The following is a 144179-nucleotide window of genomic DNA, read 5'->3' on the forward strand; positions in this document are numbered from 1 at the left end:
GAATTCTGGAAACTGAGACATCCACAATTCAGGTTCATAAAGGTGAGCTTTAATATATGTGGCATAAAGTCCTGTAGTACAGATCCTGTCTTATCTCAAGCAATGGACTCTAGTCTACATTCTACTCTCATGTCCACATTCATAAATGTGACTTTTTTTTTCCACATAGTAGAAGACTCTTTAGCACATGGCAATTGCTATGAATAGCATTATTTGAATCTCATTTAAATACTTCATCAAATAAGGCTTTGCTATCCTTCCACCACATTTGTAGAATGCATACTGCCTAGAAATATAGGGAAAATAAATAAAAGTTTACAGTTTTAGATAAGCAGGCTAAGTACAATTTATTCAGAGGCTTTTCTGTAAGTCTTTCTGCCAAGAGAGATTAAACCTAAGAGAATCTAAGATAAAGGCTTCTCAGTAGTATACTGTGAAACTCCATAAAATTAAACTGTCAACTCAACTGTCAATGTTGAGAAAATACAGTATATTCTATATTGTTTTAATGGTAGGTGCTTTATTAACTCCAGATTTCATGCTTTATTTTTTGCTCTCCTGTTTTGATCTTCAGGTGTTTTAATTTTGGAAAAAAATCTAAAGTTTATAATTGCCCTTTCTAGGCAGAAATCCTTTTATACTCAGAAATACCTGTAAAAATAAACAGCCCTGGGAAAACACACAAAATTAAAAGAATAAAAGCTCAGTATATATGAAATAAGCAACAAGAACAATTAAACTAGAGTCTTGGACTTTAAGATAGCTAATTTCAATAAACTTAAAGAGCGCTTGGGAAGGATTCCATGGATGAGAATCCTCAAGGGGAAAACAACTCAAGAAGCTTGGGAAATTTTGAAAAGTGAGATTATAAAAGCCCAGTCTAGCCCAATACCAATAAAGAAGAAAAATAACAGCTCTCAAAAGAAACCAGCTTGGTTGCATAAAGAACTCTCTGACAAATTGAATAACAAAAAGGACAAGTATAAAAAATGGAAAGAGGGGCATATAACTAAGGAGAATATCAGCAAATAGCCCGACCCCAGAAAGATGAAATGATGAAAGCTAAGGGTCACAACAAACAAGGCTTGCGACAAAAGTAAAAAATAACAAAAAAAGCTTCTTCCAACATGTTAAAAACAAGAAAAAAGTCAAGGAAACAATTGGTCCATTGCTGGGAGAAAGTGGCAAGAAGGTGACAAGCAACAGGGAGAAAGCAGAACTACTTAACTCATTTTTTGCATCTGTCTTTACACAAAGGGAAAAACCCACCAAAAAGAGCACCACAAAAAACAGATTAGGACACAAGTTAAAATAGGGAAGAAAATGGTAAGTGAGCACTTGTCTATCCTAGATGAGTTCAAATCACCAGGACTGGATGGATTATTTATTTTTATTTTATTTGTATTTATTTATTTATTTCGTCAAGCATGTATTTTATGACAGATACAAGTATAAACATAATTATAAATACATGAAAAGGATGCAAATAAAAGAAAACATTAGGACAGGGACAGTAGGCACGCTGGTGTGCTTATAAATGCCCCTTACAGACCTCTTAGGAATGAGATCTACAGTAGACAGTCTAAGGTTAAAGTTTTGGGGATTTGGGGAAGAAACCACAAAGTCAGGTAGTGCATTCCAGGTGTTGACAACTCTGTTACAGAAGTCATATTTTCTGCAGTCTAGTTTGGATCGGTTTACCATGAGTCTGTATCTATTGTGTGTTCTTGTATTGGTTGAAGCTGAAGTATTCATTGGCTGGTAGGACATTGTAGCAGATGATTTTATGTTCTATGCTTAGGTCAGACCGAAGACGGCGAAATTCTAAATTGTCTAAGCCCAAAATTTCAAGTCTGGTGGCATAAGGTATTTTGTTGCGAGCAGAGGAGTGGAGGACTCTTCTTGTGAAATATCTCTGGACTCGTTCAATTGTATTAATATCTGATATGCAGTGCGGGTTCCAGATAGATGAGCTGTATTCAAGAATTGTTCTGGCAAAAATTTTGTATGCCCTAGTTTGCAGTTCAATATTACTGGAGAAAAAACTATGCAAGATTAGGTTAACAGAACCCCAAGGTTCTAAAGGAACTGGCGGATGAGATCTCAGAACCACTCAACTATATCTTTCAAAGATCCTGGAGCACCAGGGAACTGCCAGAGGACTGGAAAAGAACTGATGTAGTTCCCATCTTCAAAAAAGGAAAAAAAAATAGATCCAGGAAACTACAGACCTATCAACCTGACCTCAATACCAGGGAAGATTACTTCATCTTCCAAAGGTATTTTCTCTAATTTCCAATTTTGAGCATAGACAATTTTTGCAGCAGTTATTACATGTATAATCAAATAAATATATTCCTTTTTATTTTGTCAGGTAGGATACCCAATAGAAACAACTCTGGTTTGAATTCAATATGTATTTGCATCATTTCTTCCAGCCAGATTTTAATTTTATTCCAATTTTTTTTTTTTTTTTTTTGCTTCATGGCATGTCCACCACATACGATAATAAGATCCTGGTAGTTGGTGACATTTCCAACATTTCGCTGATTTATCTTTGAACATTTTTGCTAACTTCTCCGATGGCATTTACCATCTATAAAACATTTTGTATTGGTTTTCCTTATATGCGGTGGACATCGTTAATTTATAATTCCTTTCCCTTAGTTGTCAAAAACAGATCATGCCAGACTAATCTTATTTCATACTTTGACAAAGTGACAAAATTAGTGGACTAGAGGAATACTGTCGATATAATTTACTTGGTCTTCAGTAAGGCATTTGATAAAGTAGACCATAACCTACTACTAGATAAAGCAGAAAAATATGGGTTAGACAGCATCACCAGACAGCATCACCAGATGGATTCGTAACTGGCTGACCAACCACACTCAAAGTGTAGTCTTCAATGGAACTGCATCTATATGGAGGGAAGTATGCAATGGGGTACCCCGGGGCTCTGTTTTAGGCCCAATACTCTTCAACATCTTCATCAATGTCTTGGACGAGAGAATAGATGAGGGAACTCATCAAATTTGCAGATGACACCAAGCTGGCAGGAAGAGCCAACACTTCAGAAGATAGGCTTAAGATACAGAAGGATCTTGACAGACTTGAACAATGCTATCTAACAAAATGAAATTCAATGGTGAAAAAAGTAACTTTCTACATTTAGGCAAGAAAAACAAAATGCACAGGTACAGTATATGTGGTACCTTGCTCAATAGTAGTAATTGTGAGATGAATCTTGGAGTCCTAGCAGACAACCATTTAAATATGAGCCAGCAGTGTGCAGCAGCTGCCAAAAAAGCCAACACAGTTCTAGGCTGCATAAACAGAGGGATAGAATCAAGATCACGTGAAGTGTTAATATCACTTTATAATGCCTTGGTAAGGCCACATTTGGAATAAATACTGCATTCAGTTTTGGTCGCCACAATGTAAAAAAGATGTTGAGACTCTAGAAAGAGTGCAGAGAAGAACAACAAAGATGATATGAAGAACGGTTGCAGGAACTGGGTATGTCTAGTTAAATGAAAAGAATGACTAGGGGAGACATGATAGCAGTGTTCCAATATCTCAGGGGTTGCCACAAAGAAGAGGGAATCAAGCTATTCTCCAAAGCACCTGAGGGTAGGACAAGAAGCAATGGGTGGAAACTAATCAAGGAGAGAAGCAACTTAGAACTAAGGAGAAATTTCCTGACAGTTAGAACAATTAATCAGTGGAACAACTTGCTTCCAGAAGTTGTAAATGCTCCAACACTGGAAGTTTTAAAGAAGATATTGGATAACCATTTGTCTGAAGTGGTGTAGGGTTTCCTGCCTAAGCAGGGGGTTGGGCTATAAGTCCTCCAAGGTCCCTTCCAATTCTGTTATTCTATTCTATTCTATTCTATTCTATTCTATTCTATTCTATTCTATTCTATTCTATTCTATTCTATTCTATTCTATTCTTCTATTCTATTCTATTCTATTCTATTCTATTCTATTCTATTCTATTCTATTCTATTCTATTTTGTGTTGGACCTGTGTGAAATTGACATTTCAATAACTTCTCTACTCACATAAAACTAATACAACCTAAACAACCTGAACTACTATAATTTCAAAGTTATAACAGCACACTGAAAAAAGTGACTTATGACCATTTTTCACACTTACAACCATTGCAACATGCCTATGATCACATGATCAAAATTTGAACTGTTTGGCAACAGGCATGTATTTATGATAGTTGCAATCTCCTGGGGTCACGTGATCACCTTTTGTGACCTTTTGACAAGCAAAGTCAATGGGGAAACCAGATTCACTTAACAACCCAGTTGCTAACTTAACAACTGCAGTGATTCACTTAATAACTGTAGCAAGAATGGTTGTAAAATGGCACAAAACTCACTTAACAACTGTCTCCCTTAGCAACAGAAATGTTGGGCTCAATTGTGGGCATAAGTCAAGGACTACCTGTAGAAACTAAGTGCCAAAGAGTGGAGAAAAGTCTTTCCCAAGTCTAGACAAAATAATAGCTAAAGTATTATAAAGTAGCCTACCTGAACAGCTTTCTATCAGAGCAGCTATTATGTTTCATTTTCTGCTGCCAAGCTATTTGGGGTTTTAAAAGCTCTTTTAATTTGGAAACAGAGTGGGAGTTACCAAAAACGATGAAATAGCTTATATTACAGGCTTATATTACCCAATTCTAGTTTAAAATCGAGTAGACCAGTTTTAGACTTTCAGAACAGCAGAATGTACTCATTTTCTGCTTCTTTGCTGCTTATAAGCTTCTGGTTGGCCAGGGAAAACAAGACAGTAAATTAGATTGGTTTTTATCATGATTTTGTTTTTCAGTAAATAGAATTGCACCATTCGATGGTATCATTTATTTTAATTAAGGCTAGTTTAGTTGAACTTAAACTTTATAGCTCAAAGAGAAGGATGCTTACAGTATATTGATTATAACACATATAAAACTATAGCAAAATTCAATGCAAGCATTAACAGACCTAATTGTTGAATGATATACTAAGAAAATGAGTTTATTATGGTAGCCATACTCATATTTATAGAAAATTGATAGTGAGATCCTCTTCAAGAATGTTAGTGCAAGATTCACAATTCCAGTTATACAGGGAATTCTCAGAAAGTCACACTTTTACACAATCTACAACTATTTATGAAATCCATTCTAACCATCAGTGTTGTCTTCTATTAGATGGGTTGAGTTTTGAGGACCTGCAACTAAGGGCATACAAAGTATTATTCCAACTATATATATTATGTGAACTAAAAAAAAAGCTATTCTTCAAAGCACCTGAAGGCAGGTCAAGAAGCAATGGATGGAAATAATCAAGGAGAGAAGCAACCTAGAACTAAGGAGACATTTCAAGACACTTAGAACAATTAAACAGTGGAACAACTTGCCTCCAAAAGTTGTGAATGCACTAACGCTGGAAGTTTTTAAGAAGATATTGGACAACCATTTGTCTGAAATGGTACAGGGTTTCCTACATGAGCTGGAGGTTGGACTATAAGACCTCCAAGTCCCTTCCAACTCTGTTATTCTACCCTGTTCTAACTATGTATAAATATCAGAATGCAAGATTGTTGCTATATTCAATTATTTTTGCCAATTTTTCATCTCTAAAATGAGAATAGGAGTTATGATTATTTTAATGTCATTCCCTAAAGAGGTTGGCAAGTATCAATACTTTTTTATTGTTTGCATGTTACTGCCTGAAAGTAACATAGTGTACTTTGCCAAAGCACATATATTAATCTTTTTTTCCAAAACATGAGTCATCTGCCACCACTGCATTCCCTTGAGTCTATTCTTGTACACTAAATTAAAGTACCTAATATTTATTCTTACATGTCATTGTCCAAAATAGTCACATTGCTTTTTCTTGAAGGTGCTCATAATTTTTATATCGCAACCACCACATTTCATATACTGTGTTTCCCCGAACTAAGACCTCTCCGGATAATAAGCCCAATCGGGCTTTTCAGCACATGCGTTAAAATACCCCCACACACACCAAATAAGCCCCCCACCAACTATTTACACGCCTGTGCAGCTGGTCCCGCCATTTCCTCTGGTTGCTTGCCACACAACCAAAACGAGTTGAGGAGGCGAGGCCGGAGGGGGGGAAGGGGGGAAACATGCCCTTCCCTCCCTGTTCTTCGCACCGACCGAGCGGCTGGCTACCGCTGCCCTGACATGTCCTGCTGCCGCCACTGCCTTGTGGAGCAGGACTCTGCAAGGCTTGTTGTACCGTTGCATGCATGAACTGCAGCTCCACTGTGAGCTTCATCATACCGGGACAGCTGATGTCTTGCCGCTCGTGGCTTTGCTGGTATGTCAAATCTTGCGGCAGTGCTGCCATTTGTGTGTGCAAGGGCACAAGCCTTGCAGAGTCCTGCTCCACAAGGCAGCAGTGGCGCGATGAGTGTCACAAAGACTCATTCCTGACAGGTGGGGTGGGAGAGAAGCGAGATGCGTGGAGCGAGGCATGGCTCCCCTTGCCGTCTTTTCTCCCCTCCCCCTCACTAGACATGGCAGGGCTCCTTCCCCTTGCTTAGCCACCCGCCTCCTTTAGGTATGCAATTTGGGGGTGGCAAGCGGGGCAGGTGAGAAGTGGGACACGTGAGAAGTGGGACGCGTGTCTTACCTTTCAAGCTCTGTGGCGTTCATTGTGTCCAGGGAAACACGTTGTAAAAGAAAACCTCTCGCAAGTTCAGTCAAACTTCTCGAATGTCCAACCCATGATATTTTAAATAATCTTCCACTTTTCAAATAACTTCACTTTTCAAAGATTTCTTTTCTCTTGATTGTCACTTGGTTCAAAAAACCAGCAAGAGATAACAAGATACAATGAATCAACAATTGTGTATTAAATGCTCCAACACTGGAAGTTTTTAAGAAGAGATTGGATATCCATTTTTCTGAAATGGTATAGGGTTTCCTGCCTAAGCGGGGGGTTGGACTAGAAGATCTCCAAAGTCCCTTCCAACTCTGTTATTCTATTCTATTCTAATTTTTGGGAAGTTATGAAGGACAGGACTGCAAACACTACTGTCAGAAACTCAGCTCTGCTTACTATTGGCCAGAAGAATAGGAATAAATATTTGATGATACTGATTTATATATATAATTTTTTTGATTATTGATGACTTTTAGTCATCTATATTTTCTAATATATTATCATGTTCCTAAACAAGAATTATTTTATAAAAGATATTTTATAGATAATTATTTTATTATCTCTGTGGGAATATTTGCTAGGGTGTTGGTTATTTTAAAAAAAAATAAAATGTCTACATTTTTATTCCTCTTATGACAAACATTTTCAAGACAGTCCATTTAGCTCTTATTCCATTTTTTTGCATTTGTTATTTTTAACAGTCATAAGAAAATTTCTTCCCTAAAAGCTGGCACTATTTTTTTTAAAAAAAACTTTTAATAGCTATTCTGTTCTCAGTTTGTTCCATTAGATAACCACCCTGCAAATGTCTAAAATGTATAGATGCCACAATTTATTTTAGAACAAAAAAGGGCATTATCGAAAAAAAATGTATTCCAATAGAATTTTTATTCGTAGTTTTGAGAATGAGTCATTCTATGTGTGCATTGTTAACTTTTCACACCTGAAAATAAATGCAAACAACAGTTCTATCTACATGAGACTCCTGCAGAGCATAAACCATTTCAAGTGATCCCACTTTGCCATCTCCAAAATCAGAGAGCATCCCATTTTCGGCAGATAATTTCTCCAATATGTTAATGGATTCGGTCTTTCCATGGTGTCATTTAGATACATTATCATCAAGCAGGAGTTTATTCAGGGCTGTTTTACATTTTGTGAACATCATCCCATAATGATGTTATCACAGTGGCTGGATATTTTCCTCATTGCATACACTTCACAGCAACAGAATCCAGTAAGCATGCTCACATAGTAACTGTGTGCTATAGACTCATACCTGGTAGAGTGTGGGGTAGACACACTTTGTTACACTTTGGTTGCATTCAGATAAGTAGCTGTTAGCCCAATTCAATCATTATTCTTCAGTTGAGAGCTGCACACAAAATTGCTTTACTGAGAACAATATCTGTTTTCTGTGGGATGGGATTTAATTGTGGGAATAGCCATTTGGAGCTTGGTGCACATTGTAAAAGGTGGCATTGTACCTGAAGGCAGCAGAATAGAAGAACTGGAGGAAAACCACAAAATTCAAAGACCAGCACACAGAAGTAGAATGATTGTAGTAAAAGCAAATAAGGATAGTACCAATAATAATAGGTGCCTTGAATGCAATCCCAAAATATCCGGAGTACCACGAACTCCATCGGCATTGACAAATTCACCATCAGTCAATTGCAAAAGGCAGCTTTACTTAGAACAGTTTATATCCTCCAACAATATCTTTAAATAAATACCATTATATATTTAACAATACCATTAAATAACTTCTGCCTATCCGTGGTCTTTCGGAAGGGCTGGATAGGTGGGCAAAAATGCCAAATCGAATTTAAACATCTGTCTGTCCTCGCAAGCTAACCATAATAATGCAATACTGCTAAAAAGATGGGTAGAAAGGTTTAAAATCTGACATAATAAGCAGTGCTAATCATTCGCTACAAGGGTTCTAGTCACTATCAATCTAACTTGTGATCGCATCCATGGAAGAGGCAAGGAGGGGACAATTGATGTCACTTACATGATGGAATTGCATTAATTGATGCAACTGGTGCAAATTATATAGTGAGACACATGTCATCATCTGGTTTATAACAAATGTCTGCACTCCTGCATATGACATTTCACATTGCCAATATTTGAGGCAGGGGAATAGCAGTAAAGGCATTATGTACTTGCAGAGATTGCATTAGCCTTCATAGATAAAAGTTGGGCCAACAACCAGAAGAATCTTAGGGGGAAAAACATAATGAAAATTACTAAGTTTTAATGTTTTGTGGATTCCCTATAAAAATAGTTGAAGGAAGCACTACAAATCCATGATAAACTCTGTATGCCACTTGTAGAAGGAGATACCTGCAGATATGGATGCTTCCTCAACACTGATATGACAGATATATGTTACAGAGAGCTTATCAGTGAGTCTACAATGAGCAAACTTGAGCATTATCCTTTGAGCAAACTTCTGCATTATTTTTATAACATGATTTAGACACCAAAGAAAAATTACTTGATTTTCTAAAATGTTTTAAAGCAGTGGTCCCCAACCCCCGGTCCGCGGACCGGTGCCGGGCCGTGGAGTACCTGGCACCGGGCCGCGCAGCGGCCGGGGGACATGAACGCTGCAGCGCAAAGGCTCCTGGGCCGTGCGCAAAAGCTCCTGGGCCGTGCGCAAAAGCTCCTGGGCCGTGCGCAAAAGCTCCTGGGCCGTGCGCAAAGGCTCCAGGGAAGAGAGCCCCGCGCAGGTACGCACGTGTGGCCCAAAGCCCCCACCCCTGCGCGCGCTCAGCGGGCCACGGTAAAATTATCAAAGGCTGATTGGTCCGCGGCGATAAAAAGGTTGGGGACCACTGTTTTAAAGTCACCACTTTTGAACTGCTCCTGTCAAAACGATGGGATGGCTGCTGTGGTATGGCTTGGTTTGTTTTCTTCTGACTGCTGTATTTTACTGCTCTTATTTGTTATAAGTTTTGGGTATTAGCATTTATTTGATCATTCCGCAAAAATTAAGAGGCCAATAGGGCATGCAATTCATTGAGTGATTGATTCCATGTAATATTGATTCAGAACTTCTACAAGAATTATTTTTTGTATTAATTGAATTTACTGTAGATCAAACTCTTGTGGCAAATTCATTCCAGGTAGGCTCACTATTAGAAGCAAGGGAACAGCACCAGGATCACAACATAGGTAGATTAAAAGTCATTTATCCAAATGATCCTAATAACCCCACCTCCCTCCAGGCATGATTGTTGACCTTGAGAAACTTGATAGAAATTCTGGAACTTTGTATTGGTTCTCTTCTCATGAACACACCAAGATTACAAGCAGAATATCATACATCCAACATATTGAATGCGTTCAAAAGGTTTTTTTTTCTTCTCTGTTGCTAGATATTAGTGCTATAGTTCTGTTGATGAACAGTGCAGATCTGCTGATGAACTTTCCTTCATATTAGATAGATACCAGAAGTAACTTCATGGAGGCTTGAATATTTATGAAGCTGATATGTCAGTCTCTGAGGGCAACGACCTCTGAAGTGAGAAACTGCTGCCTCAGGTGCTTGCAGGGAAAAAGAACACACACTAAAGGGTGTCATTATGAATCCAAAAGCTGAAATGTTTTTTTCTTAATCGCTCCTGGCAGAATTACAATGACTTAAAGCTTAGGCGCATGCAACTCTAAAAGGGTTTTGGAGTGTAAACTATGTGCAGATGAAATTACTCCAGTACATGGACTGATGAGTAATTCTAATGACAAAGATGGATTTTGACACTGAACCATATTATCTCTATAAAAAAAAAACCAGGCTTGATGATAAAATGTTGTGTTTAGACTTTCTTCTCTTAGCTTTCTAAGGCCAGGGACCAAGCCAAATAAAAAGAACAGCAATCCTGCAAATGCTGGTTTTTCACTTTTTGCCCATCCTTTTGCAGATTCCCCTCTAAATTCTGCTTTTAGAATTCCCAATCAACGTGGCTTTTGGAAATGTATCTTGTATTTATCAGGTTAAGGAAACTGGATTAGAAGATGCGTTCACATTCCTAATGGCATACATACATGCATTAGGGGATTAAAGTAATGTCAAACAGATACTTTATTATTCACTTTTTTTGTACCAGTTTGGATTCATTTTGATTAAAGCAAATTTTAGAAAGATGTGCAAAATTACAGATAATTTCTCATGGAGGAGGATGCTGTGTCTTTGATTTCTTTAGTTCTAGGATAGTCAACAGGTATCTGTGAAGGTCATTCTTTCATCATGCCTTCCATTCTTCAATAAGTCAGCAGGTTGTCTGGCTAATATTTTATGTTCCTACATTCAATCAAATTCCAAAGAAGACATGTTGAGAGAGGAGATGTCCTCTCTATCGGATTTCTTTGCTAGCAGTGATATAGAAAAAATATTGAAAATCTCTCTTTTCCTGGATAAAGTCTGAAGAAATCTATCCAATTTCTCTGCCTACAGATTCAGTGAAGAATTGAGAAGAATTGAGAAAGTTCATTTGTACCCACCTTTGGATTAGAATTCTTTTGTCCAAACTAGATACTTTTTCTCTATCAGTTAAAAGTGACATTTACAAGATTTCCGTATGTCATTCTCACATTACAGAGAAAGAGTAAGGTACAATATAGAAACATCTCACTATGCCTAATGGAGTAGGGCATAGAGCTGAACTATTGAGTTCAGATACATGAAAAATATCCAAATTATCAGAGTGCCCCTGCGTCATTGACCAAGTGTCTGAATCGCATGTTGATTCTGTCCTATTCAGGGCAGTATTTTTACCAGCATTCTTACGACCTTTAGGATAGGTCAATGATGGCTAACCTTTTTGTCGTCGTGTGCCAAAAGCGGGGGGAGTGCAGGGGGGTCCCGCATGCCTGCGTGCCCACACCCCTAATTCAATGCCCCCTGCGCATGCATGTGTGACCCCCCCCTGCACTCCCCCCGCTTTTGGCATGTGATGGCACCATGGGCCCGGTAGGTCCGTTTTTCCCCCTCCTCGGGCTCCAGAACCTTTCTGGAGCCTGAGGAGGACGAAAACAGCCTTCTCCACTCCCCCAGAGGCCCTAAGGAGGCTGGAAACAGCCCGTTTCCTGACTTCCGGTTGACCCAGAAGGCCCAAAAATCAGCTGGCCGGTGTGTACATGCATGCTGGAGCTGAGCTAGGGCAACGCTCACGTGCTCACAAATATGCCTTCCACCTGTGGCACACGTGCCATAGGTTCGCCATCACGGGGATAGGTGAATTATTACATTAAAAATAAAAATAAAAGTTTAGATAGGCCTGTAATATGGTATGATGTAGGTACAGAATGAGAAATCATTTTAGCTAATCCAAGACTGATTAAAGGTAGCATGAGGAATATATCTCAGTCATCCCAATTCCAACAGATAAGACCTACCGTGCGGGCATAAGCAATGCATACTCTTTGATCTTCCCACCCAAGGACTCCTTCCTGATCTATCTGGGTAGTTCTTCACTCATAATAATCCACAACACTGCAGTTTATGTTGTAGCTTAAAGATAAGTGGAAAATTATGACTAACATTAAAAATATGACAGTACGGATTTTTTCTTCTTTCACAATATTTAAACCTAGAATTGTTTGTTTTAAAATATATAGGCCTAGGCTAATAAAACAAATAGTTTTAAACATGATGGGCATAAAGCAATTATTTTTCAAGGAGCTATTACTCATGAAGAATTTTATGATGGCATCCAGTTTTCAGACACTGAGAGATTGATGGACTGAGATGTTTTAGCAGTGAGGAGGCTATAAAATTGACAAGGCGGGTAAATTAAAATTTAGGCACCTATACAGGAGAATATTTGTAGCTCAGGGTTGAAATGTGGGGTTCTTGGTTTTCTTTGAGTTTGGGTAGTTTCTTGATTCATTACCCAAACATCAGTAGTAGTGTTAGAATTAGAATTTAGGAAGACAGGGAGAAATAACTGTAATGAAATAAAGATTGAGAAAAGGTTGGACGGGTGTGAGTGCTAAAAGGGATTTAAAGAGAAACGGCTTAGGTTGTGGTTGACAGTGCAGTGTGATAGCTCCCATTTCAGATCTGGTAAACATGGAAGATGCCATAGAGACAACAGGAGCAGATTGGTCAAAATGTGTGTCTTGCAAAAAGGGAGAAACAAGCTCAGACTCAACCCCTCAAAGACCAAGTGGCTGTGATTTCCAGCGTCCCGGTATAGCCAGCTGGCTATTGGGGGTGAGATCAGTGTTCTCCTAGATGCACGGCTGTCTTTAGAAGAGCATATGACGGCTGTGGCCAAGGAAGCTTTTTATCAGGTTCACCTGATTCACCAGTTGCATCCCTTTCTGGACTGGGACGCCTTGTGCACGGTCACTCATGCCCTCGTCCCATCCCGTCTGGACTACTGTAATGCTCTCTACATGGGACTCCCCTTGAAGAGCACTCGGAAGCTCCAACTGGTCCAGAATGCGGCTGCGCGGGTGATTATGGGAGCGACATGGCGCACCCATGTAACACCTCTCCTGCGCGAGCTGCACCGGCTCCCGGTGGTCTTCCGGGTGCGATTCAAGGTGTTGGTCACCACCTTTAAAGCGCTCCATGGCTTAGGACCTGGGTATGTACGAGATCGCCTTCTGCCAATGATAGCCTCCCACCGGCCAATACTCTCCCACAGAGAGGGACTCCTCAGGGTGCCGTCGGTCAAACAATGTCGACTGGTGATACCTAGGGGAGAGCCTTCCCTGTGGGGGCACCTGCCCTCTGGAATGAATTGCCCCCGGAGATGCACACAATGTGGACAGCAAAGACTGAAGACAGAGCTGTAGATTTGGAATGGCTCTGGGTAGAAGCACTAGGAGGCTGATCAACTGTGGTGTTTGAAATGATGAATAAATTTTTTTTTTTAATTTGATTTATATGCCGCCCTTCTCCGAAGACTCAGGGCGGCTTACAAAGTGCTCAGCAATAGCCTGAGATTTCTAACAGAAATAGATTTATTTCCTTAGAAGAACTGTTATCTGAACAAACTGAAAGAGTTGGGAGTTTTGATCTGGACTTGGAAGAAGGGTGTAATGGTAAGTTTGCAACAGAAGCAATACCGTGCTAGTGATGGTAGATGGTGATGCTGGATGACTAATTTTGGCTTGGCAGAAATCGTCTGCATACTTCAGCCAATGTTGTCAGTACAAAGAGGTGGCCTGGGGAAGATATGGGAAGTGAACAAAACAGCCATAGAAACATATGAAGAGAAAGATGTGATGGCTGACAGTAGGAAGGCCATTGCAGTAAAAAGACAGAACACCCCTCTTCACCTTAACCTTAGCTCCAGATGCTTTGCTCTCAGACTGCTGGATATCCCTGTCTCACCTAAATCATTTGGGAAGTCAAGAATTATGTCCATAGGTTAATTCAGGACATAATTAATTCCTGTCTAAGGGGCGGGGACATGATGCCAGTTGCCTTAAATTACATGGTAGTGTGTCCTTTCTTGAAGAGGCCGCATCACTCTATCTGACCATATTGGATTGTCAGGTTTCGATGTCATCTCAAATAAATTGCACTCCCAAACAATTAATCTTTGTTGAAATATTCAATTTATTGAGTACGACAGATCTGGCCCCGACTTAGTTGTCCCCGAACTCTGACCCCCAAACCCTTCCCTTTCCATTTCCCAATTCTTATCTTCTCATTGGCCATCTTCCAAGTCAGACTCACCTGCTTCTGACCTCACCCCACAGGAATGTTCCCCCCCCCATCCCATCTCCTAGGGGATATTATCTACAGAGAAAATAAGTAGGTGAAAAGTCAAGCCTCGTCTTTTTATGGCAGCATCAGAATGCTGACATGGATAACTTCATTCGATCACCAACATCTCCCACCCACCCCATTTTTTTGAGGATGATCTAAATCCCTTCCAATTGAAGGTCAGGCTTGGATATGGAACAGAAAAAGCATTGACCTTTCTGAGTAGATGGTCTTTATCCAGATCTACTTAGGTGCATTTAGTACCATCTTGGTGGATTCAATACCATCAACCATGGTACCCTTGCAGATCACCAACAAGGATCAGGAGTAATGAGCACTGCTAAAGCAGAAGTTTATCTATCCCTGAGTAGGAAGTTGCAATCAGTTGTCATGAGGGTTCGATTGGAAGTGATTAATGTGACGTAGCTCATGTTTGGTTGATTCACCCGTTATTTAATATTCACATGAAACTGTTAACAGTGGAAAGTTTACTTTTAAAATAGGTATTATTTCTCTGAGCAATGTTTTATGAATTGTGATTTTGTTTTTAGCTCCCCTAGGAATGATTAATACTTGAAAAGAATAGAAAATAAGAGATAAATAAAGTGCAGATATGCTGCTGCTTCTATTTGTGTGGTTGCTAGGAGCCGAAAACAACTTGATGGTGCATAAGCAGATCAATCAATCAATCATACTACTGTATTAGCGAAGACATCAGTGTCAGAATTAAATCCATGAAAGAGCAATTAAGATCCTCTTCCCTTAGTCTTACCAAGAAAACTCAGAAGTACAGCCAGTTGCAAGTCAAGTTGTAGGAAGCTTGATCATGATTGTTTTATGGGAGATTTTATATTACCTTATTCTTTCAGCTTCAATTTTTCTTCTGTAAAAAGGGCTTGAGCATAGTCATATAACTTGAAAATGTTATAATGAAAACATTTTAAGGGCTTTGTCAAATCTCCACTTATTCAAAGGGCAAATAAAAGAATACTTGCATTATTCAGCAGCCTAAGTTCAGAACTCAAGCCTGTCTCACTGTTTAAGTCCTAACTTTTATGCTAGATAATTGACAGTTTTAGAAGCCTAGTTGGCATGGTAACCTTCAAGCATTTTCATATGTAGAAAAACTGTACATATTAAATGGATAGGAACTGAACCCTAGGGATTGCCCTGTATTGTTATGGGGAAGTTTATCTTATTTGAGGTGAATAGAAATAGCTACAAATTTCTGGTATTGGTTTAAAGGGTAGGTTTAATGGCTATGGTATAAAAGTGTATGCACAATTATTCTACTTAATAAAAAAGTCCATTATTACATTTAATGAGCATCACACTCTATGAATATTAATAAGTGTAGGTATAAAAGTTTCACATTGTTGTTATTGAAACGTTATGCTAAGCGCTAAGAAATTCATTTATTCAATTCCACATATAAAGGAATTCACTTTTTAAAGGGAGTTTTAATTGGGACTTAATCTGTTATTCCTTAACATCTATAATGCCATTCTCAATACCAGCAAAATATGTTAATTTAGTGAACTAAGATATCCTGTATGTATTTAATCAATAATATGGAATTATTCAGACATAATTTCTATTATAACTGAAAACTAGAATGCCCATGGAGGTATACAGCTTCATGGAAGAATTCCAGAAAACTAGATTTTGTGAAACTACACCTTTAGCATCTTCCACCGTTGATCATATTGACTCAGATTCTTGGGCAATTCAGTTTAGCAACTTCTAGCAATTCAGAGATATTGCTTGATGCCTGCCTCACCAAGAGTCTTACATGCTGCGTTGCTCTTTGTGCTATTAAGTGAAAAAGCATGTGATGTGGAATTGTCATTAATGAGCTGTGTTCCATTACCCATGGCCAAATTCCCTTAAAATGTGAATTGCTGAATGAAAGATTTATGAACTGTGACCATTTGTTGAGGACACAAACAAAAGAAGACTGATAAGGATTCTGAACTGAAAAAAGCTATCAATTTGAGTTCATAATACTAAGCCACAAATTGCTGGGTTCACACAACACGTTATGACAAACCCAATCAAACCATATTTTGGCTAGCAGGAAGTGCAATTCAAATAGTGAAGGGCAAAATTTTGATGGTTAAGAATTATACTGAATGTTCTAGAGCCACTAAATGCATCAGAATATATTGTGGGGAGGGGAGTTTTAGTTATTTTTGTTTTGAATTTAGTAAGTGATTAAGACATCTGGCTACAAACTGCAAGACTGTGAGTTCTAGTCCAACGTAAAGCACAGGAGCTGCTTGGGGACCCTGGATAGCTACTACCTCTCAGCTCTAGGAAGAAAACAATGGCAAATCGTTTCCAAATATCTTACCAGGAAAACAGCAGAAACTAACGACTGGGACTGTCAGTTTTCCAAAGCCTGGTCAGAGAAGCCATGGAAAACCACAAAGAAGCATTATGACATTGAGACAATGAAGCATTATGACATTAGCAGTCCAGGTTATTCATGCCTGCCATAAAGGACTGGATGAGTGACAGGGGAAAAAAAGTAGATTTGCTTGGTTGTTCTGACATGCCTTTAATAGGGATGTAGGATTTGGGCTGAAAAAATCTAGGTGACTTCTCACTGACAGCAAGGAACAATCGAGATAGCACAATATACAGGACCGTTCTACTAATAAGTTTTATTAATTTATTTATTCATTCATTCATTTATTCAGCCACCCAACTCACAGTTGCCTTGAACTATGGGCAGCTTACTGCATCCATTTAAGTCTACATGGAGAGAAGTAAACAGTGGGGTGCCACAAGATTCCATCTTAGGCCCAGTACTCTTCAATATCTTCATAAACAATTTAGATGAGGGAATAGAAGGGGAACTAACCAAATTTTCAGATGATACTAAGCTGGCAGGAATAGCTAACACTCTAGAAAATAGGCTCAAGATCTAGACTTGAACCCTGGGCCCTATCTAACAAAATGAAATTCAATGTAGAGAAAAGTAAAGTCTTACACTTAGGTAAGAAAAACCAAAAGCACACAGAGGAGAGCAACCAGGATGATGAGGGGACTGGAGACTAAAATATATGAAGAACGGTTATATGAACTGGGCATGGCTAGTCTAGTGAAGAGAAGGACCAGGGGAGACATGATAGCCGTCTTCCAATATTTAAGGGGCTGTCACAGAAAGGAGGGGGTCAAGCTGTTTTCCAAAGCACCTGAAGGCCAGACAAGGAATAATAGATGGAAACAGACCAAAGAGAGATTCAACCTAGAAATTAGAAGGAACTTTCTGACAGTGAGAACAATCAACCAATGGAACAGCTTGCCTTTAGAAGTTGTGGGAACTTCATCACTTGAGATTTCAAGAAAATATTGGACTGCCATTTGTCAGAAATGGTATAGGGTCTCCTGCTTGAGTGGGGGGGTTGGACTAGATGACCTATAAGGTCCCTTCCAACTCTGTTAATCTGTTAAATCCACCTCTTTGTTATCCTGATTTATTTTCTAAAACCAATCAGGACAACTTTTTTTAAAAAATAAGCAAATTGCCAGTGATTCCACATACTACTTGCTTCTAGGGTCATTTACTCAGTATGCTGTTTCATCCGGCTTGTGCCAATTGTTCCCTTTTCAAGGCAGTAAGCATTGACAAAGAAGAAGAAAAATGAGAAAGAGCTACTGGAGAAGGAGAAGGGACTGATCTGCTTGAAGCTGAAAAATTATAACCTCCAAGCAGTTGGATTTATATGATGGAGTTTTAAAAAGGTGCTCTTCTGGAAGAAAAGGGATGGAATAGATAGCAAAAAGGACCCATCATATGGTGTCCGCACAATTGTTATGCCCTCGGCCCCTTCAGGTAGAAAAAAAGGCTATAGTGACATTTGTCCATTCCCTTTTGCTTCTTAGCCATTCCTCCTTTCACACTCATAGATATCTTCTCAGTTTTCCTGTTTTTTTTTTTTATTTAAATCAGGCAATAACAACAACAACAAAACAGGTGACAGAGTAGTTTTTCTTAATTGCTCCCACCCCAGGACTTTTCACCAAATCTATTGTTGCTGCTAAAATCTTCCTCTTATCTCAGATGCAAATGTCTGGTTATCTGGATGCATAGGAATGTCAGCTGTTATTTCAGACTGTCTTAACTTGTATCCCATCTGTATCTTACCACGAATTATGGCCAGAGGCAGAGAGGAGAGTGGGAAGGTAGAATTGAGGAGCAAATTGTGTTCATGGTCATCTTCACAGGCTGACCAAGTTTTTCAGCAGCCAAACAGGCATGACCTCTGCTCATTGGAAAGAGCATCTCTACCAAATATATAAATAGCTGCATTTTAAGACTGCAGTGCAGTTGCACTTGGTATCTATATCTTTCTCAAAAGGTTTGTAATTTTTAATAATGTACAACCATATCTTCTGTATAAGACATTACAATGTTCTGTATCATTGTTAGCTAACTATTTTTTTTACAAACAGTAATGTAGGATGCTGCAGACGTTTTCTGAGAATAGATGTAGATAACCGAAAACACCTATCTTTAAGCCTAATAAAATCATTCAAAATACTGGGATTATGTGACAAACTTATATTTGTAATAGTTTAAGAAAAATAATGTAAAAGCTATAGCGACCTCTTACAAACAGAACATTTGTGCCAACAATGACAGGGTCAGTGTTGCTAAAGCAACCAAATTACTGGATGCTCAGAGAGATCCTTCAATCTATCTCTTTATGAATTGACAATTCACCTGTTTTCTCTGGTGGATTTTGATTTGCCCAGGAAACAAGAAGACATCCAAGTCATTAACCTTTTATTATTACTGAAGTAACTATCATATCAAGACATTCATAACTGTTGATATTGATAGCTTTGGAAAAGCCAAAGCAAAATTACACAAAGCTTAGCAATACTTGGCTTGGATTAGTTTTGTTTTTGAAGGCTGATTTATTTGGTGCGGCAGTGACAAAGCTAAATGTCTAAGTTGTACACAATGATCCCTCTTGAAAACAGCAGAAGTGACAATAAATAAAGCAATCACATGCATAAAAACCTTGCCCCTTTCCGTTCACTTGTTTTATTCCAGATATCAAGAGGTATTTTGTCAAACAGAACAGAAAAGAATACATTCAAGGATTTAGACAGGGTGATTATTTTCTCTCCCTCTCTCTAAATTCATGAGCAGTCTCTCTAGACAACTTCTGGATGGCTATTAGTCTTGTTCATTGTCCAAAGCTTGCTTAGAGAAATCCAAAAGTTTGTAAATATAGAAAGCTACAGCTGAAAGGGTCTCCAGGTTTATTTATCTGAAGCTATTATGTTCTGCTCTTCAATCAAATAGTCTCTCAGATTAACAGACATGACCAGTGATGGGGAACATCTGTCCTCTTTCTGCTGAAGTTCACACTGCAAAAACCTGAGCAATAAATCCTGATAAGATATTTGTGGTCCTTTTTTTTTTTTTTTTTACTAACTTACGTTTACTATGCTACCTGCTGTAGTATCTGCATGACTGAATATTTTTATCTCACTGGTTCATACCTGACCGATTGGAAAAATGTAATTACTGGATCTATGGGAATGGATGCAATTACTACGTGACAATCAGTGGGCATGAACCCAAGAAGTTTGGCAACATTCTATACAAGAGACACAGAGCAACATTTGGGAGGCGCAGGGTGATTTAAGCCTGGTGCACAGACCAGATTTTTGCTCTTCAAGCAGATCAGTAAAAAAGTAAAAGCTTATTGAGAAAATGAATGATACAGTGTAAAGATTTGATTAATAGAATAATATGTGCAAATATTGAGCTGGGAGGGAAGGCTGATTGCTGAATTCAATCGGACGCCTATGGGTAGTGGAAATAAAGCCACTCAGTATGAGAAAAATGGAGTGACTGGCCAATGGTTCAGCATTAAGCAAAGAGTAAGAGAAGGAGGTGTACATCTGTTTGGTTGTCGATGAATTTACAATTATATAAAAATTACAGGTGGAGAGACCAGACATGTTTGATTGTGTATGTGTGTTTGGCTGCAGAAAGGTTATATATTTTTTCTGAGAACTGAAATGATTTGTAGAAATGTTAGCTCATATGATGCAACAGATATGAGTCTGAAAATGAATGTATCAAAGACTAAATTGGCTTTGGTGGGAAAATGGATTGAAAACTACACATAGTGAAATATCACAGCAAGTAGATGAATTTGTGATCAAATGGTTGGCAATGATAGGGAAAATGATTAATGTAAGATATACAAATGATGTTAGATATGTAGTGTCTGGTCTGCTGGATGTAAAAAAAAAAAAAAAGCAACAATGGTTATATAGTGGAGTATGTTTCTATCCAGTTAAGAGAAATGAAAGTTCGGGCAATCAAAACAAACCTAAATGTAATCTGAACCCAGCAGGAAAATAAATTGTGTTTAAGAATGAGTGGGTGCTAAACGAATCCAGATTGAATACATAAGGAACAACCATTAAAAAAAGAAATACACTGAAATTGTTTGTTATATAGAGAATGACATTGAATCACAAAACAAATATACAAAGGGAAGAGTGAATCGACTGAAAGGAATACTAAGAGAGACATGGTTAAACAGAGCTGATGAAATCTTGACAAAGCGAGAAGCGGAAAGATGCCGAGCCAAGAATATAACCTGGATAATGGCTATTTATTGGATTTACAGAAGAGATTTGCTGAAGTCTGCAAAAAGCACGCGAGATGAGAAAAACTGAAGAGATATCAAGTCCTACTCCAACTGAATTAAAGATCAAGATTGCTAAAGCAAAGGGAAGGAGGACAAAGCTGGATTGTTTGACCAAGGTTAAATTAAGATGTTTCTATAAAATTCTGGGAACCCTTATGGTCTTTTTGCAGACACCAGGATTGAACTGTTAATGATTTGTGCATAGTTAACGGATGGATTATAGAAAGAAGAGATACTTGCATGTAATTGTGTAGGGATAAACTATACTTCTTGTGATGAAGATTGGAAGTCACTTTTCCTTTTCTCTTACTTTTCCTTTCGGAGGCCAGATAGTTATAACTGTCTTCAAAAAGTTCAGTAAAGGTATTTTAAAATGCAGTGTATGACTCAATAAATGGACCTATAGGAAGCATAGATTGTTTCCAGGAAGAGAGGTACAAGTGATATCAGTGCACACCAAGTTTAGCTAAATTTCATTTTTATCTCCTGCCTGCAATTTATCTTGCTTGCTCCTTGCTAGTTATTGTTCCGACACTTTGCATAATACTGTTTATATCAAAAGAGAACTGCATGATGGATATGCATTTTCTTCTTAGCTCTCCTTTCTTACAAAGCAACATTCTTTTTATCTGTTTGAACATCTGGAAGCTGAATCCCAACTTCTGAAAACTTGAAGCTGGAGGAAATTATTTCAAGTTTTTGCAATCTGGCCAAGAAAGAAACAATTGTTTATGTGTAGTGATCACGCTACATTTATATTACCCCAGTAGAAAATACAAAATCATTAAGCTGAAGAATGATTTTAAAAAGATCAAAAAAATATTCATATCCTAAGTACTAGTGAATATGTGAACACTGTGAGCTGTACTTAAGAGCATCGAAAATAACACATAATGACACCAGAAAGAGACATGGAATGTCACATAACTGTGCTAATGATGCAATTAGTATTTGTGTTATTTGTGATGCTAGTACGTAGGTTTCATCATCTATGCATCTAGATCAAAGTATCTACATTTACAGGTAGTCCATGACATGCAACTGTACTTGAGTCTGGAGTTAAAGCTGTACATTGTTGCAGTTGTTAAATGGGTCATTATGTGACCGGACCCAATTTTAGGGCATTTTTTGAAGCCATCATTAAGAACAGCCATGCAGTTCGTAACTGAACACCATGATCATTAAGGCAGGGATCCCCAACCCATCTGTTCGTAGAGTGGCACTGATCCATGGCATGCCAGAAACCAGGCTGCACAAACAAGCGAAGCCCCATCCACAGGATGCAGGCAGCACATGAAACCATGCTTCTCTGGCCTGCGGAAAAACCTTTCTCCATGGAACCGGTCCCTGGTGCCCAAAAGCTTGCAGGCCGCAATATTAAGGGAATCCATTTTACCCAAGGGACATTTTTTGCTGAAACCAGAAGTAAACACCAGAAACTGACCAAAAAAATAAAATAAAAATAAAAATAAAAATTGCAGTCACATGACTGCAGGATGCAGCAAATGGCTGTAAAGATAAATTATCTGCCAAGCACCCAAAAAACAATACTTGAGAGTATAAATGTGTGTGTCTGTTGTAACTTCAGAATCAGATTGTAAGTAGTTTTTGGGGATCCATCTTAACTATGAATGGTTACTAACTGATCATTGTAACTTGAGGATTGTCTGTACATCATGTATCACTGCCACCTTTGCAGCCATGGGTTGTGACCTTGCTATTAAGTAATAGGCAGCGAGATAATTAAAAGAGAACTGAGACAGCCATTGGAGTGACAGGAAGGAGCAAAGAGACCACAGTTGAGATGCAGAAAACAATTGAGTGAGCTAATAGGAATAGAAAAAGAGAATTTGGGTTGTAAAAATGTGACCACAAACAGGGGCAAAAAATATTTAAATGATTTTAAATAAGTAACTTTAGGTTTGGAGTCCCATACTGTCGTGCTATCAGATATTAAGGCTTTGGGTCAACTGATTTGCCTTTTAGTCTCACTTATTTGCTTTTCATTTATAGATATTTAGGTGACTAGTTTGCCCCATTACAGAAACCATTTGTGAATGGGCAGCCAGGATAACATAGACTTCTTCAAAGGTACAAGTGGCCCACCCTATATATTTGCTTTCAGTAAAACAAATTACTGTTTAAAGAATTTAGAATTTCCCCTCTTCCAATCTGCACTCAGATCAGGGGTGAAATGCTCCCGGTTCGGACCGGCTCGGGCGAGTAGGTAGCGATGGCGGCGGGCAGTTCGGAGAACTGGTAGCAAAAATCCCTGCCCCCGCCCCCCATGCCCAGCTGAGCCCCGCGATCATCAGAGCCTTTTTTTCCTTTTAAATGGCTCTGACCAGCCAAGCTCTGACATCCCAGCTGAGTTGCCTGCTAATCAGGCAACTCAGCTTGGATCACCAGAGCCATGTAAAAGAAAAAAAAGTTTCTTTTTTTTCTCCCCCTCCCCTCTCCCAGCCTCCAGCTTGCTTACCTTAGCTGCTGATCGCATGACGATCGCAATCCATGCATCAGCAAGCAACTGAATCTCCCTGCCTGCAATCAAGCTCATCGGTGAGCAGCTTTTTCTGCCTGCCTGCCTTCCTGCCTAGACTTGTGGACTTCAATTTCCAGCAAAGCTGGCTGAGGAATTCTGGGAGTTGAAGTCTACAAGTCTTAAAGTTGCCAAGGTTGGAGACCCCTGTTCTATTGGGTAAGTTTTTTCCCCCTTTGGGAGCTTTAAAAAAAATAGTTAATTGGGTTTTTTTTTAGTTCTTCTTTTTTTAGACCTAGCCATTTAAAGTTTAGGAAGTTTTAAATTTAGCTGCTTTTATATACAAATAAAAATAAATAAAAATAAAATGATATTTGTGCAGCTTTCTGAGATTTAGTGTGTTTCTGTAGTGTTTCACTCTAACTACACAAACACACAAAATCTCACAAAGCTGTATGTGGAATTTTGTGTGTGTAAAGTGTGAAAGTTGGTTTTTTGGGCTTTTTGTGGCTGTGTGAGGTTCCTGCTTGTTGCAGGGGCCATTTTGGGTCTAGCACAGCTGCTTTTACATTGTGGGTGAGCCAGTTGTGTTGTGTTGTGTTGTGTTGTGTTGTGTTGTGTTGTGTTGTGTTGTGTTGTGTTGTGTTGTGTTGTGTTGTGTGTAAAGTGTGAAAGTTGTTTTTTGGGCTTTTTGTGGCTGTGTGAGGTTCCTGCTTGTTGCGGGGCCATTTTGAGTCTAGCACAGCTGCTTTTACATTGTGGGTGAGCCAGTTGTGTTTTGTTGTGTTTTGTAGGTTAAAAAAGGGCAAAGAAGTGACATTGACTTGGCCACTCCACCCAGTCACCTTACCACCAAGCCCCGTCCACTAATTAAGCCACGCCCACAGAACCGGTAGCAAAAAATTTTAGATTTCACCTCTGACTCAGATAAATAGTTGGAAAAAAATTTAAATTAATTAAAATTAAAGTTATGAACCTATTCATATACACCTTTAAATGTATGATCAATGACAACTGATAATTTGAGTGGATTTCTCTCATTTGTGGTTACAGGAGCTGCTATAGCTGTAGAAAATAACTGTGTGAAAACAGCTTCCTTTCTTGCTCTAATATTAACAGAAAAGGCACAGGTGAACTCAACCATGACTGAACGTTTTCAAAGATAAAGCAAGTGTTACATATTTTCTGTTTTTTAAAAAAGCAATTTTAATGTACAAGTAAGCATTATCTTTTCCATCTTGAATATTTTTTAAGCAAGGTAACATCCTCTGCAAAGAAACCTTTTACTGCTTCATTGTTACCTAATAACACAAGAGAATACATAGTGATAGCAATTTTACTGATTAAAAGTGCATTGCAAGACATTTGTCATATTTTAAAAATGGAGACAGAGATCATTTTCCAAATAAGAAATGAACAGCTATAATGTTTTTGACTCATTTGTTTCTCATTTTTGTGTTTATCTAGTTTTTGGTACCGTGTGGAGAAAAGATCACATTTTAGTTCTTCTTTTTGCAGAAATGTTAAACTTTCAAAAGAGTCTACAAACTTTTAAATGCCAAAATATAAGAGAGCAAAAGGGAAAAGGGGGAAATCAGTTATAATTGTTGGGTACAAATATTTAATGTATATACATTATAAATTCTGTGGAAGAGAGATAGTCTCCCACCAGTCTTACTGTCAAAGCTTTTAGGGTGTGCAAGAACTGAAATGAAGACACCATTCTTATATTAATACATTTTCCTTTTACGTGAATAGTTTTCCTTCTTTCTGTAGTAGCACTTTGAAGAAGCAACTCCAAGTTTCCTGTTAAAATTACTAAGGATTGGAAACTACCAAAAATGGATTATAATTGGAAACTATCAAGAAATTCCATGGCTGCAAATCATTCTATAAATATCCTGTAAAATATCTTCGGAGAAAGCAGTAACAACCATTTCTGCTTTTTTGGCAAGAAGAATAAATATATGTAAATGTAGTAATCAGAAATTGAATTCAGCTCAGGGAAATCTTTATCTTTAATTATGGTATAAGCTGCATCATGAATGTATTTCACAATTCTCATATTTCTAGCAAGTAATTCTTTTTGAAAAGATTGGTATCACCAGCATATTCATGTTCTCCAGAGAACACAAATAAAGCAGCTAACCCATTCCTTCAAGAAAGAAGTCTTTTTCAGAGAATGGCATTACTATGAGGATTTTTAAGCAAGTTTAAAAACAGGAAGCTCTTTGCAATAATTTCTGTGCCAAACCAACAGAAGAAGAGCAAACATCTACAACTTGCACCAACTGTGAGGCTCCTTCAGAAAATGGGAGTACATAAAAAAGAAATCATGAGCAGAGAATTGAATGAACTGTAAAACTTTTTTCACTGATCTAGTCACGAACATGGCTGTTCCCAAGTCCTCTTCTGTCAGCTAATATTGTGTCTGGCAGACATAAGAGGACTCAAGAGACTCTTAGGAGCACAGCTATTCTCACCAATCTCCTCTATACTCAAAAGCCAGTGCAGTAGATGATTGAATATTCCCATTTTAAGTTGTAATAGATAAATGCTGAGAAGCTGCTCATATCAGTGAGCTGTGTGTGAAGAGTTTCAATAAACTAGCTTTCCCATCAGCTATTTTTTCACCATAATTTTTATTAAAAGAAAAATGTACATACGCTTTAAAAAACTACAGAATTGTAAAAGAACAAAGGAAATATAAAAGACTCAAAGAAAAATTAAAAAGTGAAATATAACAAAAGACAAAGAAAAAAAGTATCTAAAGAAGCAATTTCCAATCTTTTTGCAGCAGTTACAGACAGTAATTTCAAATTCTGCCCTCCCAAATTACATATTATGGTTCCCCTCTGCCCATAAAAAAACCTTTTTAAAATTTTCCCAACAACTACACATTCCACATTCTGAAGAAAACATGAAACTGCAAACCTGTGGGTAAAAGAAGCATTGTCTATGTCACTATGATCTCTCCAAGAATGGCAAGTGAGTACAAGTTAAAAATGGCAAATTCAGAATCAAAACATTTGTCTAAAAATATTTTAATATAACAAGTTTCCCAAGAAACAAAATGTGACATATGACACTCAACGCATAAACTTTTGCCATGTTAACTCTTATGTGGAAAACAATCACACACAAAAAAAGGCAAATAGTTTGATTTACAGGAGCACCACAGCCAAGACCGTGCTGCTTTTATTGAAGGCATGGCTTTAGAGCGCCACACGTTAATTTCAACAAATATTGAAGAAAAATGTTTACAAAGTAACCTAAGTTTTCTTGTGTTCTTTCATACACGCTTACAAAGATATATCCCTTGGAAGATAGAAAAGCAAATTATTTCAGAATTAGATGCCAAAACAAACAGAAATCATAATACTAATTTACAACATAATATATTTTTCTTTTCTTTTTTCTTTTACATATATAAAAAACAGGCTTCAGGCAAGATGCTACATAGAGCTAAAATATGTAAAACAATGTTCAGAATATTGACCAAAACAATATCTTGAGAAGAAGAGTGACACCAATAAAACCTTATCTGGAAATAAAAGCTGAAATATTCTGATTATTTACAAACCATAAACTAGTAAAGTAGCCTTCCTCTACTTTGGCATCCTCCAAAGATATGTGGACTTCAGTACCCAGAATTTTCAGTAATGGCTACACTGCCTGGGAAATTCTTGAAATTGAAGTCCGCAAAACTGTAAACCCAAGTAGTCAGGAAAGGCTACTGTACAATGTAAAACCAGTGCATCAAATTCACATCCACTTGGACATCTGCTGTTTCGTTCTCACTGTATTCTGTAAGGTTAATGCTGGAAGTTATAAGGGTCAAATTGGAATCAGCTTCCAACCTGTAGGAGCAGTACCAGAGGCCACCTCAAAATGAAATGCCCCAGTATATAATTTAATCTATAGTTATGGGAAGAGAAATAAATGCTATGAAACAACCATACTTCTACATGTCCTTCATGACTTGGCACTTCTTATGGATAAATTCAATAGGGAATAAAAGGGGAAGGTTTATCAGGCAATTGTTGTCATGAATATAGATACAATTGTGTCCAAACTTTTAACCTATAACTCTTGAACAAAAATCTTTCACACTGCCTTGTTAGTTTTTCTTCAAATATTTTCAAATGTCCTAATTCAAAAAGAAAGAAAGAAAGAAAGAAAGAAAGAAAGAAAGAAAGAAAGAAAGAAAGAAAGAAAGAAAGAAAGAAAAGGTAACATTCTTAAGTTTGAATGCATAGCATTGGTTGTTATTATTAGCATGCTATGATGTAGCCTCCTACATAAGTTTCAAAATTCCTGCATTAGCCAAAAATAATATATCTAAAAGCAACCATATAGAGGCACTGTGCAGTAGTGATGGACTTTCATTAACTACAATGGGAACATCTCTTCTAAATAAGGTAGGATGGTTTGGTACTTGGGCTCTACTACCCTTCTCCTGCTTGATGTTCTCCAGTTACGTTGGACTAAAGTTCTGAGAATCCCCAACTAATGCAGCCAGTAACATAGTTCACCTGAAGGGCAGCAGTTTGGGGAACAGTGGCTTATACTAACTGTATGGAAACACAATTATAATCAAATGTATGGCCTACCTGTTTAACTTAACTTAGAAACCAGGAGTTTCTCTCACAAAGTTCATCCTGAAATTCTATTTACATATTCTTCAGCTCATCTTGTTGTTGTTTTTAAACGTGTTTGGAAATCTGAAGAATTCTGTAATTTCTCACTATTTCCACTAATGTAAGAACTTTTAAATTAATTTGGTAAATTGGAGATGTTTACATTTACATATCAAAAGAAAAGGAGGGCAGTCTATGTCAGGGCTGTCAAACTCCCGGCCCACGGGCCACATACGTCATGCGCTGGCAATGTCCATGCCCAGTTTAGCGAAGCGGAAAAAAGTCCCGATACGTCACATGATGCTGCCATGACGACGTGAGTTTGACACCCCTGGTCTATGTAAATTTAGAAATGGTTATTTTCTAGATATATTTTCCTTGAAGTAATGGATTATTTTCAACAAATTAAGGAGTTAAGACTTTGATTAAATCAAGATATACTTTCCTTTTTAACATTCTTCTCTCTAAACTGCATGCTTTTTTAAAAATTATACTTGTTCTTGAATGTGATACTTTTATAACACCAAATGAATCCACCAAATGAAAGGCTAGAATTGTCTATAGTTCTTTGTAGCTCAGACAAGCTGAGATAAGCCACTGCTCATGCTGGAAAGTCATGCATCACATTCTTTCTCATGAATGAGGTAAACTGCCATATCTTGTTCATAAGAGTTAGGAGTGGGGGCACCGTGTTGCGGTGGTTCTCCTCCTTTCTCTCCGACCGGCCGCAGTCTGTGTTGGCAGGGGGGGCAGAGGTCGACCCCGAGGCCCCTTGTATGTGGGGTGCCACAAGGGTTGGTCCTATCGCCCCTTCTGCTTAACATTTATGTGAAGCCGCTGGGTGAGATCATCCGTGGTTTCGGGGTGAAGTACCATCAGTACGCTGATGACACTCAGCTGTACATCTCCATCCCGGACCACCCCAATGATGCCCTTGAAGTGATGTCCCGGTGCCTGGAGGCTGTACGGATCTGGATGGGGAGAAACAAACTCAGGCTCAACCTATCCAAGACCGAATGGCTGTGGTTTCTGACATCCTGATATAGTCAGTTGGTGCCATCACTGACTATTGGGGGTAAGTCGTTGGCCCCCACGGAGAGGGCTCGCAACTTGAGTGTCCTCCTGGACTCACAGCTGTCTTTAGAAGAGCATTTGACGGCTGTGGCCGGGAGGGCATTTTATCAGGTTTGCCTGATTCGCCAGTTGCATCCCTTTCTGGATCGGGACTCGTTAAATAAGGTCACTCATGCCCTCCTCACTTCCCGCCTGGACTACTGCAATGCTCTCTACATGGGGCTCCCCTTGAGGAGCACCCGGAGGCTCCAGCTGGTCCAGAATGAAGCCGCGCGGGTGGTTATGGGAGCGACGTGGCGCTCCCATGTAACCCCCCTCCTGCGTGAGCTGCACTGACTCCCGGTGGTCTTCCGGGTGCGCTTCAAGGTTTTGGTTACCACCTTTAGAGTGCTTCATGGCCTAGGACCGGGGTATCTACGAAACCGCCTTCTGCCACCAGTAGCCTCTCACCGACCAGTACGCTCCCATAGAGAGGGGCTTAGGGTGCCGTCGGTCAAACAGTGTTGACTGGCAGCCCCCAGGGGGAGAGCCTTCTCTGTGGGGGCACCCCCCATCTGGAACGAGCTCCCCCCGGAGATACGGAGGATCCCAGATCTGCGCGCTTTCCGCCATGCCCTCAAAACATTCCTATTCCAGCAGGCCGGCCTGGCCTAACCTCTCTTTTAAACTGTTTTTAAATGTTTTAAATTTTAAATTTGTCTTATAAATTTGGGGTGTTTTAAATTTTGTTTTCTGGGCCAAATTATTTAATTGTATTTTAATGGTTTTTTAACATTTGTATTATATGTATTTTATCTTTTGGCTGTTCACTGCCCTGAGTCCTTCAGGAGTAGGGCGGTATACAAATTCAATAAATAATAATAATAATAAAAAAAATATACAATGTTCCACATTAAAGACTCTCCAACTGGGGTCTCCCCAAGCACTAACACTTCAACATAGCCTGATTTTGTTACCTCACTGTGGCAAACTCATCCTTATCTCCCTTTTACTCCCAAGAGAAGTCTAACTTTTGTGCATAAAAATTATACTTTGTGGAGAAGGAGCTGGAGGACTACTTCATCACAGAGAGCCAAGGGAACAAATACACAAACAAACCCCCCAGCACCTTGGGATTAGCCTTTTGTTCACGACCAGAAACAGAAAGCAGGGATCCATAGTTATCCCTTCTGAGGTACATATTGCCATCATACCCATAATGCAGTGCAAAGTGCTGCTGCAGATTAAACATTTATGTTCAAGCTTTAACAGTTGAAATTAAAAAAAAGAGTATGTACAAATCAAATATGCAGTTCTCTCCAGTTGCCTCCTGAAATGGTACAAGCCACAACTGTGTAACATTGATTTCAAGTAGCTTGTTATTCAGAGGTAAGCACCATTTCAGTTGCATTTGAAAATCTATGATACCATCCCAATTATCATTCAGAGAACTGATTTATTAAAATCAGTACCAACATTTCTCTGTGTTGCCACTAGGCAGCACAGAGGGTATGAGCATACAACCTGGTTCACAATCTCTTGCCAAATCTTCATTATATACTAGCATTTCAATTCTGAATAGAAATCACATGTTGAAAATCATTTTTCCCAATTCTTTACAATCATTACCAAAGCCAACAACATAATACAATAAACATTTGACTTGCCAACAGTGTGGAAGGGAACCGAGTTAAAATGCAGCTTAATGTTTATTTTCCTAAATGTAATCAAAGAAGATAAGAAAATCTGGCAACTTTGTAGCATGTTTAATCAAATCACAGTTTTAAGATACATTTTGTGGTCTGTACTACTGAAGGGTTAAGCAGATGAATTGTCTGGAATGGGAAGAATCAGTCCTATGACTGGCCTTCAGAGACAAACCTTGTTTTCTTTCCCCCCAGATGGAAATACTGTTAAATTATCATTATTTACCGACCAAACATTCTGAACAAAATCTAACGGGCACAGATTTCCAACAGCAATAGTCACATATCAGAAAGTGCAAAAAAAAAAAAAAAAAAAAAAACCACCAAAAACCAAAACCAAAACAAAACCACCACTCTAAAATTCTTTCAGAGGAAGTTGCTCTTCTTGGCTATCAACTTTTAGCATTTAATGATCTTTTAAAAACCAAATCTTAAAAAGATACAGTCGTCACGAGAATCATCTTTAAAAAAACCAAATCGTTTTCAAGATTGATCACATTGTTCCAAACTAGCCCAAATAGCAGCAAACAGACATTTTATTACATGGCAAGAAATAAGTCCAAACACCTCTTCTAGGTATAGTTGCATTGAAGAACCTGAGTATCAGAACAACCTGACTGAGTCTCAGGCTACCCTCCTTCCAATGCCATTCCAAAGTCTACTCCAATTGGACAGGTTTCTAGTACAGTCACTATCTGCATCCTCTTGAGCTTGCACATGATGCTGAACCATCTGAAAAAGTCCAGAGAAAAGAATGAAAACATCACTTTAAATCCCTCTCACCCTTACTTACAGTTCTTTAAAAAAAATGCCCCTCCCTGTCATCTTTTACTAAGAATACAGGTAGTCCTCCACTTACAACAGTACGTTTAGTGACTGTTCAAAGTTACAACGGCACTGAAAAAAAGTGACTTACGACCGTTTTTTCACAGTTATAACCTTTGCAAGCATCCCGATAATCGTGTGATCAAACTTCAGATGCTGGGCAACCAACTCACTTTTTATGACCGTTGTAGGATCCTGGGGTCATGTCATCAATTTTTGCGACCTCCTGACAAGCAAAGTCAAGGGGGGAAGCCAGATTCACTGAACAGCCGGGTTATAAACTTACCAACTACAGTGATTCACTTAACAACTGTGGCAAGAAAGGTCGTAAAATGCGGCAAAACTCACTTAACAAACATCTCACTTAACAACAAAAATTTGGGGCTCCATCGAGGTCGTAAGTTGAGGACTACCTGTATTAGAGGCCCAAGAAACAGAAACTCAGAAATGGTATATAGTTATCCACTGTATCACAAATCTCTCACCAGGCAGCAACAACACCTGGCTGAATTTGTGTGAGTTTGCAAGCTAAGCACTGCTGGTTCAAATTTGGGCATGGAGAACCACCAAGGAATTTCTGTGCTATAGGATAGGTTGAAAAGCAAACAATCACCTAAAGGGAAAGCATTGGCAAACCATTTTTTGTATTTTTGTTAAAAAAAAAACAAAAAACCAAATCACCCAAACACCCCACCTACATAAAAGGGTCCAGAAAGTACCAAGAAGTTTAATTCAAATTAAAGGAAATTTCACAAGCATCCAAGAATACCCATATTGCAACAGATTACCAGAACAGTCTGATGGAACAGTGACCCAGCCACTAATAGACACTATCCATTCATTATTGTTGTATTTCAGATAAACATGATCTTCATAAAAAGCAAGTATTTTTAGTCATCAAATAGTCAATATATTTAGAATACATGTAATAAGTTTTTAATTATTTCAATAATGTACTATTAAGTGCTTAGACAATACAGTTTTTCAGACTGTATTCTGTCGATCTGTAGGGACCTTGAGGGGGTTCCTTAAAAAGTGTTGGGAGGATTTTGGAAGAAATCTGAACATCCTGTCAGTGAAAAAGGTTCACATGTGTTAGTATATAGTATCATCCATAATTAAAAAGACTAGTAGTTTAAGTTACTTACTATAGGTTAATTCTTCTCCAGCTCGTTTACGTGACTGGTCACCTCTAAAAAAAGGAAGCCGGACAAATGTTTTTTTTAACTTTACTTATTTATCCAATCATTCAATTTTGGCCTACTTTCGATATCTAGGTCATTTAAGATGAATAATAAGCAACATAAAGATAATAAATAATATTTGAAACCAGAAAAAAGCAGCTAAAATAATGCTCAGTTCAAGTAATTAGTTCTTGCTGAAGTGGGAATAAATAACAATTTCTAAGAAAGTGTGTCCAATAGTTTAGCAGTAATATAGAAGAAAACCCATCACTGTGTGCCCCAAAGACCCCAAAACTAGAGTTTTTCTTGAGAGGATTTCTCTTGCCAAAACTAATGCCACCTTTAGAAACTTAGCCCCTTAGGATTTTAAAGTTTAAAAAGACTATGCTGAATTATGGTTAGAAAGCAAATGAAAACTAATAGCAATAGCAATAGCACTTAGACATATATACCGCTTCATAGTGCTCTTACAGCCCTCTCTAAGCGGTTTACAGAGTCAGCATATTGCCTCCAACAATCTGGGTTCTCATTTTACCCACCTCGGAAGGATGGAAGGCTGAGTCAACCTTGAGCCGGTGAGATTTGAACTGCCGAACTCAGCTAGCAGTCAGCTGAAGTAGCCTGCAGTGCTGCACTCTAATTACTGTGCCACCTCGGCTCCCTAATGTAGACATTTTAACATGCACATAATATGAATCTATTATCATGTGCTAATTAACAGTCTAATTCCGTGATGGCGAACCTATGGCACGCATGCTGAAAGTGGCACGCACAGCTATCTCTCTGGGCATGCCAGCCGTTGCCCGTTGCTCTTCCAGGTTCAGGTGCACAGAAGCACGCAGGCCAGCTGGTCTTCGCATGCACGGGAGCACTGGAAAACAGAAGAGCAGCTCCCTGGCAGGCATGTATGCGGCGGGAAGCTGAGCTTCCAGTTTCCAGGGCACGCATGCATGCCGGCCAGCTAGTCTTCGCACATGCATGTGTGCCAGAAACTGGAAGATCAGATGACACATGTGCGCCAGGGAACTGCTCTTCCGGTTTCTGGCGCTCTGTGTGTGCGCGCCGAAGAGCTGCTCTTCTGATTTCCGGTGCTCCCGCACCCAGAAGAGCAAAGGACAATGACTGGCATGCTCGGAGAGATGGGTATTTCCTTACCCTAAACAGATAGAAACAATGATCAAGAGCAGGGAAAAAAAGCAGCAATTTCCAAATTCCTGCCACCTTCCCCACTGAATGTCTTTGTTTGAATCTGACAAGGAGCATCAGAAATCTTTCTTCTCTCTTCCCTTCTTTTCTCTTCCCCTTTCTCTTTCCAGCAGTCAGGGAAGTGCTGCTGCTGGGTTGGGTAGGGAACAAAGGATTGTGAGACTGGCTGGGAAACTGTCACAGAATGTTGAAAATGAATCCACATGATTGCAGCAGCAGTCCAGCAATGCAGCAGCAGCCAATAGTATTGAAACACAACAACTTCCCCAAATTTGTTGGGATTCATGAGTCCTGGACTTTGGACACCTTTTGTAAGTTAGCTCATCTGAGGTACCTTGGTTCGAAAATTGTTGGTCTATGATGCACCATTTTAGCCATGTAAAAGTCATGGTAAGAATTTTAGTAGTATAAAGATTTTAGCATAAGAAGCAATAGCATACTTTATTCATTTTATGTACTATCAGTGCAATCTAACTACTTTCTTACAAGGACCGTTCTACAGAAGAAAAAGTTTAAGCATATAGTCTTTGCAGTTGCTATTAGACAGGGATTGGGAAGCAGGTATGTCAAATGCATATATCCGGATATAATTGTATACCTATTTTTACTACACAACAAAAGTATTCACTACAGTATTAGTGAAGATTTGGAAGGGATTCAAGTACAAAGTTTAAGGAAGATTATGCATGCTTTAAAAACTTTAAAACTTTCAGTTTTTCAACTGAGTGCATTGAAACTACTTCTCTTTCTTCCCCCCAACTTCTGAGCATTCAAAGTTGGAAAAAGAAATAAACATGACACCATCCTTTTGTGTTAAAGGAGAATGATGTGGACCTGCATTTTCTACACTAGGTGTCCTCCTTCCACAAAAGTTAATTCACAAGGTTATCAAGAAGCAGACCTTACCATTGAAAAATGTTTTACCCAAGTGATATTTCCTAAGGCCTTCAAATAGTATGTTGCGCTAGTTTATTTATTTATTTTATTGAATTTATATAGTTGCCCATCTTACTTGCATGTATCTCTGGGCATGGAGCACAATTAAAATAAAAGTTAAACATTCAATACAAAATAGCCATTAAAATAGTTAAAAACAACTAAGAACTATGTGATACCCAAATTTGTCTGCATAATTTATAGATCACCAAAGAAAGATGTTGGAAAAGTTGGCATAATTACCTGGAAAATCCCTCTTGAATAAGTTCTTGTTGAAGTTTCTGGTCCTGAGCAGCATATTCCTCAAGCTCAGATTCTACAGCAGGAGGAAGGATGTTTGGAATAAATTTAGAAAATAAAGCTGGTGCCATCTGAACCCATTCTGTGTAGAAATAGAAAGCAAATAGATAATGAGAAAAAAAATACTTAAGGGATTTAACAGGGGTTAAGTTCAAATTTTTTCTTATGTCACAATTTTAAACAAAAAAAAAAAATCATATCTAGGGTGCGGCATACGAAATGAGAATGCTATAAAAGATCACCTTTAATAAAGGTTTTAGATTACTCAATCTCTCTTTTTGAGAACAAGACAACAGTTGTATATATTTGTTCCAAATCGATGGAACAAATATATCAAATACATGATAAATAAACGCTATCACAAATTGCGGCAGAATTTATTAAAACTTGTATAGTGAAGTATCTAATCTTGATATAGTTCTAACGTAGGAGTTGGATTTGTTTCGTATATGTGTATATGATCTCTTCAATGAATTTATTACATGTAGCTTTTGACAAGATCATTTGATAAAAATAAACAAGTACTCAAAAAGATAATTTACCTGGCCTAAGCATGTATAATCCTTTGACAATGTTTGCCATTGTGGAAGGGTTTATCCAAAAAGGTGTGGACTGAGCTTCTAGAAGTAAAGCTGAAAGGAGAAAATACACTCATTTGCAAATTAATTTTACTTTAGATACTGATTTTTATAACACGAATGTATGCAATGTATTGTTATTCTAGTCTACCCAAATGAATGTATTCTACTTAAATCTTAAAGGAGAAGTTTTTATAAGAAGTTAAAGCACTGGGGAAAGCAAGTTTTTAAAATGGCAAGAGAAATCCAGAAAGATCTCATGCAGATGTCAAATCATGTGCAAGTTATTCCTTTTCTTTTCGGTGTGTTTTCAATATGAATGCAGAATTCATGTCTCCTGTTGACATCTTAATAATTATAAATGCAAACAAATTAAAAAGTTTAAATCACTTTTCTCATTTTCCATTAAGTACAGATAGCCCTCTACTTATGAACTGTTGTTTTAACAACTGTACAAAAGTTTAATCACCTAGAAAAGGATGCTTCATGGTCTGTTAAGCACTTCTAGCCATCATTAATGTTCACCCTCTATGGTGACTGGACACGTTTCATCCACTTGCCAAGTGTCCCACGATCATGTGATTGCCATTTGTATTCTTCTCAGCCTGCTTCCCCAGAAAGTCAACAGGGAAGTTAGCAAGAAAAACTGCAAGTGTAAGAGAAGGGAAATCTTGACAATTTCAACTCCACTCCTACAGCCCCACAAGCGACTTCCCTTCTGAGCATTGAGGGGCTCCTACAGGAAAGGGGCTCCTACAGGAAAATTTGAGAGTGAAAGGGTAAAATTCTTCAGCAGGCAACTTTTTTGCACCATTGATAGTGACTTGGGAGATTGCTTAACAACTGCAACTGGATGTGCCAGGATTATGTTCATTGAGCAAAAGAGTCATGTTGACATCTCACTTAATGACTGCTTGGCTTAATAGTTGAGATTCCAGTTCCCTGGTTGTTAAGTGAGGACTATCTGTAAATTGTAAATTGCTTAGCGCATTGTAAGACGCCCTGAGTCTCCGGAGAAGGGCGGCATATAAATCAAATTAAAAAAAAAAAATAGGATGAGAAAACTCAGCAAGGAATTTCCTTTTTGTGAATTTCCTTTTGTCAAACCCTAAGACAATCTTTGTAAAATCTGCAAAATTGTATTTTCATGCAACTGAGCATCTAAAACCAAATTTATGATAAAAATAATCCTCTAGGCATTTTATCAAATATCAAACAGCAACTGTGGTTCCTTTTCTTCTCTTCCCATGGTGGAATTTATTTGTTAAGTGGTTAAATATGGGCAAGCTAATCTCTGTAAAGTTTGAATTTTGTTACATGAATATAAACTCTCTTTTTTCTTTTTTCTCCTAGCATTTTCCCCACAAGTGAAAGATCTGCTTGTAATGGGGTTTTTTTTTGGGGGGGGGGGGAGACGGGGGGGGGGGAAATCAACCAAGTGCTTATCCATTGGTTACAACAGGATTGACCTACTGACTTGTTGCTCAAGCCTGATAGCGTAACTAAGAAAGAGTTATTGGCTCATGATCACCCAGCCAGGTTTCATGGTCTAAGGTGGGACCACAACTCAATCTCCTGATTTCTAGCTTGGTGCCTTGGTGCATCTCAATTACAGGTGCTCTGAAGGAGAAGGTCCATGAAGAAAAGGCTGCGTATATATTTCTGTCTGGATATTTATTTATATTATGCATCTTATTTCAACAGAGATATTTGATTTTAGACATACTATATATTTGGGTATGTCAACAATTTAACAGAATTGTGATAAAATTTTAAGAAGCATTAACACTTCAATTTTAAAACCTAAATGTTGAAACTGAAATTCTGCTTCAGCTCCTACTATATGTTGCTTATAAAAAGATATGATTGTAGAGTCAGTAGCAGCTAATGCTGGCTACAGAAGTTTTTCGGAATAAAAATTGCATGAACTATAAATTATTTGCTAGCAGTTTCATGTATTAAAAGTGCTTTATTTTCCCCAAAGTTATTTTAAATATACCAAATAGTTATTTTGTCATTTTAAAGTCAGATGACTAAATATATTTTTAAAAATCAAGTAACTGTATTAATATCACATCAGAAGAATGTTTTCAAGCTATTTTTTAAATATGTATGAAAAACGAAAGAAGAACTGTTGAAGGTCAGCTGAGAATTCAAAACAATAATTCATAGATTCTCAGCTTTCTGCAATCCTTCGCTTTCATCCTTTACAAGTGTATCTTACTTATTGTGTAAATAATAATGAAGACAGAACACAAGTTATAGAATAATGGCCTTGACTAAGCCAGATGGATGCTTAAAAAGGCATTAAATACAATAGCTTCACCTTTAAGATTTCAAGGATAAAGGCAAGAAACTCTTAACATATAATATGAAGTTCTGTTTAACTATAGTTTCTTAACATACAATATGAAGTTATATTTAACTATTATGGCTAATAAATTCATGCACTAGATAAATTTCCAGTTATTGCACTGTGGCCAGGTACGAATAAAACATCTTGCACTTATAAATGTCACAACTTAAGAATTTGTTAACTAAATGATTAAGGCTTCTTACCCTACAGAAATAAGAATTAGAAGTTAAATTAAACCACACAAAGTTAAAGTTAAATTATAGCCTCCACCAACACTGGCAGGCAAACTTCTGTATATAATCTAGCACTGATTATGCTACCTAATAGTTAATGAAACTCTACAAGTAACAACCAAGCTCAGAAAGCACCAAGTACTATAAGAAAAATGCTATAATCCTGACTTATTTAAATATTTTTTTCTTTTACCATTACTCAGAACAAGCGGGCACAGAACAAGATAATAAAGATTGCATCAGGATTTTAAATTGCCTCTTGTGCCTCAGTTTATTTCTAAACTAAATAAACTGAAAATGAATATGTTTACAAAAAAAGCCATCACATTATGTCTTAGTACCATATGCAAATGAGGTATATAATTAAACTAAAATTCTGTTAGCTTTTCTTCATACAGAAGGTATTATTTCTGCTACTGCTATTTTAAATAACACCATCGTGTTGTATGGAATGTATACATCGAATGTATGGAATTGATTTTTCATTTTTAGCAATTACCTTCTAATCCTAAATGTTATAAAAGTACTGCTAACATCAGTAATGTTAAAATGACACTGATAATGATTTAGATAAGTATTAGTTGTATATAGAAGATGCAGCCATAAATGGAAAACAGTAACCTGCTGCTAAAATGGCAATGCCAATAGTTTATTCAGCTGTACATTTCAAGTTGGGAGAGCAATTTAGCATTTAGAAAGGTTACCTTTCTTTTGGTAACTACAAAAACAAATGTTGCTTCCTTGAATATAAATACACACAATGCACCTTCTGTTTAGCTAGCTTAATAATTAAAATGATCTTCATATGAATAATGAGAAGGACTACTATTGTTCTGCTGCACAGCTCTGGGCTGTGAGAATAATCTTGAAAGACAGGAGGGAGAGCTGCAGTCTAGACCACAGTTTGATGAAAGAAACCCGAGTCCAAAGCAGGAATGGGGATAGAGTTTCATAAGTGATTCTTCCTAGTTCTCTGAAAGGTAAAAGTGGAGGAAGGGGGAAGCGGTTTCAGATTTGCAAGATTCAGTTATATAACTTTACAGTAAAGGTAATACTACGGTAATACTCTTGAGTTTGGTTCCTAGTCTGGACTACCTTAAAGACTTAAAATCAATCTTGTCAGACTGAAAGCTTTAAGACAGGGGTATCAAACTTGATTTCATTAGGGGTTGCATCAGGGTTATGTCTGACTTGCGGGGCCGGAGGGCCATGGCCAGGGTAGGCATGGTCAAGTTGGGTGTGGCCAGCTTGACATCACTTGTGTCAGAGGGCACCTGCGGTGGCCTGGGCGGAGCTAGGGGGATCCTCCTGCAGCCCTCTGCCAGCAAAAACAGAGTTCCATTTTTGCTGGCAGAGGCACCGCAGGCCGGTCCTTCGCTATTTCCTGGGCTGGATCTGGCCCATGGGCCTTGAGTTTGACATCCCTGCTTTAAGAAGAAAAGCCACCATGAAAATGTGATATTAATAATGGGATTACCACAATGAGATCCAATTGCAAGATAAACTCATTCAGCAAAGGTTAAGGTTGGCACACGAGTTTTCTTATTTTGTTGTTCAATAGATACCCTGGCAGAAATTGTAGCAGTCTAATCAATGTCAACACTGGTATCTGAAGAAACTAATAGCATTTAAAGCAAAAACAAAGATAATTGAAGACAGCTATACTGTAATAGAATATGCTACCAAAGAAATATATATTTCAAGTAGTCCTCGACTTACAACCATTTATTTAGTGACCATTTAAAGTTACAATGGCACTGAAAAAAGAGTCTTATGACCATTTTTCACACTTATGACCATTGCAGTATCCTCATGGTCACAGATCAAAATTTGAACACTTGGCAAATGACATGTATTTATTATGATGGTTGCAATGTCCTGGGAACAAGTGATCATCTTTTGTGACTTCTAATAAGCAGAGTCAATGGGTAAGCCAGATTCGCTTAACAACAAGATTACTAATTTAACAACTACAATGATTCACTTACCAACTCTGGTAAGAAAGATTGTAAAGAAGGGGACTCACTTAACAACAGAAATTTTGAGCTCAATTGTGATCATAAACCGAGGACTACCTGTATACCTCTGGCTCAGAAAATTCTTGTATTTAACTAAACAAGTACTCAATTACATTGCAATTTTCCCAAACAACCAACAGCTATAATCTGGCATTTTAATCCTATTAAAATTAAATTCTTAACAGGCTAGTTAAGATACTTTTCATTTTTGTCATTTTCCAAATAAAGATTCAGCTGTTTATTACTATATTAAAAAATGAATCATCTCAAAACTTTAGACTTACGCATCAGGCTGTAAATGTGCTTTTCTGCAACATGTTCCGTAAACAGTTTTATAAGATCATTTCTTAAATCTCGGTTAAGCTTGGTTTCTATGTAAAATTTATTCTGAGGGAAAAAAATAAAATCTTTTTAAATGACAGCAATATAAAAGTACTGTTACAGACTACTTTCTGCTTTGCACTTCTCATAATCCAAATCATTTGTTTGTGTACAAACAACAAATAATACAGTGAGTCCAGTTAGGAAGAAAAAAAGTTGAAAGCAAATTCTAAATTCATTCAATATGCCAGACTGACCTTTATAATTATGATCTTCATCAATGCTACAGAGGGAATAGAGCTCAAAAATGGCTGGGTTCATTTACCTCACTAACCTATAATATAGGATGCACCATTCATTTTACTCATAAATTTGTCCTACCAGTTAAGGTCTACTTAAACATGTTTATGTTCCTGCATTAAGACTTACAGTTCTTCCTGTTTAATGCTCATATCTTGTGCATTTGAGGGTCATATTGGGTCTCTTTTAAGTTCAGTAGTGGATGCATCCACACTCAGTGTATGGCTACAAGTCCCACTACTTTGTATCACAATATTTATCTCAATATGAATGCTAGACTGGATCCTAATTTATTTATTTTATTTTATTTTATTTTATTTTATTTTATTTTATTTATTTTATTTTATTTTATTTTATTTTATTTTATTTTATTATTTTATTATTATTTTATTTTATTTTATTATTTTATTATTATTTTATTTTATTATTTTTATTTTATTTTATTATTTTTATTTTATTTTATTTTATTATTTTATTTTATTATTTTATTTTATTTTATTTTATTTTATTTTATTTTATTTTATTTTATTTTATTATTTTATTTTATTTTATTTTATTTTATTTTATTTTATTTTATTTTATTTTATTTTATTATTTTATTTTATTATTTCTATACCGCCCTTCTCCCGAAGGACTCAGGGCGGTGTACAGCCTGATTAAAAGCACAAAGACAGACAAAATTTAAAAATAATTAAAATTATTAAATAATTGGCTCAATTATAAAACCCCCAAATTTAAAATTCCATATTTAAAACCAATTAAAATCAACTAACATCAATTATCAACTCTTCAAATCAATTCATCATTGTTTAAAAGGCAGAAGCCTGGATATTCAAGAGCTTGAGCAGTATAAGGATTGTACTACTGCTACTACCTGAAGAGACTGACAGACCAGGATTATTTACTTTATATCATTCCGGACAAATGGTTGTCCAACTTCTTCTTGGAAACCTCCAGTGAAGGAACACCACAGCTTCTGGAGGCAAGCCTTAATTCTAAGTTGGATCTTTCTTTAATAATTTTACACCTATTACTTTTTGTCCAGCCCTTCAGGTGCTTTGGAGAATAGGTGGACCCCCTCTTCTCTGTGACAGTCCCTCAGGTATTGGAATGGTATTGTATCACCCCAAGTCCTCCTCTTTCTTGGACTAGACAAGCCTAGTTCGTGCAACTTTACAAATCTGCTGCTTACCTTTTTTAAAACTTTTATTATTATTATATTTTATTGTATTAAGGTCCTAAGTACAAAGTTCCCAATAATTTGTAACAATTAAAATACTAATGGAATGTTACTTTATGTGGCTGAAGCATATAAAGTAATCCACACAGTTCAAAAGCAACCTTTTCTTTCTACCTATTTTGTTTTTCTTTAGCACAGGAATCACACATGGTGTGTGAAGCAATTGTTTAATGTCAATCTAAGAATAAGTATAGAAGGCAGTCAATTCTTTCTCGTCTCCTGCTGATCTATAGAACTGCTGTTTCTTAATATCATACTTTTCTCCTCTACAAAAGAGCACAATTAAATGCAGCTCAACAGATGTCAAGAGACAAGGAGCACCACAGCTTCTAAAATGAAGATAAATGTCGAACCTTTTCACCACCTCTTGTATCTCCTAGTTAAGTTCTAGATATAATAGGTTTGTTGCTTCCGCCCAATCCTCTAATTTATCAAGTGAACCATACATTTAATGATTTTTTATGAACAAATAATTCTAGGCAGGCAAGAGCAGAATAACAGGCAGGCATATCATTCTGTCCTCACGCTGCTATCTTCTTTGTTTTTCTGTTAGTCATAGAAGAAAAATCTGGGGATTCTTCTATAGCTGTGTTTTGAAAAACCACTTCCAAAACAGAGATTTATGCAGCTCTGGATTTCTGGATTAATACATTTTTATTATTATGGCATGATTTTGTGAAAGTTACTACAACCATCTTACTGGTGGTCTAACAAACTTTCAAATATCAAAACGCCTTGAGAGTCTAGAAAATAATTTGTCTAACAATTTAGAAACTTTCCTCACCCCCTTGCTGCTTTTTTCAGGGTAAATATGTAATCACAGATATTTAGTATTTCCAGCCTATTTACTACTACCTATGTGGGCCATCGATTCAAACACTGAAAAGGAAGGGATGGGGGACCACAAATGATGCTTAAATGTTCATGTGAAGTTACAAAGATGGAAAGTTAGCAAAATTTCAGTGTTATTCCTAGTCTATTTCTGAAACCACATTTTAAAATCTCAACATAACACAAAGTTCTTTTAAATCCTTGAATTAATTGTAGAATGTCTTGTTCTGTCTGGCAGCGTTTCTTTTCATGAAGATATGCTTTCACTGAGTCATCTAAACTCTGTAGCTTTTATTTCATTAGAAGCATTTTTACCCTACTTTAAAAAAAAATAACATTTCCTAGCTTTACAGCACCATGCAATAACACAGCATATATAATAGAAATTAAACATAATAAATTAACTTGAAAGCAGAAAATGAAAAGTATCCAGTAAAGCTAATGATCAAGCATTAACTCTGAACATCAAAGCATCTCTGTTTTGCAATAAAAAGACGGAAATTAGGGCTATCACTGTTATACAATTTAACAACCACATGCAGACATGTCAATGCTGACCTGAAAACACAGGAAGGGTGATATGAGCACAGATTATTTTCCAAGTAACCTAACTACCAATCAAATACTTTGAATGAACTCAGAATTGCATTAACTACAGAATTAATGTAGTACATTTCTTTTCTCTGGCCTTAATATCCATCTCAGAATACTTATGCTGGATCTAACAAGAATAATTTTATGCACGAAATAGGACACAGATTTGTCCATTGGGCTTGAAACAGTCCCAACTGCACTCAATGTCCCCTCCCATTAGAACAACTCCAGGGATGAGCAGCATTGTAGTGATTAGCTAAAGCAACTTATTATTTTTCAGCAGCACATTGAAGAATAAGACTGAGAATAGATTTTTACTTGTGCTGGTTCTGCCGCCTTTGCTCAAATCACTAATCCAATTATTTCATCACTTTTATCTCAGGCACAAATGCCTCTTCTCAGTTGCCATTCATCGCACTTCTGACACTCAGAATGGCCTCTGATAATCTCACTACAACAATCAGGTTGATATCAATGTAATTCATCTTTAAGTATCCGCCCTTAAACTGTAGAATGTCTTTAAAGGTCAGTAGTGTCAATTTAATTGGGCCTCGAAGGCTACGAACCAATTGTCAAAGCAGCAGCTTATAGGATCCAATCGTGTTTTGAATTGACATCTAAAATCCCCATACATTGCCCTTCAGCAACATAACAAGACACTTATCCTAGATAGGTGATAGATATATTATGTGGAAAAACTAGTAACAAAAACACTGCCATAAGGAAATTAAACTGTTTTAACAAAAATGTATCAATGCCCAGAACAAGTTGGTCATGTTTCTATTGAGATCAATTATTTGCCAACACCAGTTTCATGGTTAGACTGAATTTCATATTGTTCCTCAGTCTGTCAACTATTTAATCTTGGGAATGATTCTCTTTATTAGCTGAAAATGAAAACTAAACCTGTATGGCATCATACTGATGGTATTTTACTATAAATATCACCACATGCCTACAATTTAAGTGAACAAATTGAATCTTTCAGCACATAAATCATATGGAGGGCAGTAGTCTCCTAACTACAATTTTTGAGATTGGCCAACAAAATATGAAAGTATCCATCATAGAATGTATTTATTTAAAAATATTTATATGGCCATCCAACCCCAGGTTGACCACCATGTTACAAAGCTGCAGGTTTTCCATGCCTGCTTGAGGAACTATTCCCATTTGATCTTTCTACATTTCTTCCTCAGGAAGACTTCCTTTTCTCTAATCAAGAAATTGTGTCAGATTTCTTGACACAATCTGTTAATCAACTAATGACCTTCTAAGTTTTTATTGTAATTTTCTTGAGATGAAGGATACATAATAATTTCTGTTACTGGAAAATAAAGTCAGCTATATAAAGCTTTAATGCCACAATCCTACCCCCAATATATTTCTACAGAAATATATTCTGTATATTCTACATAATATACAATGGCATAAAACCATGATTTCTCTGGTATAAATCAACCTGAGTAAAGCTAATGATTTAGTAGAATGAAGTTACTCTGCAGAAGACTAGAGTGATTATTCCAACAAGATTTTGGAAAGCTAGAAGAGGATTAACCATAGGAGATTCCTTGTAACAGCTACAAATGTGTCCTAGGACCATCACCTTCCAAATAAATGGAAACTAGTATTAACCATTTAGGGAGGTGGGGAGGAAAGAACTGAAATAAATAGAGGAAGTTAGAAAAACTGATCATCAATCTCTTTCTTGATTTATAATAAATATTACATGAGAACCTAGTTGCTGATTTGGATAACTAGTAATAACTAATATCTAGGTACATCTTTTCATAAGTTATTTGTAATAACTTACCATATATATGAAAAGAGGCACAATGCTCTGTAATGCTCCCATATACTGCCCAAGTGCTATGTTAAATCTTTCAATGTAGAGATCTGGAGGGCTGGCCTGCAAAAGAAAAAAAGAAAATAGAAGGGAACCTTACATTTTGGTATAACTGGGTTAAGTTTGAAGATTTAAAGAAAAACCCTAATGTGAAAAATTAAAAATGATTTAAAACAAATACTTTACCATTATAGGTAGTCCTCTAGTTAAGTGGTCCCCAACCTTTTGGGCACCAGGGACTGGTTCCATGGAGAAAGGTTTTTCTGTGGACCAGAGGTTTTGCATGCTGTCTGCATCCCACAGATGGGGATTCACTTGTTTGTGCAGACCGGTTGCTGGCATGTTGCAGATCAGTGCCAGTGCATGGACTGGGAGTTGGGACCCCTGCTCTACCGTGTTTCCCTGAAAATAAGACCCTGTTTTATATTTTTTGAACCCCGAAATAAGTGCTTTGCCTTATTTTCGTGGAGGTCTTATTCTTTTGGGGTGCATGGAGCAAGATGGGGCTCCTCTTGCCGCCTTACCTAATTTCCAGTTCTGCGTTTAAATATTTTCAGGGAGGGCTTATTTTGGGGGGGATGCTTATTTTAGTGCATGCGCTCAAAAGCCTGATTGGGCTTATTATCAGGGGATGTCTTTTTTGGGGGGAAACAGGGTAGTTACAAGTACAATTTGGACCAGAATAACTGTTGCTGAGGAATGTGGTTGTAAAATGTGATGTCATGTGACCATATTGCTTAGCAATGACAACCTAGGCAGTACTGGTCGTTGTTGTAATAACAGATGCATAGGTTGTTAAGCAGGAAGCGGAGAGAATCCTGGGTAATGAGTGTGAGGGGCACACATGGAGTGGGGGAAGGCCTGGGGTCCCAGCACAGACCACATACAAGTTGGGGCAGTTGATTGCTACAGTGACCTGTGAGCTCGAAAAAGTCCAGGGAAAGAGGGTGCAGGGTGTGTGCCAGTGCAGGGAGGCTGCAGAAAGGGGGTGTGGGGTGTGTGCAGGTTTGCTGAACAAATTATCGTAACTCAGGACTATCTGTAATGTTTCCTCAACCCACCAACGCTGCCACCCCTCTGCAAATGTCAAGGAAGAATCACTTTGATAGTCCATCATATATTAAGAATATGTATACTATTAATCTATTAATAAGTTCTTTCTTCTTGGGTATTCAAAAAGAAGCTACCTAGGAAAGAAAAGGATGATATCAACAAGAAAAAAAAAAAGGGGAGGGGGGAGGAAACAAAGTCCAGAACTGAAATATTCATCCTTAACCCAATGATGCCTACATGTGCTCATTGTCCAGAAATGCCAAGACTTGGGTGGGAAGTGAATGAAAATGATGGAATGTAATATTTCTGAAAAATGTTGTTGCCCCCTCCATCTAAGTTTATGCTATATAGACAGATCTTCTCTGTAAGGAGTGTCAATGCATCCTTTTAGGTGGAGCTTAAAAGTTCCAGTCTAATATGTCTAATACTATATCCAGTGAAATTCCAGAGCTATAAACAAGACTGAGAAGTAAAAAATATATCTGAGGAGACATTTGCTGTATTATTACAAAGAAAACAACACGGATGTTATTAGGACTTTAGCTTGATGTAAAGGAGACTTCATCGCTTTTATTGACTTAATATTCTTTTTTAAAAATATTAAATAAATGAAGTTTAACACATATAACTATTTAAATATAGCATCTTATTGCATACAAGTTTGTTTTTTTTTGTTTTATAGTTGATTATATTTTCTCTTAATAGTAGCTCTGTTTTTCCTTGTTTGTCATGTCTTTATTATCCAGCAGCAAAATCTAATAATACACATGGATTTGCTTTTATTTTCTCACACAGCCATTTATGTGAGTTATTTCTCATAGCTACAAACAACAGAACAAATAAAGATTTCTAGTAGCAGACAGATTCTTGTGCTTTAGTGATGTGTGGGTATGTGGGTATATGCATAATGGTTATCCTTTAAGAGCTGAATGCAATGAAATTTCATTTTAATGTTTGCAGATTAGTGTACATTTAAACTGACAAAAACGTTCTGCTCTATTCTGCTCTATTCTGCTCTATTCTGCTCTATTCTATTCTATTCTATTCTATTCTATTCTATTCTATTCTATTCTATTCTATTCCAACACTAGTCTTACCCTTTTGCACAAAAGCAACTATTAACTACCACAGCACTGCCAAGAGATGTTTCTTTTCTACAACATCAAAGGGAACAGCAACAGCTCCATCATTGTGGCACATAAGTAGTTAGAATAATAGGTTTACATGTTCAAATCTCTCAGGCAATTTAGTAGACAGCACAGTTCAAAACTAAACAACTAACATGCCCACCTAGTTCTGGAAGTAAGACATCAAGTCTGAAAGCTTATGTAGGGTCTATGGCACTGTTGCATTTCTACTCGGAAGTTATTATCTGAACATAGCTGGTAAACTCATATAGGACTGTGGCCTTAGAATTACAGCCTGTGCTACATAATGCATTCAAGGGCTTTTACAACAGAACACGGAAAAGAGATTGCTAGTTTTGCTCTATTTGCAAAGCACTCAGAAAGAACAAAAGCCTTCAGTGATCCATAGCAAAATGAAATCAAAGTTACCCTGCCTAGGTCCCAATTTTATAAATATAGTCAAATATATGTATTTATGCAGCAAACTCACCTAACACAGACACCTATCATCATTTTGCAGCCTAATCTGCTTTGTTTAAAATTCACAGTAACAACACTGATTATAGTAACCTCAAAACATAAGACACAACAATGGCTATAAGTAAATTGTAGACTGTAATTTGGCTAATTATGACAATGTTAATTCTATCACCAAAAAGGAACACACGGTAACATAATGACAAACAATCCTATTTATTTTGGAAAATCCTTCAATCACCATTTCTGGGTTTGAACCTCCCAAGAATCTGGTTTCCTTATTCCCCTTGAAAGTTTGGTTTTGGCAGAGGGAAGCAAAGCAGAGGAGAAGGAAAATGGAGCATTCATTTAAATTTAAATCAGATCAGGATCATAATTAGTATCATAAATACTAATTTATTAGTAATCAGGAACTTATCAAGACTTAACAAGTTTAAATATTTACTTCTGATCAAAATAACTTTGCATTCATCTAAAACAATCTATCAATCCAATCCAATCTTGTGAATGATGGAAAATGGACAAAAACATGGCTATTTCTTTAATGTTATCCAAATAAATAACAGTACATCAGATTACCCCTTTAATAAAGAAAAGATTTTCAAAACTCAAAATAGAAGAGGAAGCAAAAACTTGAGGTAATTGTGTCTGCATTTTCCACAGACAAAATAGTCTATAAGTTTGCATTTCACTACTAATAAATTAACTTTATTAATTTATTAAAACACAAATCATAGGTATTCCAAGGATTTGGCTTTAATATTTCAACAAATCTTGGCTTTTTAAAATAGTTTTGTTCTGAGTGGTCCAGGCTGTTCCAACTATTCCAATGAAATTTTGCATGGCAGTTTTCAATTTGCTTTAATCTTTCATGCTAGTCAGTCAGCACAGATTGACTGGTTCCACCTATAACTGGCTGATGCCGGGTAAGGTGAAATGGGCAAGAGGAATATTAGGAAAAAGCAGTTATCATTAAGCACTTGGCTCAGAGATAAAGAGCTACAATAAAAATCTATTCTGCTAATGTTTCCAAACACATACATGACTACTTGCAGCCATCTGCCCATTTGGCTGGCTAAGTTACTCTTGTTTTTAAAATTCTTTGTCATTGAAAATAGCAAGTGCTGTTAAGGCTGCTGAGGTTTAAGTTATAAAGTGAACAGCATGGCTTGTTTTCCTGAACTTTTACACTGTGTGTTCTTGTGTCTTGTTAAACTGCAATTGTATTTAAACCAGCAAAAACATTGTTTTGCCTTATTGCTCCTAATATGCAAATCTAGGTAGCCTTGCATTGACTAAAGTTTGTACCTGGCAATCCATTGCTAAGTGACATAGTTGTTAAATGAAATGTTATATGCCCACGCTGATTTATAATGTCAATGCTGATTGTGGGCGTTAAGTGCATCACTGTGGTCATTAAGCATGATATCACACAACCGCGACCTGCAACTTCCTGTCAGCTTCCCCATTGACTTTGCTTGTTGGAAATCAGCTGCAAAGGTCACAAATGGTGATCATATGATCGTGGGATGCTGTAATTATCATAAAATTCAATTACTAAGGACCTGAATTGCAATTACACTATGATGGCTGCAACTTTGAGGACCAGTCATAAGTCTCCTTTTTCAGCAGCTGCTGTAACTCTGACCACACACTGAAGAAGTGATTGGTAAGCAAGGACCATCTGTACCATTGTGCACTGTACACCTCAATGTGTACAGAGCTTGGGGAAATAGTTTTGTTTGTATTACTATTATTCATTTGCAGAATTTTTAAAACTACAGAAGAGAGGCAAGCCAGATCTTTAATATAGAAAATACACAATAGACTGATTTTTTTAATGCTTGCTTGGATAACTAATGAACAAACAAGCAAGCTGTTTGTAGTTTGATCTTGTTTAGTGGCACAATGAGGAAATAATCTGACTATTACTTGCCATTGCTAATCAATTTACACCAAAAAAAAAAAAAAAAGCCAAGAAGGTAACTTATTTCCCCCCCCCCCCCAAAAAAAAAGTAGAGCAAACAATGGAGCCATTTCAAGTTTGGTTTTATTGGGACAGAGCCAACATGTAACATTTCAATAATTGGAACTGTTTTGTTCTGAATTTGAAGTAATACACATATAAATTCCCATTGGTAATAGCACCGCTAGCATTGATGATACTACTTATTTGGATAATGAAATGCCTGTCCACAAGCAATCACCTCAGAGAGTACTAAGGACTTCACAGTTCAACCCTGACCTATGTATATTCTCTTCTAAAATTGTCCTATTTTTGGTTCTATGATTAAGAGAAGACTTCCTTGTACTGAATTTAATTTCTGGGGACAGAATGTCTATGGATATGTCCATATTGTTTTGACGACAACATTGAAGTAATTTGCCACTGCCTTCTTCCCTTTCTCTTTTAGCTTTCCTATTTAGTCTATTGTCACAGGATTTCCTAGTGTCTCCTACCCAAGTACTAACAGGATTAATTCTATTAGACATTTTTGACACCGGCTATGTTTCGTTATGACTTTTATGCTTACATAAAGTTTAAAAAAAAAGCTAAAACAAATCATTTTAACTTTGGTGATGAAACTGTAGCTGCCTTATAAAATTTTAATGGGTAGAAGGTTTAAGATCACATTTGACAAAGACTATTTTAAAAATCAAGTAACTATATTAATATTGAAATAATTTTTCATTTGGCTTTAAAGTCACATATACTTTGAAGAAAAATATTTATTACATACAGTATATTTCAGTACTGCCCAGTTCGAAAATTCCTATTTTCATTTTTTACTTACAAAAAAGGTTTAAAGAGAAAAAAGTACAATTTAGTTACTCTGCAAATAAAAATGAAGAAAAAATGAAAATCCTTCATTTCATAGTCTCTGCATCTGTGAAGATACTGCTCCTATATGCAAAGGAATAAAAACAATGTAGTATCACTATTACTTAATATCCAATATTTCAATGAGTATTAATGTATTTAACCAGAGGGGCAGTGAGATCCTAAATATTGTATCTAACTCTCTGAAAATGAATAATGATTATGAAATTTCACAGCAATATGCTTCTCAATTAAAATGAGGAAACATTAGAGAAGTGTTTGCAAGTAGTGAACCTTGTCAGAAAAAACAAATTGTACCATTTGCCAAGTTAATCATTTAACATTCCAAAATATAGTGATGAAAATCTCACAATACTCGTATACTTGATTAGATGGTCACATAAACAGAGAAATATTGACGTTTTCCTTATTATATGGTGTCACCATGGAATTGATTCAGTTTTTTTCCTTTCTTTTCCACCTAGCCATTAGGTGTTGCATCTCTCTTTATCGCTCTGCTACAAAAATCTATCCTTTTGGAAACTTCAATCTTTATTACAGAATATATCCAGTTTATCCTGGCCTTCTTTTATAGAATACACTTCAATACGGAAATTGAGATTTTTAGAACCTAATTCACTAAAATCAAAGTAGAGTTTTCAAGATAGTATCTAATGTACAGTAATCATGCACCCAGATAGAAACACTTTGGATTTTCTCATAAGATTATCTTACTTGGAGGGACTCAGCATAGTTTTAACATGAATAAGTCATGCCAAAACAAGCTGCGCTCTCTCTCTCTCTCCCTCCCGCCCTCCCCCCCCTCATTTATTTCTGGTAGGGTAGCCAATTAGTTGGCCATCAGAATCCAATTGGAATAATATACCATGATTTCACTAAAGAATTCAACAAACTCTCCTATGAGATCCTAATACAGTAGAGAAGATGGCAAAATGTAGCTAGACTATGCTACAATTAGCCAGATATAGAGCTGACTAAACAATTACATGCCAATATCCCCAGAGAAACAGAAGGAAAAGGTTGGATGACATATCAAAGGCTCAATTATAGCCCTATAAGCACTATGTGCTTAAAGCATTATTAGAGAACCCACATACCCTCTTTACGGTCTGTTTCTGTTCTTCCCCTCTGGGAGGAGGTTTCGAAGTATTTCTAGCAGGATTACCAGATTCTGTAACAGCTTTGTTCCCTATGCCATCCATCTGGCAAACTCCCAAAATTCGTCTTCCTTGCCATGTGCACGTATACATCTGAACTAGACTGTGTTGTTTCTCTGTGTCATATAATATATGTGGGTATTTATATTTATTTATTTATTTTGTCATGTTTATGTAGTGCATATTGGAGGTGGTGACCCTTTGAGAGCTGTATGCAACAAAATTTCATTTTAATGTATGCTGATTAGTGTACATTCAAAGTGATAATAAAGTTATTTATTCTATTCTATTCTATTCTATTCTATTCTATTCTATTCTATTCTATTCTATTCTATTCTATTCGTGAAGACTTGGATGAAGCATGGAAAATATGATAATCAAATCTACAAATAAGACAAAGATGGGAAGGATGGCAAACACCTGCCCTGGGAAGGAGTAGAACTTAATTATCTCCAGGCTCTCTACCAGCCCTAACGTTACACATTTCTTTAACTTCTATATATAATATGTACACAATTTTGAAAGATGTCTCAGACACTGCCAACTTTCATTTACAACAAATATAACACAGCATTACTTATGAACTCCTTTACTTTTTATGGCGGCAATTACACAACAGGCTACTATCTATCCTTATATCCTTAATATTTTTTTTTTAAATGCATACTTCTTCATAACAAATTAAGTCTAAATATTTGAATTCCTATATAGATATATCCCAGTTATTCCATGGTACATAAAAAAGTAAGGAATGCATTAGCTGCTGCTTATTGTGACATTCATAGACAATGAAGGACAAGAAAGAAACAAAGTAAAACATCAGTATAGGATGTTTTACGGGACTTGTAAATCTACACAGTGATATTTGATGCACAGTTTAAAAGTTTGTCTTGTGTTTTTTTTATTTTTTAAGCTGGATGGTTTAATATTTGGGGGAAAAATATACTAATTTGCCAGAGAAAGTATTCTGCTGCCACCTGCAGCACGATTGCATAACAGAGAATTTTTATCTCCTAGATTCTGACTAAAATTTCATCAAATGCTGCCTTGGATTAAAAGTCAAACTATTTAATGGGTACTTTAAATATTCTGAGGCAGTGTGGAAAAAAAAGAGACATTTAGGATACTTGAAAAGACAGCTATTGCCTTGTTAGGTGATTAGTAGTTAGATTTGTTCTAATGTTATATAATGGCAATACAACCTATAAGAATAGCTTTTATACATCTCTCACAAGATAACTATTTAAAATAAGAGCTTAAATGTTCCTATAAGGATTCCATATTATATCTCAATAATTCAGGAAGAGCAACCTGTATCCCAAATATGTTCTCCATCGCAGTACTTCAAGGTCATACTGCCAACAGCGAAAGTTTGCATTTCAGAAGGTTGTTATTGTATAGGCAAATCACTCTCATCCTCACTCCTTAAAAGCCTGCTTCCAGCTATAGGCAAAAATCACAGCTTTTCAGACTGTTGGATGGTTTTATAGGTAGGGTAGGGATAGGAGAGTTTGGTTCACAGAAATTTCTCCTTTCATTTTCATACTGATCATATCCACCAGCACTCTTCAAATGGTTGGAAAAGTGTTATCCTTTAATTATAATGGATTCCTGAAAGCTCAAGAGATTGAATTGTAGCCCCTGGTCCCTCAAACCTTATCTGTCACTGCAAAAATCAGGCAAAACTCTCCCACACCAACATACATCTAAACTGGAACAGTTGGTGTACAGCTACAGAGATGGCCTTCTAGCAATATTCAAAAATTAAAAAATCATTACCTAAACCAGGGTGAAATCCAGCAGGTTCTGACAGATTCTGGAGAACCGGTAGCGGAAATTTTGAGTAGTTTGGAGAACTGGTAGCAGAAATTTTGAGTAGTTCGGAGAACCAGCAAATGCCACCTCTGGCTGGCCCCAGAGTGGGGTGGGGAAGGAGATTTTGCAATATCCTTCCCCTGCCACACCCACCAAGCCACACCACACCCACCAAGCCACACCCACAGAACCGGTAGTAAAAAAAATTGGATTTCACCATTGTCCTAAGCCTAAAGCAAAAGTCTGAGGAGTATTAAAAAGAAATTCAGGATGATACTTCCCTGACTAACTGGTGTATAAGAGGAAAGAGGGGAGAAGCACAATCAAACTAGCTGACTCTGTTAGTATAGCCTATCTCAATAAAGCATAATTCCACTTTTCCTGTGGAGTCTATTTCCTGATCTCGTCTATCTCTAAGGGCTAAGAATTGTAGCTACAGATACACACTGCCCTGACCTGTTTAGGCCTTCCCTCCTTTGTCAGAAGCACCTTACAATAGTTGTGATAACAGCAGTAAAATGACTATTCTAATTCCATTTAGATACCGCTGAGTATCTAGAACATTTAGTTCCTCCCTTTATATGCAAATATATGGCACCAATTGAAGCAACAAAATTGCTGGAGAAAAGTCTAATTAAAAAAAAAAAAAAGAAAAAGTCCAAACCAAAATACAAACTTTCAAAGCAGGATCAAAATATCACCAAATTAATATTTAGCATCCCATCTGAAGTCTTTTTCCACACAATAATTATCCAGCCTTTACATGAGAGACAAAATACATTTTTCACTCTAAAGCAGGACACCCAAAGAAGTTCACAATGAATTCAGATGCATAATAAAAAATGTGGAAACTAACAGCTGTTAAACACTAGCATTAATTATGATACTAATGTCCTCAAATTGAAGAATGATCATATTGCAACGGAAAAGTTATTCTACCTCAGAAGAGTTTATTAACTCTTCAAAAGCAAGTAGTGGAGATCTGCATACAAAAATCGATATTTAGTGTTCAACTGAGTCACTCAGGAAACTCCCCAAAAATCTGATATCTGTCTTTTAAACTGCACAACACACATACACCCAGAGCCAATCATGTAAGTTTCCCAATGTTATTTATTACCTGAGAATATTTTTTCTGCTTCAGAAAAAAATATCTTAAAAACAGATTTTTTTTCCTGATTATGCAATGGTTTTTTTAAGGATTAACCTAATTAGTAATTAAAATGTATGTCCTTTATTTTATAAAAATTATTATACATCTTGATTCTTTAATCAGGTTCTACCTGTAAGATCTATGGTTACTAATGACTTTGGTTAATAAAATGAAAAACACATTGAGTCTTCCAGCATAAAGTTACACATACAAGAATAACATATTTTATCAATGGAGTTGTGGTAAATGGAAATTCATTTCATGAAAGTTGCTTCTTCCCACATACATATAGAGAGCACTTTTTCCTACAACAATTTTCCAGAGGACACATGAAAAGAGCCAGTTTGATCCAGTGATGAAGGTATTGATCTAGAAACCAGCAAACTGAATTCTAGTCCCACCTTAGCCATGAAAGCCGGCTGGGTGACCTTGGACTAGTTAATTTTTCTTAGCCCAACTCACCTCACAAGGTTGTTGATGTGAGGAAAATAGGAAGGGGGAAGAAATATTAGATATGTTCACCGCCTTGCCTTTATTTTTTTTTTATAAATAATTCAAGATATAAATAAATAAGGGCCCGGTCAGATATAGATAGGAGGGAAGAATCTTTCCCTAAAATGCTAGGTTAATCAGGCAATACTTCCAGTAATGTAAGGGTAATTTCATTGCTCAATCTCAGAACGACGAAGGAATGCATCCTTATGTTGCCAAATGAATGTAGAACAGTCCAGTATACCACAGGGATGATCCTTTATTATTATTTTTCCTGGAACATACTGATCTGACGTTGTTCAGCTCTAGAAGTATATGTGAGAGGGGGACCTAGTGTAATGTGATGCTGTAGTAAAGCAGCAGTTTCCCAAGAAGGAGCACATTCCAGAAAGGGGGCCAGACAAGAGACAGCACAGGCCAGAGCTACATAGAAAATGGGGGGGAGGGATAAGGATACCCACTCCCTACAATCTCCCAGGGCATAGGATGACAGTAGTTAAGGATTTAGCCTCCAAAATTCTGCCTATTGTGTGTAAGCAAATAAAGAAGGCGATTCTGGCTGAATTTCTCTTCATTGTCCTTAGGCTTAGCTGGACTGTAAGTTTTTCAGGACGTGACCAGGCTGAGCTTGAGGGGCTGAGCGTGGGGCCAAATGCATCATCAATTTGGAGTTGCTCCGCTCTCACAAGAGACCTAAGTCCATGCCCTCTTGAATTCTGCTGCTCTTATCTAGCACCAATTTGCCTTGACCGTCAGTAGATCAGATTTTTGTGTATAGGTAGCATGTAATGAACTTGAAATGCTTTGAACTAAACTCTTGTTCCTGGTTACTTGCTCCTGACATCAGGTATGATTTAGCCTCAAAACAGGACAATTTTAAGGTTGGATTATATTAAAAACCCTGTTCTGGAAAGCTGACTTTTGCATACTATCAGCAATGTTCTGTTTTGCTGCAGGACGGGACTTGATACAAGATCCTTGTATTTTCTCCACCAAGATAAAAGAACTACTACTAATCAGACCAGAGTTTAAGAACTTTGAAACTACAAACGTATGTGCTTGCAGATCAGCCAAGTAATACACACTTTTAATTGACAATGTAATTAAGTTATAAGAGTGGTAATGAGGTGATTCTTAAATTACCTATTGCAAAATCACATGCAAAGTATAGACTTAAAGAAGTTTGGGAAAGGATTATCTTATTCTCAAGAAAGGGAAGATCTTTATTCTATAGGAACATTCAGCTACAGGAAAAGATGCCAGAGCAGAGGTGAGCTGCTGCTGGTTCGGACCAGTTCGGGCGAATTGGTAGTTTCAACCACCGGCTGGACCCGCCCACCCGCCCAGGCACTATCCCATCCTATATATCTCACTCTCTGACTGGCTCGCTCACCCCGTCCATGCAGCCCAGCTGATTTCCATGCCTCACCTTCTCTACTCATGGCTGCCGGAGAAGGTGTGCTGCAAGCCACGCGCAGGCAACCATGCACTCACATTTTCGGTTCTGCACTAGGCAAACTGGTTGTTAAATTATGTGAAGCCCATCTCTGTGCTAGAGGATAACCAGACATTCAGCTCAACAAAACCAACATTGCTGCTTTTAACAATGGCTACTGCCCAGTACTCTAGCAATTGTGAGCCAAAGTCATTTCAACTGAAATACAATCTAACAGGTCACTGTATAATCTCAGAATAGCAAGCACCTCCCCAAAAAACTTGAATGTGGCTCCTACCAACCTTCAAAATTTGTTTCCATATTATAATTTTTAAGATGCCAGAAGAAAAATAAGTGCACATTTAGGAATAATCAATTAAAAAGCAATGAGCAAAAGAATTCAAATATGAAACGTTTGTTTCAAATGGATGTTTTAAATTTGAAGTGTTGTCTAACGCTAGTGCTATTTAATTTTAATAAACATTAGTTCTATATGTTGAAATAAAGTTTAGTTTTCAATACTTCTTTTTTAAGTTTATCCAAAAGAATATAAATAAAAAAAAAAATTAAGTAAAAGCAGGAGGGGGGAAGGAGACTATAGTACTTTTTGAAGGACAGGTCTTGGCACATGCCTAAGATGAAATGTGACTTTTAATCCCAAAAAATTGTGTGCTGTCCTGTGTTGTATCTGTTTCAATGAGGAAGAGCCCCCCACCTCACCTGTAAATGCAACACTAATGTTTTATTTTAATACAAGAAGTGTAAGAAGAAAGTTACAATATTCAGTTACCTACACATCTCTTCAGTGAGCTGCTATCAGTAGCTATAGTATGCCAAAGTAGCACACTTTTCCTCAAGGTCCCATTTACTGACAAATCTCAAGAGTTTGAAGATGAAGGTACATTCTTCATACATATTAATATTTGACTACAATTAAAGCACAGCTAATTACAAATATGAAATTGTATTTTTTCCCCTGATATTAAAGACTGAACTAAATATTGACAAGCAAACTAATTTATTTCTGTTTACTCCTGTCAGTGAATTGCTCATTTTCTAATGTCATGTTGGCTAATAGTTAATAAGCAATAAATGTCCATATAGAGGCAGGTTAGTATTAAAACCAGATTCTCAATTTAAAAAAAAAAGACTTTTCAGTTGGTCAGTAAAAATCCTAGTTTTGTAAAACTAGGGAGGTTCTTTCTTTAAACAAGCTCAGTAAAAATGAACAGCATATTTTGATAAACCTAACAAAACACAAATGAATGTACAATATAATAAAAAGTTGCTTGAACACTGATAAATTTTCCAACACCAAGTTCTGCAAGAAGATAAAGGGCTAATTTAAGATAGCTAAAAATAATAAATACATACTGGCACACATCCACTACATGTTTCCCTAGGGACAAAGTGATCAATATTGGTCACATTCATTTGAGCAATCATCCTAGATTTTGTTCACTGCTATGGCTGATTTCAAAATACTAAACAGAGTCAAACCTGGTTAGTACTTAAATGGGAGATCAGCAAGATGTGTCATAGTAACAGGCTAGTCCAGGAAGTTGAAATAGTATCTCAGGAGGCAATTGGCAAATCTAATAGTTGTCAAGAAAATTATATGAACATGCCTCTGAAATCATTAGGAATCAGATTCAACCTAGTAGGGATTTTTCTTATCCACACCTATATATATGTTCAGTGCAAATCCACCATGTATATTAATCTCATCTTTGGCATCATGATCCCTTTTGAAATGCATGAACTCACATGGACAGTAATACCTGAATTCCCTAGAAAAGAATTACTCACAACTAACATGTTACAAATCAGGTCGATCAAGTTCTGCACAGGAAGCAATTATGGTAGCAATAACTTCAACAGATCACTGGCATACTATCACTGGGATACTATCCCAGGAAAATGAAATTGTGCAGCTTCTTACCTGCAGCTCCTTTGAGACTCTCTCTAAGTGGTTAGTTATCTTTTTTATTAGGTCACTATACATCTGTTCCGAATGCTGCTGGCACACACATTTATATACACAACTGCAGAAATAAATACAGGAACAATGATAAATTGACAATATTAAGCCTGTAGAAATTTATTTTAAATACAGGTAGTGCTCGAGTTACGACCACAATGGAGCCCAAAATTTATGTTGCTAAGTGAAACATTTGTAAAATGAGTTTGCCCCATTTTACGATGTTTCTTGCCACAGTTGTTAAACTTAGTAACACGGTTGTTAAATGAATCTATATTCCCCATTGACTTTGATTGTCAGATGGTCACAAAAGGGGATCACATGACCTTGGGACACTGCAACCATCATAAATATGAACTAGTTGCCAAGCATCTGAATTTTGATCATGTGATCATGGGGATACTACTGTTATAAGTGTGAAAAATGGTCATAAGTCACTTTTTCAGTGCTGTTGTAACTTTGAACAGTCACTAAATGAACTGTTAGAAGTCGAGGACTATCTGTATATGATTTAAATATACATTTATAACATTAACTAACAGGTTTGTGGAAGCAGCTCTGTATTTGTCACAAAGAATTCCACAAGATCTAAAAGCTCAAGGCTATCTCACATGTGATTCCATTTTTAAAGTCTGGCAATATTTTATTTCTAAGAAGATTGTTTAGTTAGCTCATCATATTATTAAGATGTGTTTTAACCAAATATGCCATTTAATTCTGTTATTGATGCTTTTTTGAAATTTTATATTTTTATATTTTTTGAATTTTTATATTTTTTATTCATTTATTCATAATAATACAATATTCTAAACATTTCTTTTCAGGGACAGAACAGAATTAAAAAAAGAAACCCTTTTCAATATTTCATTACAAGGCCTGAATTTCAGCTTAGTTAGCCACCTTTTCAGCCCACTGAAATCAAGAGGACCAGTCACTTATAACTAGGTTAACTTCAATTGTTTTCAATGTGGCTAAAATATTATTAATAGCATCTGAACTTAGCATTTTTAACTATTACATAAAGCAGAGAATCAATTCCTCGCATTTAGTATTTCTAAGAATATAACTCTAAACCATACAACTATGCATTAATATAGAATTCTGGAGACAAACTCTAGAACAGGGCTGTGAAACTCATGGCCCGCAGGCCGGATGCGTCATGTGCTGGCCATGCCCACGCCTAGTTTAGTGAAGGGGAAAAAGGTCCCAATACATCACATGATGATGCCATAACGGCTAAGTTTGACACCCCTGCTCTAGAACTACACTACACTGTTGCCTTACTTCAATCCCCTAAGTACATCAAATAGAAATCGTTCTGTTTTGAGCCCTGGTTTCTATGGCATAAACACCCACCCCATCTGAATTGAGAATTGGTCGAAATGTCATTAAAATCACAGTTAAAAACAGGATCTCTGTCTTGAAGAAGGAAGTACTACAGTTGACAACTCTTTGATTAGAATCAAAGCACATACATGTATCTTTGCATTAATAGAGAACCTATACAGTCTCCTTTATCAATACATTAAGATTTTCATTTGATTAGTGAAACGCCAGGGTTGTCTTCAGTTGCAGAGTTTGAAAACATGAAGTGAGTTTCGCACATTTTATTTTACAAATAAATGCAAACATTTTCTATTATGTGACTGTGCTTTTCTAACATAGAAACAAGTAAATTCCTGAAAATGAAAGATGTTAACCAAGTACATTTAGTTTCATTCAGCTTAAATAGTCAAAGCCCAATACTTAGAAATCTAATGCCAGAATTACCTTTGTACTTTTAAATATACTCATTTACTAAAAGTTTTCATTAGCACCTTGCAAGCAACTGAAATAATGCAAGCTTGAAATAATCTGTTATTGTAGAACCAATATTTTTGTTATTTTTATTTCCTTACCTGTATATTTGTTCATAGGAAATGGGAATATAGTCACCAGGACTCTGAGTTAAAAGCTGATCTATGGCACTGTCCAACTTTGGCCAATATGTGCTCTTATAATCTTCTATTGTTATAACATTCATTACTAGAAGAGAAAGTATACTGTAATTGATAAAAAGAATGTAGTCAGCGTAATTGTCAACAAATACTAAACTTAAATGCAAAGCTCAAACTACATACTTGAGACAAGAGTATTTCTACATTATCATAGAATAATACAGGAGTGTGGTGGCTCACGTGGTTAGAACCCTGTGTTCGAGACCCGAGTTCTGCTGTGTGCCAGGGCAAGTTCCTGTCATTTGCTCCAGGTCCTTGATGGAGACATGACATGCCAAGCAACAGTGATGTCACCACCTAATCCTGTCAACCCAGAAGCGCCTTAAAAGATACCTCTGACATTAATGGGATGTGGGTAGAATAATAGGGCTGGAAGAGACATTGGAGTCTTCTATCTAGACCAACCCCCCTGACCAAGGCAGGAGTCCTTATTCTATACCAGACAAATGAATGTTCAGTCTTTTCTTGAAAACCTCCAGCAATGAAGCACCTACAATTCTGGGAGACAAGCTGTTCTGTTGATTAATTGTTCTCACTATCAAAACTTCTTAGTTCCAGGTTGGATCTCCCTCTGACCAATTTCCACACATTGCTTTTTATCCTGCCCTCAGGTGCTTTGGAGAACAAATTGATTCTTTCTTCCCTGTGACAGTCCCTAAAATGGCTATCATGTTACCCCAAGTCATCTCTTTGTTAGGCTAAATATCCCTAATTCCCTTAGCCATTCATCATAGGTTTAGCCTCCAAACCTCTTATCATCTTTTATGCTCTTCTTTGCTCTTCTTCCAGAGCCTCAGCATCTTATTTCTGATTCAAATGGAACATTCATCTATTTTAACTCAAATTCTAATTCTATGCCTACTGAGACAGATTTACATGTTTCTAAACAAGCATACACAAGAGTGTCTGAAATTAAACATGAAGACTAATTGCTGCTTAAAGTATCACAGAAAAAAGATTGATATTCAAAATCTGTTTTTAAATGTTGGGTTTATGAACCATCACCAAATTGTGTTACGTACAGCCCTGATCTAGATACAACTCTTAAAGAATACATAAAACAGTAACACAATGTTACAGTACAAAGAATAAGCTTTCAAAATTATAAAACTGGTGTTTTTTTAAGTACCTATATTAAAACAGCTGGTTGCCTCTCAATAGGATTGGAAGAAATTCTTCTACCACTAAACATGGACCTCTAGATTGAGCTTCAAAACCAAATCTGTACATTCCACTACTTACTTATGGGCACTTGTAGACTTCAGGGCAAAATCCACCACCAAATCAATTAGTTCTCTCTACCCTTTGCCAAGCAAAGGAGGAGGACACAGCAAAAAGTGAAATGATGCCCATGGGTGTTCATGAAAGAGAAGAAACTGAATTAGTAAGAGACAGCTTGGCTCGCCAAGCTCTCTGTCCAGCTAAAATGTAAATCTGGAGAAAGGGTGCTTGCTGGTCAGCTGGGGAAAAAAGTGGCAAGAGCCAAACTCTCTTTCTAAATGTCTAGGGAAATTCTCAGTCATCCAAGTCATGTTATCCCAAAGGTACTTTTTTCAAGAGGCAACTGGACTTTCTGGTTTTTCTTTGAAGACGTTTCCCATCCAAGAAGCTTCTTCAGCTATGAGTGGATGGCGGGGAACAGAAGGATTTATACTCCTTGCAGACAGCTGGTCATTTGCATTCTTTTAGCAGGTCATTAAGGTCACCTGGAGGTTTATCTGTGTCCTCTGGGTCACCTGAATGGTGCAAATGGGTGTGGAGCCTTCTTGGTATGTTGAAAGGACTATGTTGTAGATTGGAGATAGATGATGCCATATCCCTCCCTCTCTATTGAAACAGGACTGTTTAATTATGACATAGATGGCCTCTTTGACCTCTCTTTCAAATCAGCGATCCTCTCTGTTCAAGATATGGACTTTGTTGTCTTCAAAAGAATGGCCTGTGTCTTTTGAATGCAGATGGACTGCTGAATCTAGTCCTGATGTGTTTGTTCTCCTATTTTGTGCCATGCGTTTATGAAGTGGTTGTTTTGTTTCCCCAATGTACAGATCTGTACATGGCTTACTGCATTGTGCTGCATATACCACGTTGCTCAGTTTCTGTCTAGGTATTATTATAGGACAAACTTCTGCTTTAGTGTACTCTTTGAGTTTGAAGCGTGGATGTATGTCACTGGCTGAAGATTCTACTGAGGTTGAGCAGCCCTCTCTCAACAGAGGGGGAGAGATACACATCATCTATCTCCAATCTACAACACAGTCCTTTCAACCGTTCTAAGGCGGCTCCACACCAGTTTGCACTACTCAGGTGACCCAGAGGACACAGATAAACCTCCAAGTGACCTTAACGACCCTCTACAAGGATGCAAATGACCAGCTGTCTGCAAGGAGTATAAATCCTTCCATTCCCCACCATCCAGTCAGAGCTGAAGAAGCTTCTTGGATGAGAAGCGAAACGTCTTGGAAGAAAAACCAGAAAGTCCAGTTGCCTCTTAGGAAAAAAAAAAAAAAAAGCACCTTTGGGTCTCTCTTTCTAGTTCACTTTCTCCTCCTTCCTGGGCAACCATGGGCCACATTTCCACTCCTCCCATCTTGGAGGCAGGGAGAATGGACACCGAGGATGCCTCACTCACAGAATTTAGAGGCCGAAGGGTTGATGTTGAGGTTAATGCTGGCGGCAGCAGCAGCCCCTCCTTTTCCCGGCGCTTCGCAGCCCTTCCCCGGCCCGTTGGCGGCGGCCTCGGACATCATGTGGATCTCAAGCTCCTCCGCTACCCGGTGCCCACGGGACTCTCCTGGACAAGGCGAAGGAGACAGTCCGTAGCCTCCGCCTCGCCCTCCCGCCGCAGGATCCCAGTTGTTGTGGTTCTGGTCATCCATGAAGGCCTCGTAGCTGCTGCTGCTGCTACTGATGCTGCCGCCGCCGCCGCCGCCGCCTCCACCGCCGCCGCCCCCCTCCTCCTCCATGCTCTCTTCCTCCATGCCGACAGGCCTGGAGGGCCCGCTTTGTCCGGGCAAGGGAGGAGGGGGCGGGAGGGAGCGGAGAGAATGTCACAATCGGCTTCTCCCCATCGCAAAGCCAGAAGCGTCACGTCTCCGGGCTACAAGGAACCCACCGCAGACCGATCCCTCCGTCAACTTCTGCCCGGAAGCGGATCACGGATTCGCGGCCGTAAAGCGAGCCGAGCATAGAGCCTAGGCTTTAAAACCCATCTATTATTTACGACGGCGGCTAATGCGATCGCTCGCCGCCGCCGCAAAGGATTGTGGGGATCGTAGTTGCATAGTCTCCTCTCGCCGGGAGGTATCGCAACTGGCGATGGCCTCGCAGTCTTTTCTGTACTTTGTCTCTCGGTGATTTCGGTTCCTTCACCGGAAAGTACTGTCGCCCTGTGGTTGGTTGCTCGTTGCTGTGTGCAACTCGCATCGTTTACTAACTAGATAATGAGAGTTATAGTGTAACCCAGTTGGTGGTTCTGATTCTTATATTTTGGCCCTAAACTCCGGGCTTCTTAAGGTATCAGCTATTTTGAGATAATGGGATCTAAATTGCAGAATGTTCCCATCCGCTTCAATGGAATACAAAAGAATGTAAAAGTCCGGAGAAAATGCAGTGCTTTAAGCCAGAATACAAGTTTCGGGATAAGAACAAGTGCATCCCCCCATACACACACACATACCTGTGGCCCGTACCACTTCTTTTTAAGTGCTGTACAGTGATAAGCGGTTGAAGGTCCAAAACTGATTAATTTATAAGAGGGGAGGGACTATGTTCCTTGGGGGGGAGGACTAACTCACCAGTCTTTGTTTAGTGGAAATAATTCAATAAATGTAAATCGTGTTACAAGACTCACTGGAATCTTATGGCTTCAGTGGGTTACTCCAGTGGTGAAATCCAAATTTTTTTACTACCGGTTCTGTGGGCGTGGCTTGGTGGGCATAGCAAGGGAAGGATACTGCAAAATCTCCATTCCCAACCCACTCTGGGGCCAGCCATAAGTGGTATGCCGGTTTTCCAAACTACTCAAAATTTCCGCTACCAGTTCTCCAGAACCTGTCAGAACCTGCTGGATTTCACCCCTGGGTTACTCCCCTTTCTCATCACAAAAAGCCTATTTTGGCACTTAACTGTACCCAAAGATAGAGAAAACGGCCCTGCATATCTCCCCAATCTTAAAATGTCATCATGAGTTGATTCCAAGTGACTAGGGGAAAGGATAAAACATACTTTTTCCACAAGTTTCTAGATTTCTTTGTGGCAATGCACAAGAATACCCTGGCACTATTCCTCTCACACAAGAAGGAGGTAGTGAGTACCTCTCACTACTAGAAGGAGGTAATAAAATGTAGAAAGCCCCAACTGCAACTCTCATAATTTCACAGGCAATGCTTATTTATTTAAGTTGACTGCTGGACTTTTCATAAGAATTTCAAGGTGAGGAATGTCATTTTCTGTGCCTATTCCCTCTGCCATTGTACCATTGATTTCTGTAGGCCAGATATATTAATATGTAATTTTGAAAACAAGGAGGGGAATAGTGTGATTTATTCATCTATCTGCCCAGATGCTCTTCCAAAAAAGATCTGAGGACAGAGTCACATAGGAGCATTGACATCATGTTCACCTATTTTCCTAGGGAATATTACAAAAGCTCACAACAGATTTACTCATAAATTTATCCTATAGCTAGCCTACATTGATCTCTTGCTAGTATTGTTTGGCTAAGGAATAAATGATTGATTGATTGATTGATTGATTGATTGACTGGTTTTAGCAGTGGTTTCATGTGAGTTCTCCTTCAGTACATCAGGTGGTTTCTTGTTTGTAGTGTTAAAGCAAGCATATTAGGATGGATATAAAACTCTAGGACTTCCCCTTAAAAAAATTCTGCCCTCAAATTAGACAATCAAGCATGAGCTGCTATGACTATGATGAATGGAAAACAGTACAATTGAATAGTCTCTTTATACACAAAGAATTACATTGTGACATTTTCCTCTTCAAGTCAGGAAGAACCAGAGGCTCCCTAAAAATTAAAATAATCTTTCTCACTATAACTGTATAAGGAGAACTACAGAAATGTGATTCTCTATCTAGTTGAGTGCTTCACTTAATTCCTAATTAAATATGAGGGGAAGCATGAAGCTGGATTATATACTACAAATAAACAAAAATCTGCTTTCTTCCATGCCAGTCCAGAGGAGCTGATTACAAAGAAATGTTAAATGAAGGTTCATAAGAAGATTGAAACAAGATTAGTAACAGATGAGTATAATTTCAATTAAAGATTGAGGGGATTGAAAGGAAGTAAAAATACAGGTTCCAGATACATATTTCTAAGTATGTTATTTTAGAGATAAAGCATTACAGCAGGCATAGACACTTGCACACATGCATTTTTTTTTCTAGTGAAAATAAAGGCAAATCAAGAAAGACCTGAAAAGTACATTTCAAAAAATGAGCAAGTTAATTTGCAAAAAAAGTACTGTAATATTTTTTTTTCTTTCCAGTTACAGTCTGGAATGTGCATAACCTATAATAGACCTCATACAACCTAATTTAATAAAGTCTCATGATCTTCGAATATGGCTGTTGAGGTCCTAAATGTTCAAAGTATGACAGAAAAAGTTCTGCAGAGTTTATTAGTGGTATACATCCCAAATAAGTAAGGCAGTTATTAGCTCTGATATATCTGAAAACAGGACTTTCAAGATACCTCATTCTTTCATACAAGGGGACTTTTTCACACACATGAAGATCCTCCCTGACTTCTCCATTCCTCAGAGATCCTGAATGTCTCCTCTAGAAGATATCCATCCCTTTTGAATAGTTTCCATCTCCATCCATCATTTCCAGTATTAAATACAGTCTGGGAGGGATTTTATGCCTGTGGGAGATAACAGTCCATTGAGAGGCAGGAAAGGCATGGAGACAATCATGAGCACTTATCACCAGTAATGTCTCTGGAACTCGAAAGCCAGTAAATGTTAGGAAATGAGAAAGAAAGATTGAGTTTCCACCTTGCACTAAGACTTGATATGGATTATTAATGTGTCAATACTGTTGAAAGGGAATGGTATAAGCAGAATGTTCTGCACTACTTAATTAAACAAGATTGCACAACTATAATGAAAGAGTTGGGAAGTAAAGCAAAAATTCAAATATTTGAATCAATTATTCAAATCAATTCAGACATTTAAATGTATTGAAGCCAAATGAATATTTAAATCAATACAATTTGTTGAATTCTGCCAAATGTAATTCACCGAGGACCTACTAGGCAGTAAAGCAAATGATTTATTTAGTCTCAAGAATCCGACTCTGTTCCTTCAGGGATAAGAAAGAGATGTGCTATTTATGAATGTCTATACTATACTATGCTCTTAGGGGAATGAGACGAAACCAGTGCATAATGCTGCACGTTAACAAAATCTATGTAACTTGCTTGCAGACTTGGCTTACATACTTGAATTAATTCATTTGTTTAAGCAATCTTAGATCTTACTAGCCTTAATAACTATCACGATTGCACATATTTTGAGAATGATTTCAAATTGTAACAATTTTTTAAATGTATATTTAATAAATGTAATACATTAAATAAATAATAATTTATTATTAAAATAAATAAAAATAAACAAAAAATAATTTATTAAATGTATATTTAATACATTTAATACATTAAATGTATTAAATGTACATTAAATGTATTAAATTTATTAAATGCTGCCTGATTCCTAACAACTCTGGGCAGTTTACAGTTGCTAAAAAAATTAAAAACAAAGGACATTAGAAGAGAGAGGAGGAGGGGGAGGAGGAGGAGGAGGAGGAGGAAGAGGAGGAGGAGGAGAAGAAGAAGAGGAAGAGGAAGAAGAAGAAGAAGAAAAGAAAAGAAAAGAAGAAAAGAAAAGAAAAGAAAAAAGAAAAGAAACCCAGAAAGGAGCAGGAAAAAAAGGGGCATCAGAGTCAGGTCTTTAAACCCTTCAAAACACCAGTAGGATGGGAGATATTTGAATCTCAGGGGAACTTCTTTTCAGAGGTCAGGTGCAGCTATAGAGATTCTGAAGCGTCAATAGCTGGTAATGAAACCTGAAGTGCACTAATGTTGCCAGATCAAACCAGTCAGGCAGATTCTGTGGAAGAAAGATAGTATCTCAAATAACAGGTCCTATGCCATGTAGGATTTCACATTAGCTACCGGGAAACAAACTAACAATCACATAGCTTGCAAAGCAGAGGTATTACATGGGCATACCAAGGCATGCCTTTCGCTGGCTGTGTTACTGCATTCTGGACCAGCTGAAGGTTCTGGGTGATCTTCAAGAGCAGCCCCAGTGTAGAATACACTATAATAGTCAAGCCATGAGGTGAAAGGGTATGTTTGACTTCCTGAAGAGTTCCCTGATCTAGGAAAGGACACAAATGGCACCCAGGTGAAGCTAGGCAAAAGCCTTCCTAGCCATATTGTCTGCTTAATAATTGAGTATGAGCTGTGAGTCCAGGAAGAACCCCAAATTATGGACTGTTCTTCAGTGAGAAAGTGCAACCCGATCCAAGTTCATAGTTGGAATATTCTCATATTTGGGCACTCCAAATACCCACACCCACTTGGTGTTGGTAGAATTGAATGAGAGACTGTTCTTCACCATTCAAATCCACACAGCATCCAGGAACTGGGACAGAACCTCAACAGCCTCATTTGGCTGGCCTGGATATTGGGTATCGTCAGCATACCGATAAAACTGGACCCCAAATCAGTAGATAACCTCACCTAGCAATTTTATGTTGATATTGGGGGGCAGGATAGAGAGAATGCCCCGACCAGCTTGTTCAAGAGTGACTTTATCCACCAGATAGCCTGAATAATCTTCACAATTGCCCAGATATTGGGGATGGAGCACCGTACTCAATAAGGAATAGGCCTAAACAGAATTGCTGGATGGGCATCAGGAGAAATATTGATATCTCACCCCTCTTATTGCCATGAGATAATGCCTAATATGGACTCATATCCAGTTAGCATTGTTCAGTCCTCCAAGATTCTCTTGTCATTTGTCATTTGTGGTTTCTGTCATTTGTGGTTCTACTTTCATTACTTTATTTGGTCAGACAAAATTTGCTCCACATCTGTCATTCCCTCATTGATATCTTATGTTCTGTGGACATAATCAATCCACAGAATCAGCTATCATTACTAGACTATTGATATTGCAACCGCTAATTTCTGGATTTCATTCATAAAAGTGCCCTTAATAATTCTAGTGTTGTGATGTTTTCCATCATTTTCTTAGTCAGAGTTAATCAACGCTAAAAGCTGACTTGTATTTTTCCCCTTCTATATAGAATCCTTGGTCGTCTCTAGTGTCCAGTTTCTAAAATCATAAAGTCATTTATTTTTGTTATAACCCAAGATATCCAAAATAATTATGGTTCTCATGAGAATAGTTAATTCAAAAAAAGTTATAGTACCAGTCAATATTTCAAATGTAATTGTTTGTAATTTTGTAAATTTAATCTATTGTAACTTTCTTGGATCTTATTAATAACTATTATTATTATTTTTATTATTTGTTTGTCAAACATGTACAAGATAGCAGGTATAAGTATGAACATGGAAGTGAATGAAGGAATGAATACAAATAAATGGGGACAGTAGAATTTGTTTATTTCAAATTCTATAAATTCTCAAACTTGTGATTAATTTTTCTTTTATTCAGAGTGAAGTTAAACTCACCCAGTGACTTTTCAAACAAGTCTTTAATAGCATCAAGATAGTAAATAGTATCAGAGCTATTTAAGGGCCTATCAAGGTGGCTTTATAACCTTGAGATTGCTCACATTCAAAAAGTTTTATATAGGGTAGAAGCAGATAATTCTGTTTCCTGTTCTCTGTGGATCATAATATCCCTATTAATTTGCCTACCACATACACAAATTGTAAATATGATTTTGTTAAAAGTAAATGGGAATGAAGAAGAGGTGCTGAAGTTCTCAAAATACTTATAGAAAATGCAAGTTGATTATGAATTTGTTAAATTAAGTGATTTCCCAGAATTGTTCCTGAACACTAGCACAGCTGAAAGCTTGGCTGTAAAGCAATGTGAGTTATCTTGATTTGAAGTTAAGAGGATTAAAAGAATGTAAATAATTCAAGTCCCCAAGGCTGCATTAGAGATGAGTTTTTCTCTATACATTTATACATGTGTCCACTCGGGGGAGTCCTTTCAATTTGATATTCCTTTTCATGTGCATTTCTCTCCCTGCTTCTTCTCCTGATAATGTCACCTCCTTATTTGGCAGAAAGAGGGAGGTAAGAAATAGTCGGAAAAAGGAACTTAACAAGTAAGAATGATAGAAGCAGCCCAAGGAGTATTACTGCTGCCTCAAGAATTGCTATCATCAGAAACATATTTCCAGAAAACAAGGAGAGGAAGAAATGGCATTAAGGTGCTGCAGTCATTTAATAATCTAATTTAAACTGACTGGTTTCATTTCCTCCTGCCAGTAAAAGCACAAATATGCAATACATTTTAATGCATTATTAATCCAATTTTGCTAATTACTATGCTATTATAAAGCATCCACTGAAACCTATCAATTTAAATGTTTTTCAAGGGTAAACCCTTTTAATTGAATATTTGCTACTGCGCTTGTATTATCAATTATAGATTGCTTATCATTCTGTCACTATGATTATATGTATTACACAAATTACAATTATTTCAAAGAATAAAAACAAGAAGGCGATGGTCAGATTTACTTTAATGGATAAGAAAACCCTGTCACAGGTTAGTTTAACAGATCAGAAAAATGCACATAGAATCATGCAAATTTGAATCTAAAATCATTTTACTTTCAAAAGACAACATGTTACAATTACCTAGATGGCACTGATTTGTACTTTCTGACATTTTAGCTCTCTCATTCATAATTACACTTTCATCTCCCTACACATACTCATCAGCTTCACTCCACCAGATCAGATCATCTTCATTCAATCTATTAGATCAGGGATGTCAAACTCGCAGCCCACAGGCCGGGTGCGTCACGGGCTGGCCACACCCACCCCCGTTTTAGCGAAGGGGGAAAATTGTGATATGTCACGTGATGACAACATGATGATGTGAGTTTGACACCCCTGTATTAGATCCTTCCCCTTTAATTTCACAAACAACATACCCATTTTTCTTTAATTGGTTAACTTCTGAAATTTACCATTTACCATTTGTATATTTTAACTCACAATCTTATACTTGCTGTGGTCTTTACCAAATGTGTCTATCAGGGGCGAGTTCTACTTACCTTTACTACCGGTTCGCAACGGGGCCGTGCGCGCACGCTCTTCTGCGCATGTGCAGAAGCATTTTGATAACGTCGGGGTCGGTGGGTGGAGCCTCCCACCGGTTTTACTACCGGTTCTATAGAACCGGTGCGAACCGGGGGCAACCCACCACTGGTGTCTATCAATAATAATTTCAACCACCCATCGTGGCTTTGGTCAATCAATCATCATACTTTTTAGGAACATTTCATAGATTAGTTTAGCAGCTTTGGTCATATTTTTCCCTTTCATGTGCAATATTCCCAGCTAATAGAACATTCTGGCACAAATTGGTCAGGATGCCAGAAGCATAACAAAAGTCTACTTTTACTACAAGCTTGCTCAAGTTATTCTTTTTGCAAGCTATAATTTCTAATAAAAAAAGCTATTCTGCAAGCTAGTGTACTGTTGCCTGCCTCTCATAAACTAGATGGTACATGCATTGTTACCATATTTATGTAAAAAGACATTTTAGTTATGTGCAGTAATAAAATAAAATAAAATCCTTCATTTTTTTTACCCATACCCTTTCATATCATTATTTTATTTTATTACTTTATTTCTCCAAATTTCTATCCAGCATAAAAATGGTTATATTATTCTGTTTGTATTGACACTTCATTTAAATCAACATCTATAAAAACCAGCCTGCTGTGAGTTTCTCATTTAGATTTCCACTCTACGAGGCAAGCTATCTGCCTGTCAGAAACTTGGCTCAGCCACACTCCTGCCTGAACAAAATGAGTTGGCTCACTTTCCCTGCATAACACACACCACCTGTGTTCTGGAGGAATGAATTGGCACCCATTTGTTTTCATTGAAGCTTGCCTACCTCAATCTGTCATTTCAGGCCTTGCATCACAAATCCAGAAGGGCTCAGCTCGTTTGCTGCTTTGTGCATTTATAGTAAAGATTCTAATTCAAATGCTCCAAATAGTTCTTGCTGGGAGCAGAATGTTAGACAACAGAAAAGTTCTTATTAACACGGAAAATAAGATTGCAGTCAATATTCCCTATTGGAGGGGAAGGGAATAAAAATCAGTGATTCTGACAAAAAAAAATTCTATAAAGCCCTTGAATTATAAAGCTATTAATTACACTTTTCTTTTCCTGCCAATTTACCAATCATGCTTCCTGTGTTTCTAGTTGTTTTTTTGCTGTTGGTCATTGTCTCTTCTTCTTTTCTGTAGTATTATAAGTGGTCATTGGTGACTTTGGCTTTCAGTTGATGATGGTAAATGCCAAGTCTCTCTGTAAGGAAAACAGCTGGTAGATCTGGCATGCATTACTAAAACCTGATAGGGTAAAGACCCTAATACTGCTCGCCCATAAATGTGTTTCCCAGGTTTTGATTCTTTTTCAGCCTCAATGCCAAAACTAGGAACTTGGGGTGGCACTGAAAATAATTTCCTGCCACCAGGGCATCTGCTCCTGACTGGGCATGAGTGCCTATTTGTTAAGCTGGATCAAAGAGAAAAACTGAGAATCCTGTTGGTGTATCTCAGGGCTGGTATTACAGTCACTTTGCCAGCAGGGATTGGGTGGCTCCAATCTCGTTTCAGGTGTTAGATTTAGGAGAGTTCAGGAGTTAACTCAACCATGAGTTAATGCTTGGTAATCTCAGGCCTCAAATATGTAAGCAACCATATATTAGCCCTTGTGTTTGCTTCAGAGGAATTGTTTAGTGATCTGGATATGGAGAGTAAAATCTAGCTCTTTGTCATGGGCTGATCACTTCTGGTTTAAGTGAAATTATCTGCCCCTTGTTACCTGAGGAGTAAGCAGGCTAAGTAGAAAGACCCACCCCAAATACTTTGTGGATCGAGAAGGATTCCAACAACTGCTTGTGGAATTTCTCAGTTGCCACAATCAGCTCAGATTTGGAAGGAGCCGAATTAGAAGATGCTGCCAATGATGCTACAAACACCAGAAAGACTTGGAAAGCATTGCTCTCTAAGGGAACAGATGCTGAGGAGCTGGGGACATAAGGTGATAAGAGATCAGATCCAAGATCCACCCCAGTAATATGTCACCAAGTTTGCTAAGTAGGATAAAGGCATCCTGTGCAGCTTTTTGCCATCAAGGGACTCCCCATCTTTGATTATCTGCACAGGTTGCTAGCTCTATTTAAAAACCATCACTACCTATCAACTTTTTTGGGAAAACAATATTGTATGCATTTGCTTCCTATAAATCTTGCTAGTGAAAATTATGCTTCTTTGTGACCCAGAGTGGCTGGCAATCATGCTGCATACACTGCCTCTCAAGGCTTTGGCTGAAACTACTCCTCTGTTTGCTCCTTCAGAGTCTGACTATCAGCAAGCTCACCCAGACAAACTCTTAAGGACTTGGGAACTGCTTGGGAATTATATCTCCATGCACTTCATGCCTTGTCTGCCAGTACCTCCTGTATATTTGCCTCTCTATAATAAATCTCATTTATCCACCGTGTGTGCACACATGCTTGACCTCAGACAGAACACCAACAATCTGGTAGGTGGTTCTACAGATTGTCTGGTTAGCTACAGGACACAGGACACACTCTTGAATCAATCACTCCCAAGTCTGTTTGCCAACTCCAGCTGGTTCTTTGGTTTACTGAGCAGTACAGAAAATGAAGTGACAGAAACAACACCTGGAGCACCAATGGAAGATGGCTAGAAGTAAATCAGATTAAGCATAGGCATGAGCTAAAGTTCAAACTTCAAGCCAATACTGTGGCAGTAAATGAAGTATTCTTCTCTTCCTTCTTTACACAAGTTGCTGGCCAGGCAATGGCCAGGCAATCACCCATTGAGGGGAATGGGGGGCAGAGGGTAACCCTATTGGAATTGCTTTTAAATCTCTTTACTGGCAGCTGTGCTGCACAAAAATCACTCAGATTCAGCAAAGCTTGGTTTTCAGAATGTATGAATCCTGAAGTAATGCTTCCTGACACTTCTTTGACCATGTGGATACCTGCTTTTTAGTATATCCCTGCTGCTCTGGGATCCTGCAGAGATCAGGAATTAATGTGGTTACCTGGATCCAGGAGGTGATCAATACTTTATTTCAGGAGAGGATGTTTCCTTAAACTTTGAAGGAGTTAACAGGCATTCCCTGGATCCTATATATTACACAATGATTTCCCTATCACTTTTTAGGAAGACCATTGCATTGCGTTTGTATTTTTATTTGTAAATAGGAGGTGTTTTATTGCACTGCCTACTACAGTCACAATGATAATGGAGAAAAATGAAAGAATGAATTATTACATGAGTGACCCCCATCTAATTAACATCAGAGCAATAGCACTAAGACTTACATACCGCTTCACAGTGCTTTACAGCCCTCTCTAAGCGGTTTACAGAGTCAGCATATTGCCCCTAACAATCTGGGTCCTCATTTTACTGACCTCAAAAGGACGGAAGGCTAAGTCAACCTTGAGCCGGTGAGACCCGAACTGCCAAACTGTTGGCAGTCGGCAGTCAGCAAAATTAGTCTGCAGTACTGCATTTTAACCACTGCGACACCATGGCTCATTGTGCCCTAAATGGAATGATGTCATAATTCAACATGTTCAATCAGATCTAGCACTGTGATAACATCAATGAGAACAAGTGGAGGTAACAAATTGGTGAAAACATGCAAAAAAATACAGAAGATTTGGCACTGCTCAAAATAGTGTGCACTTTTGACAAAGATTAATTGGACATTTTGGCTCAGCCCTGAAGTTAATTATGAACAACTGGAAAATAACAGCACCCTTTTCTTCTCTATTATTATATCTGCCATCATCTAATGGTGATTTATTTTTGTTTTGTTTTGTAGTAGAAAACTGATCAACCAAACAATATAAAAATATCCCACTTCTTTAACATTCTCAAAAATACGACTTGCTCCATTACTAATTTTATATTTATGTGATGAGACAATCATAACCTTTCAAAAGCTCAAAATGTTCTTGCATGAAGAGAAGGCAAAATGCTCTTTGGAATTTATAAGCTCCTTGTTTCTTCATCACAGGATGTGACAACACAAAACTGTTCCAACCAAAAAAGTCCTGATGCTGAAGGAATAATCTCTAACCAACTGAAAATAAAATGTATTTGTCACAACAATCTGCCAACTATAGTTTTTTTTTTTCAAAATGAAAATTATATTCCTTCTGAATTGCATAACAGTTATGTTCAAAGGGAAAATAAACCATTGTAACTCAATTTGGTTTCAGTTATTTAAAACATATTACATTACAGGAACACAATACCAGAATTCATTTGTAAGCAGCCAACTTAAATGTGATACATTTTTGGTTTAGAATATTGTGTAAACCTAGCTGTGGTTATAAGAGGATGAAAATCGGTGCATCTTATAGTCTGAATGTAGCCCTGCCCAGGGTCTGAAATGGAGGTTTCAGAGGCTGAAAAAGCGTCTGAAACGGAGCTTCGGAAAAAAAAAGCCTCCGAAATGGAGCTTCAGAAAAAAAGCCTCCGAAACGGCGCTTCAGAAAAAAAGCGTCTGAAACGGAGGCTTCAGAGGCTGAAAAAAAGCCTCTGAAACGGAGGTTTCAGAGGCTGAAAAAAAAGCTCACAACCAACGAACCTGTTGCTAAATTTCACCTCTGGGAACAGCTGATTGGGGGTATTCCGGTAGGCCAATCCACCCGCCAATCAGCTTTTTTCTTATTTTCCTACCCAAAAACTAAGGTGCATCTTATACTCTGGTGCGTCTTATAGTCCGAAAAATACAGTATATAATGATGTACTTTATGAACCCAGTACACTGTGATTTATTCAGTAAACAAGAAATGGGGTAGCCAACACCCTTGGACTATATTAAGCTTCTGAATCCTGTTCGGTGTTGCCCACCGCCATAACTATAGCTGAAAATAAGATGGGAAACATATGCAATTGTAAAATGCACTAGGGTTATTGTTGAAATATCTGGTTCAGAGGATAATTCTACCTGAGCAGATCACCTCCTCAGGATTTGATGAAAGACTAAGGGAAGGATTGCAAACTAATTTGATTCCTGTATTCTCAGAGATAGAAGATGTTTAATTTTTCCCCCAGCCATGTTGTCTTGGTACCCAAATCATTTCCTCTTTTGTCCTCTGCATGATCCTTGCAGGCCTGAACTTCTCCTTCTCTCTCTCTCTCTCCATACTTACATCTGCAATTATGATCATATCTCCATCAAGAAGTTCAAGTGAATACCTACCTAACATGCATCTGCTCCACAAAATATAAAGAGCAGGTAAGAGAACAGCTAGCAACCTACATTCACCAGTCCCATATGACTGCCAGCAACAGCTCCATCCTAAATATGGCCTAGTTGATGCAAATCATGTTTTGCTTTTCCATTCTGAGGCTCAGTATGCCTTCGTACCTGTTTTTCTAAACGCATTTCCCCCATCCTGTTAAATTTTCTCAGATTAACTTCTCAATATTGCCAATTCAAGCTTAGGATGAGAGCATCCTCCCCCAGATGTACACGTTCAGAAATTCAGCCAGGTTTCCTTTCTCAACTCAAACACATATTTTGAACACATACTCATTTTTGATAACAAGCTTTTACAGATAGGGAAATGCTGTCAATTTTCCTCAGGAAAATACCATCAATAAAATTGCTAATATCTCAAGAGGTTAAAAGATACATACAATGACCAGAAACAGAAATAATTTAAACTCTCATATTTCAGTATGATTAACATACAGTTATACAGATAATCCTCGATTTACAACAGCTCATTTAGTGACCATTCAAAGTTACAACGGCACTGAAAAAAGTGACATAACCAGAGGTGGTATTCAGCAGGTTCTGACCAGTTCTGGAGAACCAGTAGCAGAAATTTTGAGTAGTTTGGAGAACCAGTAAATATCTCTGACTGGCCCCTCCCCCATCTATTCTCTGTCTCCCGAGTCCCAGCTGATCGGGAGGAACTAACCTTCCCCTGCAATGGGAAGAGAATGGAGATTTTACAGTATCCTTCTCTTGGAGTGGGGTGGTAATGGAGATTTTACAGTATCCTTCCTCTGCCACGTCCACCAAGCCACACCCACCAAGCCATGCCACACCCACCAAGCTATACCCACAGAACCGGTAGTACAAAATTTTTAATCCTACCACTAGAATTAACCATTTTTCACATTTATGACCACTGCAGTATCCCCATGATCACATGATCAAAATTCAGACACTTGGCAATTGACTCATATTATGACGGTCATAGCAACCTGGGAACATGTGATCACTTTTGTGACCTTCTGACAAGCAAAGTCAATGGGAAATCCAGATTCATTTAACAACCATGTTACTAACTTAACGACTAAAGTGATTCACTTACCAACTGTGGCAAGAAAGGTCATAAAATGGGCAAAACTCACTTAACAATAGAAATTTTGTGCTCACTTGTAAATCACAGACTACCTGTATAAGCATTATAGCTTCCTTCACATTTCAAAAATAAATTATTCTAAGAATATTGTAAACATGATATATACTCAAATAGGTGACAGCACATTGCCAATCTTGGCTGCTTTTGCAAAGCTAAACAGGAGCAAGCAAATATTTGGTAAGAAACCTCCTAGGAAATCATTGTTTGTAATATTTATTTATTTATTTATTTATTTATTTATTTATTTATTAAATTTTTATACCGCCCCCTCTCCCGAAGGACTCGGGGCGGTGAACAGCCAAAGTTAAAAACACACAATACAAATATTAAAATGCATTAAAACAGAATTAAATTATCTTAGGCTTCTCCAATTTAAAACCCCGTTACCCATAAAATTCACCAATTAAAAATTTTTAACCCAGCCCGGCTTGCTGAAATAAAAACGTCTTCAGGGCCCGGCGGAAGGTCCGGAGATCCGGGATTAGTCGTATCCCTGGGGGCAGCTCATTCCAGAGGGCGGGTGCCCCCACAGAGAAGGCTCTTCCCCGGGGGGTCGCCAGCCGACATTGCCTGACAGACGGCACCCTGAGGAGACCCTCTCTGTGGGAGCGTGTTGGCCGGTGGGAGGTTATCGGAGGCAGAAGGTGGTCTCGTAAATAACTGGGTCCTAAGCCATGGAGCGCTTTGAAGATGAGAACCAACACCTTGAAGCGCACTCGGAAGACCACTGGAAGCCAATGCAGCTCGCGCAGGAGAGGTGTCACGTGGGAGCGCCATGCCGCCCCATAAGTACCCGCGCAGCCGCATTCTGCACCAGTTGGAGCCTCCGAGTGCTCCTCAAGGGGAGCCCCATGTAGAGAGCATTACATTAGTCAAGGCGGGAAGGAACGAGGGCATGAGTGACCGTGCATAGGGAGTCCCAATCCAGAAAGGGGCGCAACTGGCGTATCAGGCGGACCTGATAGAAAGCCCCCCTGGCCACGGCCGTCAAATGCTCTTCTAAGGACAGCCGTGCATCCAGGAGGACACCCAAGTTACGCACCCTCTCCGTGGGGGCCAATGTCTCGCCCCCAATAGTCAGCGATGGCACCAGCTGACTATATCAGGACGCCGGCAGCCACAGCCACTCAGTCTTGGAGGGATTGAGTCGGAGCCTGTTCTGCCCCATCCAGACCCGCACCGCCTCCAGGCACCGGGACATCACTTCAAGGGCATCGTTGGGGTGGTCTGGGGTGGAGATGTACAGCTGGGTGTCATCAGCGTACAGATGGCACTGCACCCCAAAACCACGGATGATCTCGCCCAGCGGCTTCACATAAATGTTGAACAGGAGAGGCGAGAGGACCGACCCTTGTGGCACCCCACAAACCAAGTGCCTTGAGGTCGACCTCTGCCCTCCAGCCAACACAGACTGCGACCTGTCGGAGAGATAGGAGGAGAACCACCGTAAAACAGTGCCTCCCACTCCCAACCCCTCCAACCGGCGCAGCATGATACCATGGTCGATGGTATCAAAAGCCGCTGAGAGGTCTAATAGGACCAGAACAGAGGAGCAACCTCTGTCCCGAGCCCTCCAGAGATCATCAACCAACGCGACCAATGCCGTTTCCGTGCTGTACCCGGGCCTGAAGCCGGACTGGAACGGATCTAGATAGACGGTTTCCTCCAGGTACTGGGGGAGCTGTCGCGCAACCACACTCTCAACAACCTTCGCCAGAAAGCGAAGGTTGGAAACTGGACGATAGTTTGCTAAAACAGCTGGGTCCAGAGAGGGCTTCTTGAGGAGGGGCCTCACCACCGCCTCTTTCAAGGCGGGAGGCAAGAACCCCTCACTCAAGGAAGCGTTTATAATCCTCTGGAGCCAGCCTCGTGTAACCTCCCGGGTAGCCAGCACCAACCAGGAGGGACACGGGTCCAATAAACATGTGGTTGCGTTCAACCTCCCCAGCATCCTGTCCACGTCCTCGGGAGTCACAGGGTCAAACTCATCCCAGATAACCGTCTCAAGACAGACCTCGGACAACCCGCCTGTACCTACCCAGTTGGAGTCCAAGCCTTCCCGAATCTGAGCGACTTTATCGTGCAGATAATGCGCAAAATCCTCAGCACGACCTTGCAAGGGGTCTTCCCGCGCTCCCAGATGGAGAAGGGAGCGAGTCACCCTAAACAAGGCAGCTGGGCGATTTTCTGCCGACGCGATAAGAGCGGAAAAGTAATTACACTTCGCCGCCTTTATCGCCACTAAGTAGGTCTTGATATAAGACCTCACTAGTCTGGACTAGAAACTCAAAAATATTCCAGAAGTTGGCAATGGCAAATCAAATGGCAAATCAAATCAAAATAAAATGAACATATCAACAAATAAACAGGCCTTAATTTCCATTCAAATGAGTTCATATTTTTATTTTTGTGACATATAGGCCAAATCAGACTCATCAAGCAAGTTGTTTGGAGCCAAAATCAGAGGTCTTTCCTGATATATTAGGTGTTCTGCATCTTTTTGAAAAGTGAATTATTAAAACCTAGTATATAATTATTTATCAGAGCCTTATACGTGGAGCTAGATTTTAGGTATAAATTTAGGGAACAATAAAAATATTCATATAGTTCATATGAGCCAATGTAAATTAACAACATTTATAAAAGTTAAGTCCAGGATAAGAACAGGACTTTATTATTTATTTATGAAGTATAAATGGAAGAGCGACATAATGATTCCTAACAAACTACAGTTAGTCATTTATGATATTGAAGTCAATAGAAATATTAATTAATATAACTTTCACCCATTATTTTCTTTTGGAATTAATCATGAGTAAAGTTAGCTGAATAAAATAGATAATTATTTCAGCATTAACAGTAGCTGGCTTTATAACTAAATCTCATGCAGAAGATTACTGTATTATGATCTTCCATTTAATTAGCTTTATACTGAGACAAATGGTCTGTGATAATTACATAAATAAGATAGTTCCATTCCACCTTTTTTGATAGGCAGCTGTAATGCAGAATATGTTGTGTGCAATCTTCCTAGAGCAGCTCATTAAAATGTTGTATATATCTACTGCATTATAAAAAGTGCAACTTGGGAAATACAAATTGTGGTCCCCTTACTCCTCGAGAGGGGTTCATTAATTGGATTTACTGCATGCACTCTTGTCATCTGTTTAAATTTGCAATATGTGCTATTATATAAAACTACTATAACCATTTTGGGATCTGATTTGTAATTAGAATGCCCAAGCTTTTGAACAGTGTTCCTTTAGTCTCAATATAATTCTTTAATAAATAGAGCCTTCAGCTCTAATCTGATATTCTGAACACCAAAATGGCAGTATTTAATTAAATCCACATAAACTATAGAATAGTTGTTTGAGAAGTAAAAGTATGAGATACTTTTATATCTCAGTCCAAGATTGTCTGGGTTGTTTCACCAGCCTTAATATTTTGATCCATGAGCAAACATAGGTTTTAATGCAATGATCAGTAGAAAGAAAGGCAAAACTGCATGTGAGTTGGTTTTAAGATGGGCAGTTATACAAATATTTTCAATAAATACATATGATATAAAATTTAGGTAAAGCATATGGCAAGAAGTTGATTCCCATAGAAAAATAGAATTTTCAGAGTTGTAATCTGGAACCAGAGAGTTAGAGTTAAAATAGCATAGTAATTAAGAATTTTGTGTACACAAGAAAGTGTTAGTTCAAATCCTCTAGGAATTTTGAGTCACCCTGAGTGTTGACAGTCAGACAGCATATAAGTTTAACAAAGTATTATGGTTGGCCACACAGCCAGCCAGATGTTTAGACTGGTTTTGGCATTTTTATCTACCAATTGAATCCTTCCCAAGAACTTGGAATAGATGGATGTTGTCATTTGATGGGGTTAAAAGCATTATTTATTTGTTTGTTAAATTTATTTGCGGCCCATCTTGTCAAGGGCTTACAACAGTAAAAAATGAAAAGAAGTGTAAACATAACAGTATCAATGTAATGAAACAGTAAAGATAAACAATGGAATGAACAATAAAGTACAGGAATATGAGATTTAAAATGGGCAGGGGAAGCAAGGAGTGTGGGGGTTGGGGGACATGGAGTTTGGTAGCAGTCTAGTAGCACCACCAGTGTGAAACTCCCACATTGGACCCCCAGGCAAAGTGGCAGAGCCATGTCTGCAAGTAATGTTGCAGGATGTAAGCTGTTTCAAGTAATGCTGCCTTTTGCAATTGACTGATGGTGATTTTGTTATTATTATTTTCATAATAATATGAAATCACAGTTGCCAGTTCTTTAGCTACTGTAGGCCTTCATGTGCATCAAGTTCTTCCCAAGAATCTAGGAAGTTGTACCATAGGTTCGCCATCACGATACTATATGATACAACTTCATATAGTACCGTGATGGCGAACCTATGGCACGCGTGCCACAGGTGGCACGCAGAGCCATATTAGTGGGCATGCCAGCTCAGCTCTGGGGCGCATGCGCGCGCCGGCCAGCTGATTTTCAGGCCTCTGGGCCCACCAGAAGTAGGGAAACAGGCTGTTTCCTGCCTCTGGAAGGTCTGGGAACGGGTGGGGAAGGCCTGTTTTTCTTTCTTACCTGGCTCCAGATCCTCTCTATGCATCTAGGAAGGGCGAAAACAGCCTTTCCCACTCCCTTGGAGGCCCTACGGAGGCTGAAAGGGCCCATTTCCCGACTCCCGGTGGGACAGGAAGTGACTTTTTTCCTGTCCCCAGCCTCCAGAGACTCCTAGAGAGGCTCCTAGAGATTCCTAGAGAGGCTTCTAGAGACTCCTAGAGAGGTTCTGGAGGCTGGGGACAACAAAAAACATTACTTCCTGTCCCACTGAGAGTTGGGAAATGGGCCCTTTCAGCCTCCATAGGGCCTCCAAGGGAGTGGGAAAGGCTGTTTTCGCCCTTCCCAGATCATAGAGAGGATCTGGAACCAGGTAAGAAAGAAAAACAGGCCTACCAGGCCATCATGTGCCAGGAGCAGGGGGGGGGTTGCGTGCACATGCGCATGGGCATGTGCGCGCACGACCCTCCCCTGCCCCCCCTCTCCTGGCACACGATGGCAAAAAGGTTAGCCATCACTGGTATAGTATATATGCAGTTCCAAGCAGTGTGACCATTTGTAATTGATAGGTGGAAATTTGGTCAATGCACAGATTTTTTAAGTGTCATGCAAGATTTTTTGGATATGGCACCCAGTGCCAATAATCACTGGGACTACCAGGTTTAGTTTATGCCATAATCTTTCAATTTTCAAATCTTAATACCATGTGAACTACTTCAATTCTTTGTCTTCCATTCTACTATCTCTTGGTATTGCCACACCAATTATTCACACTTTCTTATTTTCAATTAAAATTAAATCTGGAGTGTTATGAGCCAAGACTTTATCAGTTTGTATTGTAAATCTCACAACATTTTAACCTGCTCATTTTTGATATTTTTTCCAATTATATGTTCCCATCAATTTTTCATTACTGGAACATGATAATTTTTGCAGATGTTCCAATGAATCATTTTGGTGACTGTGTTATATTACTCTTTGTGTGAGCTTCTTGCATGTCCTGAGTATATGATCTGTTGTTTTTTCTGCTTCTTTGCACAAAGTGCATTTTGAATCATTCGATCATTTTTCAATTTTGGCCTTGATTGCATGAGTTCAAATAGCTTGCTCTTGATCCAAAATCAAGCCTTTCATTATTTTTCTTAATGTACTAGTTGTAAGCTATTGCCAGGTTTTATCTTTATCTATCTCTTCTTTGGTCATTTGTAGAAATTGACTATGTAATTTTTGTTAGCTTAGTGCTTCCTGTTCTGGGTTGCAAAATTTGGACAATCATTAGATAACAAATACAGAGAACTACTAATTGCCATGTAGTCGAGTCTAGCTGTGTGAGATCTAGTCAGCAAATCTCCTCAGCCTATTGCTGTTCCTTCTTGGATGAGGATTTATCAGGATGGCATCAAAAAAGATACACCAGTGCCTATTCCAGAACTGGTGTATTTTATTTACATAAGTAGCCCAAGTAGGGTTAGTCTAGAGAAGCAAAATGGTATGAATCCATGGTTCTCTTAACATTCTCCCCATCTTGTCAATTTGTATCCTTTCTCCTCTGTTTGATGTTTGGTCTCAGAAAAAAAGTAGTTGGGAAGCTTACAGGTGGGGAAGTCCAATGTAAGATTTCTCCCTCTGTTTGAAAACTATTTATCTGCATTGAGGTGAGAACATTTAAATAATTCTACAATTCCTAATAGATTGTGAGTTTCACTGATTTTTAAAAAATATTTAATAAAACTCTATGGCAGGGGTCCTCAACCCCCAGTTCATTGCCTGGTGTTGGGCCACAGCCCATTGAGAACTGGGCCATGCAAGCAGCGGGCAAGTGTGCAAAGTTGCATTTGCACAAGCGGTACATGTGCATGTGAAACAATCCCCCCTCCCTTCCACCACCAGTCCGCAGAGTTGGAAAGGTTGGGGACCACTGCCCTAAGGAACATGCTGAAAATATTAGTTACAAGTGGATTTGCTTATACATTCTGGACAAAATCTATTGCAAGTTAAAGTAAAGGTAAAGATTCCCCCGCACATGCATTGCTAGTCGTTTGCAGCTCTAGGGGCAGTGCTCATCTCCGTTTCTAAGCAGAAGAGCCAGCGCTGTCCGAAGACATCTCCATGGTCATGTGGCCGGCATGACTAAATGCCGAAGGTGCACGGAGCACTGTTACCTTCCCACCAAAGTGGTCCCTATTTTTCTACTTGCATTTTTTATGTGCTTTCAAACTGCTAGGTTGGCAGAAGCTGAGACAAGTAATGGGAGCTCACTCCGTTATGCAGCGCTAGGGATTCGAATCACTGAACTGCCAACCTTCTGATCGACAAGCTCAGTGTCTTAGCCACTGAGCCACTGTGTCCCTTTGCAAGTTACTCAACTCCAAATTGGATGAAGGAAAAAAAGGAAATAAAAAGATAAAGCATGCCAAATAGCTACCAGAGCAGCAGGATAGCCAAATCAAATCTAATTATCTTTATCATGTTTTACTTAAATTGTTTTCTGCAGAGGTGAGATGTGAAGTATCACACAGTGTAAGTGCACATCTACCTGCTGCTTTATAAGATAACTGTCATGCATAAATGCCATTATGAGTTTAATTTAGTTTATATAATTCAGCTGAGTGCTACATATCCAGCTTTAATCTAGCCAAAAGGAAAGCAAGTATTATTACTTTCTTTCTCCTTATATAAAGGACATTGGTTGCCTTCCACTAGGGCCATGACGGTGAACCTATGGCACGTGTGCCAGAGTTGGCACGCAGCACCCTCTCTGATGGCACATGAGCCGTCACCCCAGTTCAGCTCTGCTGCGCATGCACGCACGCCTCCCGCTGGCCAGCTGCTCTTTGAGTCTCTGCCGCGCATGTGTGTGGGCGGGGGTCGTGCGAGGGGTGCGCACAGATTGAATTTTGGGGGTGCGCACATGCGCTCTTTGGGCACTCGGTCCGGAAAAGGTTAGCCATCACTGCACTAGGGCTTCCAGTTCTGGGTTGCAAAATTTGGACAATCATTAAATAACAAATACAGAGAACTACTAATTGCCATGTAGTAGTCATCTGACATTTTGCAGGCCAAATTTTATTTCATTTTTTTCTACCTTCCTTCCTTACTTTGTTTCATCTTGGATCAGGAGAACTAACATACTCCAGCAGTTCTTTGGACCTAAGTAAGAAAATAAATCAGATTCAGAAGCTCCTTGAATATGAAACTTCAGTGAACGTAATGAGGGTTTTGCAATAAAAGTGGTACATTGGGCAAACTGATAAAGATATTATATCCTGCTTACTGATAGAACACACTAGGCCAACCACAACCTCTCCATCTGATATTTTCTGGGGGGGGGGGGAAATGATTTTATGAGACATCTTCATTTTTCCAAAGTAGTGGTACTCTCCATTTTACATGTGGGAGAAGGAAAGGGCATCCTACTCATATTATCCAGAAGAATGTTTCAGTTCTGAACTTTCAGGCATGACATGGATTAAGAAGCATTGTAAAGCTGGCCAGAGAACAGACAAAACAACTGGGAAACATGTATCTGAGACAGAGCTAAAGACTCTTTTTAAATCAAGTCTGTCCCTAGTGACTATATATTGTAAACATCTGTTGTTTTCTTGGCAATAGCATGGCTTTGCTGTTGCCCTCTCCTGGATTTTTATCTTTTCAGTCTCGTTTGAAATCCTGGGATTTCTTAGTGGTCGCCTATTAACTACTTAGAGGTCCAACCATACTTAGCTTTTTTCCAAGATCAGTATCTGTCCTATCTTGTACCTCTCAATTATTCTATCAATATGAAATGTATGCCTGGTGATCATAGTAAAACAGAGATATTGAACTGTAATTGTTTAGTGGTATCTCTCATATCAGGGGTCCGTGGACCATTATTGGGCTCTGGCCTGTTGGGAATTGGGCTGTGAAAGTGGCAGGTGAGCATGCGAAGTTCCACTTACGCATGTGAGGAGTTAGGTTGAGCACATGAAGCTATCTCCTCCCCTCCTGCCGCCGTTGCTGCTGCTGCTGCTGGTCCAGGGAGCTGGAAAGGTTGGGGAACCCCTATCCCATATGAAAGAAGCTTTCATTTAAGACTTGGAACCATTCACTTCAGTGCTGGAGATGTATCTCATGCATTCTCCCATGAAAAATATTCGACTTCTCCAAATGCATCCACTTTTATCTTGGATGAATACAGATCTTCATAATATCTGTTTGTTTGTTATTGCATCCAAACATAATATTCCTGATCAGCAGAAATGAGCTCTCGTTTACAAATTCTAGAGTATTCCAGAAAAGTCATCTTTTACCACTACTTTTACCAACTACTATCCAATGTGTATTAACTAATTGATATGAAACAGTGGTGAAATCCAAATTTTTTTACTACCGGTTCTGTGGCCTGGCTTGGTGGGAGTGGTGTGGCTTGGTGGGCATGGCAGGGGAAGGATACTGCAAAATCCACATTCCCTCCCCACTCCTGGGGGAAGGATATTGCAAAATCTCCATTCCCACCCCACTCTGGGGCCAGCCAGAGGTGGTATTTGCCAGTTCTCCGAACTACTCAAAATTTCCGCTACCGGTTCTCCAGAACCTGTCAAAACCTGCTGGATTTCACCCCTGATATGAAGATATATTTTTTACTTCTATGAATCTTTGGGACTAGATTTTCAATGCTCAAAATAAGGGGGAAGGAAGAACAATTCATACTGGTAGCCATGCAAGTTTGCATTAGTTGCATTAGTTTTCCTATTCTGATGATTTCATTTAAACAATTTGCAAAAGTTAATCTTGCTTGAACAAAAACCAGGGCTCTTTGGAAAGAAAAGAGTTAAATCAGAAGGCCCACTAAGGCCTAGTTGCCTGGTAAGAAAAGAAGTAAACTGTCTCCCCTTTCTTTGAAAAAGAAACATGATGGATTTTTCTTTTCCTTCTACTGATCCAAATTTGATAAAATATCAACTAACTCAAAGGAGGGAAGAATATATTTCGGAAACTAAGCCAAAAGACTAAATATAGCTCTGATGTATTGAAAACAAATTAAACAAAAAAGGAACTTGTTTTGATTCCAGCTGCTCTTAAAAAGGCCAGAAATCATCCTCGGGGCATGAGAGGAAGGAAACATGAGATTGTTTCTTTCCCATTTCACAAGATGCGATGTAATAACGTTTTTAATGGTCTTGTTAAAGTTCCCAGAAAGATTTTATTCTGTTTTGTGGAAATCAACATGTAACATCCCACAATCTGCTGTTAGCAATTGTAATAACATTCTGGCTTGCAGAAAGCGTTGCATACACCAACTACAATAAAAAGAGGTTATTATCGTACAAAGCTCTGCAGAATCTTGTTCCAGAGTTGCTAATCCCTTAAAAGGAAGGCTTGATTTTGTGCAGGAACAGTAATTCTTAATTACATTCACAGCCCTGGTTAGACCAATAGTTGTCTGCTTTAGGGATCCGCTCTCTGGTCAAGAATCAGCTCCTAGAAATCATAATCATGCCGTTGAATATTACATAATGAAGATCTGACTGAACTTTCATAACAAAGTCATCCACCTTGTTGTGGTCCAATGTGAAAAAATAATTACCACCTTGGATTCAGTAATTGGTTGTACCATGTTTAGGTAAAATATTGTAACTGCAGCCAGATACTTGCTGTGAGAATCACTGGTCTTAAACCCAGACAATACCAGAAAGTACCAACAGGAACTGTTTTTAATTTTGGTGGGTGGCTATGCTCATTAATTTTTTTAAATATATGGTTCTGTTCTGGCTTAAATGTTTGTTGGAATATGCCATGATTGCATTCATTTCATTTCATTTCATTTCATTTCATTGCATTGCATTGCATTGCATTGCATTGCATTGCATTGCATTGCATTGCATTGCATTGCATTGCATTGCATTTCAGTTGATTGATTGATTGATTGATTCATTCATTCATTCATTCATTCATTTTCCCCATTTTTATCCCACTGCAGTCACAAAAGACTCTCAACAGCTTCACCAAAATATAAAACTGATAAAACATTTGTGGTCTAAAATTCCATAAAAACAGTAAAAACTAGCATCCACCAAACATCAAAGCACAAAAAAGAAAAATATAAGTTAAAGACAGCATTTGAAAAGAGAAGACTTGTCAAAACAATGCCATCATTAAAAGCTTCCAAAATATTAGTGCCATCTATGATTACTCGTTGATGACAGCTTACCAGCCCAAGAGCAATTTCAGAATATGGGTTCTGTGTAATGTTGCAACTCTTATTCATTGATGTAATGAACAGATAAAACTAGTGAGTCAACTTTGCTTAATTCCTCTGCAGCTATTAACACACCATGATTATTATAAGAAAGTGGCTTTTATGCAGTTATCCCTAACTTTGAAACCATGCTCTAAATAAGTAATATGTTAGCGTTTATCAAACCACATTGAATCTTCTACTAAGAACAATTCTATGTGACATTTACTATGATATAAACATTTTTAATTAAAGCAATGAAACCATCTTTTCTTTGTGATCATTTTTATGTAAAATGTAACAGCAACATGATACTTGGAATATTTAAAAATCAATATGGCAATTATTCAGTAAGTATCCAAAAAGTCCTTATTCCAAATTTTACAAAGCCAAAGATGTATTAATTGCTTTTATTTTAGTGTTTATTGTGAATGTGGTAAGTCACATAGTGTTGTGGAAACACAATGTCAACTTTGCAGAATATTTTTTCGTAATAGTGTATCAAAATTCAATTTAGATTTTGAAATGATGAAATGGGTAATTAGTTCATTAATCCAATAAAAATAAAGTAAATATGTGTGGTGTAAATATTACACATCAAGTTGAAATTTTGGAACTATGCCGTAATGATGAATGTGAAGCCAATTTTAAATGGAGTGGATATTTACAACTGTGGCAAAAAATGCCTTCTGTCTTTCTGTCTGTCTAATTTTGTAATAGAACAAAACACCATTAATGCTTTTAATTAGCTTTCCCAACCTTGCATCTAATTGAATTGAGTTTCAGTTTAGTCAATAGTATTCTTACAAAAGAACAGACTTGGATATAGCACAAAGAAAAGATAGATTGTGTTATTATATCTATCAACTTTAAAGCTGAATCTCTTCTTAAAGGACTCCAAACATGGAGTTTTAATGTTACATTAAAAAGAGGAAGCAAATAAGAATCAAATAGAGTGGTACCTCATCATTAATTGGTTACAGAAGATGCGATGAGTACCAAAAACAATGAATACCAAACAATTTTTTCCCATAAGGAATAATGTAGTGAGTCACAAGGCAGCCAACAGTGATAAGTTTTAGCTTGTGAGTTGAGTACTAAACAAACAATGAGTACTGGGACTAAATTTTTGCATCAAACTACATTGAGTACCAAATTTGATGAGTTTCAAAGCAGTTGAGTAGCAAGGTACCACGGTACTAATATCTCATATTTTTATAAATAATTATTATTTTGTTAAATATTATACTATGGAATAAGAATCTTTGAATTTAAACTTCAGTTAATTTACAGATTATTATTATCATCAGAATAATTGTTACCAAAATGTAACGATTAATTTAACGGCAAAAATATTAGCAGAATAATAGAGTTGAAAGGGGCCTTTCAGGATGAATTGGGCAAATGGTTGTCCAATCACTTCTTTAAAACCTACAGTGATTGAGCACCCTCAACTTCTGAAGATAAGCCATTCCACTGATTAATTGTTGTAACTGTCAGGAAATGTCACCCTATTTCTAGGTTGGTTCTCTCATTGATTAATTTCCATCCACTGTTGCTTCTTCCTTCTTCAGATGCTTTGAAGAATAGGTTGATCCCCCCTCTTCTTTCTGGTAGTCCTTAGGTATTGGAACACTGCTATCATGTCACCTATAGTCCTGTTCATTAAACGAGACATACACAATTAATAATAATAATAATAATAATAATAATAATAATAATAATAATAATAATAATATTACCAAGAGCAGAGGGTGGTCGAGGACTCCTACAAGTAAAGCAGACAGTGGAAGAAGAAAAATGCAGCTTGAATGATTACATCCAGAAAAGTGAAGAACCAATGATTAAGGAAGTAAATAAAGGAGGCCTTTTAAAGACAACTAAAACAAAAGCAGAATATAAGAAAGAAGTAATTGAGCAGCGAGCTGAAAATTGGAAACACAAAGCTCTGCATGGCCAATACTTGAAAAGTATTGAAGGCAAAGCTGACCGGAAACTAACTTGGAACTGGTTAAGATCAGGAGTACTGAAAAAAGAAACTGAAAGCTTTATTTTGGCAGCTCAAGAACAAGCCCTAGCCACAAACTGTATGAAGGCAAAAATTCAACATGTTACCACCAACAGCAAATGCTGCCTCTGCAATGAGAAAGATGAGACAGTCGACCACCTGATCAGTAGGTGCAGCAAAATTTCACAAACTGACTACCTACAACGCCATGACCGTGTTGCTAAAATCATTCACTGGAAATTGTGCCAGAAGTTTGGATTTGAGTACAGCAAAAACCACTGGGAACATCAGGTTGAGAAAGTTTTAGAGAATGAGAAACTCAAGATCTTGTGGGACTTTAGGATTCAGACTGACAGGCACTTGGTCCACAACACACCTGACATAACAATAGTTGAAAAGAAAAAAGTATGGTTCATTGACATTGCAATACCTGGTGATGCACGAATTGAAGATAAGCAGCAAGAAAAAATCACAAAGTACCGGGACTTACAAATTGAAGTTGAGCGACTGTGGAAAAAGAAATTGTGTGTTGTCCCGATTGTAATTGGAGCCCTCGGAGCAATACCCAAAGGGCTACCCCGCTATTTAGAAATTCTAAATTTGCCGGACTTGAACATTTTGACTCTACAAAAAACCACCTTACTCGGAACAGCTTACATCCTCCGACGATACCTTAACAGTTCCTAGGTCCTTGGTTAGGACTCGAGCTGCTGAGCTATTAACCAGCCTCAAAGGCTGTGAATCTCACTAAAGATTAACCAATAAATAATAATAATAATAATAAATCACTTTATTGTCATTGTACATGTATACACAGTATACACATACAACGAAATTTACTTAACACCCAAAGACCAGGTCCAACACACATAATCCCCAAACACACTCTCACCCACCACAATTCCCCACCCAAACATCCACATAACAGACCAAGTAATACTGTCCAACAGCTCACTGATGGGCCCTTTAGTTCATTGTTGAGTGCAATTATAGCTCTGGGATAAAAACTATTCAGAAAATGTGTGGTCTGAGTTTTAATTGTTCTGTATCTTCTGCCAGAAGGCAACCATTATTCCTATGTTTTATCCCCCGCACCACTAATCATCTTTGTTGTTCTTCTCTGCACTCTTTCTTGAGTCTCAACATCTTTTTTATATCACATGCAATATTCCAAATGTGGTCTTACCAAGGCATTATAAAGCAGTACTAACATTTCACGTGATCTTGATTCTATCTCTTTGTTAATGCAGCCTAGGAGAGGTGGCTTTTTTGGTAGCTGCAGCACACTGCTGGCTCAAATTTAAGTGATTATAAAAAGGACTCCAATATCCCTCTCAAAGTTACTCCTGTTCAGTGGTGGGTTGCTACCAGTTTGCCCCGGATTGGGCCAACTGGTAGCGGTGGGGACGGGAGGTTCCGCCCACCTGCCTGGACGCTTCTGCGCATGCACAGAAGCATTGCACATACATGTGAGCATGTGTGTGCCCACGAGCAAATCGGTAGCAGCAGGTTTGAAACCCTCCCCTGCTGCTATTGAGCCATTCTATATCTGTGCATTGCCTAAATGTAGAATCAGTGGTGGGTTGCCCCCGGTTCGCACCAGTTCTATAGAACCGGTAGTAAAACCAACAGGAAGCTCCGCCCACCGACCCCGACATCATCAAAATGCTTCTGCGCATGCAGCCCTGTTGTGAACCGGTAGTAAAGGTAAGTAGAACCCACCCCTGCATAGAATCTTACTTTTCTCACCGTTTAATTTTATTTTGTTAGTTCATTTGGTTAATTTATAAAATGTTTATTAAAAGTAAACTTATACATATGTAAAAGTGGTGAAATACTGGGTGCTAAGCCCAAATCAATTAGAAGCCAGAGTTATTAACTAGTTATCAGTATCTTATATGATTGTAACTCTAATTCCTTACTGAATAAGTGAATTGTTACATCTTGTAGCATTTGAGTGTTTCCTAGCATGAATTGCTTATATCAGGTCCCAGCACAAAATTTCTATGGGATTTGGGTCTGAATTTTGATTTTTCCTTCCCCAAGCAGTGAAATTGTTCTCCTTAAAAACTTCTTCTCTTATATGTTTAAGATCAATGTTCCACCCAACTGCATGATCAACTTGCATGCAGGCTGATGGATAAACAACCTAAAGACCTTAGAACTGTGATGGCGAACCTATGGCATGCGTGCCAGAGGTGACATGCAGTGGCCTCTCTGATGGCACGTGACCTGTCAGCCCAGTTCAGGTCTGCTGCGCATGCGCAAGTGCCTCCCACAGGCCAACTGGTCATTGGGTCTGTGCCGCGCATGTGTGGGGGTCTGGGGACTAAAGGTAGGCTGCGTGCTGATGCGTGGGAGCAGGATGCAAACACGGGGGCTGCGTGTGCATTGCATTTTGGGGATTTGTGCACGCGCATGCACGCACGTGCTTTGGGCACTCGGTCCGGAAAAGGTTAGCCATCACTGCCTTAGAACAACCTTAGAGCTGAGGTGGCATAGTGGTTAAAGTGCAGTACTGCAGGCTACTTCAGCTGACTGCTAGCTGCAGTTCAGCAGTTCAAATCTCATTGGCTCAAGGTTGACTCAGCCTTCCATCCTTCTGAGGTGGGTAAAATGAGGACCCAGATTGTTGGGTGCAATATGCTGACTCTGTAAACTGCTTAGAGAGGGCTGTAAAAGCACTATGAAGCAGTATATAAGTCTAAATGCTTATTGCTGTTGCTAAAATTCTCTAGTAGAATTTTCTGATATGAATAAGAATTAATGGTTTGTTCAATGATGACAAGATATCCAGGCCTTGAAGAAGCAAAGCTTCCCCAAGCTGTGATACTACCACATTTAAGATTGAATAATTGGTATGAAGTTATTATTATGGAATGCAATTTTTGGCTTCTGCCAGAAATACTAACACATATAAACTCAGAAAAGTTCCATTTTTTATTTATCTCCTACCTTTAACAACCTGAAGGATCTTCCAGGTATGTTTCAGCAAACCTGAGAAGTTTGCAATGTACTTCTTAGTAGTCAGTGACTTCCACCTTGCCATTCAGCCATGAAGCTCACTTTTATCCAATGATCTTATTTAACTTAGGCAGAGTTATCAATACTGACTTTAGCCAAGACAAGAGAGGCCTGCAGGTCCCTGGGGATTTTCTAAATGATTTTATGTGGCAGTCTTGGAGTGATTTTGACAGCATGGCAACTTTGGAAGAAATTCACAATTGCTCTAAATCTTCTACCTTTCAAGGCTGCAACTCTGTCTGTAGATTTATAGTACCCTAAAACCTTGCAAGTAATCTTGTAACCTTTTTTCCAATTAATAGATATCAATGATTATTGTAAGGAAGACTCATTGATATCCATCTTGCCTTAAAATATGTGTGGTACACCAAGTCAACATTAAGAGAGTTAAAATTTGTCAAATGTGTACAGGGCATGTTAAACCCAAAGGAGCCTGGTGGTTTAATTAAATGTCCACACAACAGGCCCTAACTATTCCTTTAACTGAATTGCTTGAACTAGGAGGTCAATCGCTTTTTCACTTTGGCATATAGCATGTTGGATGGCTTAGTTTATAAAACAAATGGGACAAGCTTCAAACCTCAGGGTTGTTTACTCAAAACATCCATTTGGATGGGAGAACCTATTTGAACCTCTGAAAACATTTGGTAGCAAAATAAACAAAACATCCGGAAAGAAGTTAAGTGCTTTTTCACAGGACTATAAACATACCCCAAAATTACAGAAACACGTTGGAGTTTACTAATTGGTAATGGTTTTTATGTTTCTCACTCCTGAATATGTGAGCAGAAGAAACAGCGTTATTAGAGGAATGTAACAAGGCCATGTTGTTATTTGCAGCACCTAATTGCTGATATAGCTAGTGAGTACTTTGTCAAATATCCCTATACAACATTTAAATCTCAATAAAATGAGAACTGCAGCTATTAAAGAGAGTATTGTATGTTTTATTTCTTTGTTGTCAGGATCCTCTCAGCTTAGCTCTCAGGGTAATTTTCCATTTGGGAAGCTTGATCTAAAATATCCATTTCGCTCATATAAATAATCCCAGTCACCAGCTGATGAATATGCATGTGTGTGAACTAACATTTAGAGATTACTATTCATAAATGTATTCTATTGGGTGGTTTTGAAATATTTTCTCCTTCTGCCCCCTTTCCAGTCCTAGTCCTTTCACTGTAAATGTCAGTGACTTCTTAAATAACAGCTCCTGGGGGATTAAGAAAATACTGCTATGCGCTACAAACACTTTTTAAAAGGAAAGATGTCTAGGGACTGCATTATGCAATTCAAATTCTTTTGCTTGAGAGAGAGAGAGCACTGGAGACATAATGTTTTTGTAATATCTGCAGAAGATTGTTGAGCCATAGACAACTAAAATACAGAGCACAATTACTTAAGCATAAAGCTAGCTAGTCCCTGTACACAAAAGACTTCATTCAGCAGTTTTACTATGTATTTATGTTTTTAGCTATCAGAATTGTTTCTAAAACTCTCTTCACTCACGCTCTGTAAAAATCACATATCCAAACTGAAGCCACTAAAAGTTATCTGAAGTAAGGCTGAGATAGTCTGTTATAATCACACCAAAATTTGCTTTTAAAGTTATCTACAAGTAAATATTGACTAGGTTATTCAATTCGCTTAAAATGTCTCAAGGCTAAAGATCCTTCTATTTGTCATTTGCCTATCCTAACACAAACCGAGTGTGGTGTGAATTTCATAAAGCACACAATCATAAAGAAGTGACCACAAAGTAGCATTCATTTTAAGTGAGAAATCTGATAAACTAGGATTTCCATATTTCTCTAAAATTCTTGGAGCAACTCCAGTTTATAGAGTCTGGGCACCGCATCCAGAATCTAACATTAGCCTGGCTGTTTGGAATTGCTCATTTGTTTTAAAGAGGTTGTGGCCATTTTGAACAGCATCTGTCCTTTACATTTGAGAAACTTCAAGTAAGTAATATTGTATAAACAATATTATTCAGATGTGCTTAGTATCAAACAATATCACACTATTATGATCCAGGACCTCCCAGTGTCAATTAAGTCAGGATTTTTAACAAGGATCCAAAAATAAAACTTGAGTTGCAATGATACAGTTTGTTAAGTAATCTTTGTGGCTATTAATTTGCAGGGCAATTAAATAATAAGTACTAAAATGTATGAGGAAGGTAGCACAAAACTATTTTAAGCTAGCATAGGAAATAGTAAAATAGTAAGAAAAAACAATAAATAATCTATGCGGAATTATTCAGCAAGGTTCAGCAAGTGGAAGAGGAAATGCAGAAACTCTGAACCTTCTAGGTCAACACCCAACTCAATGTATGATTCCTGAGACATTGCTGAAAGATGGCCATCCATCCTCTGCTTGAAGACCTTGAGTGAAAGAGAAGAACACAATACTTCCTATGGCAACCAATTCATGAATTAGCCAATATAATCAGGAAGCTGCTGCTGATATCTAGCCTGAATCCACTTCCTTGTATTTTTAAACCACTGGTACTGATCCCACTCTTTGCAGCAATACAGAATGAGTCCACTCTTTCTGTCATGAACGTTTCAGATAATTCAAGACCTTTATTACACTATATATCCTCTAAGTCATCTCTCTTCTGTGGGTTAACAATTCCCATGATCATTCCTCATAAAATACAGTTCCAGAACTTTACTATTCTTATAAATCTCTTTGTCCTCCTCCTACAATTTATGTTAGTCCTTCAAAGTAGTTCAGTAAAGAAGCACAACCAAAAATACCAGCTCTTTTTTATTGTAAAAATATGTTAATGGAATCTTGAAAGATTCAAAGTATTTATTCCCTCCTTTCCTTTTATCCTTTTGAAAACTAAGGAAGATCCCTTGTGAAACATTTCCCCTGCCAGCTCCCCTTCTGTAGGTTGAGACATCTTTTATATGCCAGCTATCCAGAGTGCAATTTTCTCTGTCTCCCAAGGTCATTCTCATATCCCATCACATCTGTGATTGGTTTTTTTTTTTTAAATGGACGTATCAATCCTGGACACAGAATTTCAAATGGGATCTGCACACTGCAGCTCACATTAGGAAGATTAATTGGTGGTTTTTCCTTCTGCAGACAATACTTAGTAGCACGAAAAATGAAGTTGGGGAATCCTACCAATCATGTTCTTTATCTTTTCCCACAGCTAAGGACACCACCAATTCTTTTTATTGGTAGCAGAACAGAAAATCTAAATCACATTTCATGACAACACTATTCTGCCAATTCAAGGACAAGTGGATGGCACTTTAATGTGGTTGTCTGACTGTGCCCTCAAAAATATTTAAAATCCCTGAAAAGATCTAAAGCCCCCTGATTTTCTATGAAAAGGGAAATCTCTTGAGTGGCATAATTTATTTCCTTTTCATTGGAAGCAATAGTCATCTAAGAAATGGAACAATAGTCTCCTAGGTAACTATTACCAGCTTTAATTGCCAGCTGTAAACTCAAAATTAGTTTTGAATTCCCCAAATTCATTATTTTTAAAGATTTTTCAGACCTAACAAAGCAGAAGAAGTCAGTCAGTGCTTTGTTTAAAACTACATGTTGTAAGTCTGTTTTTGATCACTGCCCATTCATTACGCAACCTCCATAAGTGACAGCAATGATTAATCTTCTCATATTCAGAACTGATATTAAGCTGAATTTAAGGGCCTTATTCAGCCACAGATGTATAAATGTTACTACAAGTTATCAATTTTTTTCATCCCTATTCTTGGAGCCTGTGTAATAGGAACAATGCTAGAAAAAGCAGCAAAGCGTTAAAGCAACACATGATGTGATTCCGTGCCAAAAAAAAAAAAAAAAAGCATTTGAAAAACAGCCATACGTCAGCCCTACAGGAGGTGTCATATGTTAATGCACTCTTGTTGAAATGGTCAATATAGTATGCTAGCACCTCATTTCATAGTATATGTCATAATTAACAAAACAGCACAACACATTAAAGTTCAAAATTTTCAGACAATGTATATAATGAGATTAAAATACCAACCCAGTTCATTATGAAAAGTTACTTTATGAAAGACAATGCAGAACCCAATTTAGAAAGACTAATAGCAATGATAACCAAAGATTTTCAGATATCTAGGTCATCTACCTTCACAGTGGGAATAGGGTCAAAATGACAACATGAATATTTGATTGCTGGTAAAGATAAACAAGCCTAAAAGGTCAACATCAGTTTTTGAATCAAAACTTTTTGCTAAGGAAGAAAGATTGCTCTTCAGAATAGATTCATCCACAGTATTTATTATTTATTATTACAGATCTAATTCACCAAATAACTAAAGTTTTCTGGTGCTGTGACAATTAAGATATTTAAGATATGTTAGTATAAAAGAGCATCTGTTTTAATCATGCAACACTAGACCAATAGGGTTGGTTTCCATCTCATGTCCATGAGATTTTAACTAGTGCTCATATATCTTAGCAGGGTTGAATTAAAGCCAGTTCTTCACTATCTGGAACCCCACAGCCTCCAGACACTGGAAAAGCACTTCAGAAGTATCACTTGTACAGCTCAGGGCAAAGATGTATAACTGAATGTCATTAGTATACTGATGAAACTTTATCTCATGCCAATAGCAATAGCACTTAGACTTATATACCGCTTCATAGTGCTTTACAGCCCTCTCTAAGTGGTTTTACAGAATAGTGAGTGACAGTCAAGTTCTGTGGCATCCAAAATAACAGGCTTAGGATAGGCCCTTTCCTTACCTGCCAACACTGACTGGAACAAACTTCAGAGGAATGAGGAGAATCACTGAAGAAAGGTGCCTCCCATTCCCAAACCCTCAACCAGCCCACCCAGAAAGCCATTGAGAGATCAAGAAGGGCAGGATCAGGGGTGAAATCCAGCAGGTTCTGACAGGTTCTGGAGAATCAGTAGCGTAAATTTTGAGCAGTTTGGAGAACCAGTAATTACCACCTCTGCCTGGCCCCAGAGTGAATGAAGATTTTGCAATATCCTTCCCCCAGAGTGGGGAGGGAATGGGGATTTTGCAGTATCCTTCCCCTGGAGTGGGGTGGGAATGGAAGTTTTGCAGTATCCTTCCCCTGCCATGCCCAAGCCACGCCCACAGAACCGGTAGTAAAAAAAATTTGGATTTCACCACTGGCCAGGATGGATACCAGAAGTTATCCACAAGTGTGATCAGTATCATCTTAATGCTATATTCCAACCCGAACCCAGATTGCAATTGGCACTCACTCATGCCAGTGAAAGAACCACTATCTTATGTAAAACACCTTAGTTAAACCTCGATAAATCTAATTATACTGATGGCTTAATGCTTTAATGCCTTAGCTAAATCAAGCTTCAAATTCAGGATCTGGGACACATTGCATCAATATTTTGTGCACAATTCAAGAAACTATGTAGGCTTCATATCTAAAAAATGTGGCAAACTCTTACAGGGCAAAATGAACAGGAATGCCACACAATACTTCTTCCATACAATAAGCCCTTTGGAGATACCAAGAATATTATGTTCTTAGATTCAATGAGCTATTCTGAATTATGTATGCAATCCAATGACCTTTTAAGACAATCAAGAATAGTGTTCCCTTTGGCTCCTATGATTGACACTTCAGGATTATATTCACACTAAGCTAAAAGGTGTTAGAAGAGATATCTAACACAGAGCTGCAGGAGCATTCATCAATAACAAAGAGATACATCAAAGACATTTCAAAATTAAATGGAAAATATTTTATCTATTTCAATATCATGAAGTTGCACAGAAATGTTATATCAATTTATATCTCCAGTGGAATAGAAGAGCTGAGCAAAACAACCAAATTACAATATCATGTTTGAGAGTAATAGCAGATTTCCCTCTGCCTTTTCTCCCTCTTCTGAATATAAATTCTTTAGTTTATGGGTAAACTAAAGATTAATCCCATTAGTTGTAGTGCGGTCATGATATAGCTATTGTCACTATTCCAATAAAGAGCTAGCTAATTAGTAGATGTGTTACTATTTTACACACCAGCCACAGCATTTAAACCATTTTTGGTAGCTTAATTTGAACTTGAGACTAAGTCTTAGTTTCCCGGAACCCAAAATGATGGTTATTTGAATTCTGCTTGCTTAAAGGCCCATCCACAAGTACAATGGCTTCATACGCTTTTTCAATTACCTGTTTTTAAGTTAACATGCAATACAATTACAATCTTTCTTAGGCTTCAGGAGACGGCAGATCAAATATAACTGTTAGGAGAGAAGATGTGGTTGGTGAGCTAGAGAGAAGAGAAGATAAGTTGATCACAAACACAAGAATTCAGGTTTTCATGTTTATAGATGCCCAGAACTAACTCAGTGGGAATCAAACATGCTATTGCCTAGACTCACCCAATGTGGGCACACTGTGACATTGTGACAGCTTTGTCAATAGTATTTAAATGAAAAAAAATTCTGCTGTCACAGGACAAACAGTTTAACTCTCAAAATAACTTACTATAATAAATAAATCAAACTCACATTCAAATATTGTGAATGTTATTTTAAGATATAATTGTGGCAATCATAACTTGCATATGATTTCCAAATTTTATACTACTATAATACAATGCAAGTCAATACAGCTGCTGGTCAGGGAAGGTGAATGAAAAAATCCCAGCCAGTATACTAGAAATTATTGTTATGATGTTATGAAGTATGGCAGGCTTATACTCTTCTCAAGCATGATGTTTTCAAGATCTATGGGTCACAGCTCCAAAAATTCCCAGCAAAGCTGTGGATGTTTTAGGAATTCCAATTCCAACATATGTGGAGGATGCCAGGTTTGGATTCATGGTACCCCCATAACTTAAAATCTTTTGAGAAAGAAATAGATTGATATAGAAAGCTTCAAGAAAAAGCTAAGTAATATGACAAGAATAGTAGATCAGCTAATAGCCTCTCCCATAGGAGGGAAAATAACTTTTAATGAGCAGTATTTCCTGAAATTGGTTATGAATTGATTTGATTGCCATCTTTTTGGATATTCTGGCCCCAAACTATTGAGTATAGAAGTACAAGAACTAGTTTTTTAAGTGGGGCAAGGAACAAAAAGGAACAAATTGGGAGTCACTTCAGCTGGTACAGTATTCGTGTCATACAGTCTGTAAAGGCACATAATAGCAATCTGTCTGATTGCCACATTTCATACCAGCTGCAGTTTTCAAATGCTCATCAAGGGTAGCATTATGAACCACATAATCTAAAGGGGCTTAAGGAATATATTGTTCTGGCCAATTACTTCTTTTCCAGAGATTCAAGTATATAGCTTCTTTCCAAGAAGGGAATTATTTTGGGGACAGACAAGAAAGAAAAATCTCAACCAGTCCAAAAAAAAATGCAATACAGGAGAGAAGAGAAAATGAACTGAGGTTAAGATGAAAAGGAACCAATAAATGTGGAGAATGAAGACATGCCTTTAAAAATGTTATGATGGATCCACCTAATACATACACAACTGTGTCTTTTTTCCCACTGGGTGCTGTCCTGTTGTTGAAGATGATTCACTTCTCATTCCTTCTGTATTCAACATTTTGGAGTTTCTATATTGCTCAGGAGCAACCTGAACATCCAAAGCTAGATGGCAGACTTCTAAGGGAATGTGCTCATGAACAGTTATTGCAGTTATACATTTCAGAGAATGGCCACACCTGATCCAAAAAGCTGTAGAATGTGACTTGTAGAAAATGGGAGGGAGAGACACAGAATAGAAAGAGAAAACGTGGATTAGCTACATTTTTGAGAGGCAAGTGATAGCTGGAAAAGATAGGTGAGTCTTCAGGAAAGAAGGAAGTGAAATACAAGTAAAAGCCAAGTAGATGAAGAGAAGCTAGACAAAGAAAGCACAGTAACATAGTGGTGAAATCAAAGAGAACTGTCTGAGAAGTCCTAGTTAATGCCAAACCTTAGAAGCAGAAACCAAAATTACAAAGTTACAAAAGTCTGACAAATTGGAAACGTTAGTGTCTGTCTTTAGAAGAACATATGACGGCCGTGGCCAGGGGGGCTTTTTATCAGGTTCGCCTGATCCACCAGTTGCGGCCCTTTCTGGACCGCGACGCCTTGTGCACAGTCACTCATGCCTTTGTCACCTCCCGACTGGACTACTGCAATGCTCTCTACATGAGGCTCCCCTTGAAAAGCACCCGGAGGCTCCAACTGGTCCAGATTGCGGCCGCGCGGGTGGTTATGGGCGCAACTCGTTGTGCCCACGTGACACCCCTCCTGTGCGAGCTGCACTGGCTCCCAGTGGTCTTCCGGGTGCGATTCAAGGTGTTGGTTAATAATTTTAATAATTTTAAAATTTTGTCTGTCTTTGTGTTTTTAATTAGGCTGTACACCGCCCTGAGTCCTTCGAGAGAAGGGCGGTATAGAAATAAAATAAATAAATAAATAAATAGTGTTAATATCTAATATGTATAATCAACTGTGGTTTAAGATTGCAGGATTTAGAGTATTCCAAGTTATATATTAGAAGAAAGAAAGAAAGAAAGAAAGAAAGAAAGAAAGAAAGAAAGAAAGAAAGAAAGAAAGAAAGAAAGAAAGAAAGAAAGAAAGGTGGATGGAAAGATAAGATAAGATAAGATAAGATAAGATAAGATAAGATAAGATAAGATAAGATAAGATAAGATAAGATAAGATAAGATAAGATAAGATAAGATAAAGATGGACAGACAGCTATAGATAGACAGATAAGACAGAGAGATATAATCGTTTAAAAAAACAAATAAGTGTACATATAATATCATTCTATTTTTTTCACTGATGGTTCAAAAATCCATAGAGCTGGGAAATAAGATGAAGTTGTTATCTGCCACAGAAGTTGCATGGAGTTTGTTCAATCTCTTGCATTACAAAGCAGAGTTTGCATTGATCTTTCAGATCAGTCTCCACATCCTGGAGGGGGATATGAACAAGCAATTACTGGGTAAGAATGCCCCCAAAGAAATTTTGCTTAATAAATATGTACACAATAGAGTGCTTTGTCCCAAATTGTATATATTATAATAAATGGCGCAGCCAGAAATTCAACTGACCCCCAGTCCATAGATTTTTACAGTCACAGCTGAAAGATTTATATCCAATGTATACTAACATAACTCCTGTTATGCTAAACTGTTCCCTCATAGAGTGATCATTTTCAGAATAAATGGCAAAGGCTAAACATTTCTGTTGACATGCATTTGTCATTCTCTATATCACTCAGTTTTCTATTCTAAGTAAAAATATACTCATACATTCTTAACAGGACATAACATTTATTAGAAGTACATTATAGAATACATAAATTCAATATATCTTCGAATATCCTGCTCAGTAGGAAGTCTTATAATAGTGATTTATCTAAATGTTCCACTTTTTTTAGAAATCTCTTATTTGGCAAAATACAGTCAAGCATTTTTTATCTTTTTTGCTTTAAGCATTTAATGCCAAAATAGAAATATGTGAGCTAAATATATATATAGTTCTCTCACACCTAGCCTATAATATGCCTCTCTCACACAATATCAGAAAATGTGTGGAGCCCAGTATTGGTTCACAATTTTTATATGACATGCAATTTTCTTTTTTAAAAAAAAAATGGATTTCTTTTGGCATATTCTAAGAAGAGTGCTCTGTGATCTAGTTGATCACAGAACTCATATAGCAATGTTGAGTCTCCCAAAACACATGGTTGGGATTAGAACATAGGGTGAAGGTAGCCTTCTCTCAAACTGGACTACTCCAGTAAATGCACTGAAATGTGCTTAATGCTCTGTGCTTATTGCATCCAGTCAGCCATCAGGGACCCCGTTTCAAGTGAACCAGGACTTCTAGGTAAGGAAGGACAGGTTAAACCCTTGCAGGGTCACTGTGAGGACTATTCTAGGCATTTGCTGGACAAAATTGCTCAACTTTGTTTGGAACTAGACTCTGGCTAGGTGGATCCAGAGGAGAGGATTGAAGCAGGTCCTATTTTGGCTATCTGGGAAGTGTTCGACTCAGTCAGTTTTGAGGAAGTGGGCTAGGTCTTTACCACTGTGAGCACTGTCTCTAATCAACTGGATCCATGACCTTCCTGACTGGTCAAGACCTTCTGGGAGGTCTGCTTCATACAGAGAAGGTTGGGTACAAGCTGTGGTAAACCCATCTGCCATGAAAGAGGTGACGGCTCACTCCCTTGTCAAAAGACTATTCTTGAACTCTACAGTTTTTGATAACTTCCATTCAGTCTCCTTCTTTTTAGGGAAGATTGTCAAGAGGGTGAAGGGCTCCAAGCTGTGGAGGGGCCTGTATGAAAGAGATTTCTACAAAGATCTGTATGCTTGTACTCCAGTGGTATTTTAGTTACACCCACATTTTTCAAATTTTTACAATGGCACCTGGCTGGGATGAGCGGTTTTTGTTTTTTTGTTTTTTGTTCCAGTTTATATAAGTGAAACTAAATTTATGCTTGTCTTTCTTTAGCAACATCTGGTTACATAAACCCAGCAATAACCTCTAGGCTGAGTGTTAAAGGTGAGACTTTTCCATAAACCATTTCACATGTTCTATCTAATCTATTCCTGCCTCCTTTTTGACCTTCACAAGTTTATACATTCCAAGCAATAAATGTGATTTAGCCCCATTGCTAATTCTCTTCTAAATTTACCTTTTGGAAGAAATCACAGGATTGCTCTGCCTGCCTTCCCTACCCCAAACTTTATCAACAATAAATCTTAGTAACAACAACAACAACAAAAAAAATCCCTCACTGTCACATTTGGATCTAACAGCTTCAAGAATATATAAATGTTCAGTAGCTCGACATCCTGGTGATACTGTTCTAAATGAAATATGTTTATCTTAAATTGGACATTCCTAGATAAGTGCTGTTGGACAGCTTATCGCTACAACAGATTCTTGTCAAAATATGTTTTGCTTTCCTTGATAAGAAGAATGATTTTATTATGAATGTGTAACCATGGAAGCACTAACAGCGTATCAAAAGACAATGTGTGCAGTTAATTGCCTTACTAAATGAGTTTACCTTATGTTTTGCTATCATGAAGCGTTACTGTTTGGTTATGAACCTTTTTTTTCACCAAACTGGCACTTGATAGCATCTGTGCTATCTGAAGGAATTGCAGGTATCAGAGCCAGCTTATATTCAGCAGCGTGTTTGGGAGGATGGCGGCGGGGGAGGGAATGAGCGTGAGGCATTGTGCCTCACCCATCAGCAGTGCCACAGGGTGGCATAAAATTGACAGAATCATACCTTTCATGGTGGCTATACATGGGAATAAGATTGAATGTAATTAGTATTTTCACATTCTTGTTTATTAAACAATGTACCTCGGGCTCTTGAGACAGACAAGCACTTTACCCTTCATTTTATTTTATTTATTTGAATCATTATTATCCTGCCCCCTTCAACAAACTCTGGGTAGCTTACGTAAAATTGTATGTATGTATATATTTAAAACATGTATCAAGTCACCCAAGTCTGAATAGTTTAAAAAAAACTATCAAAACCTGAGCTCTCCTAAAACAGTTGAAGTCCACAAGTCTTAAAGCTGCCAAGTTTGAAGACCTCTGCTCTAAACAATAACATTAGACTTTAAACAGACATTCACCTGAGGCTCCAATATATCATGACCCAAAGTACAGAGGAAAGAGCCAGGTTTTAAAACAAAGTTATTTTAAAACAAAGACAGAGAAGGCTGACTTCTTAATCTTAGACAAGATATATATTTAAAGGGCAGTTTCTGAAATATACTAGGCCCGCAGCAGCAATCCAGCAGCAGGCTGATTACTGTAGCAGCTGCAGGACAGGTGTGTCATGAACTCATGTCTAAGTGCTTTTCCACACCACTGCTGTGCATTCTGGACCAGCGTCCAATTTTTTTTTTCCAGAGTTGGCATGATGTAATAATCCTGCAATTATGTAATTATTTGTTAAATTTATATACTATCTCATTCCCAGTGACTCTGGGCAGTTAGATATAACTAATACACACTGTCCCAATCTTCCTGAAAGCTCTAATAATAAAATGAAAGACTTTTCAGATGATTCATATATGTATATGTAATGTATATTGTATATGTATGTTGTATGTTTGTGTGTGTGTGTGTGTGTGCATATGTATGTTGTATATGCATATATACATATATAAACACAGACACACAAATGTATATATGTATATAAATATGTTTCTGTGTAAGTACATATTCATACATATGCATATACACACACAAGCACAAACAGTCTACATAAACCGTTTGTCATAATATACTAGAAATTTGCACTTAAGGGCTACTTGCAGTCCAGAGCTTGTATTATTCAGAAAAGGATCTTATTTTCAGCCATTGCATCTGTGCTACCTTCAGTCATCGGTCTTTATTATTCAAAGCCCTCTTTTCTTTTTACTAATGGCTGAAGCACCCTCCAAGGCAAGGGCTGTTTACAGTTTAGCACTTTATTATCAAAAATACTTAATTGCTCTTTCCAGACAAAAACTTTATCACACAACACATTGTTTTATTTTTATCCACTATTTGTAATGCTCCAGTCAGTGATCTTTTTCAGAATAAACGGTAAAGGCTAAACATTTCTGTTGACATGCATTTGTCATTCTCTATATCACTCAGTTTTCTATTTTAAGTAAAAATATACTCATACATTCTTAACAGAACATAAACTTTATTAGAAGTATATCATAGAATACATAAATTTGTAATGTTCCAGTCAGGGATTTTGCTGCCTAAAAATAGATTTCATTTTCCAAAGCTCTATTAAAACAATAAGCATCTTAAATTTAAAATTCAGTTAAATGTGGATATATTCACAATACTGCCACCCAGATACTGATAATATTGCAATGACCATTGGAATATATTGCTTTGATACAACATTTAGCCTACAGCAACATATACGATCTATTATTTAGATTTACACCTTGCTTTGGGTTTGGGCAAAGCTCATATATCAAACAGCATTTCAGCCCAAGTTATAGATGTCTTGATTGATTTATCCCTTCCTTTTAGGGCTAGAAGTACATAAACAAACAGATATTCCACATCATGTTCCTATTTCTGATTTTTATATGTTTGTAGGCATGCGAGTAACAATTACAGTATTTCTCTGAAACACAGATGTAAAACACACAACAGCTAAAAAAATCAATCTATAATATTTTAAGTATTTTTTAATATAACTGATAAAACTATTAAATGAATACAAACAGCAGTATGGATTGTGTGCAGAAGAGCTTTCTAGAAAAGGAAGGTCTTCAGCAACTTTAGGAAATTTAAAAGTAAGAAGCAACACTGGGTTGTCCTTCATTCAAGAGTACAGCAGCACATGCTTTTAAGGAGATTCATGACAGCTGCCTCTTTGGCCCTCTGTGCCAATTTAGGTGACTACTTCAATATTCTTAATCATAGGGACCACCCTGAGGTAAATTAGATGAACTCAGCTCAAAGCGAGCTAATCAACTGGAGCAGGAAATCCTTCTCCAAATTCCTTTCCTTTTTCTCAAACACATCATAACTCTTTCTGGGATCATATCTATCCTTTGTTTCTACAGTTGGCATCTGGAAATTGGGAATGAAAACTGTCAATCCTTGGTCCTCCTTCCCTTTTATCTTTCTTCTTCTACTTTGCAGTGACAAAGTAGACAGACTGTACAAAAACTTTCTTTCCTTATCCTCAGTCCCTACTGGCTATTGTTAGTACAATGATAAACACAAGTAGTGAATGAAGTACTTTTCTTGGGAGCATATATGGAAATTATGGCGAGGGGGGAAAAACAAAAACCATAATACCCTGGAATGGGTTACTGGAAGGCCCACATATCTTTTTATCAAATTTCCTGCTAAGGTTTTTCCAGTGAAGAGAATGGTGAGCCTACTTTAAAATCCTGCCTTTCAAAACTCAGCATTGCTTAACTCTCCTCATTTGATACTTTTGCATTAGAGGTGAATATGCATAGAGCAAAGAGCCAAACACCTCTCAGCAACCATTGGGTCAAGCAATAACGTCTTTGTTTGGAAGAGGAAAAAGGAAAGCTGTTGTGCTTCACTACCCAGCATGTAGCTGGACATATGCCAACTTAACTATCCCTGTGTGGGAAAAAAAGAACAAAAAAAGGCTTTTTCATAAGGCTTTTCTTTGGTGGGGAAAGGAAGGTGGGGCAGGATATCCCTTCTTGTTACACCAGACTTGCTGTAAATTGGCATTTGCTTATCCTCCATGAAAACAACTCCACAGTTGGCAACAAAGTCCTATATGTGGGCTATAATGTCAGACCTGCTTTAATTTAAATGCCTCTTCTTTGAGTGATGGGTTTTGTGGGTTGTTTCACTCCAGTTTGTGCAAAGGGAGGGAGCAAGGATGAGATTTGTGCCCACTATTTAAAACTATGTGGTTATAAAGTTTGCAAAGTGTGATAAATTAGATCTGTGCTACCATGTATGATAATTTGCTGGTCTGTTCATCATACCTAACTCTGGTATGTAAAGCTTTACTTCAGGGGGTAGAAGAGAAAGAGACAGAATGTGTACAGCTGTAGCCCACTGCTGAAGCCAACAGATGGGCAACACTGAATGAAAGCCACATGGCATTTTTTTGCTGTTGTTGTTGTTGTTAAATTCAGCTCATTAGGTTTTATCTGCAATATGTTGCTGTATTGGCAGAAAACTGTGAGCAAGAAGCAGTAATAGCCAAAGTTTGTCAACAGTTACAGAGAAGATTTCATTGTAAAAATATATTTGTACAAGTGAAGTTTGATTGCTTTTTAGGTCCAAAAATTAGTCCATTCCTCAAATTTCAGTTATGTCACTCTTTACAATGTGTATCAAAATGGGAGCCCTCACTAGCATATTAATTAGATTTTCTATTCAGCCTTTATAATTGCTTGTATACTTTAGATTTGTCAGCAGGCAAAAGAAGAAAAAAAGAGAGTTGCCTATCTCTTTTTCCATTAAAGAAGCAAAACCATCTTGTAAAACTAAAATTTTTAGACAGACCAATTTTGAAGCAATCACATAAAATATGATTTTGCTCCATATTTTAGGAGTTATAAAGCCAAGAGTAATGAAAATCTTAATGAGGAAAAAGGTTATACCTCTTCGTCAACCACAATGCCCCTGAAAGGAGGAGAACATAAGAGAACAACAGTAGAACAGTAATTTGCATAAAACTGGCATATGCTGGTTTATGGTATGGGTGCGCATTGAGAAAGAAATATTCGGATTTAACTGGAAATGCAACTGGTATCCTAAAAAAAGTGAATACACATACAGGTATAGGTATGCTAGCTCACATTATTATTCTTGATATATGTTTAAGGCCATTCCCTTGGGAGGGTGGTGGACATGTCCTACTTTATTATAAATATTTGCAGTGTTCAGTATGAAACCATTTTTTTATTACTGTGGTATCTGCAGGAAGGAAGATCAATGCTATGTGCATCCTATCCCTTTCCTATGCACGTTGCTCTGTCACAGACATGCCCATATACAGGGTCCGTCTGTGAGGGAGATGGACAGTTTTAAAAATGTGATAAATAAAACATTTTTCTAGTCAGAAATAAAAATGATAAATTAAAGCTCAGCTGATGTTCCCTGAGTTGGGTTGTAAAGATTAGCTGCCACTACATCCGTGCATCTTCTCACATGCATTATACAGTATGCCCATCCCTTTGTACCATTTTCATATATCCCATTCCTCTTATCCCTCTTTCTACTAGTTAACTTGAGCTGTTGTTGGAAAAGACAGAGCAATCAGGCTTCCTCCTTTGTTCCATTGACCTCTTAACTTCCTATTACTTTTATGAATGGGAAGCAAAAATCAGAGGAGCTGGTTTATCCTCTCTCTGGAAAGGCAGGATGCTTTGTTTCCCATAATTAATGACAACAGAGGATCAATTATTTGTTTCCTACAGCCAGTCAAGCATGTTGTTGAATTCCCTAATGGGAAGATATGGATTTTCTCTTTCCTGTCTCATACCTAGTTTCATGTTTTTGTATTATCTTATCTTATCCTGTCCTGGTCTTTTTTAATCCCGTTTTCCACAAGGAAATAATCCTGAAATTGATATGTCATCCTTTGCATCATTGCCAAAAATACATTTATTTTCTTATTTTTTTATGATAATGTAAATGCTAAACTATAAACAAATTAACATGGTTGGTATTTAAGATGGAATTACACCATTTTAAAAAGGAGGTAGTAAAATGTTCATCTACTTTACAGGTGCAGCAAATGTTCTAGACATTTAACAGCATCTTAAATTCTGCTTTTAAATGTTTATTGACCTACCCACATCACACCTCTGAGAATGATGAAAGTATGACCTGTGCACTTCATAAATAAATTATTTAATGAAGCCATTTTCAAAAATGAAAATCTGATGATCTTTTAACATATCACAGTATTTTCTCCCTGTTCCTTGAGCACCACCATATCATATCTGTTCCATTAATTCAATTCTTCCATACTTTGCCTATTTCTTGTAACATTTATGTTATGAACAGGTATCAGTTATTTAGTCTGGAGGCAGGATTTTCCCCTGCCCCACCCCCGCTTAATATGGCATAACATGAAGCAGAAGCAGAAATGTAACAAATGCAGAAAACTTTACAATACAAAATTGTTTCAATGTATGTCATAAAAGTCCAGTAGTTTTTAAAACATTTGTTTCATTTTTCTAGTAATTATCCAAAACTGGAAGTGATTTTATATTATGAAGCTTGGGCACTACTCTAGTCATTATTTTTTCATTGAAAGCTATATTCATAATTGCAATTGATTTCTCATATTTCTGAAGGGATTATTTATGCATCTCAGTATATCTTATCTAGATCATTCTAGATCATGAAGATATTGGCGTACACCAGACCCAAGACAGAACCTTGAGATATACCCCTGCATGCTTTCTTCCATGGTAATGGTACTCTGGATTCCTTCTATAGAGTCTCTGTGGAAACTACCAACCCACGAAGGCTATTAAAATGTTCATCTTTACCACCACTTTATCTTTACTAAACCAACTGGAGCATCACTTGAATACATTGACATTGACAAAATCATAATCAGTCAATTGCAAAAGGCAGCTTTACTTGGAACAGCTTACAACCTGCAACATCTGTTTACCCCAAGTCCTTGTGAGACATTCAATAGGTGGACAAAAATGCCATATCCAATCTAAATATCTGGCTGACTATGTGACCAACCATAATAATAATAATAATACTAGAAGGTTTCTAAATGGGAAAACCTTATTATTCCTCTGCAAGCATGTGCTAAGTTCTCCTCAGGGGACCAACACAGTAATGCTACTAAGGCTGAGAAGAGAGTTTGACTGGGAGAAGAAAGAAAATATGCCAGGTGCAAGAGATCTCAGGAGGCATTCTGCCAATGATCCACTCAATTCCAGCAGCACCACTGAACCCAGATTTCTTTTAATTGCCTCTTAGACTACAACTCTAAATCCAGATTATGTGTGTGTGTTTCCTAAATGTCATGATGCTATTGAGGACAATTATTTGAAAAAACATGTGATACGTTTATGCCTTATAGCAAATTATATATATAATTTATTAGAATTATTTAAGATTACCCAGCTCTACAACAACTTATGGGTGGCATACAGTAAAAACAATCATATAGCACAGTTAAATAAAACTAAAGCACCCAAAAACTGACAGACAACCAAACATTTAAGACAACCAACCATGTAGGATCTATCACCCACTCTAACTAAGGTCTGGGCATTTAGGTTTTGAACATAGCTAAGATAAGGGCCACAAATATTGGGAACAGGGGGGCAGTTGGATGGTATTGCAGAGGGCAAGTGCTAGGACAGACGAAGATGCTTCTTAAGCAAAGGTGGGTTTCAGCAGGTTCTGACTAGTTCTGGAGAACTGGTAGCGGAAATTTTGAGTAGTTCAGAGAACCGGTAGTAAAAATTCTGACTGGCCCCGCCCCCATCTATTCTCTGCCTCCCAAGTCCCAGCTGATCGGAAGGAAATGGGGATTTTGCAGTAACCTTCCCCTGGATTGGGGAGGGAATGGAGATTTTACAGTATCCTTCCCCTGGAGTAGGCTGGGAATGAAGATTTTACAATACCCTTCCCCTGTCACGCCCACCAAGCCACGCCCACCAAGCCACACCCACAGAGCTGGTACTAAAAATTTTTTGAAACCCACTATTGTTCTTAGGTCTCATCAGCTGCCTAATGGAGAGATTCTGGAACACATCAATTCTCCCTGATTGTATACACAGAGCATAAGCCCCAGAAAACAGATTGTCCTTTAGATAGCCAGGTTCTTTGCCATGAAAGGCTGCAAAGATATTAACCACCACCTTGAATTGCACCTAGAGGCCTACTGGTAATAAATATTATTATTCATGGTATCATTATGACGATTTTAGTATTACAAATGACCACACATTTTATAATACACTTAGACAGTGCAAGCCTATAAATAAGATGAAAAACACTTATTTTCTTCAAAATATCCCATCACCCAAAATGATTCATCACTTCTAACATTAAAAAAAAAAATCTGATTATCCATAATGCATTTTTTTCTGATCCCTCTATGTTCCAGTTTTAAAGGCAAAATGAATCTGTATTTCTAGTCAGAGATGAAACAGCTAAACTTCCACAGGAATTCAGCTGTAATTATTTCTAGTTTGCTTCGAATGTGTATAGAAACAGTTTTTTGAATACTAACTCATTGAGGCCTTCTAAGACAGAAAGAGGTCTAGTTTGTTTGTTTGCTTAGTAAGACTTCTTTGTTACTCAACCAGAAAAAACTCTGAGCAGCTTAGATATCCTATAATAATGAAGTTTACATCTTAAATTATAATAGATCTATGTCCCAAGAGAAAAACCAAACACTAACCACACATCCATACATATCTTTCAAAAGAGTGTTGCAGGTGGAACATAAAGAAGAAAGAAAATATGAAATAAAGGAAAACACGGAAGGTTTTCTTAGCAAAAATTTGGATATCAAATCCAAATATCAGATCTAGTGGAAAAACTAAAATATATTATTAGGTGTAAACTATAATCATCCTTATTTTTTTAAAAAAACCCACGATGTATGACATGAATGTACAGTATATTGCAGTCATCTTTTCAGTGATGTCATTCAAGACCTAGATTGAAAAAAATATTTCATAGCACAGATACTATATTTTCCTGAAAAACCATTAACCAACCAAATAACTAAAAGCAGAAAATGATGGAAGTCAGAAAGGGTGGATGTGGAATAGTATATTTCTCCATGCCGTGGAGCTTTTAAATTTTAAGAAAAAATATAGAAATCGTAACAAGTAGAAAGCTGAGAATCTAGGTCACCATGGCAAAGTTCCAGAAGTTGGGTGTTTTGCAGTGTGTCATCAGTATGAAGAAAGTGCCTAACCCAATTTCCACCTGTTGTTTTTCTCTGGGCCTGAACAGAACAGCTGTGTTCCCCCACTTAATGAAGCAAACATCCACGAAAGGATTTAGATTGAGGGCAAGAGGAGGTAGTTTTGGAAAGTAATTGCAGGAGGGAAAAAAAAAAGGAATGGAGGAAAAGCCATTTCTTTTCTCTCCTTTGCTTTGCAAAAATAATTTTACTGGGTTAAGCTAATTAACACAGTATAAATACACCCAACAGTTTTACTGAATAAATGCAATGTCAGATTCATCATCACAAAAATAAAATAATAAATCATAATAAAAACACAATGAAAAGAATTTGAAAAATTATATTGTGAATCAAACAAGGTTGAACCATACCAAACCAGGGATCTGAAAAGAATTCACATCTTCTGATCCCATCTGAAAAAAACTCAGTACAGGTAGTCCTCGATTTACAACAATTCATTTGAAGTTACAACAGCACTAAAAAAGTGATTTATGACCATTTTTCAAGCTAATGACCATTACAGCAACCCCATGGTCAGGTAGTCAAAATTCAGATGCTTGGCAACTGGTTTATATTTATGACTGTTGCTGTGTCCCTAGGTCATGTGATCCCCTTTTGGGACCTTCTGACAAGAAAAGTCAATGGAGAAGCAAGATTCACTTAACAACTGTGTTACTAACTTAACAACTGCAGTGATTCACTTAACAACTATGGCAAGAAAGGTTGTAAAATGGGGCAAAATTCAACAAAAGTCTCACTTAGCAACATAAATTTTGGGCTTAATTGTGGTCTTAAGTAAAGGACTACCTGTATCTCTTCTTGTTTAGAATTGGAATATCTGCAGCTGAAAAAAACAGTTTTTATGCTAGTCTAAAAGAGCTCTAAATCAACATTTCTATTTAACTTTTCCTAGAAATTAATTTTACTGAACATGTCATCATTATTTTTGAATAAACATGGATATGATTATACTGTCTAACAGAACACCTGCATTAAAATGACTGCATAGTAGAAGTTCATTTTGTGTATTTTTTCACAATTAAAATTGCAGTTTAATGACAACCTGAAGGAGTTCTTGGGACTGAATCCAAGATTGCTGCATTGCACCTGGTAACCTGGGTTACTAAATTGTGTGACTCTGATCTATTCCACTATAATACAATCTCTAAAGATGCAAAAACCATTGACATACTTACATGTGGGTCCAAATGATTTATTTGTTATCCAGGAGAATTATTAATCATTGTTATAGTTACCTATTGCATTCATTCTCAACTATGTGCCTTCCAGATATGGTTAGATTAGCTCTAAGATTTCTCTATTGTCCATACTGCCTGGAAAATGTGAAAGTTACAGTATTACCCCTAAAGAGAGAGCCAGTTGGGGATTTACAAAAAGACTAACAGAATACTTATATATTTTATCCTAATGTTTCCCAGACTGACATCTTTGAGGGATGTTCAACTATAATATTCATCATGTCAATGCTAGCTAAAACTGATGGGCCTGACCCAGGGGCTATTGAAAAAGGCTATAAAGAGCTCTGGTGGTCCAATGGTTAGAATGCAGAACTGCAGGCTACTTCTGCTGACTGCCGGCGGCCTGCAATTTGGCAGTTCAAATCTCATCAGGCATGGCCTTCCATCCTTCCGCGGTCGGTAAAATGAGTACCCAGATTGTTGGGGGCAATATGCTGACTCTGTAAACCACTTAGAGAGGGCTGTAAAGCACTATGAAGTAGTATATAAGTCTAAGTGCTATTACTATTTGTAATAGTAATGTTAGTATTGAAAGACTAGCATAGTTTTCTTTAAGAATCCAAAATAAACACATAGGATGCCCATACAATATTAACTAATGAATGGTGCCTAACCAAAAGTTTATCAGAAAAGATGAGAAAATAGTATGCGAAGCATAGCAACCCTTTTGCCAACTAGAGCTTTGTCCGTTTCATTGGATTTGGCAGGAATGCAAAGAAAGGATTAAATGTCTTCGAAAAGAATGATGAGAACTCAGCACCAAGGGAGAACTGAATGGAGCTCCTTGCATTGTTGTTACTGTAACTGGTTTGGTTTGTACTTCTGAGAAATAGGTCAAAAATAACCCCTGAGTGTTCCCTAAAAAAATATGTTTTTTTGCAATTGAGGTAGGCCAGCAGGAAGTGGTTTCCTTTGTTTCTTTGTCAAAGATGATTCAAATTGTTGTCCTCCTTGCAATTAATTTCTTCAAGAAGACAAAAAGTCATTGTATATAATTTTCATCTGTAAATTCTCAGTGGCTTATTAACACCTCCCTGCCAAAAGCTGCATGTTATTAAAGGATCCCTTTGTCACTAGGATATCAACCCCCACTCCCCACAAAAAAAAAAAAAAAAATTGGCACCAAATATCCTGGGAGAAAGCAGATTCCAAGTCATTAAGTAGTTTCTAAACATTTGTTTAAAAGGTATTTTATCATTACAGCTCAGCAAGATTGATAGTTTTCTAAGGATTAGGGTTTGACAGGAAAAAGAGAGAAAAAGGAGAGTGCTTAGCCTAATGCGATTCAAGGTATTGGTTACCACCTTTAAAGCGCTCCATGGAATTGGACCTGGGTACCTTTGAGACCGTCTTCTGCCACCAGTAGCCTCCCACCGGCCAGTTCGCTCCCACAGAGAGGGTCTCCTCAGGGTGCCATCGGCCAAATTATGTCGGCTGGCAACACCCAGGGGGAGGGCCTTCTCTGTGGGAGCCCTTGCCCTTTGGAATGAACTGCCCCCAGAAATTCGTAAAATCTCTGATCTCCGTGTATTTCACTGTGCCCTCAAAACCTAGTTGTTCCGCCAGGCTGGGCTATCAATGTAAAGATTTTAATTGGTTTTTAAATATGGGATTTTAAATTTGGGGTTTTATAATTGGGCCTATCATTTAATAATTTTAATTATTTTTAAATTTTGTCTGTCTTTGTGCTTTTAATTAGGCTGTACACCGTCCCGAGTCCTTCGGGAGAAGGACGGTATAGAAATTAAATAAATAAATAAATAAATAAATAAATAAATAAATAAATAAATAAATAAATAATGTCTAGAGCAGGGGTGTCAAACTCAATTTCATTGAGGGCCACATCAGGGTTGTGTTTCACCTTGGGGGCCGGGTGGGCATGGCCAGCTTGATGTCACTCGTGTTGTAGTTACCTGTGGTGGCCCGAGCACTCTGCCAGCTAAAATGGAGCTCTGTTTTCACTGGCAGAGGCACCATGGCCGGTCCTTTGCTGCTTCCGTGGTGGCCCCACAGGCCAGATCTAAGCACCCCATGTGCCGTGTACAGCTCATAGGCCTTGAGTTTGACACCCCTGGTCTAAAGCAAACCCACTGAGTTCCTGTTATATGAGTTTCTTTGATAACTGGATTTTTCTTCCAGTTTGGAGCTGTTGTGCCCAGCTTCATTTCCTACATGGAATACCTAGATGGTTGTGTCTGTGCTGACCAGCTTCTTCACCAATAAATCAATTCCTGGGCAATCTGCTGTTCTATTTTGAATTGACTTGTTTCTTTTCTGAGAATTTTATGGACCAGATTCGCTTATCTCCAAAGCATCACTACATGCTTGCAACAAGGACACTTATACTATGGTTCAAGAACTTCTGTGCAGGCTTGCTGCCTTCCTGAAGGCATCATCATCAAGACAGAAGCCTCATGAAGCTTTTCAATGAGCAAACTGCAATTTATTCTTCCTTTCAGCCTTTGTTTTCATCCAAGACAGAGGCAGCCTCTGTTTTCCAATTCCCACTTTATATTAAAGGAGCCAAATGCAGCTGGGCATATCTTGGTGTGCTGCAAAATGTGCTGTTCAGCATGCTTTCCTCGTAGCCATTTTTCATCTCTGTGTATCAAGGCTCAATTACTCTTTCAATTCTCAAGCAAAACAAGTCAAACATTATTTTTCAAGAGGAGATCAAGCAGGAATTTTCCAGTCCCCTGAAAGCTTTTTCCTCTCTGTGAATGAAGCTTCTGCTTTTCAACCTTATTCTCAAATTGATTTTTAGAATTTTGTTTGTGATTTCTTTTGATAGTGTTTTTGTGTTTTCTTTGTTATTGGAAAATGGCACAATGTGCTAGTGTTATAGCCTTTCTATTGTCCCTCCATCAGTCTGCAAGCAATCTGTCTTCCCTCACTTACTGATTTAAAAAAGCCCAGTGGAAGTTGCTCCTCAAGGTATCTTCCTTGTGGTTTAATTGTAGCAGAGGAAGTCAAAAAGGGAGTAGAATTCTGAAGAGGGATTGCATCATGAAATGCAGCACATCTATACACATTCCTTCTCCACCTCAGAGTGAATCAACAAATGAACCCTGCACCTATGAACACTTAATTGAAATATCTGTGGAGGACAAATAAAAGGGAATCCAGAATTTTTAACCATTTTAAATACATATCTATGAAACTTGTTAAAATATTTTAATGTTAGAATACAATAAAATATAGCAATAATTTAAAAATGGAGGATGTGAAGAGGAGGATAGGTTGGGAAGCCTTGTCATGAGAAATGATTTTTTTTTCTTATCTTAGTAAGATTTGTTAAATAAAACCTGTATTCAACATTTATTTGACTTATTTGAGTTTTCAGACAGTCACCAAAAGATATATGACTGGCATATTCAATTATCATACAAGTTCTTTTTGTTGGGACTATCAAATATTTAATCATCATAGCATATCCAGAACTGACCAAAATCACTAAATGATATATATACTTTTGGGACAACCATGACCTGCATGACTGAGAATCTCCATAGACATTTTGTTATGAATCAGGGAAGACTCATTTTAGGAAGCCATTTAACTACCTTGTTCTTTTGCCATCTCCTTTCAAAATCAGAACTCAAATACCTTATAATTATAATACATCAGTGTGGCAGAGGAACAGCAGAAGTTGGAAATGAATCTCTGTTTTGGAGATTAGAAGTTGATCAGGAAATCAATTCGGGTTATTGGGTTTAGGGGGGATGTCTTATGTCATAGTAAAAGGTCTCAATTTTAGTATCAATATCAGTATTGTAGCAAACCTCAGACTTAATAGCTTTTGTGGTTTGGGTTGTATGTGTTTCATATACTTCCAAAAATGTGCTAAGCTGGCTGAATTTCATTTAGAAGTATGTTCTTGCTCATTCTGCTGAGTGGCAGTTTTTGCCCTAAAATTCTACACTGAAGCATCTGTGATAATAAGAACATAAGGTATTAGTCAGAGAAAATAGGAATTACAAATGCTTACAAAATGTACCACTTAGAGATATTATACTCACAAATAATGCTATTTTATATTGCTTGACAGACTATATTCAAAAAAAAAATCCAAAGAATCCAAACTGGCTGGCTTCCCAGTCACTTAGCCTATCCATAGAATGTAAGTTGCTGTTTTGTAGATATTTTAGTAAAATCATATTTGAATGTGTTTATATTATGAGCAACCTGAGAACTTTAGTAAAGGGCAGTGCATATAAATCATAAACACATAATATAGAGGGCATTAAATAAATAGGCGATCCTAATAAATATTCACTCTCAATTTCTACTGAATTGATTAGGATAAATGTTGCAACTTTATGCATAAACACTTAAAGTTAAGTCCCATTATAACTATTGACCTTTTCTTTTGAGTAAATTTGTAGTATCAATTTTTATTTGAAAGTTAAAAGATAACAGTTGTCTCAAGCCAAGCCCAGTTCTTGATGGTACATCAATTTAGTTTTCTTGGCAACAATAATGAAGACCTTTTTTCTTATCCGCTCATCCACAGCCGAGAGATTTTAGGGTGTTTTACCTAAAAAATAACCAGGTCTGACCCTGCTTGTCTTTTGAAGAATGGCTAAATTAAACTAGGTTTTACCAAGTTATGTAAAAATGGATAAGCATTTTTTTCAAAGAGTATATTTCTACTGAGTTTTGTAGAGGTTTTCAATATTTGGAAATAGAATGAGAAAGATGTTTCATACCCAGTTTGGTTGTGCTTGTCATCATCAACTTTAAAAAGCTACATCTTCTCCTGGGCTTGCCTAGAAGCTGCATGGCCTAGAAGCTGCGCATGCGCAGAAGTGTTTTGACGACGTCAGGGTCGGTGGGTGGAGCCTCCCGCCGGTTTTACTACCGGTTCTATAGAACCGGTGCGAACCGGGGGCAACCCATCACTGGTGCAACCATATATTGCTACCTTGTCACCACTGCCTTGGTGGTTCCTTATCCCTTGACAATCCATGAAAATCCACAAGGTTGCGTGGCCTCTCTGACAAGCCACTGAGAATTATGGAGAACACACCTACACTACACCCAAAATACCTTTCTCATTACAGATCTAAATCCACACCACAATTGAGCCCAAAATTTCTGTTGTTAAGTGAGACATTTGTTAAGTGAATTTTGCCCAATTTTATGACTTTTCTTGCCATGGTTGGTTTTTTTTTTTTTTTTTGAACAAGTTTTATTAAGTTTTTCTTTTACATATATATTTTATGAACAGAGTATTGATCAGGTCACATCTTATACAATTTATAACATGGTTATATATTGATTTTTATAATCTATTCCAATCTCAATTTTTGTTTTTTCTAAATACAATTTACATATTTCAATTTCTGCCATGATATTCTTTATCCCTACTTTTTTATCTTATCTTAATCTTTTTTTTAATACATAATCTATAAACAATATCACCATCCGCCCTTCAAATCCTAATTTATTAACATTACCTCAATTAATTATCTTATTTCTCCATTTATAAAGTATATTTCTCACATTTTTTAGCTATAATGAGGACCCAGATTGTGGGGCAATAAGCTGACTTTGTATAAATATACAAAAGTATGAAGGCTATTGCTTAACGCATTGTAAGCCGCCCTGAGTCTCTGGAGAAGGGCGGCATATAAATTAAAGAAAAAAAAAACCAAAAAAAAAAAAAAACCAATGTACTTCATCTTATTCAATTTTTACATTGAAACCTTTTAACTTAATTGACCTTCCACATTTTATCTTAATCTCTTCTAAGTGCATAATAAGCAATATCACTATCCACCCTTTATTCCTGATTTCTTATTATAGCATCAATTAATTATTTTATTTCACTTACAACATATTATTTCAAAATCCCCATCACTTGTTTACACTTCAATTTTATCTCGATTTCAGTTATTTTCATAATTGAACCAAATTACCACTTATTTCATCTGCTTTTCATTTTACAATACACAATATTCATCATCATATTTACTTTTTACATTGACAATTATTAATGTTAATACAGTTCCCTTAGATCTACTAATATATATCTTATTTCCCTTACTCCTTTCCCCTATTCTTCCCCTTTTAGCCATTTTCTCTTGGTCTCTCCAGAATTCAACTTCTTAATAATTTTCTCCCTTCATCCCATCCCATTCTCTTGTCTTCTTCTTTTTCTTTTTATATTTATTATATCTTTTCTCCTGAATCCTTTCTCTAACTTTTGAGTCTATTAATGCATAATTCGCCCCAAATTTTTACCTAATCTTTTCCCATTTCCTTCTTTTCTCTTTGATTGATTCTTTTTTGGAAAATATTCCCCACTATCCATTCTTTTTTTGCCACTGTAAATCCCAGTATAATCTAACTTTTTACCTTCAATTCCTTTACTTTCAATATTATTTTCTTGTTTCTCATTTATTTTTTTCCCTGTTTCGTGTGTTCTAACAAGGTTTCAAACTTTTTATTACCCTTTATTGATTCATGTATGTTTTTAAGCATCTCAATTAATTCTTCACACATCCAAGACTACATATTGTCAATTTAAAAAATTATTAATTTTTTAACTTATATTTAATTAAGATTTAAGTCCATATAGTCTCTTTTTTATTTCCAGATGATATCCAGTATAAATGTTTGTCCAATCCACTCCAATTTAAAGCTTTATTGTTTTCCACCTTCTTTAGACGTTGAGACTGAGCAGTTTAAGTAGAAAACAAATGCTCCTTAAAATTCTCACAGCTCTTGTAATGATCAAGGTCACTGTTGTTATTTTTTTCAATGTTCAAGCCAGTCATTGTAGTGCTTTCTTTCCACCAGCAGATGTCTCTCTCCAATCCACAATTCTCAGAACAACAAAGTTACCAGCTTGCAAAAGTATTTTAAATCCACATAGAAAATACTTTCTCTGAAATTTCTATTCCTTTTATTGTTTTTAATTTGTCCAAAATCAGTTTTAAATCCAGTTGTAAAATTTTCTTTCTTGGGCTTTAATATTTTACCCTCCTCTTTGTTCTTCCTTCAAATTTCAAAACTGTCAAAATTATTTCAAATCTTCATTAAAAAATACTTTCCTTCGAGTTTCTTTTTCTTGTATTAGTTTTAATTTCTCCAAATCCAATTTTAAATCCAAATAGTTTTCTTTTCTGGGCTTTAGTACTTTAATTTCCTCTTTGTTCTTCTCGCTCCATTAAAATTCCCAAGTGCCAATTAGCCACTCATTTCCTTGCCAGGACACCTTTTAAAGTATATATATTTTTTAAATTTCCTTTTTTATCTGTGAGTTGGCCAATCACTCACCCGGTACCAGTACTCCGTTCAGTACTCCACACAAAGTCATATTCTGTTTGCCCCAGCTTCAAAGCGGTCATTTTTAATGGCTGCCACCGCTGCCGCCAACCTTTCGAAGAAGTTGCCTGCTCCTCTTGATCGTTGGAGGTGCCTCTCCTTCTTCACTGTCCCTACAGGATAGTTCCAGTCTGAAAACCCCCCGACCAGCAGTCTGGCTGGATTTTCGTGAGGCTCGTCGGAACCTGCTATTTTCCAGCCAGTCTCACCGCGACACTTCCGGTTTCTCTCTCTTGCCACAGTTGTTAAATGAATCACTGCAGTTCATAAATTAGTAACATGGTTGTTAAGTGAATCTGGCTTCTGACTTTGCTTGTCAGAAGGTTGCAAAAGGGGATCATGTGACCTTGGGACACAGCAACAGTCATCAGTTTGAACCAAGCATCTGAATTTCGAGCACATGCTCGAAATGGGGATGCTGCAAAGGTCATAACTGTAAAAAAATGGTCATTGCACTGAAATGAACTGTTGTAAATTGAGGATTACCTGTATTTCTTGATTTCTGTCTGTCTTTCCAATGCAGATAATGAATCCCTGAGGAGCATGGAGATAAAGATTTGGTTCCACTAGTTTTCTGCTTTACTTATGATAAGAGATCCAGAGGACACCATCTACCAAATATAACCTTTCTGCTATTTCCGATTACTTTGTCCCTTATTTTTCTTGCCATAGAATATTTGTCAAGGAAGAAAAATTGGAAGACCCCCAAGTGACTTTTGATTGCTCTTGCATGGAGCCCTCCCATTTAGAGGTCCTCAGAATATTCAGTTACAGCATATATTCTGTAGTTACCTTAAGAAAAGAGCTATTTAAGAAGGATTTTGCATATGGTAAATTTCATGTCTTTCCTCAGCAATATTTTCAGTAAATCAAAACATTCTGTGTAGATGATAAAATTAGCCCTTTTAATGGTTTGTTTCTGCTTTAAATCAGGTAGTGAAGAACTGTTATATTTATTGAAAGAAATATAGGACAACCGTGTTTTAACAAAGCACCTGGGGTTCAAGGCTTTCATCTGTCAGACATTGACAGAAAGAGGGCAACTAGCACCAAATAGCTCATTAAAAAGAAAGTAGGTAACTAAAAATTCTCAGAGCTAATGAAGAAGAATATAAACTCCTATGCATTGTTGCAAGGTTGAAGATGGATTTTTGAAAAAATGTCAGCAACTAAAAATTCAGCCATTATAAACCATTTCATTCCCACTAATGACTTCATGACTTCTGCTTTGCCCTCCAACAAAAAAATAGCGGTGATATCAAGTTTTAACTTTTCAAATCCCACCTCTTTAGTGCAGCTGAAGTAAATACTGATGTTTTGTGAAGTCCCATAAGTTTATTCAGATTTTCCTGCCTAACATCTGGAAGGAACCAAGTTGTCAATTTTATTCTATTTTAAATAAATCTAAATATATGTTATTAAAATAACATACTCTGCTCCTGTTTATATATTCTCTTTTATTGTTTTTCCTATGTCAAATTTAAGCACAATAGCTTCTCAGGTCAAGTTTATCCTTCTTTACTTTGTGAACTAACATAAAGTCACTGAGTTAAAACAAATGTTTCTTCCTGTACTCTGTTTTACCATATATTACCTATAAATAATAGATAATATGTCAGTTTGTAAGAGCAGGGATGCTAGGATAATTCTATTTTTATGGATTATCTTTCTTCTATGCTTGTTATTCTTAATTCTGAAGTAAGCAATATTCTGTAAATCTCATCCTTGATCGTTAATGGTAACTAAATAATTCTGCTTGAAATAATGACTTGAAGAGGAACAGCTCATGCCATATTTGTTTAACCCTAATATGCTGCATTTGTGCATTGGCTGAAAATGCATTTAAATAGAATAGCTCTAGCAGCAGTATTGCAGCTGTTCAGGAACACAAGAAACACTGAAAAAATGAAACTGGAAAAAACTTTACAATAGCAACACTTTTTAAGCGGAAATTATATTTAATTTTATGTATACTGTGATTATAGTAGAACTACCATATCTAGGTTGCAAAAACCTGGGTGACTACTAGATGGAGGAAACAAGATATAGAAAATTCAAATGGTTTGCTGGCATCCAACAGTTATCTACAATTTTGTAGATCAGATATGATATGCCAACTACTGTCTATCCATTATCTCTAGTACAAATCACGTGTGCAAAATTTTTCACTTTAAAAAAAACCTATATTAAAACACCAATAGCTTAAGATCACACTGGATATTTTCATATTGGGATGTTTGCCAAATCGGGATAATAGCAATATCAGGTTTGGGCTACCAAAACCCATATCACCAAATGCCACCCTTATTATTTATTTATTTATTTATTTATTTATTTATTTATTTATTTATTCATTCATTCATTCATTCATTCATTCATTCATTCATTCAATTTATATGCTGCCCCTCTCCGAAGACCCAGGGCGGCTCATAATACACTCAAAAAATCACTATAAAAACACTTAAAAATGAAAAACATTAAAGACATTAAAACCCATTCACACCATTCATGGCCAAATCTCGTCAAATCACAAAGCGAGATCAATGGCCCCAGGCCTGGCGGAAAAGCCAGGTCTTCACCGCTTTTCGGAAGGCCAATAGGGTTGGGATGGTCCGGACCTCAGGAGGTAACTGGTTCCAGAGAGCTGTGGCAGCCACAGAGAAGGCCCTCCCCCGCGGGCCCACCAATATTATTTCAATATTTAACTGTTTTAAAGAAGAAGGATTTATGCACTGAACTTCAGAGCTTCATTCCAATTGCTTTCTTTGATCTTAAGCAGCCAACTCGAATAAAACTTTATTCCCACATAACCTTCTCCTGCAATCTGGCATTTTTTTACCTCCCAGTTATAACAAAGTGTGACCAATGACTGATTGCGAATCCTGGCTGAAAGGGGTCCAGATGAGCCTCCCTATGCAGGATCCTCTGAAGCTGTTGGTAACCATCTTCCTTTATGACATGTGTTGCGTAGTTTCCTTTTTTTTTTTTTAACCAGCCTAAATTGGATGGTAGGCTGGCGTTTCAGTGACAATCTGTGTTGGGCTTGATCATTACAGAATCTCATATGGAACTAACAAATCTCTTCAAAACTGATACAATACATATCCTCTTGTTGAAGGATTTTGTTTATATTTAGTATCAATTATTAGACACCGTTTAGTACATTCAATTATTGCACTCAGATTTTTTTGTCTAGCACATTATCTTGGTCTGCTCAGCTAGAAAGAGTGCAAAAACACACTGTTATAAACAGATTAAATCATGTTTGCTAGAGCAGCATGCCCAGATGAATACCTTGGCAGGGATAGCATATTCAACATAATTTAAAAATTTCCAAGAAATCAGCATACAATATTGTATCAAAGCAGTACATTTTTATTTCTGGCTCAAATTAGACTGGCCTTTTCCAGTCTAATCAAGATACAGCAATCATTATTCACTGATCATGACTGGGAGCATTTTTTTAAAAGTAATATTCAATCTACTATCGAGTACTGTAGTTTTCCTGTAATGTTGCTAGGCCATATTTTACAAAATAATATTCACATAATGGAATTATAACTGTTACAGGATGGAATACTCAACATACAAGGTATTTTTTCTCTCTGCATGTGATGAGTTATTATTTTTGCTGTTGTTCCTATTGGTCTGAATTATATTTCCAAGATTTTTAACTACCTGCTAGATTCTCGTAATCTCCCACCGCACAGCCCAGAGAGTTTTATAATGAACAGACACTTGCTAGCTAGGAAGATGGCTGGCTTAAGCGTCATTAACATATTTTTATTACTTGTCACTCTGATTAGCATTCTTACTGTAGCATTTTTGTTGTTGCTAAAACAGATTTCACTGGCAACAAGAAAAGTCTGCAACAGCTGGAAAGACAAAAGGCAGTCAGGGAAGAGGGCCATAATTACACAGGCTGTAAAGCCACCCGATGAACCTTATGCCCCATGAGACAAAGCCTTGCTATGAACCTCCAAACAAAAAAAAAAATAAACAAAAAGACAGTTTATGAGATACTCCACTATGACTAATGATAAATTGGCACCAAAGTTGGAAGAAATAATATGTGCTTCTTAAGTGGGGATAAGAAAATCAAAAAGTGCACTCAAGTAAGAGCAATTTGGTTTTAAGAAGAGACTGGACAGTCAATAAGAGTCATGTTACGGGAGAAGCGGTAGTAATAAAATCTGTATCCATAATCCTAACTAGACACGTTCTATTTAACGTGTGTTCCTAAGCTGGAAAACAAAGAAGCACAGTCTATGAGTTAGGGGCCATAGCCCTCTTCCTGTTTTTGTTGGTATAGAGCAGTGTTTTTCAAACTTGGCAATGTTCAATTCCCAGAAAGATGTAAGTAATGCTAATTATAAATTAAGACCTAAGCATATACCAAATAATTATGATGTGCCAAAAATGGATCTACCAACAGAAATAGAGTGCCAAGAATTAATAGAAGTTCCCTCTTTGTTGCAAGAAGAATTGGTCTTCCAATATGGTCCCTTTGTCCCAACAACCTCTTCAGCTGTACATACAGCACCAACATTTTTCCCAGAAGAAAGGCAAAAAATAAACATGTATGTTCCAGCTTCTGGTAGAATAAATTATGTCTCATTCATCACTGTATACAATGACTGAGCAGCACCTTAAAGCATGAAGACGTATCTTCCTTATGGGTTTTATTCTAGTTGGTCAAAAAAGTAATGTTGCTTTTTTGTTTTTCTAGCAAACACATTGCCTTTTATGAAATCAACTACTTTTTTTTCTCTCCAGGCAAAAACAAGTTCTGGCTAATGTTCAAGTGAAATGATTAATTGGGAAAGACTTTGAAGATCAAGGGCGACCTAGGCAACAACTGCTTTATGTTACTAGAACACTTAGCTCAAAGACAAAAAGGAGGTTTCACTCACACACTTTATTGTTGGGCATTTGCTAATCCAGGAAAGCCTGTCCAACTGACATTAAAAAAAAAAAAGTTTGAAAAGAACTGAGGATAACAAGATAGTTTAGGATCTACAGGCAGACCATATAAACCCAAATATTTCCTCCAGGGCTTTCCTATCAGCTTCTACTGCTGAGGCACTTATTTTGCTCAGTCTCATAATAGGGTTCACCCTGAAGTGCCTGCGTCTGTCTCTAATGAAATATCAAAAGAAACCATGACCAATGTTCTTAAAGGATATAGACAAGCCTCCCCAGGAGTGGGGGGAGAAACCTTGGTTTGCCTATCTATAGTTAACACATTTCACCATGGATGTTAACTTTTGGTCTCTTACCCCTGCATTTCTCAACATCCACAGCCATTTCATTCTAACAAGGCCATCAGCATTTCTTGTCAGCCACAGGAATTATCATTATCCACCAAAGAGTCAAAGCTTACCTGACCACAACAGCTTGATGTTATGAAGGTATTTCAAGTGACTGTATCATTTTCAAAAAGAACTGCAACATGCTAGTGTCTTCCATCTCCAACAGTATAATTAAATTCCTTCAGCTACAGACTGAACAGAGCCTGATTGAGGGCAATGGCTAAATCTGAAAGATGGATCGCATATTGCCAGTGTAAGCTGCAGGTGGTTTATCACAGCAGCAAGTCAATTGGCTTTTAGAATAGACAGCATTTCTAGGAGTTGAGGCTTCTTTTTTTTTTTGCTGGCATTTGCTCAGCTACCAAAAAAAATTGGTTTCATTTTATCTCAAACCATTTTCAAATAAATCACTCATGAGGCAGCATTACAAAACTTAATTTGAAAACACAGGCCAGCATATATTGCCTTTCTGCATTAAAACATTGGCCAAATATTCAGAATAATCTAAAAAGCTATATCTTATAACATTCTAGCTTCATTATAACAAATGCTATGTTTTATCTCATGAATACTTTTATGGTACGAAGTCCTAATATAATAACTGTTTTGTAACCAGATTATTTATATCATTTAAGTGGCATTTTAGATCTGAACCAAATAGCTGTGCCCTTGACATGTAAATTGGTAATACCTTGAACTGAAAAGTTATTCAGAGCCCAACATCATTTTATAAAGATAATATATGAGTTATTGAGATTATTTGTAATATTAATAAGTTATTGGCCATTGTATACTATCTCCCTTCTTTGATTACTATTTCAGTCTTCTGGGATAGAGTAAGATAAGTAATATATTTATGGACTGTGCACATATTTCCAGGATGGAGTTTTTTGGACCTTAGTGACAATTTACTACCAAGTAAACATTAAGAGATGAACTAAATTGTTATGCATAAAAAAACACCTGCATGGAAATTAAAGCACCAAAAGTGACTTTGAACATGCTTCTAAATATACGATGCATATGATCATGCAATGTATAAAGAGAATTTTCCAATATTTCATCCATTGAAAGATCTTTATCTTACATTTAAATCCTTTGGCATTATCAGTGGTGGGTTTCAAAAATTTTTACTACCAGTTCTGTGGGCGTGGCTTGGTGGGCATGGCATGGCTTGGTGGGTGTGGCTTGGGTGTGGCAAGGGAAGGATACTGTAAGATCTCCATTCCCTCCCCAATCCAGGGGAAGGATACTGCAAAATCCTCATTTCCTCCCAATCAGCTGGGACTTGGGAAGCAGAGAATAGATGGCAGCGGGGCCAGTCAGAATTTTTACTACCAGTTCTCTGAACTACTCAAAATTTTCTGCTGCCAGTTCTCTAGAACTGGTCAGAACCTGCTGAAACCACCTCTGGGGCATTATGGATTTTCTTCTTCCGGTTCCTATATTGCAACCATATCCATTTTGTTATCATACACATATTTGATCAAAACATTATATATGTTTACAATGCATTCTATAATTGTTACATTGTTTATACCTATTGATATTTAAAACTATCAGGAATAATGTGCTGAAAGTGTCTATCCATTCATTCATACTGTATTTTTGTCTTCAAAAATGCACCGAAATATGCCCAAATGCAAAACCATCTACTTAAAAGAACAAACATGTTTCACAGGTTATTCTGAGCTAGATCAATAATTTCTGACCTAACAGTTATTTATCATGAATTCAACTTTTATTATAAACCAAATGCCATTTAGATAACTGGATTGTGAGAACCTTAAGGGATTTGAAATCATTGCTCTTCCTACTCTTTTATTGCTCACACTTCATATTCTGGAAGATACTATTGTTATTTTACAATGGGCCTGGCCTACGTGTCTAAAAATTAAAACAATGCTCAAGTCTGAAGGCTGTTGAATTCAAGATTGTCCTGTTAAAGCTCCATTCATTAGGAACTGGAAATGTTGACTCCAGATGCAAAAAAAAATGACCCTACTTTTCTCCTTGCTTGACTAAAAAACATTGGCAGGAGAAAAGCATTCTTTTTCCCCCCTACTTTCCATGTTATGTTTTCTGACTGTGTCATGGTGAGTGAAACAGCTCTCTCGCTCTCGCTCTCTCTTTCCTGTGTAAATAGCAGATGCAATTAAATGCAGACAAGCACAACTCAGAAGCCATTCTGACTCTATTAATCATCTTACATAAAAGAAAAAGGAGAAATATAAGTAACATTAGCGTTCTGCTTGTTCATCCAAGTCCTTGAATGGCTTGTCAGCCTTAACATGTTTACAAAAGGACTTTCTGACATTTTAATATCTTTCCTCATATTTGGTTCTTTCTTTTTCTCCCCCTGAACATGCTTTTCCTATTTGATTTCGGCAATTTAAGGGCTCAGATGTTTCACTCTTCATCCTACATTTTCCAGGCAAAATTTCAAAACAAATTCCGAAATGACTATGCAAACACATGCTTGTTGTAGATGTACTTGGTGTATGCCTGTCTTTATTATAGTTGTTTTCATTTCCAACAGTTTCTGTAGGGCTGGTTTCATCCCCACCCCCCCAACCCCCAATTGCAACTTATTACAACCTGCTGTGGTCAAAAAGGACTTTATTTAATCCTGTGGCAGCTGGATTTTCCACCGGCATCAGTGTCCTGCCTTCATTCAAAAAAAGGGACTTATGGAAAGGAGACGGGGAGAAAACCCAATCTGAGTCTTCCTGTTGATTAATATGTGCAATTAGCAGAGGGGGAAAAAAGCAGTTTGGTATGCTTCAGTCCATCATGGCTGCAAAATTGAACTGTGAGTGGTAGCTAGTGCACTCAAGTGAAGCAGGCTTCATGCGGTGAGCTAATGGAAATGCAGCAAGCTTTTCTTTTTAACAAAGCACTTCAGCAATTATCTCTGCATACTCACAGTAAAATGAGATAAAGTTGGCCAGAGCATTATGAAGGCCGTTAGTGGAAAAATAAATTTACTGCTGCTTCCAGTCATTGGGAACCTAGTTAGTTCATTGTTTCATTCACTGCACCTATTAGCTAAAGATGTCAGGCTACATATATCAGAACAAACAGCCAGCGTACTTCAAAGAAGGGATTGCATTTATTAAGGGCCTGAGGTAAGAAAACTTGCAAAAGGCCAATAAAAAGCTTCACTGGGAACCAGAGGCTGTTATATTATCACTGATAAAAAGGAAGTGATGTGTGCACTGTGGATCTTGGCCATATGGATCTTCAGATGGTTCTGTGGTATAGTCCCTCTGTTGAGAAAAATATATGTTGGTGAAGAAAAAGAAATTAAGAATTCAAATGGGGAAAGATCTAGATTGTAAGCTTCTTTCCTTCATCCCTCTCTTCTCCCTTTTCTGTAATATCTGCTTATTTACCAATTTGGATTGCTGCAATGCGCTCTACAAGAGACTGTCTTTGCACTCCACCTAGAAACACCAGCTTGTCTAACATGCAGCAGTGCGAACAGTAATGGGGGCCCCTAGGTTTGCCCATGAAACAACTAAGTTATCTGGTGACCATCTTTCCCTAAAGACATCTAGTTAGACAGGGTGGCCACTCTCCTAGTACATTCCCCTAAATATTACTGATGGGAGCTACGAAAAAATGTGCTTTTTCTGTTAGCAGCCCCTGCCCTATGGAACACTCTGTCTCCTGAAGTTTGACAGGTCTCTATCCTCCTAGCCTTTCATAAAGGTGTGAAGACATGACTTTATCCCCATGTGCTGGGATAACAGACTCTATGACTTAGCATCAGATTTGTGTTGTTTTTAATGTGTTCGGTTTTATAGTTTTATTAGGGTTTCTATGTTATTTTTACTTTTGATTGGGAGCTGGTTTTAAGATGGGTGGCTATATAAATGTTTTAAATTAATAAATGCATATAATTAAACAGGTAGATGGAACAGGTTGAACCTTGGCATGCAAATTTTTAGCTGAGCGTTGAAGCAGAGTCAGACAGTTCACTTTCATATCATATGTCCCTTTGCACCACTTCATCAGCAGACACACATTTCAGGATACTATTAGGATTTTTCTCCTGTACGAGGTGCAGGGACTCCACTGTCTCACATTATCAGCACCTGCCAGACTTTCAAGGTAGTCCAGACAAGAAACAAAATTAACAGAATAAGAGAGTTGGAAGGGGCATTGGAGGTCTTTTAGTCCAACACCCTGTTCAGGCAGGAAATTCTATAGCCGTGATGGCGAACCTATGGCACGCATGCCACAGGTGGCACGCAGCACCCTGTTAGAACGCGAGCCGTCGCCCCAGTTCTGCTCCATCACACATGCTACCTCCTGCTGGCCAGCTGGTCGTTGGGTCTCTGCGCACATGCACGGGGTGCATGTGGGTGTGTGTGCACAGGAGGCAGGGGTTGGGGGGCACGCACATGCACGGGGGTGGGGCCGATGCGGGGGGGCTGTGTGCACATTGCATTTTGGGGGTTTGAGCGTGCGTACACACTTTGGACACTTGGTCTGGAAAAGGTTAGCCATCACTGTCTTATACCATTTAAGACAAATGGTTGTCCAATATCTTCTTAAAAACTTCCATTGTTGGAACATTCACAATTTTTGGAGGCAAGTTGTTCCACTGATTAATTGTTCTAACTTTCAGGAAATTGCTCCTTAATTTCTAGGTTGCTTCTATCCTTGATTAGTTTCCATCCATTGCTTCTTGACCTGCCTTCAGGTACTCTGGAGAACAGGTTGACTCCCTCTTCTTTATGGCAGCCAAAAGCATGAGTGCTAAAACTACTTTTATTGTAAGATTACAGTACCAGAATCTTGCAAATCTGAAAGCGCTTCCTCCTTCTGCTTTTACATTTTAGAGAAACCAAGAGAGTCCCTTCTGAGACGATCTCTCCAATTCTATCCCTCCTGTGGATTCAGACCATTGTTGTCTAGGATGCAGCTCTTCCTCTTTCTTCATAACCCTTTTCAAACATTTATACTTCCTTTTCAAGCAATCAAAACAAATGCACACTTTTGTATCTTACTTCTTTTGTAGCTTTATAATCAACCTGTCCTTGACAGTATTTTAATAAATTCACAAAATAAAAAATACTACCAGAAATATAAAACAAAACAGCTGAGAAACCCTACAATAACAAAAATAGTTAAAACATTTATTGAAACTGCAGTTTGATAAATAAATAGCAATGGAAAGCCACCAAAACATACCCTAAGAAGGGAAATATTGACTGATTTGGGGTTGGAAAAAATACTTGCTAGAAAATTCCAAGGTTTAGCTATAAACACCAAATAGGTTCTGTTCCTGAAGCAAATCAGATTAATCTTGATGGCTATTTGAAAATATGAGTACATGATTAACTCCTTGTTTTGGTATGGCACCTGCTCTTAAAGCATTTGTTAAATGGATTACAGGATGAAAGAATTCAGCTTTTATTTTACCCCCAAATATAAAAATACTCGTAGATAATAACAATGAGTCTGTTGGCATAATCATTGGTAGGTTGGTTGAGGAGGTTGTGATAGTCGGGCAGATATTTGAGAGTTGAGAAGGTTTGGAGACAAGGTGGAGGCTCCCACTAACTATGGGTGGGTTTTGTCATTTTGTGTCTGCCTCCCTTGGTGAAAGCAATGAGTAGGATAGGGTGGATGAGAGGAGGAGTTTCCCCAAGTCAGAGTGTTCAAGTTAGATGACCATATACACTTTGTAAATAAATACATTAATTAAAATAGTCCCATTTATTTAATAGCAAAGCCAGTGAAGACTAGATAGTTTTCATGAGGAATGAATTCCTCATTAAAACCTCCCTACATACAAGATCATATGGTTATATAGCTCTGCCTTGTGTTCCAGTATTGCTATATGCTATCTTTTGGGGGTCTGGGCAAGAAAATCACCATTTGGTCTATGACCTCTTTCTGACTTTCTAAAATACAACCTTGATTTCTAACCAGGTTGTATTTTAATATACATACCTAATTCATTTCCCTCCATCGTTAACAGAATAAAGACAGCTCTATCATTTTTATAAGTAATTGATTGCTTTTTCATTACATGTTATAGGAAATTATCTAAATCAAGACTATTGCCTTCCTAGTGCAGCACAGAGAAAAGAATGTATTTATAAATAAATAAAAATAACTCCTCTGGACTATTGAGGAAATGCTAATCTTTAAATTTGCTAATAATAAAAATTTTGTATACCTTTGATCTTTTAATTAATTACTGCCTAGATGAATCATGGTTGAAAGTCATGTCTAGTTTAGGAAGCAAAATATAGAAATGGGAAACTTGGTAGGTCAATGGGGATTTAGCAGCCTTTCATCTGTGCTGATCAAAGTTATCTACTCTGACCCAGATGAAGCAGAATCCTCATTTTAGGTTCCTTGATGAAAGATTCACTTTTCTTTCTCTTTTATTTTATTTTATCAGATTTTCAATGAACTTCACAACAGAATTTCAAAGCTGTCATTGTTCATTACCTTTTACTAAACTAGACTTAAAGCGTAGCAGAGTATATCTGATTCCAAAGGTAATCCTTATAGCAATGATACAGAAAGTTAGATTGGTAACAGGCTACTATAAACATTCTGAAAAGGGATTTTATCTTTTCTATATGAATTCATACATTACATCTCCAGCTCTGGTCACCAGATTCTTTTCAGTGTTGTTTCAAAGATCAATAATGCTCTTCAGATATAAAAGTAAAATGAAAGAAACATGTGATTATTTTATGATACTACTCATATACCTTTTCCTATTATCCCTATAAAATAATCACATGTCTTCTGTGATGCTGAAGGCCAACTCGTATTTTCCACATTCTGGCATGCAATTTAACCTGATTTGGATTGATGCTCTAAGCAAAACATGGCCAGGCAATTCACAGGACTCTTACTTCTATGGTCATGGTCCTTTGATCACATGCATGTCCATGGATCAGTGGGGTACACCCCAAATGTCCAAGTTCTGCCACCCTACATAGGATGTATTTGGAGAGACGTGTCTCTGTCTTTGCCTAACCTCGTAGGCAGCTACAGGATTCAGTTGGCAACCTAGGACACATTTCAAGATGAAGTAGAAGAATTAAATCATCATTAAAAGAAATGTTCAGGAATCTTCCATAGAAAATGTCCAAAAACAGACTATCCTATCTTCTGTTCCAAGGATGCCCTTATACTGCAAGATTAGCGTTTCCCAAGGGTCTTTCAGATGTGATGGACCACAGTTTTCATCATTCACAACTAAAACTCCCATTAATCATGCTGGCTGTGATTAGGGAATTTTGGCAGAATAGCATAAAATTTGTTTGGGGAAGGTTCCATTAAAGGAAGAGAGTATGAAAAATGAATCTAAGATCACATTTCTGCCTGATGGACCACAAATGATGTACCAGAATAAAATAATTTTCACAAATTTGTCCAAATCTGGTGAAATGACATTAGTTCCCATCATATTGTTTTACCTTCTTCTGAATTTTGATTTTTTTATTTGATTTTAACATTAGGATTACTGCCTATTATTTGCTCCTTGAAAGTGATCACATCCTAAAAGCTGGTAACATATCAATGTCAATATAATTCCAGAAAAATAAAATCTGTAGATGAACAAGTTGAGGCACACTTACAAATTAAGCAAATCACATTGGTGAAATGCTTTCAGGACTGAGGGTAGAAAGCTGCTTTTGTTTCAGCTCCAGCACTAATCTTTGCTTTCATGTGCTGGTAATTGCCACTGAGTTGGTTAAGTGCTATTTCCATAAAGAGCATCAGTGAAGCCAGTGGTTCTCATCATTAGGCAATTTTCACTAATTGTAGGTTGGAGCTTCTGTTTGCTTGATATGTATGGCTAGCTTGTTCCCATAAAGGAAGAATCTGATAAAATAAACACAGGCACCTAAAAAAAGTATTTGTGCATCTTTTTTAAAAAGCCAAGCATTTGAAACAGTTTCAAAATATTCTTTATGGTTTGTTTTAAACTGATGGCAATACTGTGCAATTAATCAGATTCAATTTTTCCCACCAAATGTCATAGGAGTTTATTATTAGATTAGACTCTAGGAGGTTTAATTTTAGACTTTGTGATTTAAGTGGTGTAGTGGAGATTAAATACTAGGCATAATTAAACATGTTGATATGGTTGGAATGAATTATAAATCTCATTAAGTGCAATGTCCTATATACCAATTCACAGGAACTAAAGGATCCACATGTTACTAGAAACTAAATCTAGCAACTGAAGAAAAGAAGATGGAGATTGGAACTGGAATTCAACTGATAATTTATTTCAAGTGAGATCGTGCTTTGTGCAATTAATTCTGTTTGCAAATAGTTTCAATTGGCTATTCTTCTTCTTCCTAGCATTTTCCCACAAGTGCAGGGTTTGCTTTTTGTTAATGGGTGGCAAACAAATTTAATAAATAGATAGTGCCTTAACCACTAGATCAGTGATGGCGAACCCAAAGTGCATGTGCATGCCCAAACTGCGAGGCATGGGCACATGTGCACATGCACCCTACGCATACACCCACACCCGGCCCAAACTCCAAGGCGCAAGTACATGTGCGTGCGCGGCAGAGACCCAAAAGAGAGCTGGGGCAATGGCGTGCGTGCTCACAGAGAGGGCTCTGGTGGTCACCTCTGGCACACATGCCATAGGCTCGCCACCACTACCCTAGACGAACTGGCTCTCCAATTACATTAATATGAAATATTTTTCCTAAGGATACCTTGCAAACTAGATAATAGACGTAGCAATTCTGCATGGTCTAATGTAGAGGTCCCCAACCCCTGGTCCATGGACTGGCACCAAGCCATGGCATGCCAGAAACCAGGCTGTCCAAACAAGCAAAGCCCCATCTGCAGGATGTAGGTAGCACATGAAACCATGCCCCCTCTGGTCCATGGAAACACTCTCTCCACGGAACCTATCCCTGGTGCCAAAAGGTTGGGGGCCACTGGTCTAATGCTCTGCCAAGCCTCTCAAAGCAACAAACAAACAAGAAAGCAAAAAATACAGAGATTTGTATATCACATTTTTAATGTTAGAATTTGGAGTAAAGTGTGCTAGGAATTTCCAGCCACTGAAAGTTGTGAAGTTAATCAAGGCATAGTTTCTTTGAACTACTACTACTACTTTGATCAGAATCTCTTTTTCATAGGTTTTTGGTTTTTGTTTTTTTTTTCCAATCTGGACTTCTATTTTCTAAAAACTCTTCTATATCTCTTACTTGTTTATGTCTAGCAATCCTTCTATTACAGTCCCAGTCACTCCACAGTTGCTCACACACTCAAAACATCAGCAGCACTTTTAGTAACAAGATGGGAGTAGAATTCAATTATCCAAAAGTTTATTTGAACACTGTCTGAACCAGCGTACAAACTAAAATGCACTTACCTACCTAAATCCACTTATTTAATTTTGCAGTCTAGTTTGTAGCTCAAACAATTGCACAAAAACATGTATTAATGAGAAGCAAGCACAAAAGGTACTTATTAAGGGAACATATGCATAAAAATATATTACATGAAAAGAATTACTTTATTTATATATATATATATATATATATATATATATATATATATATATATATATATATATATATATATAAATACATACATACATACATACATACATACATACATACATACATACATACATATATATATATATATATATATATATATATATATATATATATATGCTGGAAAAATGTGTATAACAGGTGATGTATGACCAAAAATGGTAAGAGTTTTCAGGCAGGGATTTCTTGAATGTATGTGTATCAGTGGGATTTGGCAAAATTTTCAAGTGATTCAGAAACAGAGCAAATTAAATGTCAGAAAATATAGAAACTGAACTATCTCTGTTCTTGCCCAAAGTTAGATTCTCTAATTTAAAAGAAAACCCCTTAGTAATGGCAGAGTATTTTCCTGAAAAACAACAGTGGTAATACACTAACACAAAATGAACCAAAATGGTAAAATTGGGAAACACCAAGAATCAGACCCACCCTACCAGAAGGGGCTTCAATCACCTTCCCTAAATATGAGGTCTTAAAGAGCCAGAACTTCTTCTTCTTTTTTTTTTTTTAAATATTTTCATTATTAAAATAAAATAAAAGAGCCAGAACTTCAAAGCCCTCTGAAGCATCTGCTGGGTGGGTACTCAGGGGAAATTCACTTCAGAGGGCATGCTCTGTGACAGAAAAGGCACCCTTCCAAAGTCCTGATGCATGGCATTGTTTAATCGAAGGAATTTGGAACATGCCAATCCTATGCCACATTTATCTGTCTGTTTGTTCTGTTTAATGAAACAAAGGGTAAAAAAATAGATGTCCACTGTCAAAAATGTAATAAAAAGGAAAAATAATTTTCTGAACCATAGCCAAACATCATACAGAGTACATATCTATACAGGGAAATACATAAGAACAAGCAAGAATAAGATTTAACTAGCAATGCACATGTAAAATTCTAATGCGGTCTTCTTGCTAAACCTGGCTACCTATTTCACCCCAAACAGAAACCACCCAAAGCAGAAGTCACTTCTTCTTTTCCTTAAACAATGCCCAGCTTTTTTGGGGGGAGTGGGGAGGAATTCCAGCCATTTATCACCGCTGTTAGAGAGATGGTACTTCCAAATACACACCCATAAATCTTGTTTTCCATGCTTAGGCAAGTTAGGGCTCTATTGCTAGCTGTTTTCCTTCCCGAAAAAAGAAGGGAGTTGTTGGGTCATTTGACAGTGCCTATGTGCCAAATATACTAGTATGTATTAAATATATTAGTGTGTATTAAAACATTATTATTAAAAAATTACCTGTCCCAGCTTCTGCCAACCTAGCAGTTCGAAAGCACGTAAAAAATGAAAGTAGAAAAATAGGGACCACCTTTGGTGGAAAGGTAACAGTGTTCCATGTATTTTTGGCATTTAGTCATGCTGTCCAAAGACCATGGAGACGCCTTTGGACAGCTGGCTCTTCAGCTTTGAAATGGACATGAGCACTGCCCCCTAGAGTCGGGAACGACTAGCACATATGTGCAAGGAGAACCTTTACCTTTATTAAAACTCAAATAAATTCATGAAATCAAAGAGAGGAAGCAAAGTCTGTTTTATATCAACATCATTTGTTATATTTTTCTCTACAGATCATCTTACTTCCACCATACATCCATACCATTTCACACTTTTCCTTTTGTTCATTAAAATTCTTACCTTTTGATCTCATCAGATGAATCTAGCCATCATTTCTTGGTCTTCCTCATTCTCTGGCCCTTTTCACTTACCTTTCATTGTAATGGTATGTGGGAATAACCTTGAAAGAAAGAAGCAAAAGGCACCACTTAAGACAACTATTATGCAAAATGTATCTGAGCCCAGAGAAAGGGTGCCTTAGAAGGAGCCACCTTAGTTTTGTTGAAAGTAAAAGTAAAGGAGGAGTGAAGTATTTTAATAGCAGAATCTTGAAAGATTCTGCTATTGTAACCTTGCAAGAAAGGTAGCATTAGCACTCATGGTTTATGCTTCTTGTCTGGACTATCTTTAGAGATAACATTCATACAGTTTTGTTTCATAAAGCATAAACCTTGTGAACTCTCAAGTTTCCTCTTTCCACTATGTATTCAATATGGTCAGTGATTAATATATATATATATATATATATATATATATATATATATATATATATATATATATATATATATATGTATGGTGCAGGTATATATTTATATATATATATATATATATATATATATATATATAGCATGTGTGTATGTGTATTAGTATGTGTTTGGGTAGATATACACTTTCTCTTGAGAGCAGGCAACAGAATTTCATTTTTAATGTGGGCCAGTGTGCTACAAGTAAAAAAGAGGATAATAAAGTTATCCTATCCTATCCTATCCTATCATAACCTTACCTTATCTTGTATTTGTGTTGCAGTAAATCCTTAACAATTCTTTCTGTGAGACAAAATCTCATCAGCATATATTTTTTGCATGAAACATTCAGTTCTGTAATCAGTTTACATACACATTCCCAGTGCTCTTCTCATGACATAACTGCCAGGTGTCCAAGGTAGACCAGGTAAGAAAACAAACACTATGAGAATTACTGGACCTTTATTGTTGGAAAGTATAATAATAGAATTCCCTCTGACCACTCTTATACCAAAAAAGATTAAGGCGGGATTATCTTGAGATTCTTTCTCACCCCTTCATCATTTTCAGTGCTAAACTAGTATTTATTTATCCATTCTTGTTTTTCTTCTTACGATTTATATTTATATTGTTTCCTAGTATGATATGATTGCTTATTGTATTGTATGACTGTCAGTGGGTGTTGTGCCTTGTGATTCTTGATGAGTGTATCTTGTCTTATTATGTACACTGAGAGCATATGCACCAAAGATAAATTCCTTGTGTGTCCAATCACACTTGGCCAATAAAGAATTCTATTCTATTCTATTCTATTCTATTCTATTCTATTCTATTCTATTCTATCCTATCCTATCCTATCCTATCCTATCCTATCCTATCCTATCCTATCCTATCCTATCCTATCCTATTCTTCAACAATATCCAACTCTCAGTTCTGTAATAAAGTAACAAAAACCATGTTGATATGTACAGTACATTTTCATTTCTTCTGACAAAATACAGTATTCATTCCTCATAATAAAACTCATATTACCTAAATATCCAGAGTTTTTTAATATTACATATTTTTATATTACATTGTTCCTAAATAGTATTTTCAGCTGTAATAAACTCTTAGCATAGTACACAAATTCTTCACTTCCTCTGTTTTTGTTAATTTTTGTATAACTTGCAAATAGTCAGTTCATTCTGTTAAATATAGCTGTTTTATTCTTTGATACATTACTTTGCAAATTCATACTCTTTGCTGCATCATATAATCTAATTAATATTTGCTACAAATATTTTGGCTACCTAATTAACAATACAGCACCATCTGCATACAAAAAGCAGATGAACATTCACATTTCCAAACAACTACATTCATTATATAATTTTCTATAACAAATATGATCCAATAAATCCTATTCAATCATCCATATGACACACCAATCACTAAAAATAAACCTATAACATTAAAAAGACAAAAGCAATTTAAGCAATTATTTAAAAACTGAATACAGTCAATCTAATGCGCAGTAAAGTTGCCTTTACTCATTCCACAAACCACCCATAACTCCTACAATTTTAAGGCACTTTGAAACCACAATAACGAGGACATGGTTCATATAGGAGAAGAAAGCCAGCACCAAGAAGCCTTGACTATGTGATCTCCTCAGATACTGTTCCCTGTGCGGTAAATCTTGCATAAACATTCTCTCTCTGATCTCACTAGATGGGTGACTCAATCTTAACTAGATAGTTTTGGACATATCCTAAGCCATGTAGGCCTTTAAAGATGACAACGATATCATCAAAGGCACCCATACATTAACTGGCAGTCAATGATGCAGTTCCTATGGTTTCCTATGGCCAAACCAAAGAATCCCCATTACTCCCTCAATATTGAATACTGAACCAGTTGCACCTTCCAGAAGGTCTTCAATATACTATTCTTACTTCTTTCAACAATCAAGGCATTAGTATGATATTTGTACAAAGCATTTCACAATTCAATATTATTCACTTTATCATAAGCTTTCTCAAAATCAGCAAATTTACGATAAACATTCGTTCTTAAATTGCTATATTGCCCTATAACAGTGATGGTTAACCTTTTGGGTGCCAAGTGCCCAAAGTATGCGTGCATGCATGTGAATGCATGCGTGCATGCCCGAACCCCCAAAATCCAATGTGAGTGCCCCCCCCGCGCATGTGCTCTGGGCTCCCCTGTGCCCCATTTTAGCTTCCAAAAAACAGGGCTCCCGTTTTGGGCCTGGAAAGCCTCCTGCACCAACCTGGAAGCCAAAAGGGGTATCCCCCGCATGCACTTCACCCCCCGTGAGCCAAAGACCAGCTGGCCAGTGGGTGGTGCACGTGCATGTGCGGTGGAGCTGGGCTGGGGCGACGGCTGGCATGCCTGCAGAGAGGGCTCTGCATTCCACCTGTGGCACGCGTGTCATAGGTTCGCCATCTATAACTTCAGGGAAACCAAAAATCTAATCTGCACTTGTCTTTTGGGCATAAAACCATTGTGCGCTTCCACATTTTGTTTACTGCCAGGCTACTAACAGACCAATCTGCTTATATTTTTTAAATTCATTCTTACTCCATTTTCTGTGTAGAAGGAATGGTAAACAGTATTTTCTCATCAATCAGGCATAGGTGCATTCTTCACAAAGATAATAAACAAGTCACAGAGCCACTCCAAAAGCAAACTATGGTCATTTTAACATGTTTTTCAATTATACCATCTATACCTGCAGTGTTAATATTTTTAAAGTTTCTCCAGCATTTATGATTTCCTTTTCATTATTTTTTTCTAAGCACTAACATTGCAAGGTTTTGGAGGGCTCTTTCTGACAGTAATGATTCTGAATGGTGTACAAGGTTAAGACACAGCATCCAAGGTCAAAACTATGAATCTTCCAATAAAAAATAAAATTAACCAGTGCTACAGATAGTCCTTGATTTAAGAGAAATCGCTTAGAGACTAGTCAGAGTTACCACAGACTTCCCCATAACTGCGTATGTCCTGGTCTCAATAATAGCTGCCCCTCCTGTGATCATGTGACTGCATTTTGGGTGCTTGGCAATTGCCTCACATTTATGGCCATTTGCAGCATCCCATCATCACATGACCACAATTTCTGGCATTTTTTTGCCAGAAGCAGGTGTTTACTTCTGGTTTCCAGTCAAAAGACCCACCTATTGGCTATAATTCAATTCAATTCAATTATGATCGTAAGTCAAGGACTACCCTTGTAGACTTTGTTTCTGTTCCAATCTTCAGCTTAGCACTATGATTCCCACTACTCTCTAAAATACTCCTTCCAATTAGAGTTGTATTGTATTCAGATCTCAAGGGGGAAATATCCTTTGGATCTGGAGTGGTGTATATTTGCAGTACTTGTTGGCGGCGCCTTAAAGAAGGATGTTTCTTGCTTCAGAGAGAACTACTATGCACACCTACTTTCTAGCATTCCACAATTGCAAACCGTCCTAAATCACGTCATCACTTTTTATTTTTAATTTATTTTGCTGGAGGTTCTGTTTTTAGCTCTTTCCACTCATTTCCAAAACATTATTTTATTTCTATAAAAAGTGTTCTGCACTTCTCTGACTCAGTTTATTTTTAACTATTCCATGCTGTCTTTGATTACATTTTTTTTGTAATTATCTTTTGATCTGTATACTGGTTATAGAATATATTTTTCATTCTTCTTTTCTAGTCTTGTGTCTATTTTATCTCTACGAGTCACTCTTGACATTTCCAAATAAACCACATTCAGTACCTCTTATCCCCCTTGCACATTTTTTCTAATGCTTTCTGTATTTCATCATAATCAAATCAATTATGCCTTGTGATTCATATTTGATATTCACTTCTTTGCCATGTGAATATATACATAGATGAGGTTTAAATTGTATTTTCAAAAGGTGCAGACCTTTTTCTAACCAGATATTAATATCTCACCATTCTCCATGGGTCCCTAAATGGCCCAATCATGTCTTCTATATTCTGTTGTTTTGTTTCCACCTACCCATATATTTACTTAACAGAATAATTTTTCTGTTCATTTGAATTAATTTGGAATATTGGATAATTTTCCCCACATTAATTTCTGGTTCTTCCATCGTCACTGTTAACTGGAATATAACTATCATCAACCTATATGAATCAATAACAACCTAGCTGATATCCTTTCATACTGACATACATTTTATCCTTTCATTGATCAGCATGCCACAAAATCAAACCACCTTCATTCACGTTTACTACATTCCTTTCCAATTCTTGGTTTCATACATACCTAATGTATCTATTTTTATTTCTTCTATTTCATTTCCTATTTCATGCTCTACACTACTAATTCTTCTTACACTCCAAGTTTCAATTTTCCATGTGTTATGATCATCATTTGAGGGGCCAAACAGACTTCTCCATCCATTTTGTTATTGATCAGTCAATATTTTCACCTAACACTTTTTAGTAAGGGAAAAAATTAGGTTACCAGTTTTAGCCATATTTTGCCACAGATGTTAATGGTGTTTACTTTCTTTTAGTATATTTTGGCTAACATACCACAAATGCAACCAAGCCCCAATCTTCATATTAATTCATGCAAACTGAGATCTCTAATCTAGAGCCTTTTGTGCAAACCATCATACCGTTACTCACACCCTACCAACTTGATAGGATGCAGTTTCCAACAGAGTTTGGTTTCTTCCATCATTTTTACCCTAGTTTTTTTTTTTTTATTAAAAAACCACTCTGTAACCACTTTAGTAAGATTTTCTTAACTCTGGAATGCAAATTTCATGTTATGATTAAGCAGAAATGATTCATCAAGAGTTATCATACATCAGGCTCCAGTTTAACAAGACACAGCTTTTATTGGAAGTTGGATAGTTGTTCTTCCTGCTTTCCCCCAAAATAAGACATCACTTGATAATAAGCCTAATCAGGCTTTTGAGCACATGGCAATAAGGACAAGCACTTATTTCAGGGTTCAAAAAACTATAAGATAGGGTCTTATTTTGGGGAAAACATGGTAGAGATATCATAGGAAATGGGGTAGAAAGTATCCAAGTATTGGCATAGTTCAAAGTTCATCATGGAGTTCATTGGACTTCAACTAATGCCAGTTTTCCACTTCAGGAACTCCAGTGATCAACTATCAATAGCTGGACTTAATTGGTCCATAATATTTTCCTTAACCAGTGCTTAGGTAACATTCAACTGTCAAACAAAACCAGCTATCTTTTTCAAGGAACAGTTTTCTTGTCATAACACTGCTATTGACTTCACAAGGCAAGAGCAGCAAAAATGATGGGAGTGGATTTATTTTTATCTCCTGATACATCCAACAATCATCATGCCCAATTAAGAACTCTTCAATAGCATC

General features: G+C 37.5%; 1 protein-coding gene across 2 annotated transcripts; it reads right to left on the reverse strand.

The window, feature by feature from the left end:
- Positions 1–26226: 26226 nt before the first annotated feature.
- CACUL1 (CDK2 associated cullin domain 1) lies at positions 26227–64422 on the reverse strand. Of its 2 annotated transcripts, none has more exons than XM_070945908.1 (9): positions 63932–64422; positions 61201–61327; positions 59264–59366; positions 45738–45833; positions 40923–41025; positions 35996–36085; positions 35397–35535; positions 32976–33019; positions 26227–26537 (listed from the first exon to the last, which is right to left on the reverse strand). In XM_070945908.1, exons 1-9 carry the CDS (start codon positions 64278–64280, stop codon positions 26497–26499), a joined length of 1092 nt encoding a protein of 363 aa, XP_070802009.1. In that variant the 5' UTR covers positions 64281–64422; the 3' UTR covers positions 26227–26496. The 2 variants fall into 2 exon arrangements, with proteins under 2 accessions (XP_070802009.1, XP_070802008.1); XM_070945907.1 differs by lacking the exon at positions 26227–26537 and adding an exon at positions 31048–31734.
- Between the last annotated feature and the right edge of the window lie 79757 nt (positions 64423–144179).

Source organism: Pituophis catenifer, unplaced genomic scaffold (assembly GCF_029215685.1).
Source record: "Pituophis catenifer annectens isolate HBS135680 unplaced genomic scaffold, rPitCat1.0.hap2 SCAF_6, whole genome shotgun sequence".
Lineage (NCBI taxonomy): Eukaryota > Metazoa > Chordata > Lepidosauria > Squamata > Colubridae > Pituophis > Pituophis catenifer.

Coding starts and splice junctions, on each gene's coding strand:
- CACUL1 (XM_070945908.1), bottom strand. CDS start 64,280: ATGGAGGAAGAGAGCATGGAGGAGGAGGGGGGCGGCGGCGGTGGAGGC. Junction 41,026..45,737: donor TGCCTCTTTTCATATATATG/GTAAGTTATTAC, acceptor TTTTTCCCTCAG/AATAAATTTTACATAGAAAC. Junction 26,538..32,975: donor TGGAGAAGAATTAACCTATA/GTAAGTAACTTA, acceptor TTTTACCCACAG/GTTTGCAGTTTCATGTTTTC.